The sequence below is a fragment of the Rutidosis leptorrhynchoides genome, chromosome 3 (genome assembly GCF_046630445.1).
Source record: "Rutidosis leptorrhynchoides isolate AG116_Rl617_1_P2 chromosome 3, CSIRO_AGI_Rlap_v1, whole genome shotgun sequence".
NCBI lineage: Eukaryota > Viridiplantae > Streptophyta > Magnoliopsida > Asterales > Asteraceae > Rutidosis > Rutidosis leptorrhynchoides.
Window position 1 is genome coordinate 218,699,556 of NC_092335.1, and position 144,179 is coordinate 218,843,734.

The following is a 144,179-nucleotide window of genomic DNA, read 5'->3' on the forward strand; positions in this document are numbered from 1 at the left end:
TAAGTCAAATATTCCAACTAATTGGGGACTTAAACTATAATTACACCAATTTTTCTTGTATGTAATTCACCCCTGTTTTAAGTCCATTGACTATTAATCCATTCCCGTGTCCGGTTAAATGAACGATTATTAGTACTTATAAATATCCCGCCCATCGTGTCCAATCGAGTGTATATGGCTATTTGTAGGTACGTCCAATTGTAAATCTTTATATTAAATTAACGAACTATCATTCAATTAAACAAATATAAAGCCCATTAATAGCACACAGTATAATTTTCACAAGTGTCGTTCGTTTGTCCAAACCTCAATTATGGTTCAAAGCCCAATTACCCCATCTTTAATATTTAGCCCAACATCATGATTACTTCGATTTAAATAAGTATAATAATAACTTAGTTAGAAGACATTAATTTAAAAAGGAGAACATAACTTACATTGAGTATTTATCGCGTAGCTTTACACATACAGAACTTCGACTTTAAAACCCGTAAAATAACCTTTACATAACCCAAACTAATCTAATATAAAACTAAACTAATATATATATATATTACAGAGGGAGTATTATTATTATTATTGTGTAAAGAACTCGGCCAGAATTCGTTGCATTTATAGGACCTGGCCTGGAATTTTCATCCATGCGATCGCATGGAATTTCTGCCTTCTAGCCATGCGATCGCATGGCCACCCTGGATCTAGCTGTTTTGCTTTGTTTCTAGCTTGTCGACATAATTTAATAAATATATATAATATATATATAATTTATATAATTATATATAAATATATATATTATATTATATTCTTGTGCATAGTAGACTTGTAATTTTAGGTCCGTTGCGTTGCGCGTTGATAGTTGGCTCAGGTCCCGGTTCCGGATTTTCGAACGTCCTTTCGTACTATTTAATATCTTGTACTTTGCGTTTTGCAATTTGTAATTTGCACAAAAAATTATTTTCCTTAACTCCCAAAATCTGCGCAAGTCTTTAACTCACTTTTAGTGGCACTTTTGAGTGCACTATGGCTTTAGTGGCACTTTTCAGACTTTAGTGGCACTTTTTCTTCAATTCTTTAATCTTCGTGCTTTGTCTTCACATTTATTTATTTAAATGATTACAACTTAAAAATAGAATAATTACAACTAAAAACTTTACATATTGGGATGATATTGCTACTAAATATATGTTCATTTGGAGCACTATCAAATATCTCCACACTTGAGCGTTGCTTGTCCTCAAGCAATACAGAACTTGAAATTAAATCACACGAATCACTTCTTTATTCTTCACACTTTATACGTTAGTGATTTTGATACGAAGGTATAAACAATGATAGTAACGATGTGGTTTACAGTCCCACATGACTATAAAAATTTAGATCCTTAAGAAAATTGGATCTTTATGAAAACATTTGATCTTTTGAAAATTCATTCTAGCTTTTATCCTAGATAAGTTTTGTGAAATAACCCTTCACCGGTGTTTGCAAAATGTTTTTGTGGGTTTGGTGGGTTTCAGATTTGAAAATTTTAGCTCAAAACTTACGGTTTTGTGTCACCCACTTGCTAATCTTGTATTAGGAAAGCAACACGTCCAGTATACTTGCTCCTTATATTACCTTTCGGTAAACTACCGTGCGGTTGTAAAGGAAAGCGTTGAACAAGCAACTGTTAAGGCGATGTCTAATGACATGCAGATGTTCATGGTCTACAACGTGTCGGATGCAATTACTATCCTTTGTAGGAGCAATAGTAAAGATCACCCTATAATTTTTCGGTCTGGCACAAGGTCCTGTCTTCGACCATGCTATGCAACCACCGTTCTTACGGTTGACACCCGATTTGGTTCAGGTGACCTAATGAATTCCAGGTGAATTCCTAGGATTTTACGTTCAATGGTAATGAACGCATTGAAAATAGGTTTTCAGAAAACAAATCGGTTTTAATTTGATCAAAATATTTTCTCGTTCAAGCTTGAGTTTAGATTTCATCGAATTCCATGAGTTTGTAATTCTCAATCTTTAAAGTCAATCTCAAGGATTGAGTAATATCAGGCTTAAATGCTGACTTTTTAATCTTTAAGGAGATTATCCTTTCTGGGGGTCTGATTCATTAGTCTTATCAAGCTAATTTGCACGGCGCCCTCCCCATTTTACGAGACATATTCTCTCATCGTTAGGATAAGTCTGACCACATGGCAACCCTATTTGATTCTGATGTCCGTAGATTTCCTGCTGATTTTAGAGATGACTTTTCTAGATTTTTTGTCAACCTACAGCTGGTCTGGACGACAACTTCCTGACCTAAATCAAGAAGCGCGTGTCTTTTTCTGAAGACTTTACTTCATTTTAATGATGGAATTGATTCATCGTGTAGATCCATCTTTTCTTTCAATTGTATTACAATAAAAGGGTAAAACAATTAACTTAGTCCAAAATAGAAGTACCTGCAATAACTTTACAGAAACATGTGATAGATAGATTTTTTTTAATTGAATAACTTGGTACATTCTCCCCACACTTGGCTTTTTCTTTGCCTTTTTATTCTCCTTTATTACATTTTAAATGAATTCAAGCGTTTTAGGTTGTTTCTCAATTTATGTCCTTTCTGAGGTAACAATAATTTCGGTATTATCACCTAGTTTTATCGTTCATAAATATGTATAAACATGATTTTGAATTCATTTAGTTGAAAATTTTTAAAATTTTCACAATATTTAGAAAATAAGACAAGTATAAACCCGAGAGAATTTATAACCCTTCTCCACACTTGAGATCATGCAATGCCCTCATTTGCATGAAATCAGACTATATTTATAAATTCATTAGGGTGATTTGTGTAGAAAAGTGATTAAAAATACCCAGTTTGTAATTGCAAAGCTCGTTTAATGATAGATGGTGTGCCTCATCGTTCATTCCTTTTGTTGTTTTATCACACATGTTTTTCTTCAAAAACGGTTGCTTTTCTGAACTATTTGTTAATTTTTGAAAATGCGTATTTTACCCTAACTTATCATGTATGTTCATTAACGAGTTATGCACTAACCCGAACCCCTAATTTAACGTTAAGTGGGGTTAGACTTCCCCATACTTAGCTGACGACATGTGAAGTCGGTAAAATAAGTTCCACGAATTAAAATAGTGAGCCAGTTATTTACATCTCGGGTGGTATAAAATATATCAATGGGTTTAAAGTTTAGACCCACTCGATCGTCACTACTTAATTCTTTTTTAAGTGTAACTTTTAGTAAATGGATATGTCTCTTTTCTGATTCTTGGTAAAATGGATCAATATACACCGACATACATATTTCTATAGGGTGGACAATTTCTAACATTTCCTTTTGTTCATTCTTGGGATCAAAGTTTTCACCTCTATTACCCAATTGGGTGAAATTCGAGGTGTCAATATCTATTACATCTTGTAGTTCATCTTTGGTAGATGACTCGTCTATTGAGAATATTGGGTTGGAAGGTTGTGGAATGGTGAATTTCGGGATCGAAGCAAATTCTTCTTCATTAATGGTACTTATCGGTCCCACCATTTTGGTCTCGGGTGTGATGACCCGGAAATTTTCGACCAAATTTAAACTTTAATCTTTATATGATTCCGACACGATAAGCAAAATCTGTAATGTTGAGTCTCGAAAGTTTGAAATCTATATTCATGTAATCAATCACCCTTTGACTATACTTGACGATTCACGAACAATTAATTGTAAATGAATAGGTGTGTATATATATATATATATATATATATATATATATATATATATATATATATATATATATATATATATATATATATATATATATATATATATATATATAGTTATAAATATTATTATAAGAATGAATAAATATTATAATTTAGTTGTAATTTAAATGTCATTAGTTATTATGATTTAAAATATCATTATTAATATCATTATTAATAATTATCATTATCCATGTTATTAATATTATTTATTCATCATCATTATTAAATTAAAATAAGTATTATTATAAAACTATCATTTATATTTTTATTTCTAATATTATCATTATTAAAAATTATGATTTTTGTATTAATACAAGTATTAATAATATCAGTATTATTTTGATATTATTATCATTATTAGTATCTTTATTATAAATTCTATTATTATTACCAATTTATTTACAAGTATTATAATTAACTATACATTTATTAAATACTAATATTATGTTTAAAGAATTAGATACAGGATCAAATATTGTTACACATCACAATCTATTAATTTTTTTCTTTCTTCTTGATTGATATTCCTGTCTGATTACTTCCTATACATCCATATCACTCGTACAAATCCGTTAGCTGTCCCTATCTTCTTTATATTTTTTTGTTGTCTTCTCTTTGGCTGGAATAAGATTGTCGACTGCAACCAATGTATACAACAAACAATCAATTTTGTTACTGCGTAACTCAAACAAATCCCTTATTATGATTCCTTATCTCTTCTATTTAACTTACATATATACTGTAATATATATACATGCGTAATTTGAGACCTATACACATACATGACTGAAACAGCCACCATCCTATAATCATCATTCTTGTTTTAAGAAACTCTTGAATCATCACTTTCAAACTTGCACAAAACTCACATCATCTAATACCATAATCGAACCCATGATAACCTCCACGGCTACTACGTTTGTCTTTCTGTTTTGTCATGAATAAATCATCACCAACATGATTCCTTTTGTTTCCCTATCATTCGAAATCTACTCCAACCAAACCCATTATCTGCTGCAACTACTATCATCCTATCATCCTGTCTTCAGTGAAACCACACCGGAACACCAACACAAGTACGTATACAACCAAACCCACCACCATTATTCATCATTCTCCAACTCTTTTAATTCTTGTAATCGAATAACCACAACCACTGCCACCTTTATGACCTCCTTCATTAACATAAACAACACCACTCTCCTTCTTCACTAGCTCATATATCTCACTCTCTCCTCTCTCTCTCCCTCTCTAAATTAATTCGTGAACTTAAGGTAACCAAACATCTCATTTTATTTATTCGTTTTTTGTTGGATGGGAGCCAACCCAACTGCCGTTCACTCTTATGATTATGGTGATATTTATGTTGGGTATCTAAATATTGCATCTTTTCAAGTTCCCCACACAAATTATTTAAAGGCTACACACCATAGATAATACATGATTTGATTTTTAGTGGAATGATAATGATATGGTAGGGTCTGCAAGTGGGAGACGGATCCAAGGTTGAGAAAGATCAGATTGTTTGTTTATTACTATCGAACTATACATCATTCATTAGCTGGGCCGATTGAAGCAATGTGGAATGTATGATTGTTAGAATTTGGCTTGAAACTAAACTTTTAGGCTTTTGATTTCAGCATGGGCCAAAGTCTTTTAAGTGTTGTTGGATCTTAAAACTACTGTATCATCTGATTCATTCATATCCATCCTCGACTTATTTTTTTTCTTTATGATGATGCTGATTACGGTTGTGATGAAATTAAGAACATTGATGATGGTTACGGAATTATGAAATTGGTAATGATAGATAATGATTAGATGATTATTAGGGTTATGATCTTACGATAATGAATTAGTTATAATCGAGATAATAGTAACGATGATGATATGATAACGAGGATAGAATTTTGAAGACGATCACAGTTATGATCGTGATAATTAAGATTAGTGATTCTAAGAGGACAATAAAAGAACACGAGATAAAATGATGAAGGAAGGTATTGAATATATGATGATGATGATGAAGCTATTAGTGATAATTCGTTAGGATTGGTTAGAATTAAGAGGACTGTTATGATTATGATACCCGATAATTATATAGTGTTGATTATGATTGATGGTGATGATAATGAAAATCCTAGTAAATAGATGAGGAAGAAGAAAGGGAAAACATTTAACAAGATAAATAAATTTAAGTATGGTTTTAATCAGGAAAAATGTATCAGCACAGATGGTTAGAGGGTTATGTTGGGTACCAAGAGGTCTCAGGTTCGAACCTGGGCAGTAGCGAGTTCTTTTTAAAAGCTATTTTCTTCAAGGTAGTCATTTTATTATTATTATTATTATTATTATTATTATTATTATTATTATTATTATTATTATTATTATTATTATTATTATTATTATTATTATTATTATTATTATTATTATTATTATTATTACTATTATTATTATTATTATTATTATTATTATTATGATTGTTATTGTTATTGTTATGTATTATTAATTATTAATTCAAGTATTGTTATTATTATTATTATTATTTGCATTATTATTTAGAAAGTATTAGTATTAACATTATTATTTTTATAAGAATTATTATTATTGTTAATATTATTGTTAATATTAGTTATTATTATTATTATTATCATAACACTAACTACAATTATAATTATTACTAACAAAAGTATTCTATTAAGATTACCACAAATAATAATATCATCATAAGTATTAGTATTATCACTATCAACATTTCAAATATTAGTTTAGTATTACTAATGTAATGTTTTAACAAACAAATGAAAATATATATATTATTAATATAAAAGGATATAACTAATAAGGCTACATATTTACGTGTTCGATTACAATTATGTATATTAATAAATATACAAATGATATAGGTTCGTGAATCCGAGGCCAACCCTGCATTATTCAGTTGTTCAATATTGTTATACGTATTTTTACTACAAAATACAATAGGTGAGTTTCATTTGCTACCTTTTTAAATGCTTTTGCAATATATATTTTTGGGACTGAGAATACATGCGCTTTTATAAATGTTTGACGCAATAGACACAAGTATCTTAACTGCATTCTATGATAGAATTATCTGGGATTGGGGTTGAATATTATGACACTCATTAGTCCCCGGTTTCCCTTAGAGCGTATGATCTCCGAGCCGGGTGGATGGTTTATTATCTATGACATTTTGGCACCGGTTGTCCTATATTTTATAAACATGTGTTCAGCCGTGGGGTATAAATACCGGCACAGAGGTTCTATATTTTGAAGGCACATGTATTCAGCCGTGGGGTGAAAGACCGTCACAGATGGTTACTATTATATTTTGAATCCTCACCAGGTGTTCTTCATATGAAAGATATTTTTTTTGTGCAGTTGGAATGGGACTTCTGCACGTTTTATAATATTTAAAAATCTTATGGTATATTAAAATGATGAAAATGAAATGATTACTATAAACTAATGAACTCACCAACCTTTTGGTTGACACTTGAAAGCATGATTATTCTCAGGTTTGAAAGAAATCTTCCGCTGTGCATTAGCTCATTTTAAGGATATTACTTGGAGTCATTCATGACATATTTCAAAAGACGTTGCATTCGAGTCGTTGAAGTTCATTAGAGATTATTATTAAGTAAATGACAGATTAGGTCATTTATAGTTTGGATATTATGAAATGGTATGCATACCTGTCAACTTTCGATGAAATGAAAGTTTGCCTTTTAAAAACGAATGCAATGTTTGTGAAAATGTATCATATAGAGGTCAAATACCTCGCGATGTAATCATATGTAATGTTCTCGTCCATATGGATTTGGTCGGGGCATCACAGGTGGTATCAGAGCGGTGGTCTTAGCGAACCAAGTCGACATTAGTGTGTCTAACTTGGAGTTGTTAGGATGCATTAGTGAAGTCTGGACTTCGACCTAGTAGTTGTTAGGTTATATTAATAAGTCTGGACTTCAACCTGGTCCGCATGTCAAAAATTTTGCTTATCATTCTTGTCAAAAATTAACTGCTTACCATTCTTAGTCTAAACACATCTTACTGCATTGACTGCATGAATAGTGTATAGAAAAAAAATTCATATCTTAGCATATCTGCTAATCCATATCTCAGCGTATCTGTTACCATAAACTTTGCCTGATATATTTCGTAAATTCCTCCGTAATCTACAAAATATTTTGTTATATATATATATAGATATTCTATGTAATTAGAATATCAGCCGATATCCGAAAATTATTTCATATCGAAAAATCCTTTATTCAATCATACGCAATGGAACTCACCACTAGTTCAAGTCCCTCGGATTCCGATATGGAGTCCCACTCCAGCTCCGAAAGCAGCATCACCAGAATGAATCAATCAATCAGCCATCCCCAATTCATCTCATCTGATGGGTTCGTAGTCTACTCAATCATTGGAGATAAGGAGAAGGCGATCCTTTCCACCAACCAAATTCACCTCTTGGCGATGAACCTGAAGCACTTACCGGTGAACCTATTAGAAACACCAGTGTCACCCTCATCTTATCGAATATCTCACTATGATTAGATTCTATCTAAAATTTTAAACCTTATTCATTCGTTTGTTACGACCGACAATCATCCCGGAATAATATAATAAATCAACGAACTTCGCGCTCGAGTGATCAATGTGGAGAATATCGTGCAAAACTTACCAGCTTCAGCAACATCAACAGCACCATCATCACCAACAACATTCGCATCCCAAGCCTCAATTTCACAATCTGTTCCACGAACATCAACATCATACGCACCATGGATACCAAGGAGTATCAACAGCAATTAACAATGAAGTATTGAACCATAACTTCATTAATATTCTGCGAATAATATGTGGATCCTAATATAATGATGAAGTATTAGACTATAACTTCATTAATATTCTGCGAAGAATATGTGGATCCTAATTAATAAACGATGAAGTATTGATCCATAACTTCATTAATATTCTGCGAAGAATATGTGGATCCTAATATAATGATGAAGTATTGGACCATAACTTCATTAATATTCTGCGAAGAATATGTGGATCCTAATAAATAAACGATGAAGTATTGATCCATAACTTCATTAATATTCTGCGAAGAATATGTGGTTCCTAATAGTTTTAGAGATTACTTATTCTAGCTCAAATTGAAAATCAAATGAGTCTAATATTATATTGACTCATTAAATCCATAATTACATCTGAAGAAAATATATATGTATATATATTTTCATAAAGATTGTGATTAAAAATTCTTTCGTACAAACTGTTAATGATGAAAATATTTTAACGGGTAGGTAAGACCCGAGAAAAATTTAATATTTTACATTAATAAGTTACATTGTACATTCTTCAAATCTGATTCAATAGTCATTTCCTATCCTACTTACATCCATAGGTATATGAATCCGTTCACCACAGAATAACCATTTCCATTCAAATTTCATATTTGGATTTTGACCTATCAGAATCCAACAAGTGGCATAATGAAGAAAAACATTTGACGGAATAAAATTTGTTAGAAACAAACAAATTAACTATGAGAAATTGTGTTAAGAATCCACACTAACAAAATCCTAGCTAACTGTTCCTAGCTAACTGTGGACTAATCAACTGAGGACTACCAATAGTGGACAATTAAAATGAATTAAAATATTGATTATAACATATGAAACTAAACAATACTTCAAGTTGCCACTTGATTTGCATCTTAAACCTCATTTGCATTTTGAAGATTACAATCTGCGTTTAAACCTTTCGTGATTCTTGAAAACACCTCAATCGGGGGGATGAACCAACCGCACTTCATCTATGGAAGAAAAGATTGATGCATATAGTTATGCACCTGAAAACACTCGGAACTTGAGTAAACGTTTAACACGTATCTGTGATAGCTCCTTTGGCGTTGTTATTATCGAAAATAATGTTGCAATCCTTTTTCAAATTAGCCAATTTTGTCACAGCTTCAACAAGTCAACCTCGACTTTTCGTTCGAAACAACCTTATTATAACCTTGATATATACGTTGTCTTTTCATCATCGTTACCGAAGAACCATTTATATCTCACCTAATTAGCAGTAAACTTACCAACAGCTTCATTGATCTTTGACTTTCCGAAAATCATTATAACTATCAAAACCCTATCATATATCCATCTACATCTTGTAACAATAATTTCCATACCAACAATCGGGAATCATCAATCATTAATCTCAAATCTCACAAGCGTTTTCACTTCAACAGTTATATATACATATAACGTGTAATTCCTGGAACTTTTGATCTTCAATTCTGATATTCTGAACAGCACTCAGTCTACAAATCAATACATTGAACTTTGAAAAAGCTGAATGAAGCAGCAGAAACTGTAGGCAACCTTAAACGACCTTAATCATCGGAAGTTGATGATAAAGAATTGTATGTTGGCAAAGCTCAGAAAAAGTTTGAAACTGAAAAACTGATTGAGCAACCGATGAAGGAAGCCGTGGATAAATCACAAAGAATAAGTTTGACTTCAAAGAATCTAAATGATTCAGTACCTGCTAAAGTCATTAACGAATACCTTGCTTTTGACTCCAAACTCTTGCGGACAAATTTTCTTCATCATCCTTCGATATTAGAAATTCCAAGATATCATCGTATCTTTCATTATAAATATCCTCCATATTTCTGAAGATATTTTCATAACTATTCTTATCTGAAATCATTAATCTCTTCGTGCTATCAATGTTACATCATATAGCAACTGTTAGTTTCTATATTCTGTAAACTTTCAAGCTTAAAATATGAATGTTATTGAAGTAATGTTGGGAACTGATGCATGAGTTAGTATAATATAATGACACTTGATCAACGTGATTATATTACAGTAAGTCATGCTGAGTTTCTAATGAAACGTGACGATTCTCAGTACCATCATCATGTGCCATTTACACGACTCTTACATTCTACCCAATCTCTAAACATATTAAGAACATATCTCATTGATAGTTCTATCTTTTCGGATATTCTGGTAATTTGTCAAATCAAGATCGTGCCATTACGATTTCTTCCTTAAGAACATTAATTATGTTCATTTCAAAATCCATACCCACGAATTCCGGATCATTATTCGCTTGACTTGAAGTCGGGAAGAGGAAACAAAAGTATGGAACCCTTGAAAATAAAAGAAAATATAAAGCTCGACAACAACACATAAATTACAAACTGTGCATATCAATACGTATTGCCACGTAAAGACACGGGAAAATTAATAACACTATAACCCCAAGATAATAGTAGAAGTAAATAAAATCCTCCGGTGGTAGATGAAAAAGAAGAATGACAGATATAAAAGTTAAGAGGATATTAAGGATCAGAACGGGATGGAGCATATTGACGAATGTTTTAAAGTATGAGTTGAGGGAGGAAGAATAGAAGGTGTGAGTTTTAAGGAAACGATGGGGGTGGATTTATAGTAAGATATCCAACAGAGCAATCAAAACAGATGATCGCATTTAAAACGGATCCTAATTCCCTTGATTACCGAAGAATCAAATCTTAGTACGAAGATTTTCTCCAAATCTCTTGAACTTGGAAAATCAACCCTATCTACGTCAAAAGATTTGACGAATCTCTATTTTTTCATTTAGCTCTTTTACGATAGCTTCACTCATACGCTTCGAGAAATCGAATTATTTTATTCGTATTTCTTAATCATGATAAAACTCAATGTATCAACTTATATTCGTCATAATAATATTCTTACTGTTAGCCATGACGCCCTCTACCAAATTTCGGGACAAAATTTCTTTTAACGGGTAGGTACTGTGATGACCCGGAAATTTTCGACCAAATTTAAACTTTAATCTTTATATGATTCCGACACCATAAGCAAAATCTGTAATGTTGAGTCTCAAAAGTTTGAAATCTATATTCATGTAATCAATCACCCTTTGACTATACTTGACGATTCACGAACAATTAATTGTAAATGAATAGGTGTGTATATATATATATATATATATATATATATATATATATATATATATATATATATATATATATATATATATAGTTATAAATATTATTATAAGAATGAATAAATATTATAATTTAGTTGTAATTTAAATGTCATTAGTTATTATGATTTAAAATATCATTATTAATATCATTATTAATAATTATCATTATCCATGTTATTAATATTATTTATTCATCATCATTATTAAATTAAAATAAGTAATATTATAAAACTATCATTTATATTTTTATTTCTAATATTATCATTATTAAAAATTATGATTTTTGTATTAATAATATTAGTATTATTTTTGATATTATTATCATTATTAGTATCTTTATTATAAATTCTATTATTATTACCAATTTATTTACAAGTATTATAATTAACTATACATTTATTAAATACTAATATTATGTTTAAAGAATCAGATACATGATCAAATATTGTTACACATCACAATCTGTTAATTTTTTTCTTTCTTCTTGATTGATATTCCTGTCTGATTACTTCCTATACATCCATATCACTCGTACAAATCCGTTAGCTGTCCCTATCTTCTTTATATTTTTTTGTTGTCTTCTCTTTGGCTGGAATAAGATTGTCGACTACAACCAATCTATACAACAAACAATCAATTTTGTTACCGCGTAACTCAAGCAAATCCCTTATTATGATTCCTTATCTCTTCTATTTAACTTACATATATACTGTAATATATATACATGCGTAATTTGAGACCTATACACATACATGACTGAAACAGCCACCATCCTATAATCATCATTCTTGTTTTAAGAAACTCTTGAATCATCACTTTCAAACTTGCACAAAACTCACATCATCTAATACCATAATCGAACCCATGATAACCTCCACGGCTACTACGTTTGTCTTTCTGTTTTGTCATGAATAAATCATCACCAACATGATTCCTTTTGTTTCCCTATCATTCGAAATCTACTCCAACCAAACCCATTATCTGCTGCAACTACTATCATCCTATCATCCTGTCTTCAGTGAAACCACACCGGAACACCAACACAAGTACGTATACAACCAAACCCACCACCATTATTCATCATTCTCCAACTCTTTTAATTCTTGTAATCGAATAACCACAACCACCGCCACCTATATGACCTCCTTCATTAACATAAACAACACCACTCTCCTTCTTCACTAGCTCATATATCTCACTCTCTCCTCTCTCTCTCTCTAAATTAATTCGTGAACTTAAGGTAACCAAACATCTCATTTTTTTTATTCGTTTCTGTTGGATGGGAGCCAACCCAACTGCCATTCACTCTTATGATTATGGTGATATTTATGTTGGGTATCTAAATATTGCATCTTTTCAAGTTCCCCACACAAATTATTTAAAGGCTACACACCATATATAATACATGATTTGATTTTTAGTAGAATGATAATGATATGGTAGGGTCTGCAAGTGGGAGACGGATCCAAGGTTGAGAAAGATCAGATTGTTTGTTTATTACTATCGAGCTGTACATCATTCATTAGCTGGGCCGATTGAAGCAATGTGGAATGTATGATTGTTAGAACTTGGGCTTGAAACTAAACTTTTAGGCTTTTGATTTCAGCATGGGCCAAAGTCTTTTAAGTGTTGTTGGATCTTAAAACTACTGTATCATCTGATTCATTCATATCCATCCTCGACTTATTTTTTTTTTCTTTATGATGATGCTGATTACGGTTGTGATGAAATTAAGAACATTGATGATGGTTACAGAATTATGAAATTGCTAATGATAGATAATGATTAGATGATTATTAGGGTTATGATCTTACGATAATGAATTAGTTATAATCGAGATAATAGTAACGATGATGATATGATAACGAGGATAGAATTTTGAAGACGATCACAGTTATGATCATGATAAATAAGATTAGTGATTCTAAGAGGACAATAAAAGAACACGAGATAAATTGATGAAGGAAGGTATTGAATATACGATGATGATGATGAAGCAATTAGTGATAATTCGTTAGGATTGGTTAGAATTAAGAGGACTGTTATGATTATGATACCCGATAATTATATAGTGTTGATTATGATTGATGGTGATGATAATGATAATGAAAATCCTAGTAAATAGATGAGGAAGAAGAAAGGGGAAACAGTTAACAAGATAAATAAATTTAAGTATGGTTTTAATCAGGAAAAATGTATCAGCACAGATGGTTAGAGGGTTATGTTGGGTACCAAGAGGTCTTAGGTTCGAACCTGGGCAGTGGCGCATTCTTTTTAAAAGCCATTTTCTTCAAGGTAGTCATTATTATTATTATTATTATTATTATTATTATTATTATTATTATTATTATTATTATTATTATTATTATTATTATTATTATTATTATTATTATTATTATTATTATTATTATTATTATTATTATGATTGTTGTTGTTATTGTTATGTATTATTAATTATTAATTCAAGTATTGTTATTATTATTATTATTAGCATTATTATTTAGAAAGTATTAGTATTAACATTATTATTTTTATAAGAATTATTATTATTGTTAATATTATTGTTAATATTAGTTATTATTATTATTATTATCATAACACTAACTACAATTATAATTATTACTAACAAAAGTATTCTATTAAGATTACCACGAATAATAATATCATCATAATTATTAGTATTATCACTATCAACATTTCAAATATTAATTTAGTATTACTAATGTACTGTTTTAACAAACAAATGAAAATATATATATTATTAATATAAAAGGATATAACTAATAAGGCTACATATTTACGTGTTCGATTACAATTATGTATATTAATAAATATACAAATGATATAGGTTCGTGAATCCGAGGCCAACCCTGCATTATTCAGTTGTTCAATATTGTTATACGTATTTTTACTACAAAATACAATAGGTGAGTTTCATTTGCTCCCTTTTTAAATGCTTTTGCAATATATATTTTTAGGACTGAGAATACATGCGCTTCTATAAATGTTTGACGCAATAGACACAAGTATCTTAACTGCATTCTATGATAGAATTATCTGGGATTGGGGTTGATTATTATGACACGCATTAGTCCCCGGTTTCCGTTAGAGCGTATGATCTCCGAGCCGGGTGGATGGTTTATTATTTATGACATTTTGGCACCGGTTGTCCTATATTTTATAAACATGTGTTCAGCCGTGGGGTGTAAAGACCGGCACAGAGGTTCTATATTTTGAAGGCACATGTATTCAGCCGTGGGGTGAAAGACCGACACAGATGGTTACTATTATATTTTGAATCCTCACCAGGTGTTCTTCATATGAAAGATATTTTTTTGTGCAGTTGGAATGGGACTTCTGCACATTTTATAATATTTAAAAATCTTGTGGTCTATTAAAATGATGAAAATGAAATGATTACTATAAACTAATGAACTCACCAACCTTTTGGTTGACACTTGAAAGCATGTTTATTCTCAGGTTTGAAAGAAATCTCCCGCTGTGCATTAGCTCATTTTAAGGATATTACTTGGATTCATTCATGACATATTTCAAAAGACGTTGCATTCGAGTCGTTGAAGTTCATTAGAGATTATTATTAAGTAAATGACAGATTAGGTCATTTATAGTTTGGATATTATGAAATGGTATGCATACCTGTCAACTTTTGATGAAATGAAAGTTTGCCTTTTAAAAATGAATGCAATGTTTGTAAAAATGTATCATATAGAGGTCAAATACCTCGCGATGTAATCATATGTAATGTTCTCGTCCATATGGATTTGGTCGGGGCATCACATCGGGGATAAAATTTTCAACGTTATCGTTTTCCCAAGAGTACCAATTTGTCACCCTTACTTCTTCTTCATCCATTGATGGATCGATGATTTCGTCGGTAGAGGCTAATGTGTCGATATGTTGTGAAATTGGTAAAGCTGAATAAAAAGTATCATTGGGATAATTGGTGATTTCGGAGCTCTCGAATTCATCAAAATTCGATGATATGAGATTTTCTTGCACAATACTCCTCAGATCAACAGGTGTGTAATCTGATAGAGTTTCAGCTTGCCGATTTACAAACACTCTCATTTGTTTATTATGAGCATCGAGTTCTTCGAGTTTGATTTTCATATTGTCTAAAAGATTTTCAGACACATAATTTTCCTTGTCTTCTGGTTGTTGAGTTTGGAAATATTCTTGGGAATAATCCCAATTTGAATTGTATTCTTCATAATCGTTCCATTCAGGTTCCGTGGGTGCGTAATTTTCCATAGGAACGTAATAAAAACATTCCCATATTGAGTGATAATCTCTACAGATTTCACAACCAGTTATTGTTTCATCATTCGTGATCCAAGATTGACCGAATGAATTTTCATCAACACTCGTTTGAGAGTATTGATTTAATTGATTTCGCATGTCAGAAAGAGTTTCCAACATATTCTCAAAATTTTCCATAATACACTTTTTACCAAATTTTAGCTACAATGTGGTGCATTTACTAATTATCCTATTAGTTATAAAACTAAAAATTATATAAGTTATCAAATTAATAGACTTTTCTGCTTTTGCCCACGTTTCGAATAGCCAATAGATGCAGCAGGTAGCCAGAACCCTTTAAATCAGAAGCCCACAACTCGCCACTAACAAATCCAACTATTACTACGAACCAGAAAATTTTGGATGTCTTCAATTTAACCGCTTAAAATAATTTTTTTGTTAAAATTTAAAGAAATTTTAGAGAAGAAATAGAAAAAAATCTAAGTCCTAAAAACTAGAGCGTCGAGAAATAAGAAAGAAAAAGAGCGCGTCGAAAAACGTCGAAAAATAAAAGGTCGAAAAATAAGCGTCGAAAAATAAAAGTCTAAAAACTAAATATTAAAAGTTACGTCTAAAGGTATTAAAGCTTAAAGGAATTCTATATCCAAAACGGTAATAACATAAAAAGTACTAAAATCTTAAAATGGCGTCGCAAAATTCTAAAGCACCTAAATCTTAATCTAAAGAAAAAGCACTTAAGGGATTTTATGGCAAAGCCTAAGAATCTAGAAGTATAAAAATAACTACTGCAAAACTAAACTTAAAACTAATTATAAACAACAAATATAAAAATTACAAATTAAGCGATATAAATATACAATTTATAAAAAGAAACTAAAAATGATAAAATTAATTTTTATAAAAATATTATTTTTATATTATTATTATATAAAAATATTAATCTATATTATTAATAAAAATATTGAAACTTAATATTACTAATTATATATTAAAACTAAATACAAATTAATAATATTTAAATTAAAACCCTAATTAAATTAAATAATAATAATAATTAAAACCCTACGTAATTAATGCATCAAGTCAGGCCTGTCAGACACCCCATGCGATCGCTTGGGGTTTTGGCTTTTAATCCATGCGATCGCATGGAACAGGAGTCCAGGTTTTTTTTTAATTTTATATTGTTTTTCTAAAAATTATATACAATTATATTTTTACAAATATATATTAAAAATATAGCGTTTTGCCGAGTTCCCGGCAGCGGCGCCAAAAACTTGATGTGCGTAGGGGTGTATACAAAATAGTTATATTTTTACCAGGAAATACTATTAAATACGATACAATTTTACACAAGTTATTTATTTATTTATAAAGTGGATATACCTAAACTTTTCTACAACACTATAGGCACTGTACCTAATCGTAGATTAGTATAGTTTTTAGTAAGTCCAGTTCGTTCCACAGGGAGACGACTTATTTTACACTATATTTTAAAAAACTATATTTGTACAAAATATATATTTTTATATATAATAATAATATAAAAGGGGGTTTACAGTTTAATGACCGGTTTGTCGATTTTACATTTTAAGTCACAATTAAAACCTAATGAAAAATATAAATGACAATAATTTAAGTACGTAAAATAAAATGCGATAAGAAATAAGATAAAATTATTATACTTATTTAAACTTCCGTAATCATGATGTTTGACTTTTTGATTTTAATTAATTATCCTGGGTTAATTGTCTTTTGTCCTGGATTATTTAGTATGTCCATCTGGTTTTTGTCCATAACAGTCCATCAGTCATAAATATAAAGTGCGAGTGTCCTCGTCAAATTATCCTTATATCCGAAGTCAAATATTCCAACTAATTGGGGACTTAAACTATAATTACACCAATTTTCCTTGTATGTAATTCACCCCTGTTTTAATAAGTCAATTGACTATTAATCCATTCCCGTGTCCAGTTAAATGAACGATTATTAGTACTTATAAATATCCCGCCCATCGTGGCCGATCGAGTGTATATGGCTATTTATAGGTACGTCCAATTGTAAATATTTATATTAAATTAACGAACTATCATTCAATTAAACAAATATAAAGCCCATTAATAGCCCACAGTCTAATTTCCACAAGTGTCGTTCTTTTGTCCAAACCCCAATTATGGTACAAAGCCCAATTACCCCATCTTTAATATTTAGCCCAACATCATGATTACTTCAATTTAAATAAGCATAATAATAACTTAGTTACAAGACATTAATTTAAAAAGGAGAACATAACTTACATTGAGTATTTGTCGCGTAGCTTTACACATACAGAACTTCGACTTTAAAACCCGTAAAATAACCTTTACATAACCCAAACTAATCTAATATAAAACTAAACTAATATATATATATATATATATATATATATATATATATATATATATATATATATATATATATATATATATATATATATATATATATATATATATATATATATATATATATATATATATATATATATATATATTACAGAGGGAGTATTATTATTATTGTGTAAAGAACTCGGCCAGAATTCGTTGCATTTATAGGACCTGGCCTGGAATTTTCATCCATACGATCGCATGGAATTTCTGCCTTCTGGCCATGCGATCGCATGGCCACCCTGGATCTAGCTGTTTTGCTTTGTTTCTAGCTTGTCGACATAATTTAATAAATATATATAATATATATATAATTTATATAATTATATATATTATATTATATTCTTGTGCATAGTAGACTTGTAATTTTAGGTCCGTTGCGTCGCGCGTTGATAGTTGGCTCAGGTCCCGGTTCTGGATTTTTGAACGTCCTTTCGTACTATTTAATATCTTGTACTTTGCGTTTTGCAATTTGTAATTTGCACAAAAAATTATTTTCCTTAACTCCCAAAATCCGCGCAAGTCTTTAACTCACATATAGTGGCACTTTTGAGTGCACTATGGCTTTAGTGGCACTTTTCAGGCTTTAGTGGCACTTTTTCTTCAATTCTTTAATCTTCGTGCTTTGTCTTCACATTTATTTATTTAAATGATTACAACTTAAAAATAGAATAATTACAACTAAAAACTTTACATATTGGAATGATATTGCGACTAAATATATGTTCGTTTGGAGCACTATCAAATATCCCCACACTTGAGCGTTGCTTGTTCTCAAGCAATACAGAACTTGAAATTAAATCACACGAATCACTTCTTTATTCTTCACACTTTATACATTAGTGATTTTGATACGGCGGTATAAACAATGATAGTAACGATGTGGTTTACAGTCCCACATGACTATAAAAATTTAGATCCTAAAGGAAATTGGATCTTTATGAAAACATTTGATCTTTTGAAAATTCATTCTAGCTTTTACCTTAGATAACTTTTTCAGAATAACCCTTCACCGGTGTTTGCAAAATGTTTTTGTGGGTTTAGTGGGTTTCAGATTTGAAAATTTTAGCTCAAAACTTATGGTTTTGGGTCACCCACTTGCTAACCTTGTATTAGGAAAGTAACACGTCCAGTATACTTGCTCCGTATATTACCTTTCGGTAAACTACCGTCCGGTTGTAAAGGAAAGTGTTAAACAAGCAACTGTTAAGGCGATCTCTAATGACATGCAGATGTTCATGGTCTACAACGTGTCGGATGCAATTACTATCCTTTGTAGGAGCAATAGTAAAGATCACCCTATAATTTTTCGGTCTGACACAAGGTCCTGTCTTCGACCATGCTATGCAACCACCGTTCTTAGTGTTGACACCCGATTTGGTTCAGGTGACCTAATGAATTCCAGGTGAATTTCTAGGATTTTATGTTCAATGGTAATGAACGCATTGAAAATAGGTTTTCAGAAAACAAATCGGTTTTAATTTGATCAAAATATTTTCTCGTTCAAGCTCGAGTTTAGATTTCATCGAATTCCATGAGTTTGTAATTCTCAATCTTTAAAGTCAATCTCAAGGATTGAGTAATATCAGGCTTAAATGCTGATTTTTAATCTTTAAGGAGATTATCCTTTCTGGGGGTCTGATTCATTAGTCTTATAAATCTAATTTGCACGGTGCCCTCCCCATTTTACGAGACAGATCCTCTCATGGATAGGATAAGTCTGACCACATGGCAACCCTGTTTGATGCTGAGGTCCGTGGATTTCCTGCTGATTTTAGAGATGACTTTTCTAGATTTTTCGTCAACCTACAGCTGGTCTGGACGACAACTTCCTGACCTAAATCAAGAAGCGCGTGTCTTTTTCTGAAGACTTTACTTCATTTTAATGATGGAATTGATTCATCGTGTAGATCCATCTTTTCTTTCAAATGTATTACAATAAACGGGTAAAACAATTAATTTAGTCCAAAATAGAAGTACCTGCAATAATTTAGTCCAAAATAGAAGTTCCAGATTTTCGAACGTCCTTTCGTACTATTTAATATCTTGTACTTTGCGTTTTGCAATTTGTAATTTGCACAAAAAAATTATTCTCCTTAACTCCCAAAATTCGCACATGTCTTTAACTCACTTTTAGTGGCACTTTTGAGTGCACTATGGCTTTAGTGGCACTTTTCAGGCTTTAGTGGCACTTTTTCTTCAATTCTTTAATCTTCATGCTTTGTCTTCACATTTATTTATTTAAACGATTACAACTTAAAAATAGAATAATTACAACTAAAAACTTTACATATTGGGATGATATTGCGACTAAATATATGTTCGTTTGGAGCACTATCAGATATATTAATACATCATATTATCATGATAATATAATAACTTAACATCTCATTTGATATAATAAACAATGGGTTAACAACATTTAACAAGATCGTTAACCTAAAGGTTTCAAAACAACACTTACATGTAACGACTAACGATGACTTAACGACTCAGTTAAAATGTATATACATGTAGTGTTTTAATATGTATTCATACACTTTTGAAAGACTTCAAGACACTTATCAAAGTACTTCTACTTTACAAAAATGCTTACAATTACATTCTCATTCATTTTCATCAACAGTTCTACTCATATGCACTCGTATTTGTACTCGTACAATACACAGCTACTAAATGTATTTACTATTGGTATATACACTCCAATGATTAGCTCTTAGCAGCCCATGTGAGTTACCTAACCATGTGGGAACCATCATTTAACATCTAGCATGAAATATCTCACAAAATTACAAACTAATGGAGCCTATATGGAGAGTCTAAGTTCACGTGAATGAGGGAGCTCACAAACACATTCACTTTGCAATTTTCTTGAATCAAATTACTCTCTCTCAAGTGTTGATAATGCTAAAAATGAACATATATTTCATAGCATTATCCCTCAAGAAATACAAGCTTTTAGTTGCAATTGTTCTATTTACAAGTGATTTTCTTTTAAATAATAAAAGGTGAAGATAAAAGACAGATTCGACGAATTGAAGACGCAAACGACCAAAATGCTAAAAAGTACAAAGTACAATCCAAGTGGGTCAATTTATTGATAAGAAACGTCTCAAAATTACAAGAGTACGAGCCGCAAAATGCAAAATACAAGATATTAAATTGTACGCAAGGACCTTCGAAAATTCGGAACCGGGACATGAACCAACTATCAACGCGTGATGCAACGGAGCAAAAATTACAAGTCAACTATGTACATAAATATAATATAATATATAAATAATTCTTGAAATTATATATATATATATTATATTATATATAAAAACCCGTCGGTAAACTAGAAAATAAAAGCATGTGAGCTGGATCAGAGGGCCATGCGATCGTATGGCCAGAAGGCACAAAATCCATGCGATCGCATGGGCATCAGAATCTGGCCAAGTGCTATAAAAGGCGACGAATTCTGCACGAAATATACACACCTTTTTTAATATCTCTTTCTCTCTATGTAATATATATTTATAATTTTAATTTTAATTATAATTAAGATTAATAATAAATTATGGTTTAGTTGGGTTAATGTAAGAAATGTTTTACGGGTTTTAAAGTCGGAACTCTGTCCGTGTAACGCTACGCGATTAAACACCACTTTAAGCTATGTTCTTCCTTTTTAAATTAATGTCTCGTAACTAAGTTATTATTATGCTTATTTGAGCCGAAGTAATCGTGATGTTGGACTAAAATATTAAGACGGGGTTATTGGATTTTGTACCATAATTAAGGTTTGGACAAAAGACCAACACTTGTGAACATTGGACTATTGACTATTAATAGGTAGGGGGTATTGTCTAATCGAATGACAACTCATTGGAACATGTCGAACCTATCTTCAAATTAGTTAATCTAATAATTATTAAAATAATTATGTATGTCCTATTTAGTGACGTTTATACGACATCCTTTACGATCATTTAATTAATTATTCGGGTTGGGTAATTGATTATTCATTCTGATCAAGTGGGTAAATTAATATTCATATCTCATTAAAACAGGGGTGGATTACATACAAGGATAATTGGTGTAATTGTTAACAAAGTAATAAAACCTTGTTGTAACATATTAATTTTGTTGTAACATTGTTTAAAACTGCATTCGAAATTTACTTTGTTGTAAAATATTAATTTTGTAAACCAATATGTATTGTAGTGTGTAAGTGTGATATTTTTATATTATCATTTCTGATAATCTAAGTGGTGTCCTTTTAACCTTGTTGATAAAATAAAGGTTATGGTTTGTTTTAAAAACGAATGCAGTCTTTGGAAAACGTCTCATATAGAGGTCAAAACCTCGCAGCGAAATCAATTAATATGGAACGTTTATAATCAATATGAACGGGACATTTCAGTTGGTATCAGAGCGTTGGTCTTAGAGAACCAGAAATTTGTATTAGTGTGTCTTATCGAGTTTGTTAGGATACATTAGTGAGTCTGGACTTCGACCGCGTTTTCTTTAAAAACGATTGCTTAACACTTTTGTTGGAAACTATATATTATTAACATGTAAATATTATGTGATATATTAACCTCTTAATGTGTTTGATACTGTTTGATAGATGTCTACCACTAGTACAAATTTTATCGACTCACCTAATAATATTTAAGAGTCGAATATACTTTGGGAAGATTCATAAATTCCGGAAGAGGAGGAACCGGAAGAGGAGGAACCGGAAGAAGAGGAACCGGAAGAGGAGGAACTGGAAGAAGAAGAACTAGAAGAAGAAGAGGTTCCGGAGGAATAATTATTGATACCTACAGTAAATTGGTTAAATAAAAGAAAATCCTCAACCAACGGACCAAAGTCAATAATGGTCAATGGTGTTTCCACCGAGGAAGCAAAATATTGGGAAGATTATCAATTCTCCGATGAATCGGATCCCGATGAGGATTCCGATGATGTTATAGAAATTACCTCGACCCAATTTAATAAAGCAAAAGAAAATAATAAGGGAAAAGGTATAAAAATAGAGAAACCTGATTCCAACCCCGATGAACTTTATATGTATCGGCAACGTCCGTATTTTCTAAAGTGTAACAATAACCCGGGAACCTCTAAACCACCAGGTTTTCCTAAACCATTGTGGAAAACGATGGCTCGTATTAGAGGAACACCATATATCCCTAGAAAATTAGGAAAAAGAACCAAGTCCGAAGAAGAAGAAACCAGTGATTCAGATTAGAGGGTTGTAATCATGTTGTGTATTATATGTAATGTAGTGTGCTTGTACTTTATGTTCTAGGTAAGAATTGGTTGTATTGTTTGTTAATTATCTTTTACGAATCTAATCATTGTCTATTTTATAGTATAAAAACAAAATGGAGGTTAAGGGTAGACAACCGAATATTTTAGAAGACCCACCAGAGGATATGATTGAGGAAATCTTGTCTAGAGTCGGTCAGAATTCATCAGCACATTTAGTTATGGCGAAATTAACTTGTCAAACATTTGAAAGACTTTCCAGAAAAACCTTAGTTTATAAAAGGCTTTCCTTTGATAGGTGGGGTATATCACATTGGGGAGATCATAAGTTACGCCGTGTTTTTTTTAAAGCGTTAAATGCGGGGAACCCAAATGCAATTTTACGCTACAGGTTAAGAACCTATTTTGACTCAACATATCCCAACATAGGATTTCGTGAGTTAGAAAGAGCTTCTAACATGCAACATAAAGAAGCATGTTATACTTACGGGTTAGTGATGTTCGCTTCTTACCAAAGTGAGAAAAAGAATATCGGATTACAACTTTTAAATAAAACCTTCCCACAAGTGACGGATTCAGTAGTTGGGGTGAGAAACAAGGTTTTTAGATTATTACGGGGCTGTTGGACATTACGAAATCCTCGTCCTTTTGACGACATTACAACATGCTGCCTAGCCAATGGTCATAACGGTTACTTTCCACAAGACCAAGGATGGGAAGTCATCTTAGTAAAACCAGAATGCATGCCTTGTTTCTGGACTTATGAATTACGTGTCTTTATTTCTTTTGCTGAACAACTTGCGTATTAACTAGAAATGCATTTATAGCTGCCGAGTAGCAATGTTATAATGTGCTATATTTCATCCTATATGTATAATAGCGGTATTGTAAGTTTGTAATATTTTGTATAAAGTGTGAACGCGAAATATTATTGTAATAAGTTTTTCATATAGAAGCGTAGTAGTTGAGTTGTATAGTAGCTAGTAAGTATGAACTTAACGGGTAGGTACTACCCGAATTAAAACTATAAAATGCTAATATGAAGAAAAAGCTTTCATAAATAAGTTCATATAATGCTACGAAATACTATTGACTACTCTTAAATTCTATATGATTAACTCAATTCTTTTGGCTATTTTTGAAGGAAATGGCACCGGCGACTCGCAGAACTTGAACATGAGTGAGGAAGACTTCCGTGTTTTCCTTGCTGCGAACATAGCCGCAGTGCAAGCTGCGATGCAAAATAACAATAACTCTGGATCTAGAAGTGGAAAAAATTCTTCAAGAAATTGGGTAGGATGCTCCTACAAAGAATTCACTGCCTGCAAACCTTTGAAATTTGATGGAACCGAAGGACCAATTGGATTGAAACGATGGACCGAGAAGGTCGAATCGGTGTTTTCCATAAGTAAGTGTACTGAAGAGGACAAAGTTAAGTACGCTACGCATACCTTCACAGGTACGGCGTTAACATGGTGGAATACCTATCTCGAGCAGGTAGGACAAGATGCTGCTTACGCACTACCATGGTCAGCATTCAAGCAATTGATGAACGAGCAGTATCGTCCCAGAAACGAGGTCAATAAGCTCAAGTTAGAGCTTAGAGGATTACGAATGCAAGGTTCCAATATTACCACGTACGAACGCCGATTCACAGAATTGTGCCTATTGTGTCCCAGAACGCTCGAAGACGAAGAAGAGAAGATCGACGCATTTGTAAAAGGGTTACCAAAAAGAATTCAAGAAGATGTGAGTTCACACGAGCCCGCCTCCATACAAAAGGCAAGTCGAATGGATCACAAATTAGTGAACCAGATCAAAGGAAGGATTAAAGAGCAGGCGACCGAAGAGGCTAACATGAAACAAGTCAAGAGAAAGTGGGAAGAAACCAATGACAAGAGTCACCAATACAACAACTACAATTACAACCACAATCGCAATAACTATCCCAATAACCGTAACATCAATCGCAACAACAACTTCAACAAACATCCCAATAACAACTACGATAACCGTCCCAAAAACAATAACAACAACAACAACAACAACAATAACAATCCCAACAACAATCTCAATAACAACAATGGCAACAAAAACCAAAAACAGCCATGCCAAAGATGTGAAGAGCATCACCTGGGGTTCTGCACGACATTTTGCAACAAGTGTAAAAGAAATGGTCATAGCGCGAAGAAGTGCGAAATCTACGGACCAATGCATAACAGAACTAAAAGAACAAACAATGTCAGAACAAATAACACCGCCATAGTTTGTTTTGGATGTGGAAAACCGGGCCACTTTAGTAGAAATTGCCCGAATCAGGGGAATATGAATGGGCAGGGCCGCGAAAGAGTTTTCAATATTAATACGGCAGAAGCGCAGGAAGACCAGGAGCTTGTTACGGGAACGTTTCTCATTGACAATAAATCTGCTTATGTTTTATTTGATTCGTGTGCTGATAGAAGCTATATGAGTAGAGATTTTTGTGCTAAACTAAGTTGCTCATCGACGCCCTTGGATAATTAATTTTTACTCGAATTAGCAAACGGTAAATTAATTACAGCAGATAATATATGTTGGAATCGAGAAATTAAACTGGTTAGCGAAACATTTAAGATTGACTTGATACCAGTAGAGTTAGGGAGTTTTGATGTGATAATCGGTATGGACTAGTTGAAAGAAGTAAAATCAGAGATCGTTTGTTACAAAAATGCAATTCGCATTATACGAGAAAAAGAAAAACCCATAATGGTGTACGGAGAAAAGAGCAACGCGAAGTTAAATCTTATTAGTAACCTGAAGGCACAAAAACTAATAAGAAAAGGTTACTATGCTGTGCTAGCACAAGTCGAGAAAGTCAATTCCGAAGAAAAGAACATCAATGATGTTCCCGTCGCAAAAGAATTTCCCGATGTATTTCCAAAAGACCGGGACTACCTCCACAACGATCCGTTGAATTTCAAATAGACCTTGTACCGGGAGCTGCACCAATAGCTTGTGCTCCATACAGACTCGCACGTAGCGAAATGAAGGAACTTCAGAGCCAATTATAAGAACTTTTAGAGCGTTGTTTCATTCGACCAAGCACATCACCGTGGGGAGCTCCTATTTTGTTTGTCAAGAAGAAGGATGGTACATTTAGGTTATGTATCGACTACCGAGAGTTGAACAAACTTACCATCAAGAACCGCTACCCACTACCGAGAATCGACGACTTATTTGATCAACTACAAGGCTCGTCGGTTTATTCGAAGATTGATTTACGTTCTAGGTATCATCAAATGCGGGTGAAGGAGGATGATATTCCAAAGACTGCTTTTAGGACGCGTTACGGTCATTACGAGTTTATGGTTATGCCGTTTGGATTGACGAACACACCAGCTGTGTTCATGGACCTCATGAACCGAGTGTGTGGGCCATATCTTGACAAGTTTGTCATTGTTTTCATCGATGACATACTTATTTACTCGAAGAATGATCTAGAGCACGAAGAACATTTAAGAAAAGTGCTAGAGTTGCTGAGAAAAGAAAAACTGTACGCTAAGTTTTCAAAGTGTGTATTTTGGTTGGAAGAAGTTCAATTCCTCGGTCACATAGTGAACAAAGAAGGTATTCAGGTGGATCCAGCAAAGATTGAAACCATTGAAAAATGGGAAACCCCGAAAACTCCGAAGCATATACGCCAATTTTTAGGACTAGCTGGTTACTACAGAAGGTTCATCCAAGATTTTTCCAGAATAGCAAAACCCTTGACTACATTAACGCATAAAGGGAGGAAATTTGAATGGAAGGATAAACAAGAGAAAGCGTTTCAATTGTTAAAGAAAAAGTTAACTACGGCACCTATATTGTCATTACCTGAAGGGAATGATGATTTTGTGATATATTGTGATGCTTCAAAGCAAGGTCTCGGTTGTGTATTAATGCAACGAACGAAGGTGATTAAATATGTGTTGAAGACTTTTGTGGTCGGTATATATAATACTTTTGACCCCATATAATACTTTCAACACGTATAATTTTGTTCGTGAATCTTCAATTGTCTAGACGCATAAGCAATCACCTTCGTTCGTTGCATTAATACATAACCGAGACCTTGCTTTGATGCGTCACAATAAATCACAAAATCATCATTCCCTTCAGGCAATGACAATATAGGTGCCGTAGTTAGCTTTTTCTTCAATAACTGAAACGCTTTCTCTTGTTCATCATTCCATTCAAATTTCTTCCCTTTATGCGTTAATGCAGTCAAGGGTTTTGCTATTCTGGAAAAGTCTTGGATGAACCTTCTGTAGTAACCAGCTAGTCCTAAAAACTGGCGTATGTGTTTCGGAGTTTTTGGGGTTTCCCACTTTTCAACAGTTTCTATCTTTGCCGGATCCACCTTAATACCTTCTTTGTTCACTATGTGACCGAGGAATTGAACTTCTTCCAACCAAAATGCACACTTTGAAAACTTAGCGTACAATTCTTCCTTCCTCAATACTTCTAACACCTTTCTCAAATGTTCACCGTGTTCTTGGTCATTCTTTGAGTAAATAAGTATGTCATCAATGAAAACAATGACAAACTTGTCAAGGTATGGTCCACACACTCGGTTCATAAGGTCCATGAATATAGCTGGTGCATTAGTTAAACCAAACGGCATGACCATAAACTCGTAATGACCGTAACGTGTTCTGAAAGCAGTCTTTGAAATATCATCTTCTTTCACCCGCATTTGATGATACCCGAAACGTAAGTCAATCTTTGAATAAACAGACGCGCCTTGTAGTTGATCAAATAAGTCATCGATTCTCGATAGTGGGTAGCGGTTCTTGATGGTAAGTTTGTTCAACTCTCGCTAGTCGATACACAACCTGAATATACCATCTTTCTTCTTGACAAACAAAACAGGAGCTCCCCACGGTGATGTGCTTGGTCGAATGAAACCACGCTCTAAAAGTTCTTGTAATTGGCTTTACAGTTCTTTCATCTCGCTGGGTGCGAGTCTATAAGGAGCACGAGCTATTGGTGCAGCTCCTGGTACAAGATCTATTTGAAATTCAACGGATCGATGTGGGGGTAATCTCGGTAATTCTTTCGGAAATACATCGGGAAATTCTTTTACAATGGGAACATCATTGATGCTCTTTTCTTCAGTTTGTACTTTCTCGACGTGTGCTAGAATAGTATAACAACCTTTTCTTATTAGTTTTTGTGCCTTCAAATTACTAATAAGATGTAGCTTCGTGTTGCCCTTTTCTCCGTACACCATTAAGGGTTTTCCTTTTTCTCGTATAATGCGAATTGCATTTTTGTAACAAACGATCTCTGCTTTCACTTCTTTCAACTAGTCCATACCGATTATCACATCAAAACTCCTTAACTCTACTGGTATCAAATCAATCTTAAATGTTTTGCTAACCATTTTAATTTCTCGATTCCGACATATATTATCTGCTGAAATTAATTTACCATTTGCTAATTTGAGTAAAAATTTACTATCCAAAGGCGTCAATGGACAACTTAATTTAGCACAAAAATCTCTACTCATATAGCTTCTATCCGCACCCGAATCAAATAAAACGTAAGCAGATTTATTGTCAATAAGAAACGTACCCGTAACAAGCTCCGGGTCTTCCTGTGCCTCTGCCGCATTAATATTGAAAACTCTTCCGCGGCCTTGTCCATTCGTGTTCTCCTGGTTCGGGCAATTTCTAATAATGTGGCCCGGTTTTCCAAATTTATAACAAACTACATTGGCATAACTTGCTCCGACACTACTTGCTCCGCCATTACTCGTTCCGACACCATTTGTTCCTTTCGTTCTATTAACCCCTGGTCCGTAGACCTCACACTTCGCCGTGCTATGACCATTTCTTTTACACTTGTTGCAAAATTTGGTGCAGAACCCCGAGTGATACTTTTCACACCTTTGGCATAGCTGCTTCTGATTGTTGTTTTTGTTGTGGTTATTATTTTTGTTGGGACGATTGTTGTAGTTGCTGTTATTGTTGTTGTTGTTGTTGGGCCGTTTGTTGTAGTTGCGATTGATGTTGCGATTGTTGGGATAATTGTTGCGATTATTGTTGTAATTGCTGTTGTTGTTGTATTGGTGATTCTTATCACCGTTTTCCTCCCACTTTCTTTTGACTTGCTTCACATTGGCCTCTTCAGCAGTCTGTTCTTTAATTCTTTCTTCAGTCTGGTTCACTAGTTTGTGAGCCATTCTACATGCCTGTTGTATGGAGGCAGGCTCGTGTGAACTTATATCTTCTTGGATTCTTTCCGGTAATCCTTTCACAAACGCGTCGATCTTCTCTTCCTCATCTTCGAATGCTCCCGGACACAATAGGCACAATTCTGTGAATCGTCTTTCGTACGTGGTAATATCAAATCCTTGGGTTCGTAACCCTCTAAGTTCTGTCTTGAGCTTATTAACCTCGGTTCTGGGACGGTACTTCTCGTTCATCAAGTGCTTGAATGCTGACCACGGTAGTGCCTACGCATCGTCTTGTCCCACTTGCTCTAGATAGGTATTCCACCATGTTAACGCAGAACCTGTGAAGGTATGCGTAGCGTACTTTACTTTATCCTCTTCAGTACACTTACTTATGGCAAACACCGATTCAACCTTCTCGGTCAACCGTTTCAATCCGATCGGTCCTTCGGTTCCATCAAATTCCAAAGGTTTGCAGGCAGTGAATTCTTTGTAGGTGCATCATACACGATTTCTTGTACTGCTAGATCCAAGGTTATTGTTGGTATGTAGCGCAGCCTGTACTGCGGCTATGTTTGAAGCTAGAAAAGTACGGAATTCATCTTCATTCATATTCACGGTGTGTCGAGTCGTCGGTGCCATTTCCTTCAAAATAGTCAAATGGAACAAGTTAATCATACAGAATACTAAGAGTAGTTAATAGTATTTCATAGCATAATATGAACTCATTTATAAAAGCTTTTTCTTTATATTAGCGTTTTATAAGTTTAAATTCGGGTAGTACCTACCCGTTAAGTTCATACTTAGTAGCTAATATACAATTCAACTACTACAATTCTATATGAAAAACTGATTATAATAATATTTCGTGTTCAAACTTTTACACAATATTTTACAAACTTACAATACCGCTTATTTTACATATAGCATGAAATATAGCACACAATAAATTTGATACAAGATGGTTGTGAAGATAATTCTAGCTAGTACACAAGTCGTTCAGCAAAGGTAATAAAGACACGTAATTCATACGTCCAGAAACAAGTCATGCATTCTGGTTTTACTAGGATTACTTCCCATCCTAGGTCTTGTGGAACATAACCGTTATGGCCGTTGATAAGACAGTGAGTTGTAACGTCATCAAAGGGACGAGGGTTACGTAATGTCCAACAGTCCCGTAACAATCTAAAAACCTCATTTCTTACCCCAATTACCGACTCCGTCACTTGTGCAAACGTTTTGTTTAATAGTTGTAGCCCGATGTTCTTGTTCTCACTTTGGTGAGAAGCGAACATTACTAATCCGTAAGCATAACATGCTTCTTTATGTTGCATGTTAGCCGCTGTTTCTAAATCACGAAGTCCAATATTCGGATATATTGAGTCAAAATAATTTCTTAACCAATTGCGTAAAATAGCATTTGGGTTCCCCGCAATATATGCGTCAAAGTAAACACATCGTAACTTATGGATTTCCCAATGTGATATCCCCCATCTCTCGAACGAAAGCCTTTTATAAACCAAGGCATTCTTGGAACGTTCTTCGAATGTCTTACAAACTGATCTCGCCTTAAATAGTTGTGCCGAAGAATTCTGACCGACTCTAGACAAGATTTCATCAATCATGTCTCCGGGTAGGTCTCTTAAAATATTGGGTTGTCTATCCATTTTGTGTTTTTATACTGTAAAATAGACAAGAGTTAGATTCATAAAAAAAATACTTATTAATACAAGCAATTTTTACATATATCATAAAGCATAAGCACACTATATTACATATATTACACCACACGAATACAACTATCTTATTCCGACTCGCTTGTTTCTTCTTCTTCGGTTTTGGTTCGTTTTGCCAAGTTTCTAGGGATATATGATGTTCTCCTAATACGAGCCGTCGTTTTCCACATTGGTTTAGAAAAACCTGGTGGTTTAGAGGTTCCCGGGTCATTGTTACAACTTAAGGACTACATATAAAGTTCATCGGGGTTGGAATTAGATTTCTCTATTTTTATGCCATTTCCCTTATTATTTTCTTTTGCCTTTTTAAATTCAGTTGGGGTAATTTCTATAACATCATCAGAATTCTCGTCAGAATCCGATTCATCGGAGAATTGGTAATCCTCCCAATATTTTGCTTCCTTGGCGGAAACACCATTGACCATAATTAACCTTGGTCAGTTGGTTGAGGATTTTATTTTACTTAACTGTTTTATTATTTCCCCCACCGGTTCTATTTCTTCATCCGGTTCTGATTCTTCTTCCGGTTCCGATTCTTCTTCCGGTTCCGACTCTTCTTCCGGTTCCTCTTCGGGAACTTGTGACTCTTCATTATTATTAGGTGAGTCAATGGGACTTGTTCTAGAGGTAGACATCTATCACATAATATCAAACGCGTTAAGAGATTAATATATCACATAATATTCACATGTTAAAAATATATAGTTTCCAACAAAATTTGTTAAGCAATCATTTTTCAAGTAAACACGGTCGAAGTCCAGACTCACTAATGCATCCTAACAAACTCGATAAGACACACTAATGCAAAATTCTGGTTCTCTAAGACCAACGCTCGGATACCAACTGAAATGTCACGTTCTTATTGATTAAAAACGTTCCATATTAATTGATTTCGTTGCGAGGTTTTGACCTCTATATGAGACGTTTTTCAAAGACTGCATTCATTTTAAAACAAACCATAACCTTTATTTCATCAATAAAGGTTTAAAAAGATTTACGTAGATTATCAAATAATGATAATCTAAAATATCCTGTTTACACACGACCATTACATAATGGTTTACAATACAAATATGTTACATCGAAATCAGTTTCTTGAATGCAGTTTTTACACAATGTCATACAAACATGGACTCCAAATCTCGTCCTTATTTTAGTATGCGACAGCGGAAGCTCTTAGTATTCACCTGAGAATAAACATGCTTTAAACGTCAACAAAAATGTTGGTGAGTTATAGGTTTAACCTATATATATCAAATTTTAACAATAGACCACAAGATTTCATATTTTAATACACATCCCATACATAGAGATAAAAATCATTCATATGGTGAACACCTGGTAACCGACATTAACAAGATGCATATATAAGAATATCCCCATCATTCCGGGACACCCTTCGGATATGATATAAATTTCGAAGTACTAAAGCATCCGGTACTTTGGATGGGGTTTGTTAGGCCCAATAGATCTATCTTTAGGATTCGCGTCAATTAGGGTGTCTGTTCCCTAATTCTTAGATTACCAGACTTAATAAAAAGGGGCATATTCGATTTCGATAATTCAACCATAGAATGTAGTTTCACATACTTGTGTCTATTTTGTAAATCATTTATAAAACCTGCATGTATTCTCATCCCAAAAATATTAGATTTTAAAAGTGGGACTATAACTCACTTTCACAGATTTTTACTTCGTCGGGAAGTAAGACTTGGCCACTGGTTGATTCACGAACCTATAACAATATATACATATATATCAAAGTATGTTCAAAATATATTTACAACACTTTTAATATATTTTGATGTTTTAAGTTTATTAAGTCAGCTGTCCTCGTTAGTAACCTACAACTAGTTGTCCACAGTTAGATGTACAGAAATAAATCGATAAATATTATCTTGAATCAATCCACGACCCAGTGTATACATATCTCAGTATTGATCACAACTCAAACTATATATATTTTGGAATCAACGTCAACCCTGTATAGCTAACTCCAACATTCACATATAGAGTGTCTATGGTTGTTCCGAAATATATATAGATGTGTCGACATGATAGGTTGAAATATTGTATACGTGTCTATGGTATCTGAAGATTACATAATATACAATACAAGTTGATTAAGTTATGGTTGGAATAGATTTGTTACCAATTTTCACGTAGCTAAAATGAGAAAAATTATCCAATCTTGTTTTACCCATAACTTCTTCATTTTAAATCCGTTTTGAGTGAATCAAATTGCTATGGTTTCATATTGAACTCTATTTTATGAATCTAAACAGAAAAAATATAGGTTTATAGTCTGAAAAATAAGTTACAAGTCGTTTTTTTAAAGATAGTCATTTCAGTTGAAAGAACGACGTCTAGATGACCATTTTAGAAAACATACTTCTACTTTGAGTTTAACCATAATTTTTGGATATAGTTTCATGTTCATAATAAAAATCATTTTCTCAGAATAACAACTTTTAAATCAAATTTTATCATAGTTTTTAATTAACTAACCCAAAACAGCCCGCGGTGTTACTACGACGGCGTAAATCCGATTTTACGGTGTTTTTCGTGTTTCCAGGTTTTAAATCATTAAGTTAGCATATCATATAGATATAGAACATGTGTTTAGTTGATTTTAAAAGTCAAGTTAAAGGGATTAACTTTTATTTGCGAACAAGTTTAGAATTAACTAAACTATGTTCTAGTGATTACAAGTTTAAACCTTCGAATAAGATAGTTTTATATGTATGAATCGAATGATGTTATGAACATCATTACTACCTCAAGTTCCTTGGATAAACCTACTGGAAATGAGAATAATAGATCTAGCTTCAAAGGATCCTTGGATGGCTTGAAAGTTCTTGAAGCAGAATCATGACACGAAAACAATTTCAAGTAAGATTTCCACTCGAAATATGATTGTTATAGTTATAGAAATTGAATTAAAGTTTGAATATGATTATTACCTTGTATTAGAAAGATAACCTACTGTAAGTAACAAAGGTTTCTTGATCTTGGATGATTACTTGGAATGGATTTAGAAAACTTGGAAGTAAACTTGCAATCTTGGAAGTATTCTTGATTTTATGAAACTAGAACTTTTGGAATTTATGAAGAACACTTAGAACTTGAAGATAGAACTTGAGAGAGATCAATTAGATGAAGAAAATTGAAGAATGAAAGTTTTTGTAGGTGTTTTTGGTCGTTGGTGTATGGATTAGATATAAAGGATATGTAATTTTGTTTTTTCATGTAAATAAGTCATGAATGATTACTCATATTTTTGTAATTTTATGAGATATTTCATGCTAGTTGCCAAATGATGGTTCCCACATGTGTTAGGTGACTCACATGGGCTGCTAAGAGCTGACCATTGGAGTGTATATACCAATAGTGAAATGTCCCGTTCTTATTGATTAAAAACGTTCCATATTAATTGATTTCGTTGCGAGGTTTTGACCTCTATATGAGACATTTTTCAAAGACTGCATTCATTTTTAAACAAACCATAACCTTTATTTCATCAATAAAGGTTTAAAAAGCTTTACGTAGATTATCAAATAATGATAATCTAAAATATCCTGTTTACACACGACCATTACATAATGGTTTACAATACAAATATGTTACAACAAAATAAGTTTCTTGAATGCAGTTTTTACACAATATCATACAAGCATGGACTCCAAATCTTGTCCTTATTTAAGTATGCGACAGCGGAAGCTCTTAATAATCACCTGAGAATAAACATGCTTAAAACGTCAACAAAAATGTTGGTGAGTTATAGGTTTAACCTATATATATCAAATCGTAACAATAGACCACAAGATTTCATATTTCAATACACATCCCATACATAGAGATAAAAATCATTCATATGGTGAACACCTGGTAACCGACAATAACAAGATGCATATATAAGAATATCCCCATCATTCCGGGACACCCTTCGGATATGATATAAATTTCGAAGTACTAAAGCATCCGGTACTTTGGATGGGGTTTGTTAGGCCCAATAGATCTATCTTTAGGATTCGCGTCAATTAGGGTGTCTGTTCCCTAATTCTTAGATTACCAGACTTAATAAAAAAGGGCATATTCGATTTCGATAATTCAACCATAGAATGTAGTTTCACGTACTTGTGTCTATTTTGTAAATCATTTATAAAACCTGCATGTATTCTCATCCCAAAAATATTAGATTTTAAAAGTGGGACTATAACTCACTTTCACAGATTTTTACTTCGTCGGGAAGTAAGACTTGGCCACTGGTTGATTCACGAACCTATAACAATATATACATATATATCAAAGTATGTTCAAAATATATTTACAACACTTTTAATATATTTTGATGTTTTAAGTTTATTAAGTCAGCTGTCCTCGTTAGTAACCTACAACTAGTTGTCCACAGTTAGATGTACAGAAATAAATTGATAAATATTATCTTGAATCAATCCACGACCCAGTGTATACGTATCTCAGTATTGATCACAACTCAAACTATATATATTTTGGAATCAACCTCAACCCTGTATAGCTAACTCCAACATTCACATATAGAGTGTCTATGGTTGTTCCGAAATATATATAGATGTGTCGACATGATAGGTCGAAACATTGTATACGTGTCTATGGTATCTCAAGATTACATAATATATAATACAAGTTGATTAAGTTATGGTTGGAATAGATTTGTTACCAATTTTCACGTAGCTAAAATGAGAAAAATTATCCAATCTTGTTTTACCCATAACTTCTTCATTTTAAATCCGTTTTGAGTGAATCAAATTGCTATGGTTTCATATTGAACTCTATTTTATGAATCTAAACCAAAAAAGTATAGGTTTCTAGTCGGAAAAATAAGTTACAAGTCGTTTTTGTAAAGGTAGTCATTTCAGTCGAAAGAACGACGTCTAGATGACCATTTTAGAAAACATACTTCCACTTTGAGTTTAACCATAATTTTTGGATATAGTTTCATGTTCATAATAAAAATCATTTTCTCAGAATAACAACTTTTAAATCAAAGTTTATCATAGTTTTTAATTAACTAACCCAAAACAGCCCGCGGTGTTACTACGACGGCGTAAATCCGGTTTTACGGTGTTTTTCGTGTTTCCAGGTTTTAAATCATTAAGTTAGCATATCATATAGATATAGAACATGTGTTTAGTTGATTTTAAAAGTCAAGTTAGAAGGATTAACTTTTGTTTGCGAACAAGTTTAGAATTAACTAAACTATGTTCTAGTGATTACAAGTTTAAACCTTCGAATAAGATAGCTTTATATGTATGAATCGAATGATGTTATGAACATCATTACTACCTTAAGTTCCTTGGATGAACCTACTGGAAAAGAGAAAAATGGATCTAGCTTCAATGGATCCTTGGATGGCTCAAAGTTCTTGAAGCAAAATCATGACACGAAAACAAGTTCAAGTAAGATCATCACTTGAAATAAGATTGTTATAGTTATAGAAATTGAACCAAAGTTTGAATATGATTATTACCTTGTATTAGAATGATAACCTACTGTAAGAAACAAAGATTTCTTGAGGTTGGATGATCACCTTACAAGATTGGAAGTGAGCTAGCAAACTTGAAAGTATTCTTGATTTTATGAAACTAGAACTTTTGGAATTTATGAAGAACACTTAGAACTTGAAGATAGAACTTGAGAGAGTTTAATTAGATGAAGAAAATTGAAGAATGAAAGTGTTTGTAGGTGTTTTTGGTCGTTGGTGTATGGATTAGATATAAAGGATATGTAATTTTGTTTTCATGTAAATAAGTCATGAATGATTACTCATATTTTTGTAATCTTATGAGATATTTCATGCTAGTTGCCAAATGATGGTTCCCACATGTGTTAGGTGACTCACATGGGCTGCTAAGAGCTGATCATTGGAGTGTATATACCAATAGTACATACATCTAAAAGCTGTGTATTGTACGAGTACGAATACGGGTGCATACGAGTAGAATTGTTGATGAAACTGAACGAGAATGTAATTGTAAGTATTTTTGTTAAGTAGAAGTATTTTGATAAGTGTATTGAAGTCTTTCAAAAGTGTATAAATACATATTAAAACACTACATGTATATACATTTTAACTGAGTCGTTAAGTCATCGTTAGTCGTTACATGTAAGTGTTGTTTTGAAACCTTTAGGTTAACGATCTTGTTAAATGTTGTTAACCCAATGTTTATAATATCAAAAGAGATTTTAAATTATTATATTATCATGATATTATGATGTACGAATATCTCTTAATATGATATATATACATTAAATGTCGTTACAACGATAAACGTTACATATATGTCTCGTTTCAAAATCATTAAGTTAGTAGTCTTGTTTTTACATATGTAGTTCATTGTTAATATAATTAATGATATGTTTACTTATCATAATATCATGTTAACTATATATATAACCATATATATGTCATCATATAGTTTTTTTTACAAGTTTTAACGTTCGTGAATCACCGGTCAACTTGGGTGGTCAATTGTCTATATGAAACCTATTTCAATTAATCAAGTCTTAACAAGTTTGATTGCTTAACATGTTGGAAACATTTAATCATGTAAACATCAATCTCAATTAATATATATAAACATGGAAAAGTTCGGGTCACTACAGTACCTACCCGTTAAATAAATTTCGTCCCGAAATTTTAAGCTGTTGAAGGTGTTGACGAATCTTCTGGAAATAGATGCGGGTATTTCTTTTTTCATCTGATCTTCACGCTCCCAGGTGAACTCGGGTCCTCTACGAGCATTCCATCGAACCTTAACAATTGGTATCTTGTTTTGCTTAAGTCTTTTAACCTCACGATCCATTATTTCGACGGGTTCTTCGATGAATTGGAGTTTTTCGTTGATTTGAATTTCATCTAACGGAATAGTGAGATCTTCTTTAGCAAAACATTTCTTCAAATTCGAGACGTGGAAAGTGTTATGTACAGCCGCGAGTTGTTGAGGTAACTCAAGTCGGTAAGCTACTAGTCCGACACGATCAATAATCTTGAATGGTCCAATATACCTTGGATTTAATTTCCCTCGTTTACCAAATCGAACAACGCCTTTCCAAGGTGAAACTTTAAGCATGACCATCTCTCCAATTTCAAATTCTATATCTTTTCTTTTAATGTCAGCGTAGCTCTTTTGTCGACTTTGGGCGGTTTTCAACCGTTGTTGAATTTGGATGATCTTCTCGGTAGTTTCTTGTATAATCTCCGGACCCGTAATCTGTCTATCCCCCACCTCACTCCAACAAATCGGAGACCTGCACTTTCTACCATAAAGTGCTTCAAACGGCGCCATCTCAATGCTTGAATGGTAGCTGTTGTTGTAGGAAAATTCTGCTAACGGTAGATGTCGATCCCAACTGTTTCCGAAATCAATAACACATGCTCGTAGCATGTCTTCAAGCGTTTGTATCGTCCTTTCGCTCTGCCCATCAGTTTGTGGATGATAGGCAGTACTCATGTCTAGACGAGTTCCTAATGCTTGCTGTAATGTCTGCCAGAATCTTGAAATAAATCTGCCATCCCTATCAGAGATAATAGAGATTGGTATTCCATGTCTGGAGATGACTTCCTTCAAATACAGTCGTGCTAACTTCTCCATCTTGTCATCTTCTCTTATTGGTAGGAAGTGTGCTGATTTGGTGAGACGATCAACTATTACCCAAATAGTATCAAAACCACTTGCAGTCCTTGGCAATTTAGTGATGAAATCCATGGTAATGTTTTCCCATTTCCATTCCGGGATTTCGGGTTGTTGAAGTAGACCTGATGGTTTCTGATGCTCAGCTTTGACCTTAGAACACGTCAAACATTCTCCTACGTATTTAGCAACATCGGCTTTCATACCCGGCCACCAAAAATGTTTCTTGAGATCCTTGTACATCTTCCCCGTTCCAGGATGTATTGAGTATCTGGTTTTATGAGCTTCTCTAAGTACCATTTCTCTCATATCTCCAAATTTTGGTACCCAAATCCTTTCAGCCCTATACCGGGTTCCGTCTTCCCGAATATTAAGATGCTTCTTCGATCCTTTGGGTATTTCATCCTTTAAATTTCCCTCTTTTAAAACTCCTTGTTGCGCCTCCTTTATTTGAGTAGTAATGTTATTATGAATCATTATATTCATAGATTTTACTCGAATGGGTTCTCTATCCTTCCTGCTCAAGGCATCGGCTACCACATTTGCCTTCCCCGGGTGGTAACGAATCTCAAAATCGTAATCATTCAATAATTCAATCCACCTACGCTGCCTCATATTCAGTTGTTTCTGATTAAATATGTGTTGAAGACTTTTGTGGTCGGTATATATAATACTTTTGACCCCATATAAGTAGTGCCTCCAAGTCTTTAATGCAAAAACAACCGCGCCTAATTCCAAATCATGCGTCGTATAATTTTGTTCGTGAATCTTCAATTGTCTAGACGCATAAGCAATCACCTTCGTTCGTTGCATTAATACACAACCGAGACCTTGCTTTGATGCGTCACAATAAATCACAAAATCATTATTCCCTTCAGGCAATGACAATATAGGTGCCGTAGTTAGCTTTTTCTTCAATAACTGAAACGCTTTCTCTTGTTCATCATTCCATTCAAATTTCTTCCCTTTATGCGTTAATGCAGTCAAGGGTTTTGCTATTCTGGAAAAGTCTTGGATGAACCTTCTGTAGTAACCAGCTAGTCCTAAAAACTGGCGTATGTGTTTCGGAGTTTTCGGGGTTTCCCACTTTTCAACAGTTTCTATCTTTGCCGGATCCACCTTAATACCTTCTTTGTTCACTATGTGACCGAGGAATTGAACTTCTTCCAACCAAAATGCACACTTTGAAAACTTAGCGTACAATTCTTCCTTCCTCAATACTTCTAACACCTTTCTCAAATGTTCACCGTGTTCTTGGTCATTCTTTGAGTAAATAAGTATGTCATCAATGAAAACAATGACAAACTTGTCAAGGTATGGTCCACACACTCGGTTCATAAGGTCCATGAACACAGCTGGTGCATTAGTTAAACCAAACGGCATGACCATAAACTCGTAATGACCGTAACGTGTTCTGAAAGCAGTCTTTGGAATATCATCTTCTTTCACCCGCATTTGATGATATCCGGAACGTAAGTCAATCTTTGAATAAACAGACGAGCCTTGTAGTTGATCAAATAAGTCGTCGATTCTCGGTAGTGGGTAGCGGTTCTTGATGGTAAGTTTGTTCAACTCTCGGTAGTCGATACACAACCTGAATGTACCATCTTTCTTCTTGACAAACAAAACAGGAGCTCCCCACGGTGATGTGCTTGGTCGAATGAAACCACGCTCTAAAAGTTCTTGTAATTGGCTTTGCAGTTCTTTCATCTCGCTGGGTGCGAGTCTGTAAGGAGCACGAGCTATTGGTGCAGCTCCTGGTACAAGATCTATTTGAAATTCAACGGATCGATGTGGGGGTAATCCCGGTAATTCTTTCGGAAATACATCGGGAAATTCTTTTGCAATGGGAACATCATTGATGCTCTTTTCTTCAGTTTGTACTTTCTCGACGTGTGCTAGAACAGCATAGCAACCTTTTCTTATTAGTTTTTGTGCCTTCAAATTACTAATAAGATGTAGCTTCGTGTTGCCCTTTTCTCCGTACACCATTAAGGGTTTTCCTTTTTCTCGTATAATGCGAATTGCATTTTTGTAACAAACGATCTCCGCTTTCACTTCTTTCAACCAGTCCATACCGATTATCACATCAAAACTCCCTAACTCTACTGGTATCAAATCAATCTTAAATGTTTCGCTAACCAGTTTAATTTCTCGATTCCGACATATATTATCTGCTGAAATTAATTTACCATTTGCTAATTCGAGTAAAAATTTACTATCCAAAGGCGTCAATGGACAACTTAATTTAGCACAAAAATCTCTACTCATATAGCTTCTATCCGCACCCGAATCAAATAAAACGTAAGCAGATTTATTGTCAATAAGAAACGTACCCGTAACAAGCTCCGGGTCTTCCTGTGCCTCTACCGCATTAATATTGAAAACTCTTCCACGGCCTTGTCCATTCGTGTTCTCCTGGTTCGGGCAATTTCTAATAATGTGGCCTGGTTTTCCACATTTATAACAAACTACATTGGCATAACTTGCTCCGACACTACTTGCTCCGCCATTACTCGTTCCGACACCATTTGTTCCTTTCGTTCTATTAACCCCTGGTCCGTAGACCTCACACTTCGCCGCGCTATGACCATTTCTTTTACACTTGTTGCAAAATTTGGTACAGAACCCCGAGTGATTCTTTTCACACCTTTGGCATAGTTGCTTCTGATTGTTGTTGTTGTTGCGGTTATTATTGTTGTTGGGATGATTGTTGTAGTTGCTGTTGTTGTTGTTGTTGTTGTTGTTGTTATTGTTGGGCCGTTTGTTGTAGTTGCGATTGATGTTGCGATTGTTGGGATAATTGTTGCGATTATTGTTGTAATTGCTGTTGTTGTTGTATTGGTGATTCTTATCACCGTTTTCCTCCCACTTTCTTTTGACTTGCTTCACATTGGCCTCTTCAGCAGTCTGTTCTTTAATTCTTTCTTCAATCTGGTTCACTAGTTTGTGAGCCATTCTACATGCCTGTTGTATGGAGGCGGGCTCGTGTGAACTTATATCTTCTTGGATTCTTTCCGGTAATCCTTTCACAAACGCGTCGATCTTCTCTTCCTCATCTTCGAATGCTCCCGGACACAATAGGCACAATTCTGTGAATCGTCTTTCGTACGTGGTAATATCAAATCCTTGGGTTCGTAACCCTCTAAGTTCTGTCTTGAGCTTATTGACCTCGGTTCTGGGACGGTACTTCTCGTTCATCAAGTGCTTGAATGCTGACCACGGTAGTGCGTACGCATCATCTTGTCCCACTTGCTCTAGATAGGTATTCCACCATGTTAACGCAGAACCTGTGAAGGTATGCGTAGCGTACTTCACTTTGTCCTCTTCAGTACACTTACTTATGGCAAACACCGATTCAACCTTCTCGGTCCACCGTTTCAATCCGATCGGTCCTTCGGTTCCATCAAATTCCAAAGGTTTGCAGGCAGTGAATTCTTTGTAGGTGCATCCTACACGATTTCCTGTACTGCTAGATCCAAGGTTATTGTTGGTATGTAGCGCAGCCTGTACTGCGGCTATGTTTGAAGCTAGAAAAGTACGGAATTCCTCTTCATTCATATTCACGGTGTGTCGAGTAGTCGGTGCCATTTCCTTCAAAATAGTTAAATGGAACAAGTTAATCATACAGAATATTAAGAGTAGTTAATAGTATTTCGTAGCATAATATGAACTCATTTATAAAAGCTTTTTCTTCATATTAGCGTTTTATAAGTTTAAATTCGGGTAGTACCTACCCGTTAAGTTCATACTTAGTAGCTAATATACAATTCAACTACTACAATTCTATATGAAAAACTGATTATAATAATATTTCGCGTTCAAACTTTTATACAATATTTTACAAACTTACAATACCGCTTATTTTACATAAAGCATGAAATATAGCACACAATAACTTTGATACAAGATAGTTGTGAAGACAATTCTAGCTAGTACACAAGTCGTTCAGCAAAGGCAATAAAGACACGTAATTCATACGTCCAGAAACAAGTCATGCATTCTGGTTTTACTAGGACTACTTCCCATCCTTGGTCTTGTGCAACATAACTGTTATGGCCGTTGATAAGACAGCGTGTTGTAACGTCATCAAAGGGACGCGGGTTACGTAATGTCCAACAGTCCCGTAATAATCTAAAAACCTCATTTCTTACCCCAATTACCGACTCCGTCACTTGTGGAAACGTTTTGTTTAATAGTTGTAGCCCGATGTTCTTGTTCTCACTTTGGTGAGAAGCGAACATTACTAATCCGTAAGCATAACATGCTTCTTTATGTTGCATGTTAGCCGCTTTTTCTAAATCACGAAGTCCAATATTCGGATATATTGAGTCAAAATAATTTCTTAACCCGTTGCGTAAAATAGCATTTGGGTTCCCCGCAATGTATGCGTCAAAGTAAACACATCGTAACTTATGGGTTTCCCAATGTGATATCCCCCATCTTTCAAACGAAAGTCTCTTATAAACCAAGACATTCTTGGAACGTTCTTCGAATGTCTTACAAACTGATCTCGCCTTAAATAGTTGTGCCGAAGAATTCTGGCCGACTCTAGACAAGATTTCATCAATCATGTCTCCGGGTAGGTCTCTTAAAATATTGGGTTGTCTATCCATTTTGTGTTTTTAAACTGTAAAATAGACAAGAGTTAGATTCATAAAAAAAATACTTATTAATACAAGCAATTTTTACATATATCATAAAGCATAAGAACACTATATTCCATATATTACACCACACGAATACAACTATCTTATTCCGACTCGCTCGTTTCTTCTTCTTCGGTTTTGGTTCGTTTTGCCAAGTTTCTAGGGATATATGATGTTCCCCTAATACGAGCCGTCGTTGTCCACATTGGTTTAGAAAAACCTGGTGGTTTAGAGGTTCCCGGGTCATTGTTACAACTTAAGGACTTCGGGGGTTGACGATACATATAAAGTTCATCGGGGTTGGAATTAGATTTCTCTATTTTTATGCCCTTTCCCTTATTATTTTCTTTTGCCTTTTTAAATTCAGTTGGGGTAATTTCTATAACATCATCGGAATTCTCGTCGGAATCCGATTCATCGGAGAATTGGTAATCCTCCCAATATTTTGCTTCCTTGGCGGAAACACCATTGACCATAATTAACTTTGGTCGGTTGGTTGAGGATTTTCTTTTACTTAACCGTTTTATTATTTCCCCCACCGGTTCTATTTCTTCATCCGGTTCCGATTCTTCTTCCGGTTCCGATTCTTCTTCCGGTTCCGACTCTTCTTCCGGTTCCTCTTCGGGAACTTGTGAATCAGTCCACAAATCATTCCAATTTACATTTGACTCTTCATTATTATTAGGTGAGTCAATGGGACTTGTTCTAGAGGTAGACATCTATCACATAATATCAAACACGTTAAGAGATTAATATATCACATAATATTCATATGTTAAAAATATATAGTTTCCAACAAAAATGTTAAGCAATCATTTTTAAAGAAAACACGGTCGAAGTCCAGACTCACTAATGCATCCTAACAAACTCGATAAGACACACTAATTCAAATTTTCTGGTTCTCTAAGACCAACGCTCTGATACCAACTGAAATGTCCCGTTCTTATTGATTAAAAACGTTCCATATTAATTGATTTCGTTGCGAGGTTTTGACCTCTATATGAGACATTTTTCAAAGACTGCATTCATTTTTAAACAAACCATAACCTTTATTTCATCAATAAAGGTTTAAAAAGCTTTACGTAGATTATCAAATAATGATAATCTAAAATATCCTGTTTACACACGACCATTACATAATGGTTTACAATACAAATATGTTACAACAAAATAAGTTTCTTGAATGCAGTTTTTACACAATATCATACAAGCATGGACTCCAAATCTTGTCCTTATTTAAGTATGCGACAGCGGAAGCTCTTAATAATCACCTGAGAATAAACATGCTTAAAACGTCAACAAAAATGTTGGTGAGTTATAGGTTTAACCTATATATATCAAATCGTAACAATAGACCACAAGATTTCATATTTCAATACACATCCCATACATAGAGATAAAAATCATTCATATGGTGAACACCTGGTAACCGACAATAACAAGATGCATATATAAGAATATCCCCATCATTCCGGGACACCCTTCGGATATGATATAAATTTCGAAGTACTAAAGCATCCGGTACTTTGGATGGGGTTTGTTAGGCCCAATAGATCTATCTTTAGGATTCGCGTCAATTAGGGTGTCTGTTCCCTAATTCTTAGATTACCAGACTTAATAAAAAAGGGCATATTCGATTTCGATAATTCAACCATAGAATGTAGTTTCACGTACTTGTGTCTATTTTGTAAATCATTTATAAAACCTGCATGTATTCTCATCCCAAAAATATTAGATTTTAAAAGTGGGACTATAACTCACTTTCACAGATTTTTACTTCGTCGGGAAGTAAGACTTGGCCACTGGTTGATTCACGAACCTATAACAATATATACATATATATCAAAGTATGTTCAAAATATATTTACAACACTTTTAATATATTTTGATGTTTTAAGTTTATTAAGTCAGCTGTCCTCGTTAGTAACCTACAACTAGTTGTCCACAGTTAGATGTACAGAAATAAATTGATAAATATTATCTTGAATCAATCCACGACCCAGTGTATACGTATCTCAGTATTGATCACAACTCAAACTATATATATTTTGGAATCAACCTCAACCCTGTATAGCTAACTCCAACATTCACATATAGAGTGTCTATGGTTGTTCCGAAATATATATAGATGTGTCGACATGATAGGTCGAAACATTGTATACGTGTCTATGGTATCTCAAGATTACATAATATATAATACAAGTTGATTAAGTTATGGTTGGAATAGATTTGTTACCAATTTTCACGTAGCTAAAATGAGAAAAATTATCCAATCTTGTTTTACCCATAACTTCTTCATTTTAAATCCGTTTTGAGTGAATCAAATTGCTATGGTTTCATATTGAACTCTATTTTATGAATCTAAACCAAAAAAGTATAGGTTTCTAGTCGGAAAAATAAGTTACAAGTCGTTTTTGTAAAGGTAGTCATTTCAGTCGAAAGAACGACGTCTAGATGACCATTTTAGAAAACATACTTCCACTTTGAGTTTAACCATAATTTTTGGATATAGTTTCATGTTCATAATAAAAATCATTTTCTCAGAATAACAACTTTTAAATCAAAGTTTATCATAGTTTTTAATTAACTAACCCAAAACAGCCCGCGGTGTTACTACGACGGCGTAAATCCGGTTTTACGGTGTTTTTCGTGTTTCCAGGTTTTAAATCATTAAGTTAGCATATCATATAGATATAGAACATGTGTTTAGTTGATTTTAAAAGTCAAGTTAGAAGGATTAACTTTTGTTTGCGAACAAGTTTAGAATTAACTAAACTATGTTCTAGTGATTCAAGTTTAAACCTTCGAATAAGATAGCTTTATATGTATGAATCGAATGATGTTATGAACATCATTACTACCTTAAGTTCCTTGGATGAACCTACTGGAAAAGAGAAAAATGGATCTAGCTTCAATGGATCCTTGGATGGCTCAAAGTTCTTGAAGCAAAATCATGACACGAAAACAAGTTCAAGTAAGATCATCACTTGAAATAAGATTGTTATAGTTATAGAAATTGAACCAAAGTTTGAATATGATTATTACCTTGTATTAGAATGATAACCTACTGTAAGAAACAAAGATTTCTTGAGGTTGGATGATCACCTTACAAGATTGGAAGTGAGCTAGCAAACTTGAAAGTATTCTTGATTTTATGAAACTAGAACTTTTGGAATTTATGAAGAACACTTAGAACTTGAAGATAGAACTTGAGAGAGTTCAATTAGATGAAGAAAATTGAAGAATGAAAGTGTTTGTAGGTGTTTTTGGTCGTTGGTGTATGGATTAGATATAAAGGATATGTAATTTTGTTTTCATGTAAATAAGTCATGAATGATTACTCATATTTTTGTAATCTTATGAGATATTTCATGCTAGTTGCCAAATGATGGTTCCCACATGTGTTAGGTGACTCACATGGGCTGCTAAGAGCTGATCATTGGAGTGTATATACCAATAGTACATACATCTAAAAGCTGTGTATTGTACGAGTACGAATACGGGTGCATACGAGTAGAATTGTTGATGAAACTGAACGAGAATGTAATTGTAAGTATTTTTGTTAAGTAGAAGTATTTTGATAAGTGTATTGAAGTCTTTCAAAAGTGTATAAATACATATTAAAACACTACATGTATATACATTTTAACTGAGTCGTTAAGTCATCGTTAGTCGTTACATGTAAGTGTTGTTTTGAAACCTTTAGGTTAACGATCTTGTTAAATGTTGTTAACCCAATGTTTATAATATCAAAAGAGATTTTAAATTATTATATTATCATGATATTATGATGTACGAATATCTCTTAATATGATATATATACATTAAATGTCGTTACAACGATAAACGTTACATATATGTCTCGTTTCAAAATCATTAAGTTAGTAGTCTTGTTTTTACATATGTAGTTCATTGTTAATATAATTAATGATATGTTTACTTATCATAATATCATGTTAACTATATATATAACCATATATATGTCATCATATAGTTTTTTTTACAAGTTTTAACGTTCGTGAATCACCGGTCAACTTGGGTGGTCAATTGTCTATATGAAACCTATTTCAATTAATCAAGTCTTAACAAGTTTGATTGCTTAACATGTTGGAAACATTTAATCATGTAAACATCAATCTCAATTAATATATATAAACATGGAAAAGTTCGGGTCACTACAAATAGTACATACATCCAAAAGCTGTGTATTGTACGAGTACGAATACGGGTGCATACGAGTAGAATCGTTGATGAAACTGAACGAGGATGTAATTGTAAGCATTTTTGATAAGTAGAAGTATTTTGATAAGTGTCTTGAAGTCTTTCAAAAGTGTATGAATACATATTAAAACACTACATGTATATACATTTTAACTGAGTCGTTAAGTCATCGTTAGTCGTTACATGTAAATGTTGTTTTGAAACGTTTAGGTTAACGATATTGTTGAATGTTGTTAACCCATTGTTTATTATAACAAATGAGATGTTAAATTGTTATATTATCATGATATTATGATATATAATATATCTTAGTATGATATATATACAGTTAAATGTCGTTACAACGATAATCGTTACATATATGTCTCGTTTCGAAATCATTAAGTTAGTAGTCTTATTTTTACATATGTATTTCATTGTTAATACACTTAATAATATATTTACTTATCATTTAACATAATTAACCAAGTGTATCAATATCTTAATATGATTCATATGTACCTAGTAAGATGTTGTTATAACGATAATCGTTATATATATCGTTTTCGAGTTTCTTAAATTAATAGTCTCATTTTTTATGTATATAACTCTTTGTTAAAATACCTAATGAGATACATACTTATAATAAAATCATGTTAACTATATATATAACCATATATATGTCATCGTATAGTTTTTACAAGTTTTAACGTTCGTGAATCACCGGTCAACTTGGGTGGTCAATTGTGTATATGAAACCTATTTCAATTAATCAAGTCTTAAAAAGTTTGATTGCTTAACATGTTGGAAACACTTAATCATGTAAATAACAATTTCATTTAATATATATATAAACATGGAAAAGTTCGGGTCACTACAGTACCTACCCGTTAAATAAATTTCGTCCCAAAATTTTAAGCAGTTGGAGGTGTTGACGTATCTTCTGGAAATAAATGCGGGTATTTCTTATTCATTTGATCTTCACGCTCCCAGGTGAACTCGGGACCTCTACGAGCATTCCATCGAACCTTAACAATCGATATCGTATTTTGTTTAAGTCTCTTAACCTCACGATCCATTATTTCGACGGGTTCTTCAATGAATTAAAGTTTTTCATTGAATTGGATTTCGTCCAACGGAATAGTGAGATCTTCTTTAGCAAAACATTTCTTCAAATTTGAGACGTGGAAAGTGTTATGTAAAGTCGCGAGTTATTGAGGTAGCTCAAGTTGGTAAGCTACTGGTCCGACACGATCTATAATCTTGAATGGTCCAATGTACCTTGGATTTAGTTTCCCCCGTTTACCAAATCGAACAACGCTTTTCCAAGGTGAAACCTTAATCATGACCATTTCTCCAATTTCAAACTCTATATCTTTTCTTTTACTGTCCGCGTAGCTCTTTTGTCAACTCTGGGCGGTTTTCAATCTTTGTTGAATTTGGATGATTTTCTCGGTAGTTTCTTGTATTATCTCCGGACCCGTAATCTGTCTATCCCCCACTTCACTCCAACAAATCGGAGACCTGCACTTTCTACCATAAAGTGCTTCAAACGGCGCCATCTCAATGCTTGAATGGTAGCTGTTGTTGTAGGAAAATTCTGCTAACGGTAGATGTTGATCCCAACTATTTCTGAAATCAATAACACAACTCGTAGCATGTCTTCAAGCGTTTGTATCGTCCTTTCGCTCTGCCCATCAGTTTGTGGATGATAGGCAGTACTCATGTCTAGACGAGTTCCCAATGCTTGCTGTAATGTCTGCCAGAATCTTGAAATAAATCTGCCATCCCTATCAGAGATAATAGAGATTGGTATTCCATGTCTGGAGACGACTTCCTTCAAATACAGTCGTGCTAACTTCTCCATCTTGTCATCTTCTCTTATTGGTAGGAAGTGTGCTGACTTGGTGAAACGATCAACAATTACCCAAATAGTATCATAACCACTTGCAGTCCTTGGAAATTTAGTAATGAAATCCATGGTAATGTTTTCCCATTTCTATTCCGGGATTTCAGGTTGTTGTAGTAGACCTGATGGTTTCTGATGTTCAGCTTTGACCTTAGAACACGTCAAACATTCTCCTACATATTTAGCAATATCGGCTTTCATACCTGGCCACCAAAAATGTTTCTTAAGATCCTTGTACATCTTCCCCGTTCCAGGATGTATTGAGTATCTAGTTTTATGAGCTTCTCTAACTACCATTTCTCTCATATCTCCAAATTTTGGTACCCAAATTCTTTCAGCCCTATACCGGGTTCCGTCTTCTTGAATATTAAGATGCTTCTCCGATCCTTTGGGTATTTCATCCTTTAAATTTCCTTCTTTTAAAACTCCTTGTTGCGCCTCCTTTATTTGAATAGTAAGGTTAGTGTGAATCATTATATTCATAGATTTTACTCGAATGGGTTCTCTGTCCTTTCTGCTCAAGGCGTCGGCTACCATATTTGCCTTCCCCGGGTGGTAACGAATCTCAAAGTCGTAATCATTCAACAATTCAATCCACCTACGCTGCCTCATATTCAGTTGTTTCTGATTAAATATGTGTTGAAGACTTTTGTGGTCGGTATATATAATACTTTTGACCCCGTATAAGCAGTGCCTCCAAGTCTTTAATGCAAAAACAACCGCGCCTAATTCCAAATCATGCGTCGTATAATTTTGCTCGTGAATCTTCAATTGTCTAGACGCATAAGCAATCACCTTCGTCCGTTGCATTAATACACAACCGAGACCTTGCTTTGATGCGTCACAATAAATCACAAAATCATTGATAAGGCTAAAAAGGAACATATATTTCATAGCAATATCCCTTCTAAATAATAGGTTTTCATATGTAATTGTATTATATTTTCATTGTAATTGTTTAAATAAATAAGTGCGAAGACAAAAGGCGAAAACGAAGATTTGAAGACACAAACGTCCAAAAAGCTCAAATGTACAAGATACAATTCAAAAGGTTCAATTTATTGATGAGAAACGTCTAAAAATGACAAGAGTACAAGTTACAAAACGCAAAGTACAGGATATTAAATTATACGAAAGGACGTTCGAAAATCCGGAACCGGTACCCGAGCCAACTATCAACGCTCGACAGAACGGAGCTGAAAGTACAAGTCAACTATGCACAAGAATATAATATAATATTTAAATAATTCATAATAAGAATAATAATAAATAATAAAAATTTTTTAATTGAGCATAGTTAAGGGGTCATAAGTGAAAATTTCAATTCAATATTTTCCTATAAAAGGCAATTCATTTGATCGATTTATGTACACCTTTCTTCATATTTCTTTCTCTCTTCTGTAATATGTAATATATATTTATATTATAATTTTAATATAAGTTAATTTTAATAATAAAGTTATGGTTTAGTTGGGTTATTGTAAGGAATGTTTTACGGGTTTTAAAGTCGAAACTCTGTCCGTGTAACGCTACACAATTAATAATCACTGTAAGTTATGTTCTTCCTTTTAAATTAATGTCTCGTAACTAAGTTATTATTATGCTTATTTAAAACTAAGTAATCGTGATGTTGGGCTAAATATTAAGACGGGGTTATTGGATTTTGTACCATAATTAAGGTTTGGGCAAAAGACCGACACTTGTGGAAATTGGACTATTGACTATTAATAGATGGGGGGTATTGTCTAATTGAGTGACAACTCATTGGAGTCTATCGAACCTATCTTCAAATTAATTATCCTAATAATTAATAATGATTATGGTTGTCCTATTTAGTGACGTTCATATGGAATCTATTATAATCATTTAATTAATTATTCGGGTTGGGTAATTGATTATTCAAACTGATCAAGTGGGTAAATTAATATTCATATCTAATCAAAACAGGGGTGGATTACATACAGTGATAACTGGTGTAATTGTTGAAAGAAGTGATAACTGCGTCACAGTTTAAATCCTTAATTAGTTGGAATATTTGACTTCGGGTATAAAGGTAATTTGACTAGGACACTCGCACTTTATATTTATGACCGATGGACTATTATGGACAAAAACCAGATAGGTATCAAATAAACCATGACAAAGGACAATTAACCCGAGTAACAATTAATTAAAATCAAAACGTTAAACATCATGATTACGGAAGTTTAAATAAGCATAATCCTTTTATTTCATATTCTATCGCAATTTTATTTATTGTTATTTTATTTATCATCATTTATATATTTTACGCACTTTAATTATTGTCATTTATCTTTACGCTTAAAAATATAAAATCGACAAACCGGTCATTAAACGGTAAAAAACCCCCTTTTATAATAATATTACTACTTATATATATATATATATATATATATATATATATATATATATATATATATATATATATATATATATATATATATATATATATATATATATATATATATAGTTTTATAAAAATATAGTACGTAATCACTAGCTCCCTGTGGAACGAACCGGACTTACTAAAAACTACACTACTCTACGATTAGGTACACTGCCTATAGTGTTGTAGCAAGGTTTAGGTATATCCCATCCGTAAATTAATAAAACTTGTGTCATATTTTGTACTTAAAAAGTACGATAAAATAACGATAATGAAATTGCGAATAATAAAAGTGCGATAAAATAAACTTGCGATAATTAAAAAGTACGATAATTAAAAGTACAATTAAATACAATAACAATAAAAATGCGATAATTAGAAGTGCAATTAAATATAAAATAAAGGAAATTAAATATGAAATAAAAGAATTATGCTTATTTAAACTTCCGTAATCATGATGTCTGACGTGTTGATTTTAGTTTTATGCACATGGGTTAATTGTCCTTTGTCCTGGATTATTTAATATGTCCGTCTGGTTTTTGTCCATAACATTCCATCAGTCATAAATATAAAGTGCGAGTATCCTCGTCAAATTATCCTTATACCCGAAGTTAAATATTCCAACTAATTGGGGACTTAAACTGTAACAAGATTTTAATACTTTGTTTAATAATTACACCAGGATGTCGACTGAGTGTAATCCAAGGTTTTAATATTTTGTTATCAATTATACCAAGTGTCCTTGTACATAATTTCACCCCTGTTTTAATTATTCTAGTGGTTATTAATCCATTCCCGTGTCCAGTTAAATGAACGATTATTCGTACATATAAATACCCCGCCCATCGTGTTCGATCGAGTGTATATGGTAATTTATAGGGACGCCCAATTGTAAATCTTTATATTAACATTAACAAACTATCATTTAGTTAAACAAATATAAAGCCCATTAATAGCCCATAGTCTAATTTCCACAAGTGTCGTTCTTTTGTCCAAACCCTAATTATGGTACAAAGCCCAATTACCCAATTTTAATAATTAGCCTAACATCATGATTACTTCGTTTTAAATAAGCATAATAATAACTTAGCTACGAGACATTAAATTAAAAAGGTTGAACATAACTTACAATGATTAAAAATAGCGTAGCGTTACACGGACAGAATTTCGACTTACACCCTTACAATATTCGCTAACATACCCTTATTATTAGGATTTAAAATTAAAATTAAAATTAAAATATAAATTATATATATATTTTTACGTATATATTGAGAGAGAGATAGATATTAGATTTGATGATGTAGCGTGAGGGTACGAAATAGTATTATTTTTAATACAAAATACTACAAAATATGACACAAGTTTTATTAATTTATGGATGGGATATACCTAAACCTGAATAATTAATTAAATGATTATAATAGATTCCATATGAACGTCACTAAATAGGACAACCATAATCATTATTAATTATTAGGATAATTAATTTAAAGATAGGTTCGACAGACTCCAATGAGTTGTCACTCAATTAGACAATACCCCCATCTATTAATAGTCAATAGTCCAATTTCCACAAGTGTCGGTCTTTTGCCCAAACCTTAATTATGGTACAAAATCCAATAACCCCGTCTTAATATTTAGTCAAACATCACGATTACTTCGGCTTAAATAAGCATAATAATAACTTAGTTACGAGACATTAATTTAAAAAGGAAGAACATAACTTACAGTGATTATTAATCGTGTAGCGTTACACGGACAGAGTTTCGACTTTAAAACCCGTAAAACATTCCTTACAATAACCCAATTATTATTAAACTTAAACTAAAATTAAAATTATAATTATAAATATATATATTACATGTAAAGAGAAAGAAAGAAAAAAAGGTGTGGTTCCAATTGGAGTTTTGTAGGCTGTTCTAAAAGCCCAGAGTGCATCCTCCAATTTAATGGACCATTCTTTCGGATTTGATCCTACGGTTTTCTCTAGAATACGTTTTAAAGCTCGGTTGGTATTTTCAACTTGTCCACTTGTTTGTGGATGATATGCGGTGGAGATTTTATGAGTTACTCCATATCTTTTAAGAACTTTCTCAAGTTGATTATTACAGAAATGAGTACCCCGATCACTTATTAAAGCTTTCGGTGTTCCAAACCTTGCGAAAAGACGTTTTAAAAAGTTGACTACAACTCGTGCATCATTAGTTGGGAGAGCTTGTGCTTCCGCCCATTTAGATACATAATCAATGGCTACGAGAATATAGAGATTATTATGAGATTTTGGAAATGGACCCATAAAGTCAATACCCCAAATGTCAAATACTTCACATACTTGGATGACATTTTGTGGCATTTCATCACGTTGACTTATTTTTCCGGCCCTTTGACAAGCATCACAGGATTTGCAAAGAAGGTGTGCGTCTTTGTAAATTGTAGGCCAATAGAATCCAGCATCATAAACTTTTCTTGCTGTTAGTTGAGGCCCATAATGCCCTCCAGTTGGTCCTGTGTGACAATGGTTTAAAATTTTACTAGCTTCATCTCCAAATACACATCGGCGTATTATTCCATCGGGACAACTTTTAAAAAGATGTGGATCTTCCCAAAAATAGTGTTTTATATCACTGAAGAATTTCTTTCGTCTTTGGTACGATAATCCTTTTTCAAGGAATCCACAAACTAAGTAGTTTGCATAGTCTGCAAACCATGTAATTTCTTTATAATCTATCTTCAATAGATATTCATCAGGAAAGTTGTCTTGTATGGCCGATTCATTTAGAACTTCTAATTCATTTAAAAAAAAAAGTTTTTAAAAAAAATATATAAAAAAAAAATTGTTTTAAAAAAAAATTTTTAAAATCCTTAAAAAACGAAATATAAAAAAAAATTAAAAAAAAGTTTTTTTTATTACCTTTAGATTTTTAGACTCTAGTTACAATTTTTAGTATTAAGTTTAGTTTTGCCATAGTTATTTTTATTTCTAGAATTTTTAGGTTTGCCGTAAAATCCCTTAAGTGCTTATTCCTTAGACTAAGATTTATGTGCTTTAGAATTTTGCGACGCCATTTTTCGCGCTACTTTCTTATTTTTATTTTTCGACGCCTATTTTTCGACCTTTTATTTTTCGACCTTTTTAGACGCGTTTTTTTTTTCTTTCTTATTTCTCGCTATTCTAGTTTTAGGATAAGATTTTTATTCTACTTCTTATCTAAATTTTTTAAAATTACGAAAATTTATTTTAAGTGGTTAAATTGATAGACATCAAAATTTTCTGGTTCGTAGTAATAGTTGGATTTGTACGTGGACCGAGTTATTGGAGCCAAACAGTACTCAATTATATTGAGACCAAACGAATCCTGCCCCTCTGCTGCATCTTTTGGCTATTCGAAACGTAAGCAAAATCAGAAAAGTCTATTAATTGGATAACTTATATAATTTTTCTTTCCTTTTAAAAACTAATAGGATATTCAGTAAATGCACCGAGTAAAACGTTCACCACCTTTCATACGTTCACCACCTATAACTCGATCAAGACATCTAGCCAATATTGTCGCCGTTGATTTTTCTTTAGAATCATCATCTAGTCGACCAAGAACTCCAACTCAAATTTTCGATAATCCATCTTTTGAACCCGACCTCACAATTGAGAATCCGGAGAATATTCAGGGACAATTCCAAGATCCAGAACCACTAATCATTCCTCCTGAACCACAAATCATTAAATCAGAATCTTCTAGTGATTCGTATTCAACAAATTCAATTATGGAAAATCTGGAACCTCTAAGTATGGAAGACCGAATGAGAGCCACACGCACGGGCCAAGGTCACGCCATTATTAAGCCAGACATTAATGCGCCAGATTATGAAATCAAAGGACAAATCCTACACATGGTAACTAATTAGTGCCAATATAGTGGTGCGCCGAAGGAAGATCCAAACGAACATCTTCGTACGTTTAATAGGATATGTACACTATTCAAAATCCGAGAAGTTGAGGATGAAACTATTTATCTTATGTTGTTCCCATGGACTTTAAAGGGAGAAGCCAAAGATTGGTTAGAATCATTACCTGGAGGAACGATTGACACATGGGATGTTTTAGTTGAGAAATTTCTTAAAAGATTCTTTCCGACATCTAAAGCCGTGAGACTTCAAGGAGAAATTGTTACGTTCACACAAAAGTCAAATGAAACTCTATATGAGACGTGGACAAGATTTGGAAAGTTGTTGAGAGGATGTCCTCAACACGGTTTAGACACTTATCAAATAGTACAAATATTCTACCAAGGTGTCAACGTTGCTACACGAAAAGACATCGACATAACAGCTGGTGGTTCCATTATGAAGAAAACCGCAACTGAAGCTTACAAAATTATTGATAACACAGCCTACCACTCTCATGAGTGGCACCAAGAGAAAGATATATATCGTTCATCTAAAGCGGCTAGAGCCGATTCTAGCCATAACTTTGATTCCGTTTCCGCAAAAATAGATGCTTTCGAGAGACGAATGGAAAAGATGAATAAAGATATTCACGCAATACGAATCAGTTGTGAGCAATGTGGTGGACCACACTTAATGAAAGACTGTCACATTGAACAAACGATGGAACAACGTGAGAATGTTGTCTACATGAACCAAAGGCTGGAAAATAGTTATCAGAATAATTATCAACCGCCAAGGCCAAACTTCAATCGAAATCAAAACATTCTTTACAATCCGAAATGAAAGGACCCGTTCATATACATTATAAATGATTCACAATAGTTGATTACATCGCGAGGTATTTTGACCTCTATATGATACATTTTACAAACATTGCATTCGTTTTTAAAAGACAAACTTTCTTTACAACGAAAGTTGATGGAATACACACCATTTCATAATACATCCAACTATAATTGACATAATAATAATCTTGATGAACTCAATGACTCGAATGCAACGTCTTTCAAAATATGCCATGAATGACTCCAAGTAATATCCTTAAAATGAGCTAATGCACAGCGGAAGATTTTTTTAATACCTGAGAATAAACATGCTTTAAAGTGTCAACCAAAAGGTTGGTGAGTTCATAGGTTTATCATAATAATCATTTCAATATATTAATAGACCACAAGATTTCCGTTTATAAATATATGTACACTCGCAAGTGTATAAAAGTATTCTATAAGTTGTAGGCACCCGGTAACAAGCCTTAACATTCATGTTTTACTCTCTGAAAGTACACCGAATCAGGTGTGATATATAAACCTCGAAGTACTAAAGCATCTCATAGTCAGGATGGGGTTTGTTAGGCCCAATAGATCTATCTTTAGGATTCGCGCCTACCGTACATAGACAAGTAGTTTAATGTTACCAAGCTAAGGGTATATTTCTGGTTTAAACCCACGTAGAATTTGTTTTAGTACTTGTGCCTATTTCGTAAAACATTTATAAAATAGCGCATGTATTCTCAGCCCAAAAATATATATTACAAAAGCAATTAAAAAGGGAGCAAATGAAACTCACCATACTGTATTTCGTAGTAAAAATACATATAACGTCATTTAACAAGTGCAAGGTTGGCCTCGGATTCACGAACCTATATTAATTATATATATTTATATGTTGGTCAATATTTGTCTAATAATTTTTGGTCAAGTCATAGTGTACTACAATCCTAATGCTCGAGACTAATATGCAAAAGTCAACTTGACCCAAAATGACTTCTAAAATTTATACGTGTTTATTATATAACTTAGCTATAGTCGTTTTATATATTTAAATATATTTATTAGATTTTATAATAATAAAAGTCATTTATTAATAAAAAGTTATATTAACGTTTATATATGATAAAATATACTTTTATATATCTTAAGTAGTAAAATTTTATAAAGTTCACTTAATATCGTAAAACTATAGTGGTAAGTATTATTAATGTAATTATATTACGCGTGGTGAAAAATATCTTTGTATCCCCTATTTATTTGATAAAATAATATTGATCATAATAATAATAAGTAAAAGTTGTATTATTTTGTAATAATAATTATTATTATTCTATAAAAAAAATAACAATATTTATATTTACTAAAAATGTTATTATGATAAAATGATAATACTAACATAATAGTAATAATGATATTTTATAATAACAATGATATTTCTATTAAAATAATAACGACGATATTAATAATAATCATTTTAACAATAATACTAAAATTCAGTTGACTATAACTTCAAATCCGTTCATCGAAACCATTCGATATCTAAATGAAAAGTTCTTAATTTTTCGCTAGCTTTCCAATGACATGCATATCATATACCCTATCTCAGTGGCATATGTATCTAATTCAGGATTCAACAAACCTATCTAAGGACAATATCGAATGTACAAGCATGCATAATCCTATATACTCGAGCACTAGTCAGGGATACATTATTGATATATAAAAGTTAAGTTATGAGTGCTCACGTATCAATATTGAGATTCAATATTGCAGGAAAGTACGTAGACGCAACGGAGATGATAAAAACTAGATTGACCTCATGAGCATACCCATGAACCATACCCATCACCTTCATAGCTATAACCCATAATTTCCTTAGCTTCGACTCATTCAAAAAACTATTTTGAAATCACTCGGACATCACTCCGTCGTAATATTTTATGTATACTAATAATATCTTGAAATAATATAGAGCAAATATATATATATATATATATATATATATATATATATATATATATATATATATATATATATATATATATATATATATATATATATATGTAAATCGATTGAGAGTTTTTAGAGAAATATATTTTCAAGTTTCTATGAAATAATGAAACCTATTGAATTCTATTTATAATAGATTTTTGAATTATTAAAGTGAATTATTAAAGTATGAATTATTAAAGTGAATTATTAAAGTATGAATTATTAAAGTGAATTATTAAAGTATGAATTATTAAAGTGAATTATTAAAGTATGAATTATTAAAGTGAATTATTAAAGTATGAATTATTAAAGTGAATTATTAAAGTATGAATTATTAAAGTGAATTATTAAAGTTAAAGTAAAGGTAAAGTAAAGTAAAGGTAAAGTAAAGTAAAGGTAAAGTAAAGTAAAGTAAAAAAAATAAAAACTATGTATATATAATACGTGTATAAATATATATAATATTATTTTAAATCGTTATATATATTTAATGAAATAAAATATAAATATCATTATATTTATTATACTGGTTAAGTAATGAGTTGTCAAAAGTGATTCTAGATATTTATAAAAGTTATATACGTTTTAATAATAAAGTTCTTTTTAAACTGAAAACGTTTTTGTACGTTTGAAAATAGATTAATAGAATATTATGGAAACCAATTCTCCAATAGCTTTTGTCTAACTTTCGTAAATGACACTTTTTATTTTTATTTATAAATAGCTTTACAAATTATTCCGAATATCGTTAAGAGGAATAGATTTCTCAAATCATAGTGGACCTCTCAACAGAGACTTGTAATCATAATTCAATGTTTCTGATAATTCAATCATTTAATATATATTTTTTTAATTTTGTCGATAATCATATTGAAACAAATACATTCATATAAAGCATTATACTTTTAAATACTTTGTTGACATTTTCAATTTATAACATATACACACACACATACATATTCATATATGTTCATTTAATGGTTCGTGAATCATTGGAATTTGGTCGAGGTTTAAATGAATGTATAAACATAGTTTAAAATCCTTGAGATTTAACTTAACAAACATTGCTTATCGTGTCAGAATAATATAAAGATAAAGTTTAAATTTAGTCGAAAATTTTCGGGTCATCACAGTACCTACCCGTTAAAGAAATTTCGTCCCCGAAATTTGATAGAGGTCATTATGGCTAACAATGAGAATGTTATTATGACGATTATGAAGTTTTATCATGTCTAAGAAGTATGGATAAAATAATTTGATTACTCAAAGCGTATGAGGGAAGTTATCGTAAATGAAGGAAATAAGATTATATTGATTCGTCATATCTTTTGACGTCATCACAATTGATCTTCGAATTTAAAGAAAATCTTTGTAATCTATGTTGGATTTGATGCTTCGGTGATTAAGGAGATTATGATTCTCTTCGAATTAATACGATAATCCATCTTGATTTCTCTGTCGAGTATTTCACTATAAATCCACCTCCTTCGTTTCCTTACAACTCACACCTTCTATTCTTTCTCCCTCAACTCATATTTTAAAGTATTTGTCAATATACTTCATCCAGTACTGATTCTCGATATACTCCTCACCTTCATATCTGTCATTCTTCTTTTTCATCTGCCTCCGGAAGAATCTATTTACTTCTACTATATTCTCGGTTTTATGGTGTTTTTAGTTCTTCCGTGTCTTTATATTGCTATATGCATCAATATATACGGTTTATAATTTTTGGGTGGTTGTTGGGTTTTATATCTTCCCTTATATTTCAAAACCCCTGCTTTTGTCTTCTATAATCATTGACATCCAAGTTAATGCTCCATTCTATTTGCTGCGATTTATACTCCAATTTCTATTTTGGAGTTTTGTCCTTTCATTTCTTCTTCTTGCGATTAAGCAACGTTTGTAATGGTCCAGTATTCGTAGATATGAATTTCAGAATGAACATAGTTAATGTTCTAAGAAGGAAATGGTAATGGCACGATCTTGATTTGTTAATTTACCAGAATACCCTGAAAAGACCGAATCATCAAGAAAATTTATTCTTGATATTTTTAGAGATTAAATAGAATACAAGAGTCGTGTAACATGGAACATGATGACGGCATGGTCTGTGAATCGTCATGTCCCATTAGAAACTCTGCATGACTTACTGTAATATAATCACGTTGATCAAGTGTCATTATATTATACTAACTCATGCTTCAGTTCCCAACACTACTTCAAAACATTCATAATTTAAACTCGAAAGTTTATAGAATATAGAAACTAATAGTTTCTTATATGATGTAACACTGATAGCGCAAAGAGATAAATGACTTCAGATAAGATTAGTTGTGAAAATATCTTCAGAAATATCGCGGATATTTATAATGAAAGATATGATAATATCTTAGAATTTCTAATATTGATGGATGATGATGAAGATTTGTCTGTAAAGGTTTAGAATAAAGAGTAAGGTATTCGTTAATGACTTTAACAGGCACTGAATCATTTAGATTCTTTGAAGGTAGATTTAGTCTTTGTGATTTGTCCACAACCTCCTTCATAGTCTGTTCAATCCGTTTTCCAGTTCCAAACCTTCTCTTTTTCTCAGCTTTACCACCTTACTATTCTTTGTCATCAAACTTTTTACTGTTAAGATCGTTTACAGTTTTTGATGCTTCGTCAGCATTTCAAGAACTAGTTTGCAGTTCAGAATATTTTTCAGAACTTCACATTCAAAGTATGTAAGTCCAGGAGATAGATGTTTTACGTACACATATAACTGTTGGCGTAGACATGCTGTGAGATTTCAAAATACTGGTTACTGTTTTTTGATGATTCATATGACAATTCTCGTTACAAGATGCGAATGAATAAATGATGTGATTTCAATAAATATAATGATTTTTTGAAAAGTCAAAGATAATTGAAGTTGTTGGTAAGTTTATTACTAAGGTGGCGAGATATGAAAGGTCCCCAGTAACGATGACGAAAGGGCAACGTATCTATCGAGGTTATAATAAGACTAGTCTGACTGAAAAGTCGAAGTTGACTTGCTGGAGCTGTGACAAAACTGTCTACTTTGAAAAGGAATTGAAAAGTCATTTTAGCTAATAAATGCCAAAGGGTCTGACACGGATACGCGTCGAACTATGACTTTGGGTTCGAGAGCTTTTTAGGTACATAAATGTGGGTAATATGTGATTGGATCATCATCTCGATTGTTCATTGTTTGAAGTGTCTTCGAAAACTTTGGAGAGTTTGAACACAGTTTGTAATCGTTAATATACATATGATGTTCTAACACGATTTTGAAGTCAAAGTATAGCTTTGAAAGATGTAGGAATCTAAGAGTGATGTCTTCTGTTAAATCATGACTTGGATTTTGATTTGTCAAAATCAGAATGCGTAATCAAATTTGGGGAGAATGGTTGTTTTGATTTCAATACAAGAATGTATATTGTTGTGAGATTTTGAGAGTATAGTTGATGATTTGCTTAATCAGATTCGAAAAATGTAATATATTAATTGTGAATTTATATATCTCTCGGGTATTACCTACCCGTTAAAAAAAAATTTCACAATTAATATTTTGTACAACAGAATTTTATTACAGTCTTTATGAAAATATATATGTGCATATTTTCTTCAGATGTAACATAGATTTAATGAGTTAATATTAAATTAAACTCATTTGATTTACGGTTGAAACTAGAACTGAATAATCCCTAAAGACTTTAGAAATTACATAACTTTTATGGAGTATTTATTCAATAAAATTGAAATTATGAATTAATACTTCGTTATTTGTTGGTGTTTGTAACCCTTGCACCATATTCTCTAAAGCCACTACTCGAGCGCGAAGCTCGTCGACTTCTTCTATTACATCGGGGTGATTGTCGGTTCGGACGAGCGGATAAATAAAATCTAGAATTTGATGTAGTATATAATCGTGACGAGATACTCTGAAAATGAGAGAGAAAATGATGTTTCAGACCGGTTCGCTGGTAAGTGCTTCAGGTTCATCGCCAAGAGGGCAATGTGGTGGATGGAAGAGATCACCTTCTTCTTGTCTCCAATTATTGAGGAGGCTACGAACCTATCCCCAATTCATTCATAATAGATGATGGCTAATTGGTTGATCCATTCCGGTCACACTGCTTTCGGAGCTTGAGTGGGATTCCATATCGGAATTCGAGGGACTTGAACTAATGACGAATTCCATTTTGTTCGATTGAATAAAGAATTTTTCGATATGAAATGATTTTTCGGCTATCGGGTGGTATTCTAATTACATAGAATATCTATATATATAGCGCAAAAGATTTCGTAGATTACGGAGGAAATTACGGGATATGTCAGGTAAAGTTTACAGTAACAGATACGCTAAGATATGGATTAGCAGATACGCTAAGATATGAATTTTGTCTATACACTATTCATGCAATCAATGCAGTAAGACGTGTCTAGACTAAGAATGATAAGCAGGCAATTTCCGACAAAAATGATAAGCAAAACTTTTGACATGCAGACACGGTCGAAGTCCAGGCTCATTAATGCATCCTAACGACTATCAGTCAGACACACTAATATAGACCTGGTTCGCTAAGACCACCACTCTGATACCAACTGAAAGGACCCGTTCATATACATTATAAACGATTCACAATAGTTGATTACATCGCGAGGTATTTTGACCTCTATATGATACATTTTACAAACATTGCATTCGTTTTTAAAAGACAAACTTTCTTTACAACGAAAGTTGACAGAATACACACCATTTCATAATACATCCAACTATAATTGACATAATAATAATCTTGATGAACTCAATGACTCGAATGCAACGTCTTTCAAAATATGCCATGAATGACTCCAAGTAATATCCTTAAAATGAGCTAATGCACAGCGGAAGATTTTTTTAATACCTGAGAATAAACATGCTTTAAAGTGTCAACCAAAAGGTTGGTGAGTTCATAGGTTTATCATAATAATCATTTCAATATATTAATAGACCACAAGATTTCCGTTTATAAATATATGTACACTCGCAAGTGTATAAAAGTATTCTATAAGTTGTAGGCACCCGGTAACAAGCCTTAACATTCATGTTTTACTCTCTGAAAGTACACCGAATCAGGTGTGATATATAAACCTCGAAGTACTAAAGCATCTCATAGTCAGGATGGGGTTTGTTAGGCCCAATAGATCTATCTTTAGGATTCGCGCCTACCGTACATAGACAAGTAGTTTAATGTTACCAAGCTAAGGGTATATTTCTGGTTTAAACCCACGTAGAATTTGTTTTAGTACTTGTGCCTATTTCGTAAAACATTTATAAAACAGTGCATGTATTCTCAGCCCAAAAATATATATTACAAAAGCAATTAAAAAGGGAGCAAATGAAACTCACCATACTGTATTTCGTAGTAAAAATACATATAACGTCATTTAACAAGTGCAAGGTTGGCCTCGGATTCACGAACCTATATTAATTATATATATTTATCTGTTGGTCAATATTTGTCTAATAATTTTTGGTCAAGTCATAGTGTACCACAATCCTAATGCTCGAGACTAATATGCAAAAGTCAACTTGACCCAAAATGACTTCTAAAATTTATACGTGTTTATTATATAACTTAGCTATAGTCGTTTTATATATTTAAATATATTTATTAGATTTTATAATAATAAAATTCATTTATTAATAAAAATTTATATTAACGTTTATATATGATAAAATATACTTTTATATATCTTAAGTAGTAAAATTTATAAAGTTCACTTAATATCGTAAAACTATAGTGGTAAGTATTATTAATGTAATTATATTACGCGTGGTGAAAAATATCTTTGTATCCCCTATTTATTTGATAAAATAATATTGATCATAATAATAATAAGTAAAAGTTGTATTATTTTGTAATAATAATTATTATTATTCTATAAAAAAAATAACAATATTTATATTTACTAAAAATGTTATTATGATAAAATGATAATACTAACATAATAGTAATAATGATATTTTATAATAACAATGATATTTCTATTAAAATAATAACGACGATATTAATAATAATCATTTTAACAATAATACTAAAATTCAATTGACTATAACTTCAAATCCGTTCATCGAAACCATTCGATATCTAAATGAAAAGTTCTTAATTTTTCGCTAGCTTTCCAATGACATGCATATCATATACCCTATCTCAGTAGCATATGTATCTAATTCAGGATTCAACAAACCTATCTAAGGACAATATCGAATGTACAAGCATGCATAATCCTATATACTCGAGCACTAGTCAGGGATACACTATTGATATATAAAAGTTAAGTTATGAGTGCTCACGTATCAATATTGAGATTCAATATTGCAGGAAAGTACGTAGACGCAACGAAGATGATAAAAACTAGATTGACCTCACGAGCATACCCATGAACCATACCCATCACCTCCATAGCTATAACCCATAATTTCCTTAGCTTCGACTCATTCAAAAAACTATTTTGAAATCACTCGGACATCACTCCGTCATAATATTTTATGTATACTAATAATATCTTGAAATAATATAGAGCAAATATATATATATATATATATATATATATATATATATATATATATATATATATATATATATATATATATATATATATATATATATATATATATATATATATGTAAATAGATTGAGAGTGTTTAGAGAAATATATTTTCAAGTTTCTATGAAATAATGAAACCTATTGAATTCTATTTATAATAGATTTTTGAATTATTAAAGTGAATTATTAAAGTATGAATTATTAAAGTGAATTATTAAAGTATGAATTATTAAAGTGAATTATTAAAGTATGAATTATTAAAGTGAATTATTAAAGTATGAATTATTAAAGTGAATTATTAAAGTGAATTATTAAAGTATGAATTATTAAAGTGAATTATTAAAGTTAAAGTAAAGGTAAAGTAAAGTAAAGGTAAAGTAAAGTAAAGTAAAATAAAAATAAAAACTATGTATGTATAATACGTGTATAAATATATATAATATTAATTTAAATCGTTATATATATTTAATGAAATAAAATATAAATATCATTATATTTATTATACTGGTTAAGTAATGAGTTGTCAAAAGTGATTCTAGATATTTATAAAAGTTATATACATTTTAATAATAAAGTTCTTTTTAAACTGAAAACGTTTTTGTACGTTTGAAAATAGATTAATAGAATATTATGGAAACCAATTCTCCAATAGCTTTTGTCTACTTTCGTAAATGACACTTTTTATTTTTATTTATAAATAGCTTTACAAATTATTCCGAATATCGTTAAGAGTAATAGATTTCTCAAATCATAGTGGACCTCTCAACAGAGACTTGTAATCATAATTCAATGTTTCTGATAATTCAATCATTTAATATATATATTTTTTTAATTTTGTCGATAATCATATTGAAACAAATACATTCATATAAAGCATTATACTTTTAAATACTTTTTTGACATTTTCAATTTATAACATATACACATACACATACATATTCATATATGTTCATTTAATGGTTCGTGAATCATTGGAATTTGGTCGAGGTTTAAATGAATGTATAAACATAGTTTAAAATCCTTGAGATTTAACTTAACAAACATTGCTTATCGTGTCAGAATAATATAAAGATAAAGTTTAAATTTAGTCGAAAATTTCCGGGTCATCACACGAAAGGACCCGACAATAACTCGTATAACCAACAAGGTCAGAATAACCAACCAACTCAAAACAACACTTTCAATCAACAAAGACCTGGCTTGTATAAACCACCACAACAAACCGAAGAGAAAAAGTCAAATCTGGAAGAAGTGGTATTTAAGCTAGTTGAATCTCAAACACAATTTATTGAAACTCAAACTCAAACGAATGAGAGGTTTGATCAGTCATTTAGAACTCAACAAGCTTCTATTTTGAATTTAGAAAAACAAGTAGGTACTATTGTTAGATTGATGAGTGAAAGGAAACAAGGAAAGCTACCGAGTAATACTGAAGTAAATCCTCGGAATGAAAATGTTAATATGGTTTCAACAAATTCTGAAAAACCAGCATCAGAAGATGGGGAGGTTTTAGATGTAAGTAACAATGAAGAAGTTACACCACCACCACCACCCGAGTATGTAAAGCTAGTGGTGGCACCATACAGACCACCCATCCCGTTTCCAAGAAAAGGAGTTGAGTATGAGCAAGTAATAGGTAATAAAGTTTGTGATACCTCTGGAAAGAAGAAGAAGAAGAATAAAAAAGTGCAAGAAACAAAAACAGTAGAAGTAAACCCGGTGAAGACAGTTCCACCAAATCCTCCACCTAGGGTAGGTGATCCGGGTGAATTTATTGTTCCTTGTCTACTTAGTGACTGTGTCATGTATGATGCACTAGCAGATTTAGGTTCAAGTGTGAGTGTTATGCCTCTTTCATTATATAAGAGATTAGGTGTAGGTGAGTTAACTCCAATGGATATGAGTGTTCGACTCCTTGATCAAACCATTAAGCACCCAGTTGGAATTGCTGACAACCTACCCGTTCAATTAGGTAATTTAACCTTTCTAGTCGAATTCATTGTCATTGACATAGAAGAGGACTCAAACGTTCCTCTAATTTTAGGTTGACCATTCTTAGCATCCACCGGGGTGTTATTTGATGTAAGAAAGGGTAGAATGACACTTAGTAATGATGAGAAATCGATCACCTTTATGATTCGAAAGTCTAAATATCCATAAACCAAAACCGTTGAACCGACAAAAACGATTGGTAAGAACCATGTTGTTTTACCAACTCCAACGGTAATGCTTAACAATAATAGAACGCCTAAGTGTGGGGAAAATGAAGTAACACCTAATGATGACTTGATAATAAAGAACCCCATAGTTGATACGAAATTAAATGACCCCGTTATTAACAGTTCAATGAAGAAACTTTTTAAACGGGTTATTGATGCTAAAAGTAAGGGGAACTTTAAGTTATATAACCGGTTAGTATCCAATCTGTCGCCTAAAGAAAAGGCGAAGCTAGTTGAATTTGTGGATATTACGAAAAAAGCTGGTCACTGGCTTAAAGCAAAAGTGATAGATATGCAAGTTGATTATGGTCCAAGAGAAATTGACGATGAAGTTAATCATAATTTCGACACCACATCTACCTAAGTGTGAGAAGATTCAAATATTCTAAAAAGAAAATGCTGTTTGGAGTTAGTTATTCTGTTCTCGTGTAGTTCCGAGAATGGAATCCGATTGGTCTTTTCCACTAGCAGACACTAAAGAACTAGTTTTCTCCCCCCATTCTGAATTTTTTTGTTTTTTAGGTTTTATATGAAATTAATATGCTTTTTAAATTTAAGTTTTGTGTGAATTTAAAAACAAAATTTACTTTATTTTATTAAGTAAAAAAATGATTTCTAAAATTCGTCGTGAGTTGAAGATTAGGTAGTTGAACCGAAATTACTTTACCCGAGGGCGGGGCGATGTAACGACCCGGAAATTTCCGACCAAATTTAAACCTTATTCTCTATATGTCTCCGACACGATAAGCAAAAACCCTAATATTGAGTCTAGAAAGTCTGAAATCTATATCTGAATAATTAGTTACCCTTTTGGCCAAGCCCGACGATTCACGAACAATCATATATAAATAGTTATATGATATGAATATCTTTATTGTTATAGTTAATAGTGAAATCATAAAGTCAATTATTATGATTAGGATTACTATTAAAATTCTTGATATTAGTATCATTATTATTTCTATTGTTTTTTTATATTATTATTAATATTATCATATTATGATTTTCATTAATATTATTATTATCAAAAATCACTACAATTATTATTATTATGATTTATTATTATTATTATCACTCTTGTTATTTTGTTATTAATAAAATTATGTTTCCTTATACATATGTCTATATAGTTATACAACTACAGGTATATTTAAATAAAAATATAGGTAAATAAATTTCAGTTTTATATTTTAAAATATAAATATATATATATATATATATATATATATATATATATATATATATATGTAAACAGATATGTAAACAGATAGACAAAATCACCTATACATAAATACACACATATAGATATGTAATACAAATTAAATATACAGATATTTTTAGATATACATACTTAAATACAGTTAGACATCTTAATCACCTTTAGATTAATTATTTGTTATGCAGATACTGATTGATACGCAATGACTCAGCGTTTTTTTAACTTGTTCTAATTTTTCCTTTCTTTCTGTTCTGGATTTACAAACTGTCGAACTCAGTGCTAGTACAAAACAAAATTTAACGAATCTAGTACTGTTGTAATCCCTCACTTACATTTTATATAAAGCTTGATTCGATGCTGTAGAAAGAAATAAAAAGAAACATCAAGTAAAAACACATGGAAACCGGTTACCTCTGTTCGCGACCAAACTCAGTAATAATCGATTTTGAATCGAATTTTAAAAATTGTTAAATGCAGTTAAGATCGAATTTAATTTCTAAAACTATCTGCAAAATCCCAATCCTTAATCTTTTGAAACGAGTTCCAATTTTGAAATCAAAGTGTTGGGTTTTAAAAATCAAACAACGTTCTTTAATCGAATTCGAGTTCGTGTTTAAGTTTAAAGTTAAGGTGAGGATTCAGAAAGTTTCTAATATTGATTTCGAACCTTTTTCATGTTGTAACTAAGGTCTAAAACGTTCTTAATCTCGAAATCAGATATGGAGTTTTAAGTTTATAAACGTTACTGTACAGCTCGTTTAATTTTGTTTTTCTGTTATGAAATTTGATTCAAATGAATCATAAACATTTCTGTTGTTTAAATATACTAAAACCCATTTCTGTTTTCGAGTTTTGATTAATCAAAATGGTTTGGGTTGATTGTTTCTGTGAAGAAGAAGATGATGAATAGAGGAAAACAGAAAAATATATGTTAAATATAGACGGGTTGAAGAGATAATCAGAAAAACTGAATTGGCTGGATGGTTTAGGGGCCTGTCTAGGGAGTGAGAGGTCGCGGGTTCAAACCCGGCTCGCGACATATATTTTTTTTTAGGGCTTTCTAAAGGTAATCCTCTATAACAAAATTTTTATTAATATTATTATTGTTATTATTATTAATTGTTATGAATTTTATGATTATTATTATTATTAATTCTATCATCTTAGTATTATTATTATTATTATTATTATTATTATTAAAACCATTATTATTAAAATTACCGTTATTATTAAAAATAATATTTGAAAACTATCATTTTTTTTCTAATCATTTTTATCTTTATTAAAATTATTATTATTATCGTTATTGATATTATAATTACTATTATCCTCTTCATTATAGTATTATTACCACTATAACTATTATGTTGCAAACGACAGAAATTTATATACAAATATTTTCCTTGTTATATAATTATACTAAAACCATTTAGTATTATGATATAATTAATATTGATATAATAATAACTAAATTCTATATCAAATAAGCATTGTAATATATATATATATATATATATATATATATATATATATATATATATATATATATATATATATATATATATATATATATATATATATATATATATATACATAATGATCTTAATACATAACTAAATAGATAAAGTTGCTAGATTACGATTATATGCTTTAATATATATATGAATAATATAGGTTCGTGAATCCGAGGCCAACCTTATACGTGTTCAATGATGTTATATGTATTTTTACTACAAAATACATTAGGTGAGTATATAGTCCCTTTTAAACTCTAAATATTTTTGGGCTGAGAATACATGCGCTGTTTTTATAAATGATTTACGTTATGGACACAAGTGATCAAAATTAAATTCTACGTTGAGTTGTACCATGGCATATTTCTTTATACTTGGTAGCTAATATTTACGTGAGGAGCGTAAACGCGAATCCTGTTGATAGATCTATCGGGCCTGACAACCCCAACCGGGCTGGACGACCAGTTTTAAACGGTTGCACAGTACTTCGTTTCGTTACTACACTTGGTACGGTGTAGGGTTTATTTAAGAATATGCTGCTGTGATTTAAATGTTAAGTATGGTTACCAAGTGCTCAACGTCTTTTCATACACGAGGAGTGTATTATGTATAAACATGAAATCTTGTGGTCCATAGTATAACGCTGCTAGCATCAAACCTATATATCTCACCAACTTTATGTTGACCTTTTAAAGCATGTTATTCTCAGGTACGAATTAAGTCTTCCGCTGTGCATTTGCTCATATTAAGGACATTACTTAGAGTCGATCATCGCAATGGGATCAAATGTTGAAGATTTCGTCCAGAGGGATAAGGACGGGTTTTTACATTTGGTATCAGAGCGTTGGTCTTAGCGAACCAGGTCTTGCATTACTGTGTCTAACTGTTAGTTGTTTAGATGCATTAGTGGGTCTGGACTTTGACCATGTCTGCATGTCAAAAAGTTTTGCTTATCATTCCTAGTCAGAAATTAGCTGCTTATCATTCATAAGTCTAGACACGTCTTACTGCATTTACTGCATTGATAGTGTATAGACAAAATTCATATCTTAGCGCATCTGTAGACTTTCCTGACACATGCCGTAAGTTCCTCTGTAGTCTACAAAATCTTTAGTATTATATATATATATATAGATATTCTATATAGCTAGAATATCATCCGATATCCGAAAATCATTTCACATCGAAGATCCCTTCCATCCACCAAATTGCCCTCTTGGCAATGAACCTGAAAGCACTTACCGGCAAACCTGTTCGAGAAACTATTTACTCTCTCATTTCTAGAATATCCCGTCACGATTATATAATATTCTATATATTTCGAATCTTACTCACCCGCTCGTTTCAATCGGCAATCATCCCGACATAGTATAAGAAGTTAACGAACTACATGCTCGAGTAATGGCTTTGGAGAATCTGGTGCGGAGGTTACAAACACCGGCAGCAGCACCAGCAACATAATCCCTACTACCATCATCAACGCCGACAATACTCTTATCACCCCAACCACAATCACGTCGTAAATCTTAACATCACGATCTGTATCTCGGATACCAACATCACACGCCTCAATATTACCATCTGTACATCGAGTATGATCTTTGTTCTACATATCGTTCTACATCGATTAATTTCGTTCTACGTATTGTTCTACCTCATTTACCTTCGATCGACATGGCAATTATGTAATCTCTAATGTTTTAGAGATCATGTAATCAAGTGTTAACAATAAATCAAATGAGTATAAAATCTTATTGACTCATTAAATCCATAATTACATCTGAAGAAAATATATATGCAAGTATATTTTCATAAAGATTGTAATTAAAAATTCCTTCGTACAAATTATTAATGATGAAAATATTTTAACGGGTGGGTAGTACCCGAGGAATATTTAGAATTCACATTAATAAGTTACACTGTACATTTTTCGAATCTGATTCAACGATCATTTACTATCCTACTTACAATTACCGATATACGTATCCGTTCATCACCGAATAACCATTTCTATTCACATTTCATATTTGGATTTTGACCTATCAGAATCCAACAAGTGGCATAAAGAAGAAAACATTGGACAAAATAAAATTTGTTAGAAACAGACGAATTAACTAAATTGAAATATTGTTAGGAATCCACGCTAACTGTTCCTAGCTAACTGTTCCCGGCTAACATTTAATTTATTGCAATTTACATTCTCGCAATTTTATTTCTGCACTTTACATACCATCGGGACACATGTACAACAATACGTCGGATTAATTCTGAGACAACACGTTGTATAATGGGTCATGATATATATTTATTTATTTTACGCATTTTAAATAACGGGACACGTATGCAAGGTTTCGACTTATCATATTGACCCATCTATATATATATTTTGGAACAACCATAGACACTTGATAAGGCTAAAAAGGAACATATATTTCATAGCAATATCCCTCCTAAATAATAGGTTTCATATGTAATTTTATTATATTTTCATTGTAATTGTTTAAATAAATAAGTGCGAAGACAAAAGACGAAAACGAAGATTTGAAGACACAAACGTCCAAAAAGCTCAAATTTACAAGATACAATTCAAAAGGTTCAATTTATGGATGAAAAACGTCTAAAAATGACAAGAGTACAAGTTACAAAACGCAAAGTACAAGATATAAAATTGTACGCAAGGACGTTCGAAAATCCGGAACCGGGACATGAGTCAACTCTCAACGCTCGACGCAACGGACCAAAAATTACAAGTCAACTATGCACAAGAATATAATATAATATATAAATAATTATATTAATTATTTATATTTTATATTTATATATTTATTATGTCGACAAGCTAGGAGCCAAAAGTTTGTGAGCTGGATTTTCAAACTCCACGACTCGCGGAGTTTGCAGGCATAAAACTCCACGACTCGCGGAGCTGTCAGAAATCAAAATGCCTATAAAAGGCCATGCATTCGTTCGATTTTAATATATAAAAAATATATAAATAAATAATAATAATAATACTAAATAATAAATAAATATATATAATATATATATATATATAGTATAGGATAGTTTTATATTAGATTAGTTCGGGTTATGTAAAGGTTATTTTACGGGTTTTGAAGTCGAAATTCTGTCTGTGTATCACTACGCGATAAATAATCAATGTAAGCTATGTTCTCCTTTTTAAATTAATGTCTCGTACTTAAGTTATTATTATGCTTATTTAAGACGAAGTAATCATGATGTTGGGCTAAAATACTAAAATTGGGTAATTGGGCTTTGTACCATAATTGGGGTTTGGACAAAAGAACGACACTTGTGGAAATTAGACTATGGGCTATTAATGGGCTTTATATTTGTTTAACTAAATGATAGTTTGTTAATTTTAATATAAAGATTTACAATTGGACGTCCCTATAAATAACCATATACACTCGATCGGACACGATGGGCGGGGTATTTATATGTACGAATAATCGTTCATTTAACCGGACACGGGAATGGATTAATAGTCTATGGAATTATTAAAACAGGGGTAAAATTATGTACAAGGACACTTGGCGTAATTGTTAACAAAGTATTAAAACCTTGGGTTACACGCAGTCGATATCCTGGTGTAATTATTAAACAAAGTATTAAAACCTTGTTACAGTTTAAGTCCCCAATTAGTTGGAATATTTAACTTCGGGTATAAGGATAATTTGACGAGGATACTCGCACTTTATATTTATGACCGATGGACTGTTATGGACAAAAATCAGACGGACATATTAAATAATCCAGGACAAAGGACAATTAACCCATGGGCATAAAATTAAAATCAACACGTCAAATATCATGATTATGGAAGTTTAAATAAGCATAATTATTTTATTTTATATTTCATCGCACCTTTAATTATTCGTCATTTATATTTTTTGTTATTTATTTTATTTTGTTAATTAAATTTACTTTACGCTTCGCTTAAAATATAAAATCGACAAACCGGTCATTAAACGGTAAACCCCCCTTTTATATATTATTATATATATATTTATATATTTTTGTACAAATATAGTTGTTTAAAAATATAGTGTAACCGTCTCCCTGTGGAACGAACCGGACTTACTAAAAACTATACTACTCTACGATTAGGTACACTGCCTATAGTGTTGTAGCTAGGTTTAGGTATATCCCATTTGTAAATAAATAATTAAAACTTGTGTAATTTGTAACGTATTTCGTAGTAAAATATAGTACTATTTCGTACACCCCGCTGCACACATCAAGTTTTTGGCGCCGCTGCCGGGGACTCGGCGAAACGCTATATTTTTAATTTATTTTTGTATAAATATATTTATATATATTTTTAGAAAAACAATATAAAATTTAAAAAAAAAAATTTTTCAAACTCCACGACTCGCGAAGTTTGCAGGCTTAAAACTCCACGACTCGCGGAGCCACCCTGACAGGCGCACCCAGGAACCCTACTTCGCATTTATTACGGAATAATATTAATTATTATTATTTTAAAACCCTAATTAGGTTTAATTAATTTAATATTTAATTTTTAGTTTTAATTAAATTTGTAATAATTACTTTTAATTAGTTTTATTATATATAAAAATTAATACTTTTATAAAATAAAAATATAAAAATAATATTTTTTATAAAAATTGTACTATTTACAACTTTAAGTTTATTTTTTTATTTTGTATTTTTTTTAGTGTAATATTTGTATCTTTATTGTTCGTAGCTAGTTTTAAGTTCTAGTATTTTGCCGTAGCTTATTTTTATTTTAAGATTTTTAGGCTTTGCCGTTAAATCCCTTAAGTGCTATTTCTTTAGACTAAGATTTAGGTGCTTTAGAATTTTGCGACGATTTTAAAATTTTAGTGCCTTTTAAGTCACGACTCGCTACTTTCTTATTTTTATTTTTCGACGTTTTTCGACGCGCATTCTTTTTCTTTCTTATTTCTCGACGCTTTAGTTTTTAGGACTTAGAAATTTTCTCTATTTCTTATCTAATATCTCAAACGGAAAGAAAAATTATTTAAGTGGTTAAATTAATGGACGTTGACAATTTTCTGCTTCGTAGTAATAGTTGGATTTGTTAGTGGCTGAGTTGTGAGCTTCCGATTTAAAGGGTTCTGGCTCCCTGCTGCATCTTTTGGCTATTCAAAACGTGGGCAAAAGCAGAAAAGTCTATTAATTGGACAACTTATATAAGTTTTTCTATTTTTATAACTAATAGGATAATTAGTAAATGCACCACATTGTAGCTAAAATTTGGCTATTGCAATAAAATGGAAAATTTTGAAAACAAGGCTATGGAAACTCTTTTTGATATCCAAAATCAATTAAATCAATACTCTCAAACGGGTGTTGATGACAATTCGTTCGGTCAATCTTGGATCACGAATGACGAAACAATAACTGGTTGTGAAATCTGTGGAGATTATCACTCAACATGGGAATGTTATTATTACGTTCCTATGGAAAATTACGCACCCACGGAACCTGAATGGAATGATTATGAAGAATACAATTCAAATTGGGATTATTCCCAAGAATATTTCCAAACTCAACAACCAGTAGACGAGGAAAATTACGTGTCTGAAAATTTGTTAGACAATATGAAAATCAAACTCGAAGAACTCGATGCTCAAAATGAACAAATGAGAGAGTTTGTAAACCGGCAAGCTGAAACTCTATCAGACTACACACCTGTTGATCTGAGGAGTCGTGTGCAAGAAAATCTCATATCATCGAATTTTGATGAATTCGAGAGCTCCGAAATCACCAACTATCCCGATGATACTTTTTATTCAGTTTTACCAATTTCACAACATATCGACACATTAGCCTCTACCGACAAAATCATCGATCCATCAATGAATGAAGAAGAAGTAAGGGTGACAAATTGGTACTCTTGGGAATACGATAACGTTGAAAATTTTACCCCCGAGGCCAAACCGAACTTCTCCATTCCACAACCTTCCAACCCAATATTCTCAATAGACGAGTCATCCACCGGAAATGAACTACGAACTGTAATAGATAATGACACCTCGAATTTCACCCAATTGGGTAATAGAGGTGAAAACTTTGATCCTGAGAATAAAAGGAAGGAATTATTAGGAATTGTCCACCCTATAATATGTATGTCGGTGTATATCGATCCATTTGACCAAGAACCAGAAAAGAGACATATCCATTTACTAAAAGCTACACTTAAAAAAGAATTAAGTAGTGACAATCGGGCGAGTCTAAACTTTAAACCCATTGATATATTATACACCACCTGAGATGTAAATAACTGGCTCACTACTCTAATTCGTGGAACTCATTCTACCGACTTCACATGTCGTCAGCTAAGTGTGGGGAAGTCTAACCCCACTTAACGTTAAATTCGGGGTTCGGGTTAGTGCATAACTCGTTAATAAAAATGCATGATAATTTAGGGTAAAATACGTATATTCAAAGATTAGCAAATAGTTCAGAAAAGCAACCGTTTTTGAAGAAAAATATGTATGATAAAACAAGAAGGAATGAACGATGAGGCGCGCCATCTATCATTCGATGAGCTTTGTAATTACAAACTAGGTATTTTCAATCACTTTTCTACACTAATCACCCTCATTAATTTATAATTAGAGTCTGATTTCATGCAAATGAGGGCATTGCATGATCTCAAGTGTGGGGAAGGGTTATAAATTCTCTCGGGTTTATACTTAGTTTATTTGCCAAATTTTATGAAAATTTGAAAAATTTTCAACTAAATGAATTCAAAATCATGTTTATACATATTTATGAACGATGAAAATTAGGTGTTAATACCGAAATTATCGTTACCTCGGAAAAGACATAAATGGAGAAACACCCTAAAAACGCTTGAATTCATTTAAAATGGAATAAAGGAGAATAAAAAGGCAAAGAAAGAAACTAAGTGTGGGGAGAATATACCTAGTTATTCAATTAAAAACTATCTAGCACATATTTCTGTAAAGTTTATTGCAGGTGCTTTTGTTTTGGACTAAATTAACTATTTTACCCGATGAAAGAAAAGAAAAGATGGATCTACACGATGAATCAATTCCATCATGAAAAGGAAGTAAAATCTTCCGAAAAAGACACGCGCTTCTTGATTTAGGTCAAGAAGTTGTTGTCCAGACCAGCTGTAGGTTGACGAAAAATCTAGAAAAGTCATCTCTAAAATCAGCAGGAAATCCACGGACCTCAGCATCAAACAGGGTCGCCATGTGGTCAGACTTATCCTAACCATGAGAGGATCCGTCTCGTAAAATGGGGAGGGCGCCGTGCAAATTAGCTTGATAAGACTAATGAATCAGATCCCCAGAAAGGATAATCTCCTTAAAGATTAAAAATCAGCTTTTAAGCCTGATATTACTCAATCCTAGAGATTGACCTTAAAGATTGAGAATTACAAACTCATGGAATTCGATGATATTTAAACTCGAGCTTGAACGAGAAAATATTTTGATCAAAATTACAAACCGATTTGTTTTCTAAAAACCCATTTTAAATGCGTTCATTACCATTGAACGTAAAATCCTAGGAATTCATCTGGAATTCATTAGGTCACCTGAACCAAATCGGGTGTCAACCGTAAGAACGGTGGTTGCATAGCATGGTCGAAGACAGGACCTTGTGCCAGACCGAAAAATCATAGGATGATCTTTACTATTGCTCCTACAAAGGATAGTACTAGCATCCGACACGTTTATAGACCATAATCAAAAGCAAGTCACGGGACATTGCCTTAACAGTTGCTTGTTCAACGCTTTCCTTTACAACCGGACGGTAGTTTACCAAAAGGTAATATACGGAGCAAGTATACTGGATGTGTGCTTTCCTAAATACAAGGTTAGCAAGTGGGTGACACAAAACCATAAGTTTTGAGCTAAAATTTTCAAATCTGAAACTCACAAAACCCACAAAAATATTTTGCAACACCGGTGAAGGGTTATTCCGGAAAACTTGTCTAGGGTAAAAGCTAGATTGAATTTTCAAAAGATCAAATGTTTTCATAAAGATCCAATTTCCTAACGGATCTAAATTTTTATAGTCATGTGGGACTGTAAACCGCCTTTCAAATGTGCACTTTACTTTGGAAACCGAAAGTAAATCGGCTATTTGATTGCAAGTGTCGTTGACCTAAACCCGAGGCAACTGTGGATGACACACCCACCTTTAACCATGGTTCTATCGTTACTATCATTGTTTATATCACCATATTAAAATCACTGATGTACAAAGTGTGATGAATAAAAAAGTGATTCATGTATGTTTTTATTTCAAGTTCTGTATTGCTTGAGGACAAGCAACGCTCAATTGTGGGGATATTTGATAAGGCTAAAAAGGAACATATATTTCATAGCAATATCCCTCCTAAATAATAGGTTTCATATGTAATTTTATTATATTTTCATTGTAATTGTTTAAATAAATAAGTGCGAAGACAAAAGACGAAAACGAAGATTTGAAGACACAAACGTCCAAAAAGCTCAAATTTACAAGATACAATTCAAAAGGTTCAATTTATGGATGAAAAACGTCTAAAAATGACAAGAGTACAAGTTACAAAACGCAAAGTACAAGATATAAAATTGTACGCAAGGACGTTCGAAAATCCGGAACCGGGACATGAGTCAACTCTCAACGCTCGACGCAACGGACCAAAAATTACAAGTCAACTATGCACAAGAATATAATATAATATATAAATAATTATATTAATTATTTATATTTTATATTTATATATTTATTATGTCGACAAGCTAGGAGCCAAAAGTTTGTGAGCTGGATTTTCAAACTCCACGACTCGCGGAGTTTGCAGGCATAAAACTCCACGACTCGCGGAGCTGTCAGAAATCAAAATGCCTATAAAAGGCCATGCATTCGTTCGATTTTAATATATAAAAAATATATAAATAAATAATAATAATAATACTAAATAATAAATAAATATATATAATATATATATATATATAGTATAGGATAGTTTTATATTAGATTAGTTCGGGTTATGTAAAGGTTATTTTACGGGTTTTGAAGTCGAAATTCTGTCTGTGTATCACTACGCGATAAATAATCAATGTAAGCTATGTTCTCCTTTTTAAATTAATGTCTCGTACTTAAGTTATTATTATGCTTATTTAAGACGAAGTAATCATGATGTTGGGCTAAAATACTAAAATTGGGTAATTGGGCTTTGTACCATAATTGGGGTTTGGACAAAAGAACGACACTTGTGGAAATTAGACTATGGGCTATTAATGGGCTTTATATTTGTTTAACTAAATGATAGTTTGTTAATTTTAATATAAAGATTTACAATTGGACGTCCCTATAAATAACCATATACACTCGATCGGACACGATGGGCGGGGTATTTATATGTACGAATAATCGTTCATTTAACCGGACACGGGAATGGATTAATAGTCTATGGAATTATTAAAACAGGGGTAAAATTATGTACAAGGACACTTGGCGTAATTGTTAACAAAGTATTAAAACCTTGGGTTACACGCAGTCGATATCCTGGTGTAATTATTAAACAAAGTATTAAAACCTTGTTACAGTTTAAGTCCCCAATTAGTTGGAATATTTAACTTCGGGTATAAGGATAATTTGACGAGGATACTCGCACTTTATATTTATGACCGATGGACTGTTATGGACAAAAATCAGACGGACATATTAAATAATCCAGGACAAAGGACAATTAACCCATGGGCATAAAATTAAAATCAACACGTCAAATATCATGATTATGGAAGTTTAAATAAGCATAATTATTTTATTTTATATTTCATCGCACCTTTAATTATTCGTCATTTATATTTTTTGTTATTTATTTTATTTTGTTAATTAAATTTACTTTACGCTTCGCTTAAAATATAAAATCGACAAACCGGTCATTAAACGGTAAACCCCCCTTTTATATATTATTATATATATATTTATATATTTTTGTACAAATATAGTTGTTTAAAAATATAGTGTAACCGTCTCCCTGTGGAACGAACCGGACTTACTAAAAACTATACTACTCTACGATTAGGTACACTGCCTATAGTGTTGTAGCTAGGTTTAGGTATATCCCATTTGTAAATAAATAATTAAAACTTGTGTAATTTGTAACGTATTTCGTAGTAAAATATAGCACTATTTCGTACACCCCGCTGCACACATCAACACTCTATATGTGAAGGTGGGAGTTGGCTATACAGGGTCGGAGTTGATTCCAAAATATATATATACTTTGAGTTGTGATCGACACTGAGACCGGTACACGGGTCACGATACGTATTAATTATGTATATTAAATTATATATGAATATATTGAACTGTTGAACTATTGAACCATTGGACAATCGGACTAATAGACTGCTAACTATGGACAAGTAAAATGAATTAAAATATTGATTATAACATATGAGACTAAATTAATCTTCAAGTTTGCCACTTGATTCTATCTTAAACCTTATTCGTCTCTTGACGATTACAATTCGCATTCACAACTTTTTATGATCTTGAAAACACCTCGATCGGAAAGAGGAACCAACCGCACTTTATCTACGGAAGAAAAGATTTATGCACCTGAAAAACTCTCGAATCTAAATTTATAGTTTAACACATATCGTGTTGAATCCTTTGCCATTTATTAGCAAAAACAACCCTATAATTTCTTTTCAAGAAGCTAATTTTGTCACAGCTCCACTTCGACTTTCCAGTGAGATTACTCCTATTATAATCTAGAAATTTATACCTTGTCCTTTCGCCGTCGTTACCAGAGAACCTTTTATATTTCACAACATCATCAGCAGACGTACCAGCAACTCGTTATCTCTTTGGCGAAATCCACAATCAGTATTTTGAAAATCTCGTAGAAATTCTCCCAGTTATACCGAAAACGTCTATCCCTAAGAATTACATATTTCGAATGTGAAGTTTCTGAACAACATCTTGGACTATGAAGTAGTTCTTGAAATGCTGATGAAGCAGCAAAAACCGTAAATGACCTTAATAGTCAAAAGTTTACAATGAAGTACAGTATGTTGGAAAAGCCCAGCAAAAGAGAAGTGTTGAAACTGGAAAACGGATTAAGTAAAGTAGGAAGGAGACCGTAGACAAATCATGAAAACTAAACCCGACTTCAAAGAATTCAAACGATTCAGTGCCTGCTGAAACCGTTAATAAGAACCCTACTCCTTATTCTAAACCTTTCCAGATGATATTCATCACCATCATCTTATCTTAGATATTATAAGATATCTTCATATCTTCCGTTATACATATTCTCCATATTTCTGGAGATATTTTCACAACTATTCTTATCTGGGATCAATTATCTCTCCGTAACATCTGCGTTACAATATAAAAGAAACTGTGTAAGTTTCTAAATTCTGAAGCCTTTGGAATTAAAATATGAATGTTTTGAAGTAGTGTTGGGAACTGATGCATCAATTAGTATAATATAATGAAACTTGATCAACTTCATTATATTACAGTAAGTCATGTTAAGTTTCTAATGGAATGTGATGATTCACAGTACCGTCATCATGTGCCATGTTACACGGCTCTTACATTCTATTTAATCTTCAAACATATTAGGAACATATTTTGATATTTCTATCTTTTCCAAGATATTGTCTTTTCCAAGATATTCTGGTAATTCGACAAATCAAAATCGTTCCATTATCATTTCTTTCTTAGAGCATTACTTATGTTCATTCCAAATTTCATATTTACGAATTCTGAACCATTACTCGTTTGACTCGAAGTCGGGAAGAGAAAACGAAGGCATGAAGCTCCGAAAAATGATGAAGAATATAAAGCTCGATAATAAACCCAGGATTTACAAACTGTGTATATCAATACGTAATGCAACGTAAAGGCATGGGAGAATTAAAAACATTATAATTCCAAGGAAATGACAGAAGTGAATAGATTCTTATGGCGGCAGATGAAAGAGAAGAATGAAAGATATGAAAGTTAAGAGTATAACAAGAATCAAAACGGGATGGAGCATACTTTAAGGTATGAATTGAGGAAGAAAGAATGGGAGATGTGAGATATGGAAGGTACAGGAATGAAGGGGGTAGATTTATAATGAAATATCTGACAAAGAAATCAAAATAGATTTGCCGCATTAAATCCAACAAGATCTTGTTTCCTAAATCATCGAAGAACCAAATCTTATTACGTAAGATTTTCTTTAAATCCCTTAAATTCTGAAAATCAATTCTAACCACGTCATCGGTTAAAATAATTCCATATTCACTCATTTCATTCTTTTGTGATAGCTTCACTCGTGCGCTTCACATGATCGAATCGTTTTATCCATGGCTTCCAATAACGATAAAACTCTATTATTACCTCATATTTGTCATGAAAACATTCCTATTGTTATTTATGACAACCTCTACCAAATTTCGGGGACGAAATTTCTTTAACGGGTGGGTACTGTAACGACCCGGAAATTTCCGACCAAATTTAAACCTTATTCTCTATATGTCTCCGACACGATAAGCAAAAACCCTAATATTGAGTCTAGAAAGTCTGAAATCTATATCTGAATAATTAGTTACCCTTTTGGCCAAGCCCGACGATTCACGAACAATCATATATAAATAGTTATATGATATGAATATCTTTATTGTTATAGTTAATAGTGAAATCATAGAGTCAATTATTATGATTAGGATTAATATTAAAATTCTTGATATTAGTATCATTATTATTTCTATTGTTTTTTTTATATTATTATTAATATTATCATATTATGATTTTCATTAATATTATTATTATCAAAAATCACTACAATTATTATTATTATGATTTATTATTATTATTATCACTCTTGTTATTTTGTTATTAATAAAATTATGTTTCCTTATACATATGTCTATATAGTTATACAACTACAGGTATATTTAAATACAAATATATGTAAATAAATTTCAGTTTTATATTTTAAAATATAAATATATATATATATATATATATATATATATATATATATATATATATATATATATATATATATATATATATATATATATATATATATATATATATATATATATATATATATATATATATATGTAAACAGATATGTAAACAGATAGACAAAATCACCTATACATAAATACACACATATAGATATGTAATACAAATTAAATATACAGATATTTTTAGATATACATACTTAAATACAGTTAGACATCTTAATCACCTTTAGATTAATTATTTGTTATGCAGATACTGATTGATACGCAATGACTCAGCGTTTTTTTTAACTTGTTCTAATTTTTCCTTTCTTTATGTTCTGGATTTACAAACTGTCGAACTCAGTGCTAGTACAAAACAAAATTTAACGAATCTAGTACTGTTGTAATCCCTCACTTACATTTTATATAAAGCTTGATTCGATGCTGTAGAAAGAAATAAAAAGAAACATCAAGTAAAAACACATGGAAGCCGGTTACCTCTGTTCGCGACCAAACTCAGCAATAATCGATTTTGAATCGAATTTTAAAAATTGTTAAATGCAGTTAAGATCGAATTTAATTTCTAAAACTATCTGCAAAATCCCAATCCTTAATCTTTTGAAACGAGTTCCAATTTTGAAATCAAAGAGTTGGGTTTTAAAAATCAAACAACGTTCTTTAATCGAATTCGAGTTCGTGTTTAAGTTTACAGTTAAGGTGAGGATTCAGAAAGTTTCTAATATTGATTTCGAACCTTTTTCATGTTGTAACTAAGGTCTAAAACGTTCTTAATCTCGAAATCAGATATGGAGTTTTAAGTTTATAAACGTTACTGTACAGCTCGTTTAATTTTGTTTTTCTGTTATGAAATTTGATTCAAATGAATCATAAACATTTCTGTTGTTTAAATATACTAAAACCCATTTCTGTTTTCGAGTTTTGATTAATCAAAATGGTTTGGGTTGATTGTTTCTGTGAAGAAGAAGATGATGAATAGAGGAAAACAGAAAAATATATGTTAAATATAGACGGGTTGAAGAGATAATCAGAAAAACTGAATTGGCTGGATGGTTTAGGGGCCTGTCTAGGGAGTGAGAGGTCGCGGGTTCAAACCCGGCTCGCGACATATATTTTTTTTTAGGGCTTTCTAAAGGTAATCCTCTATAACAAAATTTTTATTAATATTATTATTGTTATTATTATTAATTGTTATGAATTTTATGATTATTATTATTATTAATTCTATCATCTTAGTATTATTATTATTATTAAAACCATTATTATTAAAATTACCGTTATTATTAAAAATAATATTTGAAAACTATCATTTTTTTTATCTAATCATTTTTATCTTTATTAAAATTATTATTATTATCGTTATTGATATTATAATTACTATTATCCTCTTCATTATAGTATTATTACCACTATAACTATTATGTTGCAAACGACAGAAATTTATATACAAATATTTTCCTTGTTATATAATTATACTAAAACCATTTAGTATTATGATATAATTAATATTGATATAATAATAACTAAATTCTATATCAAATAAGCATTGTAATATATATATATATATATATATATATATATATATATATATATATATATATATATATATATATATATATATATATATATATATATATATATATATACATAATGATCTTAATACATAACTAAATAGATAAAGTTGCTAGATTACGATTATATGCTTTAATATATATATGAATAATATAGGTTCGTGAATCCGAGGCCAACCTTATACGTGTTCAATGATGTTATATGTATTTTTACTACAAAATACATTAGGTGAGTATATAGTCCCTTTTAAACTCTAAATATTTTTGGGCTGAGAATACATGCGCTGTTTTTATAAATGATTTACGTTATGGACACAAGTGATCAAAATTAAATTCTACGTTGAGTTGTACCATGGCATATTTCTTTATACTTGGTAGCTAATATTTACGTGAGGAGCGTAAACGCGAATCCTGTTGATAGATCTATCGGGCCTGACAACCCCAACCGGGCTGGACGACCAGTTTTAAACAGTTGCACAGTACTTCGTTTCGTTACTACACTTGGTACGGTGTAGGGTTTATTTAAGAATATGCTGCTGTGATTTAAATGTTAAGTATGGTTACCAAGTGCTCAACATCTTTTCATACACGAGGAGTGTATTATGTATAAACATGAAATCTTGTGGTCCATAGTATAACGCTGCTAGCATCAAACCTATATATCTCACCAACTTTATGTTGACCTTTTAAAGCATGTTATTCTCAGGTACGAATTAAGTCTTCCGCTGTGCATTTGCTCATATTAAGGACATTACTTGGAGTCGATCATCGCAATGGGATCAAATGTTGAAGATTTCGTCCAGAGGGATAAGGACGGGTTTTTACAGGCGAAAAATTTTGTCATCATTATTTTTAATTTTATTGATTTAAAGTATGAAAAAAAATATATTTGATTTTATAAATTTTTGAACGTGGGGTAATATACCCAACTTTAAAAATATGTATATATGTTTGTATTTTATCATGTAAACAACAGGGTAAAACAACGCACTTTCAAAGACTAACATTAAGTTCAGCAAAAGCTACTGATGTTGACGACAAGATGCAAAACAACAAATGTGATATAATAAATGAAGGAATGAACGATGAGGCGCGCCATCTATCATTCGACGAGCTTTGTAATTACAAACTGGGTATTTTTAATCACTTTCCTACACTAATCACCCTCGTGAATTTATAATTATAGTATGATTTCATGCAAATGAGGGCATTGCATGATCTCAAGTGTGGGGAAGGGTTATAAATTCTCTCGGGTTTATACTTGTCTTATTTTCTAAATATTATGAAAATTTTAAAATTTTTTAACTAAATGAATTCAAAATCATGTTTATACATATTTATGAACGATAAAACTAGGTGTTAATGCCGAAATTATTGTTACCTCGGAAAGGACATAAATTGAGAAACAACTAAAACGCTTGAATTTATTTATTAAGATATAAAAAGACGCATGAAAAAAGCCAAGTGTGGGGAGAATGTACCAAGTTATTCAATTAAAAAACTATCTATCACATGTTTTTGTAAAGTTATTGCAGGTGCTTTTACTTTGGACTAAATTAACTGGTTTACCCGATTTACTGTAAGAAAGATGGATCTACACGATGAATCAATTCCATCATTAAAAGGAAGTAAAGTCTTCCGAAAAAGACACGCGCTTCTTGATTTAGGTCAAGAAGTTGTCGTCCAGACCAGCTGTAGGTTGACGAAAAATCTAGAAAAGTCATCTCTAAAATCAGCCGGAAATCCACGGACCTCAGCATCAAACAGGGTCGCCATGTGGTCAGATTTATCTTAACCATGAGAAGGATTTATCTCGCACAATGGGGGGGCACCGTGCAAATTAGCTTGATAAGACTAATGAATCAGATCCCCAGAAAGGATAATCTCCTTAAAGATTAAAAATCAGCTTTTAAGACTGATATTACTCAATCCTTGAGATTGACCTTAAAGATTGAGAATTCAAACTCATGGAATTCGATGATATCTAAACTCGAGCTTGAACGAGAAAATATTTTGATCAAAATACAAACCGATTTGTTTTCTGGAAACCTATTTTCAATGCGTTCATTACCATTGAACGTAAAATCCTGAGAATTCATTGGAATTCATTAGGTCACCTGAACCAAATCGGGTGTCAACCGTAAGAACGGTGGTTGCATAGCATGGTCGGAGACAGGACCTTGTGCCAAACCGACAAATTATAAGGGTGAGCTTTACTATTGCTCCTACAAAGGATAGTAAAAGCATCCGACACGTTTTTGGACCATAGTCATATGCATGTCATTAGACATTGCCTTAACAGTTTCTTGTTCATCGCTTTCCTTTACAACCGGACGGTAGTTTACCGAAAGGTAATATACGGAACAAGTAAACTGGACGTGTTGCTTTCCCAATACAAGGTTAGCAAGTGGGTAACACAAAACCACAAGTGTTGAGCTAAAATTTTCAAATCTGAAACCCACACAACCCACAAAAATATTTTGCAAACACCGGTGAAGGGTTATTCCGGAAAACTTATCTAGAGTAAAAGCTAGATTAAATTTTCAAAAAGATCAAATGTTTTCATAAAGATCCAATTTCCTGAAGAATCTACATTTTCATAGTCATGTGGGACTGTAAACCACCTTTCAAATGTGCACTTTGCTTTGGAAACCGAAAGTAAATCGGCTATTTGATTGCAAGTGTCGTTGACCTAAACCCGAGGCAACGGTGGATGACACACCCACCTTTAACCATGATTCTATCGTTACTATCATTGTTTATACCACCATATCAAAATCGCTAATGTACAAAGTGTGATGAATAAAAAAGTGATTCATGTATGTTTTTATTTCAAGTTCTGTATTGCTTGAGGACAAGCAACGCTCAAGTGTGGGGATATTTGATAAGGCTAAAAAGGAACATATATTTCATAGCAATATCCCTTCTAAATAATAGGTTTTCATATGTAATTGTATTATATTTTCATTGTAATTGTTTAAATAAATAAGTGCGAAGACAAAAGGCGAAAACGAAGATTTGAAGACACAAACGTCCAAAAAGCTCAAATGTACAAGATACAATTCAAAAGGTTCAATTTATTGATGAGAAACGTCTAAAAATGATAAGAGTACAAGTTACAAAACGCAAAGTACAGGATATTAAATTATACGAAAGGACGTTCGAAAATCCGGAACCGGTACCCGAGCCAACTATCAACGCTCGACAGAACAGAGCTGAAAGTACAAGTCAACTATGCACAAGAATATAATATAATATTTAAATAATTCATAATAAGAATAATAATAAATAATAAAAAGTTGTTAATTGAGCATAGTTAAGGGGTCATAAGTGAAAATTTCAATTCAATATTTGCCTATAAAAGGCAATTCATTTGATCGATTTATGTACACCTTTCTTCATATTTCTTTCTCTCTTCTGTAATATGTAATATATATTTATATTATAATTTTAATATAAGTTAATTTTAATAATAAAGTTATGTTTTAGTTGGGTTATTGTAAGAAATATTTTACGGGTTTTAAGTCGAAATTCTGTCCGTGCAACACTACGCGATTAATCACCACTGTAAGCTATGTTCTTCCTTTTTAATTTAATGTCTCGTAACTAAGTTATTATTATGCTTATTTAAAACAAAGTAATCGTGATGTTGGGCTAAAATATTAGGACGGGGTTATTGAACTTTGTACCATAATTAAGGTTTGGGCAAAAGACCGACACTTGTGGAAATTGGACTATTGACTATTAATAGATGGGGGGTATTGTCTAATTGAGTGACAACTCATTGGAGTCTGTCGAACCTATCTTCAAATTAATTAACCTAATAATTAATAATGATTATGGTTGTCCTATTTAGTGACGTTCATATGGAATCTATTATAATCATTTAATTAATTATTCGGGTTGGGTAATTGATTAGTCAAACTGATCAAGTGGGTAAATTAATATTCATATCTAATCAAAACAGGGGTGGATTACATACAGTGATAACTGGTGTAATTGTTGACAGAAGTGATAACTGCGTCACAGTTTAAATCCTTAATTAGTTGGGATATTTGACTTCGGGTATAAGGGTAATTTGACGAGGACACTCGCACTTTATATTTATGACCGATGGACTATTATGGACAAAAACCAGATAGGTATCAAATAAACCATGACAAAGGACAATTAACCCGAGTAACAATTAATTAAAATCAAAACGTTAAACATCATGATTACGGAAGTTTAAATAAGCATAATTCTTTTATTGTATTTCTGATCGTATCTTTATTTACTGTCATTTTATTACTCACAATTTTATTTACTGTCATTTTATTTATTGTCATTATTTTACGCACTTTAATTATCGTCATTTATCTTTACGCTTAAAATATAGAATCGACAAACCGGTCATTAAACGGTAAAACCCCCTTTTTATAATAATATTACTACTTATATAATTAAATATATTTTGTATAAATATAGTTGTTAAAAATATAGTAAGTATCACCAGCTCCCTGTGGAACGAACCGGACTTACTAAAAACTACACTACTCTACGATTAGGTACACTGCCTATCGTGTTGTAGCAAGGTTTAGGTATATCCCACTCTATAAATAAATAAATAACTTGTGTAATTTGTAACGTATTTTGTATTAAAAATAATAGTATATTTCGTACCCTCACGCTACATCATCAATCATCATTCCCTTCAGGCAATGACAATATAGGTGTCGTAGTTAGCTTTTTCTTCAATAATTGAAACGCCTTCTCTTGTTCATCCTTCCATTCAAATTTCTTCCCTTTATGCGTTAATGCAGTCAAGGGTTTTGCTATTTTGGAGAAATCTTGGATGAATCTTCTGTAGTAACCAGCCAATCCTAAAAATTGACGTATATGCTTCGGAGTTTTTAGGGTTTCCCACTTTTCAACGGTTTCGATCTTTGCCGGGTCCACCTGGATACCTTCTTTGTTCACTTTGTGACCGAGGAATTGAACTTCTTCCAACCAAAATGCACACTTTGAAAACTTAGCGTACAGTTTTTCTTTCCTCAATATTTCTAGCACTTTTCTCAAACGTTCTTCGTGCTCTTGATCATTCTTTGAGTAAATAAGTATGTCATCGATGAAAACAATGACAAAATTGTCAAGATATGGCCCACACACTCGGTTCATAAGGTCCATGAACACAGCTGGTGCGTTAGTCAATCCAAACGGCATAACCATAAACTCGTAATGACCATAACGCATCCTAAAAGCAGTTTTTGGAATATCATCCTCCTTTACTCGCATTTGATGATATCCAGAACGTAAATCGATCTTCAAATAAACCGACGAACCTTGTAGTTGATCAAATAAGTCGTCAATTCTCGGCAGTGGATAACGGTTTTTGATGGTAAGTTTGTTCAACTCTCTGTAGTCAATACACAACCTAAATGTACCATCCTTCTTCTTGACAAACAAAATAGGAGCTCCCCATGGTGATGTGCTTGGTCGAATGAAACCACATTCTAATAGTTCTTGCAGTTGGCTTTGCAGTTCTTTCATCTCGCTGGGTGCGAGTCTATAAGGAGCACGAGCTATTGGTGCAGCTCCTGGTACAAGATCTATTTGAAATTCAACAGATCGATGTGGAGGTAGTCCCGGTAATTCTTTCGGAAATACATTGTGAAATTCTTTTGTGACGGGAACATCATTGATGCTCTTTTCTTCAGTTTGTACTTTCTCTACGTGTGCTAGAATAGCATAGCAACCTTTTCTTATTAGTTTTTGTGCCTTCAAATTACTAATAAGATGTAGCTTCATGTTGCCCTTTTCTCCGTACACCATTAAGGGTTCTCCTTCTTCTTGTACAATGCGAATTGCATTTTTATAACATACGATCTCTGCTTTCACCTTCTTCAGCCAGTCCATGCCAACTATTACATCAAAACTCCCTAACTCTACTAGTATCAAATCAATCTTAAATATTTCGCTACCCAGTTTAATTTCTCGATTCCGGCATATATTATCTGCTGAAATTAATTTACCGTTTGCTAATTCGAGTAAAAATTTACTATCCAACGGCGTCAATGGACAACTTAATTTAGCACAAAAATCTCTACTCATATAGCTTCTATCCACACCCGAATCAAATAAAACGTAAGCAGATTTATTGTCAATAAGAAACGTACCCGTAACAAGCTCCGGGTCTTCCTGTGCCTCTGCCGCATTAATATTGAAAACTCTTTCGCGGCCTTGTCCATTCGTGTTCTTCTGGTTCGGGCAATTTCTAATAATGTGGCCCGGTTTTCCACATTTATAACAAACTACATTGGCATAACTTGCTCTGACACTACTTGCTCCGCCATTACTCGTTCCGACACCATTAGTTCCTTTCGTTCTGTTAACCCCTGGTCCGTAGACCTCACACTTCGCCGCGCTATGACCATTTCTTTTACACTTGTTGCAAAATTTGGTGCAGAACCCCGAGTGATACTTTTCACACCTATGGCATAGCTGCTTCTGATTGTTGTTGTTGCGGTTGTTATTGTTGTTCGGATGATTGTTGTAGTTGCTGTTGTTGTTGTTGTTGTTGTTGTTGTTGTTGTTGTTGTTGGGCCATTTGTTGTAGTTGCGATTGATGTTGCGATTGTTGGGATAATTGTTGCGATTATTATTGTAATTGCTGTTGTTGTTGTATTGGTGATTCTTATCACCGTTTTCCTCCCACTTTCTTTTGACTTGCTTCACATTGGCCTCTTCAGCCGTCTGTTCTTTAATTCTTTCCTCAATCTGGTTCACTAGTTTGTGAGCCATTCTACATGCCTGTTGTATGGAGGCGGGCTCGTGTGAACTTATATCTTCTTGGATTCTTTCTGGTAATCCTTTCACAAACGCGTCGATCTTCTCTTCCTCATATTCGAATGCTCCCGAACACAATAGGCACAATTCTGTGAATCGTCTTTCGTACGTGGTAATATCAAATCCTTGGGTTCATAACCCTCTAAGTTCTGTCTTGAGCTTATTGACCTCGGTTCTGGGACGGTACTTCTCGTTCGTCAAGTGCTTGAATGCTGACCACGGTAGTGCGTACGCATCATCTTGTCCCACTTGCTCTAGATAGGTATTCCACCATGTTAATGCAGAACCTGTGAAGGTATGCGTAGCGTACTTCACTTTGTCCTCTTCAGTACACTTACTTATGGCAAACACCGATTCGACCTTCTCGGTCCACCATTTTAATCCGATCGGTCCTTCGGTTCCATCAAATTCTAAAGGTTTGCAGGCAGTGAATTCTTTGTAGGTGCATCCTACACGATTTCCTGTACTACTAGATCCAAGGTTATTGTTGGTATGTAGCGCAGCCTGTACTACGGCTATGTTTGAAGCTAGAAAAGTACGGAATTCCTCTTCATTTATATTCACGGTGTGTCGAGTAGTCGGTGCCATTTCCTTCAAAATAGTCAAATGGAACAAGTTAATCATACAGAATATTAAGAGTAGTTAATAGTATTTCGTAGCATAATATGAACTCATTTATAAAAGCTTTTTCTTCATATTAGCGTTTTATAAGTTTAAATTTGGGTAGTACCTACCCGTTAAGTTCATACTTAGTAGCTAATATACAATTCAACTACTACAATTCTATATGAAAAACTGATTATAATAATATTTCGCGTTCAAACTTTTATAAATATTTTACAAACTTACAATACCGCTTATTTTACATAAAGCATGAAATATAGCACACAATAACTTTGATACAAGATAGTTGTGAAGATAATTCTAGCTAGTACACAAGTCGTTCAGCAAAGGCAATAAAGACACGTAATTCATACGTCCAGAAACAAGTAATGCATTCTGGTTTTACTAGGACTACTTCCCATCCTTGGTCTTGTGGAACATAACCGTTATGGCCGTTGATAAGACAGCGTATTGTAACGTCGTCAAAGGGACGAGGGTTATGTAATGACCAACAGTCTCGTAATAACCTAAAAACCTCATTTCTTACCCCAATTACCGACTCCGTCACTTGTGGGAACGTTTTGTTTAATAGTTGTAGCCCGATGTTCTTTTTCTCACTTTGGTGAGAAGCGAACATTACTAACCCGTAAGCATAGCATGCATCTTTATGTTGCATGTTAGTCGCTTTTTCTAAATCATGAAGTCCTATATTCGGACACATTGAGTCAAAATAATTTCTTAACCCGTTGCGTAAAATAGCATTTGGGTTCCCCGCAATATATGCGTCAAAGTAAACACATCGTAACTTATGGGTTTCCCAATGTGATATCCCCCATCTTTCAAACGAAAGTCTCTTATAAACCAAGACATTCTTGGAACGTTCTTCGAATGTCTTACAAACTGATTTCGCCGTAAATAGTTGTGCCGAAGAATTCTGACCGACTCTAGACAAGATTTCATCAATCATGTCTCCGGGTAGGTCTCTTAAAATATTGGGTTGTCTATCCATTTTGTGTTTTTATACTGTAAAATAGACAAGAGTTAGATTCATAAAAAAAATACTTATTAATACAAGCAATTTTTACATATATCATAAAGCATAAACACACTATATTACATATATTACACCACACGAATACAACTATCTTATTCCAACTCGCTCGTTTCTTCTTCTTCGGTTTTGGTTCGTTTTGCCAAGTTTCTAGGGATATATGATGTTCCCCTAATATGAACTGTCGTTTTCCACAACGGTTTAGAAAAACCTGGTGGTTTAGAGGTTCCCGGGTCATTGTTACAACTTAAGGGCTTCGGGGGTTGACGATACATATAAAGTTCATCGGGGTTGGAATTAGATTTCTATATTTTTATGCCCTATCCCTTATTATTTTCTTTTGCCTTTTTAAATTAAGTAGGGGTAATTTCTATAACATCATCGGAATTCTCGTCGGAATCCGATTCATCGGAGAATTGGTAATCCTCCCAATATTTTGCTTCCTTGGCGGAAACACCATTGACCATAATTAACCTTGGTCGGTTGGTTGAGGATTTTCTTTTACTTAACCGTTTTATTATTTCCCCCACCGGTTCTATTTCCTCCTCCGGTTCCTCCTCTTCCGGTTCTGATTCTTCTTCCGGTTCTGATTCTTCTTCCGGTTCTGATTCGGGAACTTGTGAATCAGTCCAATATATATTCGACTCTTCGTTATTATTAGGTGAGTCAATGGGATTTGTGCTAGAGGTAGACATCTATCACACAATATCAAACATGTTAAAAGATTAATATATCACATAATATATACATGTTAATAATATATAGTTTCCAACAAAAATGTTAAGCAATCATTTTTAAAGAAAACACGGTCGAAGTCCAGACTCACTAATGCATCCTAACAAACTCGATAAGACACACTAATGCAAATTTTCTGGTTCTCTAAGACCAACGCTCGGATACCAACTGAAATGTCCCGTTCTTATTGATTAAAAATGTTCCATATTAATTGATTTCGTTGCGAGATTTTATCCTCTATATGAGACGTTTTTCAAAGACTGCATTCATTTTTAAAACAAACCATAACCTTTATTTCATAAATAAAGGTTTAAAAAGCTTTACATAGATTAAATGATAATCTAAAATATCCTGTTTACACATGACCATTAAATAATGGTTTACAATACAAATATGTTACATCGAAATCAGTTTCTTGAATGCAGTTTTTACACAATGTCATACAAACATGGACTCCAAATCTTGTCCTTATTTTAGTATGCAACAGCGGAAGCTCTTAGTATTCACCTGAGAATAAACATGCTTTAAACGTCAACAAAAATGTTGGTGAGTTATAGGTTTAACCTATGTATATCAAATCGTAACAATAGACCACAAGATTTCATATTTCAATACACATCCCATACATAGAGATAAAAATCATTCATATGGTGAACACCTGGTAACCGACATTAACAAGATGCATATATAAGAATATCCCCATCATTCCGGGACACCCTTCGGATATGATATAAATTTCGAAGTACTAAAGCATCCGATACTTTGGATGGGGTTTGTTAGGCCCAATAGATCTATCTTTAGGATTCGCGTCAATTATGGTGTCTGTTCCCTAATTCTTAGATTACCAGACTTAATAAAAAGGGGCATATTCGATTTCGATAATTCAACCATAGAATGCAGTTTCACGTACTTGTGTCTATTTTGTAAATCATTTATAAAACCTGCATGTATTCTCATCCCAAAAATATTAGATTTTAAAAGTGGAACTATAACTCACTTTCACAGATTTTTACTTCGTCGGGAAGTAAGACTTGGCCACTTGTTGATTCATGAACCTATAACAATATATACATATATATATCAAAGTATGTTCAAAATATATTTACAACACTTTTAATAAATTTTGATGTTTTAAGTTTATTAAGTCAGCTGTCCTCGTTAGTAACCTACAACTAGTTGTCCACAGTTAGATGTACAGAAATAAATTGATAAATATTATCTTGAATCAATCCACGACCCAGTGTATACGTATCTCAGTATTGATCACAACTCAAACTATATATATTTAGGAATCAACCTCAACCCTGTATAGCTAACTCCAACATTCACATATAGAGTGTCTATGGTTGTTCCGAAATATATATAGATGTGTCGACATGATAGGTCAAAACATTGTATACGTGTCTATGGTATCTCAAGATTACATAATATACAATACAAGTTGATTAAGTTATGGTTGGAATAGATTTGTTACCAATTTTCACGCAGCTAAAATGAGAAAAATTATCCAATCTTGTTTTACCCATAACTTCTTCATTTTAAATCCATTTTGAGTGAATCAAATTGCTATGGTTTCATATTGAACTCTATTTTATGAATCTAAACAGAAAAAGTATAGGTTTATAGTCGGAAAAATAAGTTACAAGTCGTTTTTGTAAAGGTAGTCATTTCAGTCGAAAGAACGACGTCTAGATGACCATTTTAGAAAACATACTTCCACTTTGAGTTTAACCATAATTTTTGGATATAGTTTCATGTTCATAATAAAAATCATTTTCTCATAATAACAACTTTTAAATCAAAGTTTATCATAGTTTTTAATTAACTAACCCAAAACAGCCCGCAGTGTTACTACGACGGCGTAAATCCGGTTTTACGGTGTTTTTCGTGTTTCCAGGTTTTAAATCATTAAGTTAGCATATCATATAGATATAGAACATGTGTTTAGTTGATTTTAAAAGTCAAGTTAGAAGGATTAACTTTTATTTGCGAACAAGTTTAGAATTAACTAAACTATGTTCTAGTGATTACAAGTTTAAACCTTCGAATAAGATAGCTTTATATGTATGAATCGAATGATGTTATGAACATCATTACTACCTCAAGTTCCTTGGATAAACCTACTGGAAATGAGAAAAATAGATCTAGCTTCAAAGGATCCTTGGATGGCTTGAAAGTTCTTGAAGCAGAATCATGACACGAAAACAATTTCAAGTAAGATTTCCACTCGAAATAAGATTGTTATAGTTATAGAAATTGAATTAAAGTTTGAATATGATTATTACCTTGTATTAGAAAGATAACCTACTGTAAGTAACAAAGATTTCTTGATCTTGGATGATTACTTGGAATGGATTTAGAAAACTTGGAAGTAAACTTGCAATCTTGGAAGTATTCTTGATTTTATGAAACTAGAACTTTTGGAATTTATGAAGAACACTTAGAACTTGAAGATAGAACTTGAGAGAGATCAATTAGATAAATAAAATTGAAGAATTAAAGTGTTTGTAGGTGTTTTTGGTCGTTGGTGTATGGATTAGATATAAAGGATATGTAATTTTGTTTTCATGTAAATAAGTCATGAATGATTACTCATATTTTTGTAATTTTATGAGATATTTCATGCTAGTTGCCAAATGATGGTTCCCACATATGTTAGGTGACTCACATGGGCTGCTAAGAGCTGATCATTGGAGTGTATATACCAATAGTACATAAATCTAAAAGCTGTGTATTGTACGAGTACGAATACGGGTGCATACGAGTAGAATCGTTGATGAAACTGAACGAGGATGTAATTGTAAGCATTTTTGTTAAGTAGAAGTATTTTGATAAGTGTCTTGAAGTCTTTCAAAAGTGTATGAATACATATTAAAACACTACATGTATATACATTTTAACTGAGTCGTTAAGTCATCGTTAGTCGTTACATGTAAATGTTGTTTTGAAACCTTTAGGTAAACGATATTGTTGAATGTTGTTAACCCATTGTTTATTATAACAAATGAGATGTTAAATTGTTATATTATCATGATATTATGATATATAATATATCTTAGTATGATATATATACAGTTAAATGTCGTTACAACGATAATCGTTACATATATGTCTCGTTTCGAAATCATTAAGTTAGTAGTCTTATTTTTACAAATGTATTTCATTGTTAATACACTTAATAATATATTTACTTATCATTTAACATAATTAACCAAGTGTATCAATATCTTAATATGATTCATATGTACCTAGTAAGACGTTGTTATAACGATAATCGTTATATATATCGTTTTCTAGTTTCTTAAATTAATAGTCTCATTTTTTTATGTATATAACTCATTGTTAAAATACCTAATGAGATACATACTTATAATAAAATCATGTTAACTATATATATAACCATATATATGTCATCGTATAGTTTTTACAAGTTTTAACGTTCGTGAATCACCGGTCAACTTGGGTGGTCAATTGTCTATATGAAACTTATTTCAATTAATCAAGTCTTAAAAAGTTTGATTGCTTAACATGTTGGAAACACTTAATCATGTAAATAACAATTTCATTTAATATATATATATATATAAACATGGAAAAGTTCGGGTCACTACAAGAGCTACGCTGACATTAAAAGAAAAGATATAGAATTTGAAATTGGAGAGATGGTCATGCTTAAAGTTGCACCTTGGAAAGGCGTTGTTCGATTTGGTAAATGAGGGAAATTAAACCCAAGGTATATTGTACCATTCAAGGTTATTGATCGCGTCGGACCAGTAGCTTACCGACTTGAATTACCTCAACAACTCGCGGCTGTACAAAACACTTTCCACGTCTCGAATTTGAAGAAATATTTTGCTAAAGAAGATCTCAATATTCCGTTAGACTAAATCCAAATCAACGAACAACTTCAATTCATCGAAGAACCAGTCGAAATAATGGATCGTGAGGTTAAAATACTTAAGCAAAACAAGATACCAATTGTTAAGGTTCGATGGAATGCTCGTAGAGGACCTGAGTTTACCTGGAAAAGAGAAGATCAGATGAAGAAGAAATACCCGCACTTATTTCCAGAAGATACGTTAACACCTCCAACTGCTTAAAATTTCGGGACAAAATTTATTTAACGGGTAGGTACTGTAGTGACCCGAACTTTTCCATGTTTATATATATTAATTGAATTTGATAATTACATGATTAAGTGTTTCCAACATGTTAAGCAATCAAACTTGTTAAGACGTGATTAATTGAAATAGGTTTCATATAGACAATTGACCACCCAAGTTGATCGGTGATTCACGAACGTTAAAACTTGTAAAAACTATATAATGACATATATATGGTTATATATATAGTTAACATGATATGATGATAAGTAAGTATCTCATTAGGTATTTTAACAATGAGTTATATACATAAAAATGAGACTATTGAATTAAGAAACTCGAAAACGATATATATAACGATTATCGTTATAACAACGTCTTACTAAATACATATGAATCATAATAAGATATTGATACACTATGTTTAATCATGATAAATGATAAGTAAACATGTCATTAAGTGTATTAACAATGAACTACATATGTAAAAACAAGACTACTAACTTAATGATTTCGAAACGAGACATATATGTAACTGATGTGTGCGAGGCGTACTAGGAAATAGTTTATATTTTATTAGGAAATACTATTAAATATGATACAATTTTACACAAGTTATTTATTTATTTATAGAGTGGATATACCTAAACCTTGCTACAACACTTATAGGCAGTGTACCTAATCGTACAGTAGTGTAGTTTTTAGTAAGTCTGGTTCGTTCCACAGGGATCTTAGCCAAGTTTAACGCTATATTAGTTTTAACTTATAATTGTAAAAATAAAAACATATATAAGTAATATTATTATTATAAAAGGGGGATTTTACCGTTTAATGACCGGTTTGTCGATTTTAAAACTTTAGTCGCAGTTAAAACCTAATGTAAAATATTAAAAATAAATATAACTAAATTTTAAAGCGTAAAGTAAATGACGATAATGAAATTGCGATACATAAAATTGCAATAAAATAAGATTGCAATAATTAAAAAGTACGATAATTAAAAGTACAATTAAATAAAATGACAGTAAATAAAAGTGCGATAATTAAAAGTGCAATTAAATATGAAAATAAAGGAATTATGCTTATTTAAACTTCCATAATTATGATGTTTGACGTGTTGATTTTAGTTTATTCCCATGGGTTAATTGTCCTTTGTCATGGATTATTTAATATGTCCGTCTGGTTTTTGTCCATAACAGTCCATCAGTCATAAATATAAAGCGCGAGTGTCCTCGTCAAATTATCCTTATATCCGAAGTCAAATATTTCAACTAATTGGGGACTTAAACTGTAACAAGGTCTTAATACTTTGTTTAATAATTACACTAGGATATCGACTGCATGTAACCCAAGGTTTTAATACTTTGTTAACAATTATGCCAAGTGTCCTTGTACATAATCCACCCCTGTTTTAATAAGTCTATTAACTATTAATCCATTCCCGTTTTCGGTTAAATGAACAATTATTAGTATTTATAAATATCCCGCCCATCGTGTCCGATCGAGTGTATATGGTTATTTATAGGTACGTCCAATTGTAAATCTTTATATTAAAATTAACAAACTATCATTTAGTTAAACAAATATAAAGCCCATTAATAGCCCATAGTCTAATTTCCACAAGTGTCGTTCTTTTGTCCAAACCCCAATTATGGTACAAAGTCCAATTACCCAATCTTTAATATTTTAGCCCAACATCATGATTACTTCGTCTTAAATAAGCATAATAATAATTTAGCTACGAGACATTAAATTAAAAAGGTTGAACATAACTTACAATGATTAAAAATAGCGTAGCGTTACACGGACAGAATTTCGACTTACACCCTTACAACATTGGCTAACATACCCTTATTATTAGAATTTAAAATTAAAATTAATATTAAAATTATAATATATATATATATATATATATTATAATTTTAATATATATATATATATATATATATATTATAATTTTAATATATATATATATATTAAAATTATAATATATATATATATATATATATATTAAAATTATAATATATATATATATATATATATATATATATATATATATATATATATATATATATATATATATATATATATATATATATATATATATATATATATATATATATATATATATTACGAGTGAGAGATAGATAGATGGTATTCATATTCAGTCGACCAGAGCGTGCTTTTATAGGAATGTGGCCTGGTACTATTTGAAATGTCCCGTTCTTATTGATTAATAACGTTCCATATTAATTGATTTCGTTGCGAGATTTTGACCTCTATATGAGACGTTTTTCAAAGACTGCATTCATTTTAAAACAAACCATAACCTTTATTTCATCAATAAAGGTTTAAAAAGCTTTACGTAGATTATCAAATAATGATAATCTAAAATATCCTGTTTACACACGACTATTACATAATGGTTTACAATACAAATATGTTACAACGAAATAAGTTTCTTGAATGCAGTTTTTACACAATATCATACAAGCATGAACTCTAAATCTTGTCCTTATTTAAGTATGCGACAGCGGTAGCTCTTAATAATCACCTGAGAATAAACATGCTTAAAATGTCAACAAAAATTGTTGGTGAGTTATAGGTTTAACCTATATATATCAAATCGTAACAATAGACCACAAGATTTCATATTTCATTATACATCCCATACATAGAGATAAAAATCATTCATATGGTGAACACCTGGTAACCGACATTAACAAGATGCATATATAAGAATATCCCCATCATTCCGGGACACCCTTCGGATATGAGAGATAGATAGATGGTATTCATATTCAGTCGACCAGAGCGTGCTTTTATAGGAATGTGGCCTGGTACTATTTGAAATGTCCCGTTCTTATTGATTAAAAATGTTCCATATTAATTGATTTCTTTGCGAGGTTTTGACCTCTATATGAGACGTTTTTCAAAGACTGCATTCATTTTAAAACAAACCATAACCTTTATTTCATCAATAAAGGTTTAAAAAGCTTTACGTAGATTATCAAATAATGATAATCTAAAATATCCTATTTACACACGACTATTACATAATGGTTTACAATACAAATATGTTACAACGAAATAAGTTTCTTGAATGCAGTTTTTACACAATATCATACAAGCATGGACTCCAAATCTTGTCCTTATTTAAGTATGCGACAGCGGAAGCTCTTAATAATCACCTGAGAATAAACATGCTTAAAATGTCAACAAAAATTGTTGGTGAGTTATAGGTTTAACCTATATATATCAAATCGTAACAATAGACCACAAGATTTCATATTTCATTATACATCCCATACATAGAGATAAAAATCATTCATATGGTGAACACCTGGTAACCGACATTAACAAGATGCATATATAAGAATATCCCCATCATTCGCGTCAATTAGGGTGTCTGTTCCCTAATTATTAGATTACCAGACTTAATAATAAGGGGCATATTCGATTTCGATAATTCAACCATAGAATGTAGTTTCACGTACTTGTGTCTATTTTGTAAATCATTTATAAAACCTGCATGTATTCTCATCCCAAAAATATTAGATTTTAAAAGTGGGACTATAACTCACTTTCACAGATTTTTACTTCGTCGGGAAGTAAGACTTGGCCACTGGTCGATTCACGAACCTATAACAAATATGTACATATATATCAAAGTATGTTCAAAATATATTTACAACACTTTTAATACATTTTGATGTTTTAAGTTCATTAAGTCAGCTGTCCTCGTTAGTAACCTACAACTAGTTGTCCAAAGTTAGATGTACAGAAAAAAATTGATATATATTATCTTGAATCAATCCACGACCCAGTGTATACACGTCTCAGGCTAGATCACAACTCAAAGTATATATATTTTTAGAATCAACCTCAACCCTGTATAGCTAACTCCCACATTACTGCATATAGAGTGTCTATGGTTGTTCCAAATAATATATACACATGGGTCGATATGATATGTCAAAACATTTGCATACGTGTCTATGGTATCCCAAGATTACATAATATATTAGAATACATGTATAATACAATATAAGTTAGCTAGGATATGATTAATATAGATTTGTTACCAATTTTCACGTTGCTACAACAAGAAAAATTATCCAATCTTGTTTTACCCATAACTTCTTCATTTTAAATCCGTTTTGAGTGAATCAAATTGCTATGGTTTCATATTGAACTCTATTTTATGAATCTAAACATAAAAAGTATAGGTTTGTAGTCAGAAATATAAGTTACAAGTCGTTTTTATAATGGTAGTCATTTCAGTCGAAAGAACGACGTCTAGATGACCATTTTAGAAAACATACTTTCACATTGAGTTTAATCATGATTTTTGAATATAGTTTCATGTTCATAAGAAAAATAATTTTCCCAGAAGAACAACTTTTAAATCAAAGTTTATCATAGTTTTTAATTAACTAACCCAAAACAGCCCGCGGTGTTACTACGACGGCATATGTCCGGTTTTACAGTGTTCTTCGTGTTTCCAGGTTTTAAATCATTAAGTTAGCATATCATATAGATATAGAACATGTGTTTCGTTGATTTTAAAAGCCAAGTTAGAAGGATTAACTTTTGTTTGCGAACAAGTTTAGAATTAACTAAACTATGTTCTAGTGATTACAAGTTTAAACCTTCGGATAATATAACTTTATATGTATGAATCGAATGATGTTATGAACATCATTACTACCTCAAGTTTTCTGGATAAAGCTACTGGAAATGAGAAAAATGGATCTAGCTTCAAAGGATCCTTGGATGGCTTGAAAGTTCTTGAAGCAGAATCATGACACGAAAAACAAGTTCAAGTAAGATTTCCACTCGAAATAAGATTGTTATAGTTATAGAAATTGAATCAAAGTTTGAATATAAGTATTACCTTGTATTAGAAAGATATCTTACTTTAAATAAGAAAGATTTCTTGAGGTTGGATGATCACTCTACAAGATTGGAAGTAAGCTAGCAAACTTGGAAGTATTCTTGATTTTATGAAACTAGAACTTGTAGAATTTATGAAGAACACTTAGAACTTGAAGATAGAACTTGAGAGAGATCAATTAGATGAAGAAAATTGAAGAATGAAAGTGTTTGTAGGTGTTTTTGGTCGTTGGTGTATGGATTAGATATAAAGGATATGTAATTTTGTTTTCATGTAAATAAGTCATGAATGATTACTCATATTTTTGTAATTTTATGAGATATTTCATGCTAGTTTCCAAATGATGGTTCCCATATGTGTTAGGTAACTCACATGGGCTGCTAAGAGCTGATCATTGGAGTGTATATACTAATAGTACATACATCTAAAAGCTGTGTATTGTACGAGTAAGAATACGGGTGCATACGAGTAGAATTGTTGATGAAACTGAATGAGGATGTAATTGTAAGCATTTTTGTTAAGTAGAAGTATTTTGATAAGTGTCTTGAAGTCTTTCAAAAGTGTATGAATACATATTAAAACACTACATGTATATACATTTTAACTGAGTCGTTAAGTCATCGTTAGTCGTTACATGTAAGTGTTGTTTTGAAACCTTTAGGTTAACGATCTTGTTAAATGTTGTTAGCCCAATGTTTATAATGTCAAATGAGATTTTAAATTATTATATTATCATGATAATATGATGTATGAATATCTCTTAATATGACATATATACATTAAATGTCGTTACAACGATAATCGTTACATATATGTCTCGTTTCAAAATCATTAAGTTAGTAGTCTTGCTTTTACATATGTAGTTCATTGTTAATATACTTAATGATATTTTTACTTATCATAATATCATGTTAACTATATATATATATATATATCCATATATATGTCATCATATAGTTTTTACAAGTTTTAACGTTCGTGAATCACCGGTCAACTTGGGTGGTCAATTGTCTATATGAAACCTATTTCAATTAATCAAGTCTTAACAAGTTTGATTGCTTAACATGTTGGAAACACTTAATCGTGTAAATAACAATTTCATTTAATATATATAAACATGGAAAAGTTCGCGTCACTATAGTACCTACCCGTTAAATAAATTTCGTCCCGAAATTTTAAGCAGTTGGAGGTGTTGACGTATCTTCTAGAAATAAGTGTGGGTATTTCTTCTTCATCTGATCTTCTCATTCCCAGGTGAACTCGGGTCCTCTACGAGCATTCCATCAAACCTTAACAATTGGTATCTTATTTTGTTTAAGTCTTTTAACCTCACGATCCATTATTTCGCCGGGTTCTTTGATGAATTGAAGTTTTTCGTTGATTTCGATTTCGTCTAACGGAATAGTGAGATCTTCTTTAGAAAAACATTTCTTCAGATTCGAGACGTGGAAAGTGTTATGTACCGCCGCGAGTTGTTGAGGTAACTCAAGTCGGTAAGCTACTGGTCCGACACGATCAGTAATCTTGAATGGTCCAATATACCTTGGATTTAATTTACCTCGTTTACCAAATCGAACAACGCCTTTCCAAGGTGCAACCTTAAGCATGACCATCTCTCCAATTTCAAATTATATATCTTTTCTTTTAATGTCGGCGTAGCTCTTTTGTCGACTTTGGGCGGTTTTCAACCGTTGTTGAATTTGGATGATCTTCTCGGTAGTTTCTTGTATTATCTCCGGACCCGTAATCTGTCTATCACCCACTTCACTCCAACAAATTGGAGACCTGCACTTTCTACCATAAAGTGCTTCAAATGGCGCCATCTCAATGCTTGAATGGTAGCTGTTGTTGTAGGAAAATTTTGCTAACGGTAGATATCGATCCCAACTGTTTCCGAAATCAATAACACATGCTCGTAGCATGTCTTCAAGCATTTGTATCAACCTTTTGCTCTGCCTATCAGTTTGTGGATGATAGGCAGTACTCATGTCTAGACGAGTTCCTAATACTTGCTGTAATGCCTGCCAGAATCTTGAAATAATTCTGCCATCCCTATCAGAGATAATAGAGATTGGTATTCCATGTTTGGAGACGACTTCCTTCAAATACAGTCATGATAACTTCTCCATCTTGTCATCTTCTCTTATTGGCAGGAAGTGTGCTGATTTGGTGAGATGATCAACTATTACCTAAATAGTATCAAAACCACTTGCAGTCCTTGGCAATTTAGTGATGAAATCCATGGTAATGTTTTCCCATTTCCATTCCGGGATTTCGGGTTGTTGAAGTAGACCTGATGGTTTCTGATGCTCAGCTTTTACCTTAGAACACGTCAAACATTCTCCTACGTATTTAGCAACATCGGCTTTCATACCCGGCCACCAAAAATGTTTCTTGAGATCCTTGTACATCTTCCTCGTTCCAGGATGTATTGAGTATCTGGTTTTATGAGCTTCTCTAAGTACCATTTCTCTCATATCTCCAAATTTTTGTACCCAAATCCTTTCAGCCCTATACCGGGTTCCGTCTTCCCAAATATTAAGATGCTTCTCCGACCCTTTGGGTATTTCATCCTTTAAATTCCCCACTTTTAAAACTCCTTGTTGCGCCTCCTTTATTTGAGTAGTAAGGTTATTGTTAATCATTATATTCATAGATTTTACTCGAATGGGTTCTCTGTCCTTCCTGCTCAAGGCGTCGGCTACCACATTTGCCTTCCCCGGGTGGTAACAAATCTCAAAGTCGTAATCATTCAATAATTCAATCCACCTACGCTACCTCATATTCAGTTGTTTTTGATTAAATATGTGTTGAAGACTTTTATGGTCGGTATATATAATACTTTTGACCCCATATAAGTAGTGCCTCCAAGTCTTTAATGCAAAAACAACTGCGCCTAATTCCAAATCATGCGTCATATAATTTTGTTCGTGAATCTTCAATTGTCTAGACGCATAAGCAATCATCTTCGTTCGTTGCATTAATACACAACCGAGACCTTGCTTTGATGTGTCATAATAAATCACAAAATCATCATTCCCTTCAGGCAATAACAATATAGGTGCCGTAGTTAACTTTTTCTTCAATAACTGGAACGCTTTCTCTTGTTCATCCTTCCATTCAAATTTCTTCCCTTTATGCGTTAATGCAGTCAAGGGTTTTGCTATTCTGGAAAAGTCTTGGATGAACCTTCTGTAGTAACCAGCTAGTCCTAAAAACTGGCGTATGTGTTTCGGAGTTTTCGGGGTTTTCCACTTTTCAACAGTTTCTATCTTTGCCGGATCCACCTTAATACCTTCTTTGTTCACTATGTGACCGAGGAATTGAACTTCTTCCAACCAAAATGCACACTTTGAAAACTTAGCGTACAATTCTTCCTTCCTCAATACTTCTAACACCTTTCTCAAATGTTTACCGTGTTTTTGGTCATTCTTTGAGTAAATAAGTATGTCATCAATGAAAACAATTACAAACTTGTCAAGGTATGGTTCACACACTCGGTTCATAAGGTCCATGAACACAGCTGGTGCATTAGTTAAACCAAACGGCATGACCATAAACTCGTAATGACCGTAACGTGTTCTGAAAGCAGTCTTTGGAATATCATCTTCTTTCACCCGCATTTGATGATACCCGGAACGTAAGTCAATCTTTGAATAAACAGACGAGCCTTGTAGTTGATCAAATAAGTCATCGATTCTCGATAGTGGGTAGCGGTTCTTAATGGTAAGTTTTTTCAACTCTCGGTAGTCGATACACAACCTGAATGTACCATCTTTCTTCTTGACAAACAAAACAGGAGCTCCCCACGGTGATGTGCTTGGTCGAATGAAACCACGCTCTAAAAGTTCTTGTAATTGGCTTTGCAATTCTTTCATCTCGCTGGGTGCGAGTCTGTAAGGAGCACGAGCTATTGGTGCAGCTCCTGGTACAAGATCTATTTGAAATTCAACGGATCGATGTGGGGGTAATCCCAGTAATTATTTCGGAAATACATCGGGAAATTCTTTTGCGATGGGAACATCATTAATGCTTTTTTCTTCAGTTTGTACTTTCTCGACGTGTGCTAGAACAGCATAGCAACCTTTTCTTATTAGTTTTTGTGCCTTCAAATTACTAATAAGATGTAGCTTCGTGTTGCCCTTTTCTCCGTACACCATTAAGGGTTTTCCTTTTTCTCGTATAATGCGAATTGCATTTTTGTAACAAACGATCTCTGCTTTCACTTCTTTCAACCTGTCCATACCGATTATCACATCAAAACTCCCTAACTCTACTGGTATCAAGTCAATCTTAAATGTTTCGCTAACCAGTTTAATTTCTCGATTCTGACATATATTATCCGCTGAAATTAATTTACCATTTGCTAATTCGAGTAAAAATTTACTATCCAAAGGCGTTAATGGACAACTTAATTTAGCACAAAAATCTCTATTCATATAGATTCTATCCGCACCCGAATCAAATAAGACGTAAGCAGATTTACTGTCAATAAGAAACGTACCCGTAACAAGCTCCGGGTCTTCCTGTGCCTCTGCCGCATTAATATTGAAAACTCTTCCACGGCCTTATCCATTCGTGTTCTCCTGGTTCGGGCAATTTCTAATAATGTGGCCCGGTTTTCCACATTTATAACAAACTACATTGGCATAACTTGCTCCGACACTACTTGCTCCGCCATTACTCGTTCCGACACCATTTGTTCCTTTCGTTCTGTTAACCCCTGGTCCGTAGACCTCATACTTCGCCGCGCTATGACCATTTCTTTTACACTTGTTGCAAAATTTTGTGCAGAACCCCGAGTGATACTTTTCACACCTTTGGCATAGCTGCTTCTGATTGTTGTTGTTGCGGTTATTATTGTTGTTGGGATGATTGTTGTAGTTGCTGTTGTTGTTGTTGTTGTTGTTATTGTTGTTGTTGTTGTTGTTGTTGTTGTTGTTGTTGTTGTTGTTGTTGTTGTTGTTGTTGTTGTTGTTGTTGTTGTTGTTGTTGTTGTTGTTGTTGTTGTTGTTGTTGTTGTTGTTGTTGTTGTTGTTGTTGTAGTTGTTGTTGTTGTTGTTGTTGTTGTTGGGCCGTTTGTTGTAGTTGCAATTGATGTTGTGATTGTTGGGATAGTTGTTGCGATTATTGTTGTAATTGCTGTTGTTGTTGTATTGGTGATTCTTATCACCGTTTTCCTCCTACTTTCTTTTGACTTGCTTCACATTGGCCTCTTCAGCAGTCTGTTTTTTAATTCTTTCTTCAATCTGGTTCACTAGTTTGTGAGCCATTCTACATGCCTGTTGTATGGAGGCGGGCTCGTGTGAACTTATATCTTCTTGGATTCTTTCCGGTAATCCTTTCACAAATGCGTCGATCTTATCTTCCTCATCTTCGAACGCTCCCGGACACAATAGGCACAATTCTGTGAATTGTCTTTCGTACGTGGTAATATCAAATCCTTGGGTTCGTAACCCTCTAAGTTCTGTCTTGAACTTATTGACCTCGGTTCTGGGACGGTACTTCTCGTTCATCAAGTGCTTGAATGCTGACCACGGTAGTGTGTAAGCATCATCTTGTCCCACTTGCTCTAGATAGGTATTCCACCATGTTAATGCAGAACATGTGAAGGTATGCGTAGCGTACTTCACTTTGTCCTCTTCAGTACACTTACTTATGGAAAACACCGATTCGACCTTCTCGGTCCACCGTTTCAATTCGATCGGTCCTTCGGTTCCATCAAATTCCAAAGGTTTGCAGGCAGTGAATTCTTTGTAGGTGCATCCTACACGATTTCCTGTACTGCTAGATCCAAGGTTATTGTTGGTATGTAGCGCAGCCTATACTGCGGCTATGTTTGAAGCAAGAAAGGTACGAAATTCCTCTTTGTTCATATTCAAGGTGTGTCGAGTAGTCGGTGCCATTTCCTTCAAAATAGTCAAATGAAACGAGTTAATCATATAGAATATCAAGAGTAGTCAATAGTATTTCGTAGCGTAATATGAACTTATTTATAAAAGCTCTTTCTTCATATTATCGTTTTATACTCTTTAATTCGGGTAGTACCTACCCGTTAAGTTCATACTTAGTAGCTAACATACCATTTCAACTACTACAATTCTATATGAAAAACTAATCACAAAAACAAAAACAAAAAATATATATATATATATCATATTCAAGCCTTTATACAATAGCTTGCAAACTTACAATACCGCTATTTTACATATAGCATGAAATATAGCACATAAAACTTTGATACAAAGTAGTTGCGAAGATAATTCTTGTTAATAAATAAGGCGTTCAGCAAAGGCAATAAAGACACGTAATTCATACGTCCAGAAACAAGTCATGCATTCTGGTTTTACTAATACCACTTCCCATCCTTGGTTTTGTGGAACATAACCATTTTGACCGATAGTAAAGAAATGTCCCGTTCTTATTGATTAAAAACGTTCCATATTAATTGATTTCGTTGCAAGGTTTTGACCTCTATATGAGTCATTTTTCAAAGACTGCATTCATTTTTAAAACAAACCATAACCTTTATTTCATAGATAAAGGTTTTAAAAAGCTTTACGTAGATTATCAAATAATGATAATCTAAAATATCCTGTTTACACACGACCATTACATAATGGTTTACAATACAAATATGTTACAACAAAATAAGTTTCTTGAATGCAGTTTTTACACAATATCATACAAGCATGGACTCCAAATCTCGTCCTTATTTAAGTATGCGACAGCGGAAGCTCTTAATAATCACCTGAGAATAAACATGCTTAAAATGTCAACAAAAATGTTGGTGAGTTATAGGTTTAACCTATATATATCAAATCATAATAATAGACCACAAGATTTTATATTTCAATACACATCCCATACATAGAGATAAAAATCATTCATATGGTGAACACCTGGTAACCGACATTAACAAGATGCATATATAAGAATATCCCCATCATTCCGGGACACCCTTCGGATATGATATAAATTTTGAAGTACTAAAGCATCCGGTACTTTGGATGGGGCTTGTTGGGCCCGATAGATCTATCTTTAGGATTCGCGTCAATTAGGGTGTCTGTTCCCTAATTCTTAGATTACCAGACTTAATAAAAAGGGGCATATTCGATTTCGATAATTCAACCATAGAATGTAGTTTCACGTACTTGTGTCTATTTTGTAAATCATTTATAAAACCTGCATGTATTCTCATCCCAAAAATATTAGATTTTAAAAGTGGGACTATAACTCACTTTCACAGATTTTTACTTCGTCGGGAAGTAAGACTTGGCCACTGGTTGATTCACGAACCTATAACAATATATACATATATATCAAAGTATGTTCAAAATATATTTACAACACTTTTAATATATTTTGATGTTTTAAGTTTATTAAGTCAGCTGTCCTCGTTAGTAACCTACAACTAGTTGTCCACAGTTAGATGTACAGAAATAAATCGATAAATATTATCTTGAATCAATCCACGACCCAGTGTATACGTATCTCAGTATTGATCACAACTCAAACTATATATATTTTGGAATCAACCTCAACCCTGTATAGCTAACTCCAACATTCACATATAGAGTGTCTATGGTTGTTCCGAAATATATATAGATGTGTTGACATGATAGGTCGAAACATTGTATACGTGTCTATGGTATCTCAAGATTACATAATATACAATACAAGTTGATTAAGTTATTGTTGGAATAGATTTGTTACCAATTTTCACGTAGCTAAAATGAGAAAAATTATCCAATCTTGTTTTACCCATAACTTCTTCATTTTAAATCCGTTTTGAGTGAATCAAATTGCTATGGTTTCATATTGAACTCTATTTTATGAATCTAAACATAAAAGTATAGGTTTATAGTCAAAAAAATAAGTTACAAGTCGTTTTTGTAAAGGTAGTCATTTCAGTCGAAAGAACGACGTCTAGATGACCTTTTTAGAAAACATACTTCCACTTTGAGTTTAACCATAATTTTTGGATATAGTTTCATGTTCATAATAAAAATCATTTTCTCAGAATAACAACTTTTAAATCAAAGTTTATCATAGTTTTTAATTAACTAACCCAAAACAGCCCGCGGTGTTACTACGACGGCGTAAATCCGGTTTTACGGTGTTTTTCGTGTTTCCAGGTTTTAAATCATTAAGTTAGCATATCATATAGATATAGAACATGTGTTTAGTTGATTTTAAAAGTCAAGTTAGAAGGATTAACTTTTGTTTGCGAACAAGTTTAGAATTAACTAAACTATGTTCTAGTGATTACAAGTTTAAACCTTCGAATATGATAGATTTATATGTATGAATCGAATGATGTTATGAACATCATTACTACCTTAAGTTCCTTGGATAAACCTACTGGAAAAGAGAAAAATGGATCTAGCTTCAATGGATCCTTGGATGGCTCGAAGTTCTTGAAGCAGAATCATGACACGAAAACAAGTTCAAGTAAGATCATCACTTGAAATAAGATTGTTATAGTTATAGAAATTGAACCAAAGTTTGAATATGATTATTACCTTGTATTAGAATGATAACCTACTGTAAGAAACAAAGATTTCTTGAGGTTGGATGATCACCTTACAAGATTGGAAGTGAGCTAGCAAACTTGAAAGTATTCTTGATTTTATGAAACTAGAACTTTTGGAATTTATGAAGAACACTTAGAACTTGAAGATAGAACTTGAGAGAGATCAATTAGATGAATAAAATTGAAGAATGAAAGTGTTTGTAGGTGTTTTTGGTCGTTGGTGTATGGATTAGATATAAAGGATATGTAATTTTGTTTTCATGTAAATAAGTCATGAATGATTACTCATATTTTTGTAATTTTATGAGATATTTCATGCTAGTTGCCAAATGATGGTTCCCAAATGTGTTAGGTGACTCACATGGGCTGCTAAGAGCTGATCATTGGAGTGTATATACCAATAGTACATACATCTAAAAGCTGTGTATTGTACGAGTACGAATACGGGTGCATACGAGTAGAATTGTTGATGAAACTGAACGAGGATGTAATTGTAAGCATTTTTGTTAAGTAGAAGTATTTTGATAAGTGTATTGAAGTCTTTCAAAAGTGTATAAATACATATTAAAACACTACATGTATATACATTTTAACTGAGTCGTTAAGTCATCGTTAGTCGTTACATGTAAGTGTTGTTTTGAAACCTTTAGGTTAACAATCTTGTTAAATGTTGTTAACCCAATGTTTATAATATCAAATGAGATTTTAAATTATTATATTATCATGATATTATCATGTATGAATATCTCTTAATATGATATATATACATTAAATGTCTTTACAACGATAATCGTTACATATATGTCTCGTTTAAAAATCATTAAGTTAGTAGTCTTGTTTTTACATATGTAGTTCATTGTTAATATACTTAATGATATGTTTACTTATCATAGTATCATGTTAACTATATATATATCCATATATATGTCATCATATAGTTTTTACAAGTTTTAACGTTCGTGAATCACCGGTCAACTTGGGTGGTCAATTGTCTATATGAAACATATTTCAATTAATCAAGTCTTAACAAGTTTGATTGCTTAACATGTTGGAAACATTTAATCATGTAAATATCAATCTCAATTAGTATATATAAACATGGAAAAGTTCGGGTCACTACAGTACCTACCCGTTAAATAAATTTCGTCCCGAAATTTTAAGCTGTTGAAGGTGTTGATGAATCTTCTGGAAATAGATGCGGGTATTTCTTCTTCATCTGATCTTCACGCTCCCAGGTGAACTCGGATCCTCTACGAGCATTCCATCGAACCTTAACAATTGGTATCTTGTTTTGCTTAAGTCTTTTAACCTCACGATCCATTATTTCGACGGGTTCTTCGATGAATTGAAGTTTTTCGTTGATTTGGATTTCATCTAACGGAATAGTGAGATCTTCTTTAGCAAAACATTTCTTCAAATTCGAGACGTGGAAAGTGTTATGTACAGCCGCGAGTTGTTGAGGTAACTCAAGTCGGTAAGCTACTGGTCCGACACGATCAATAATCTTGAATGGTCCAATATACCTTGGATTTAATTTCCCTCGTTTACCAAATCGAACAACGCCTTTCCAAGGTGCAACTTTAAGCATGACCATCTCTCCAATTTCAAATTCTATATCTTTTCTTTTAATGTCAGCGTAGCTCTTTTGTCGACTTTGGGCAGTTTTCAACCGTTGTTGAATTTGGATGATCTTCTCGGTAGTTTCTTGTATAATCTCTGGACCCGTAATCTGTCTATCCCCCACCTCACTCCAAAAAATCGGAGACCTGCACTTTCTACCATAAAGTGCTTCAAACGGCGCCATCTCAATGCTTGAATGGTAGCTGTTGTTGTAGGAAAATTCTGCTAACGGTAGATGTCGATCCCAACTGTTTTCGAAATCAATAACACATGCTCGTAGCATGTCTTCAAGCATTTGTATCGTCCTTTCGCTCTGCCCATCAGTTTGTGGATGATAGGCAGTACTCATGTCTAGACGAGTTCCTAATGCTTGCTGTAATGTCTGCCAGAATCTTGAAATAAATCTGCCATCCCTATCAGAGATAATAGAGATTGGTATTCCATGTCTGGAGATGACTTCCTTCAAATACAGCCGTGCTAACTTCTCCATCTTGTCATCTTCTCTTATTGGTAGGAAGTGTGCGGATTTGGTGAGACGATCAACTATTACCCAAATAGTATCAAAACCACTTGCAGTCCTTGGCAATTTAGTGATGAAATCCATGGTAATGTTTTCCCATTTCCATTCCGGGATTTCGGGTTGTTGAAGTAGACCTGATGGTTTCTGATGCTCAGCTTTGACCTTAGAACACGTCAAACATTCTCCTACGTATTTATCAACATCGGCTTTCATACCCGGCCACCAAAAATGTTTCTTGAGATCCTTGTACATCTTCCCCATTCCAGGATGTATTGAGTATCTGGTTTTATGAGCTTCTCTAAGTACCATTTCTCTCATATCTCCAAATTTTGGTACCCAAATCCTTTCAGCCCTATACCGGGTTCCGTCTTCCCGAATATTAAGATGCTTCTCCGATCCTTTGGGTATTTCATCCTTTAAATTTCCCTCTTTTAAAACTCCTTGTTGCGCCTCCTTTATTTGAGTAGAAAGGTTATTATGAATCATTATATTCATAGATTTTACTCGAATGGGTTCTCTGTCCTTCCTGCTCAAGGCATCGGCTACCACATTTGCCTTCCCCGGGTGGTAACGAATCTCAAAGTCATAATCATTCAACAATTCAATCCACCTACGCTGCCTCATATTCAGTTGTTTCTGATTAAATATGTGTTGAAGACTTTTGTGGTCGGTATATATAATACTTTTGACCCCATATAAGTAGTGCCTCCAAGTCTTTAATGCAAAAACAACCGCGCCTAATTCCAAATCATGCGTCGTATAATTTTGTTCGTGAATCTTCAATTGTCTAGACGCATAAGCAATCACCTTCGTTCGTTGCATTAATACACAACCGAGACCTTGCTTTGATGCATCACAATAAATCACAAAATCATCATTCCCTTCAGGCAATGACAATATAGGTGCCGTAGTTAGCTTTTTCTTCAATAACTGAAACGCTTTCTCTTGTTCATCATTCCATTCAAATTTCTTCCCTTTATGCGTTAATGCAGTCAAGGGTTTTGCTATTCTGGAAAAGTCTTGGATGAACCTTCTGTAGTAACCAGCTAGTCCTAAAAACTGGCGTATGTGTTTTGGAGTTTTCGGGGTTTCCCACTTTTCAACAGTTTCTATCTTTGCCGGATCCACCTTAATACCTTCTTTGTTCACTATGTGACCGAGGAATTGAACTTCTTCCAACCAAAATGCACACTTTGAAAACTTAGCGTACAATTCTTCCTTCCTCAATACTTCTAACACCTTTCTCAAATGTTCACCGTGTTCTTGGTCATTCTTTGAGTAAATAAGTATGTCATCAATGAAAACAATGACAAACTTGTCAAGGTATGGTCCACACACTCGGTTCATAAGGTCCATGAACACAGCTGGTGCATTAGTTAAACCAAACGGCATGACCATAAACTCGTAATGACCGTAACGTGTTCTGAAAGCAGTCTTTGGAATATCATCTTCTTTCACCCGCATTTGATGATACCCGGAACGTAAGTCAATCTTTGAATAAACTGACGAGCCTTGTAGTTGATCAAATAAGTCATCGATTCTCGGTAGTGGGTAGCGGTTCTTGATGGTAAGTTTGTTCAACTCTCGGTAGTCGATACACAACCTGAATGTACCATCTTTCTTCTTGACAAACAAAACAGGAGCTCCCCACGGTGATGTGCTTGGTCGAATGAAACCACGCTCTAAAAGTTCTTGTAATTGGCTTTGTAGTTCTTTCATCTCGCTGGGTGCGAGTCTGTAAGGAGCACGAGCTATTGGTGCAGCTCCTGGTACAAGATCTATTTGAAATTCAACGGATCGATGTGGGGGTAATCCCGGTAATTCTTTCGGAAATACATCAGGAAATTCTTTTGCGACGGGAACATCATTGATGCTCTTTTCTTCAGTTTGTACTTTCTCGACGTGTACTAGAACAGCATAGCAACCTTTTCTTATTAGTTTTTGTGCCTTCAAATTACTAATAAGATGTAGCTTCGTGTTGCCCTTTTCTCCGTACACCATTAAGGGTTTTCCTTTTTCTCGTATAATGCGAATTGCATTTTTGTGACAAACGATCTCCGCTTTCACTTCTTTCAACCAGTCCATACCGATTATCACATCAAAACTCCCTAACTCTACTGGTATCAAATCAATCTTAAATGTTTCGCTAACCAGTTTAATTTCTCGATTCCGACATATATTATCTGCTGAAATTAATTTACCATTTGCTAATTCGAGTAAAAATTTACTATCCAAAGGCGTCAATGGACAACTTAATTTAGCACAAAAATCTCTACTCATATAGCTTCTATCCGCACCCGAATCAAATAAAACGTAAGCAGATTTATTGTCAATAAGAAACGTACCCGTAACAAGCTCCGGGTCTTCCTGTGCCTCTGCCGCATTAATATTGAAAACTCTTCCGCGGCCTTGTCCATTCGTGTTCTCCTGGTTCGGGCAATTTCTAATAATGTGGCCCGGTTTTCCACATTTATAACAAACTACATTGGCATAGCTTGCTCCGACACTACTTGCTCCGCCATTACTCGTTCCGACACCATTTGTTCCTTTCGTTCTATTAACCCCTGGTCCGTAGACCTCACACTTCGCCGCGCTATGACCATTTCTTTTATACTTGTTGCAAAATTTGGTGCAGAACCCCGAGTGATACTTTTTACACCTTTGGCATAGCTGCTTCTGATTGTTGTTGTGGTTGCGGTTATTATTGTTGTTGGGATGATTGTTGTAGTTGCTGTTGTTGTTGTTGTTGTTGTTGTTGTTGTTGTTATTGTTGGGCCGCTTGTTGTAGTTGCGATTGATGTTGAGATTGTTGGGATAATTGTTGCGATTGCTGTTGTTGTTGTATTGGTGATTCTTATCACCATTTTCCTCCCACTTTCTTTTGACTTGCTTCACATTGGCCTCTTCAGCAGTCTGTTCTTTAATTCTTTCTTCAATCTGGTTCACTAGTTTGTGAGCCATTCTACATGCCTGTTGTATGGAGGCGGGCTCGTGTGAACTTATATCTTCTTGGATTCTTTCGGGTAATCCTTTCACAAATGCGTCGATCTTCTCTTCCTCATCTTCGAATGCTCCCGGACACAATAGGCACAATTCTGTGAATCGTCTTTCATACGTGGTAATATCAAATCCTTGGGTTCGTAACCCTCTAAGTTCTGTCTTGAGCTTATTGACCTCGGTTCTGGGACGGTACTTCTCGTTCATCAAGTGCTTGAATGCTGACCACGGTAGTGCGTACGCATCGTCTTGTCCCACTTGCTCTAGATAGGTATTCCACCATGTTAACGCAGAACCTGTGAAGGTATGCGTAGCGTACTTCACTTTGTCCTCTTCAGTACACTTACTTATGGCAAACACCGATTCGACCTTCTCGGTCCACCGTTTCAATCCGATCGGTCCTTCGGTTCCATCAAATTCCAAAGGTTTGCAGGCAGTGAATTCTTTGTAGGTGCATCCTACACGATTTCCTGTGCTGCTAGATCCAAGGTTATTGTTGGTATGTAGCGCAGCCTGTACTGCGGCTATGTTTGAAGCTAGAAAAGTACGGAATTCCTCTTCATTCATATTCACGGTGTGTCGAGTAGTCGGTGTCATTTCCTTCAAAATAGTTAAATGGAACAAGTTAATCATACAGAATATTAAGAGTAGTTAATAGTATTTCGTAGCGTAATATGAACTCATTTATAAAAGCTTTTTCTTCATATTAGCGTTTTATAAGTTTAAATTTGGGTAGTACCTACCCGTTAAGTTCATACTTAGTAGCTAATATACAATTCAACTACTACAATTCTATATGAAAAACTGATTATAATAATATTTCGCGTTCAAACTTTTACACAATATTTTACAAACTTACAACACCGCTTATTTTACATATAGCATGAAATATAGCACACAATAAATTTGATACAAGATGGTTGTGAAGATAATTCTAGCTAGTACACAAGTCGTTCAGCAAAGGCAATAAAGACACGTAATTCATACGTCCAGAAACAAGTCATGCATTCTGGTTTTACTAGGACTACTTCCCATCCTTGGTCTTGTGGAACATAACCGTTATGGCCGTTGATAAGACAGCGTGTTGTAACGTCGTCAAAGGGACGAGGGTTACGTAATGTCCAACAGTCCTGTAACAATCTAAAAACCTCATTTCTTACCCCAATTACCGACTCCGTCACTTGTGGGAACGTTTTGTTTAATAGCTGTAGCCCGATGTTCTTGTTCTCACTTTGGTGAGAAGCGAACATTACTAATCCGTAAGCATAACATGCTTCTTTATGTTGCATGTTAGCCACTTTTTCTAAATTACGAAGTCCAATATTCGGATATATTGAGTCAAAATAATTTCTTAACCCATTGCGTAAAATAGCATTTGGGTTCCTCGCAATATATGCGTCAAAGTAAACACATCGTAACTTATGGATTTCCCAATGTGATATCCCCCATCTTCCGAACGAAAGCCTTTTATAAACCAATGCATTCTTGGAACGTTCTTCGAATGTCTTACAAACTGATCTCGCCTTAAATAGTTGTGCCGAAGAATTCTGACCGACTCTAGACAAGATTTCATCAATCATGTCTCCGGGTAGGTCTCTTAAAATATTGGGTTGTCTATCCATTTTGTGTTTTTATACTGTAAAATAAACAAGAGTTAGATTCATAAAAAAAAAAAATACTTATTAATACAAGCAATTTTTACATATATCATAAAGCATAAGCACACTATATTACATATATTACACCACACGAATACAACTATCTTATTCCGACTCGCTTGTTTCTTCTTCTTCGGTTTTGGTTCGTTTTGCCAAGTTTCTAGGGATATATGATGTTCCCCTAATACGAGCCGTCGTGATCCACATTGGTTTAGAAAAACCTGGTGGTTTAGAGGTTCCCGTGTCATTGTTACAACTTAAGGACTTCGGGGGTTGACGATACATATAAAGTTCATCAGGGTTGGAATTAGATTTCTCTATTTTTATGCCCTTTCCCTTATTATTTTCTTTTGCCTTTTTAAATTCAGTTGGGGTAATTTCTATAACATCATCGGAATTCTCGTCGGAATCCGATTCATCGGAGAATTGGTAATCCTCCTAATATTTTGCTTCCTTGGCGGAAACACCATTGACCATAATTAACCTTGGTCGGTTGGTTGAGGATTTTCTTTTACTTAACCGTTTTATTATTTCCCCCACCGATTCTATTTCTTCATCAGGTTCCGATTCTTCTTCCGGTTCCGATTCTTCTTCCGGTTCCGACTCTTCTTCCGGTTCCTCTTCGGGAACTTGTGAATCAGTCCACGAATCATTCCAATTTACATTTGACTCTTCATTATTATTAGGTGAGTCAATGGGACTTGTTCTAGAGGTAGACATCTATCACATAATATCAAACGCGTTAAGAGATTAATATATCACATAATATTCACATGTTAAAAATATATAGTTTCCAACAAAATTTGTTAAGCAATCATTTTTCAAGTAAACACGGTCGAAGTCCAGACTCACTAATGCATCCTAACAAACTCGATAAGACACAATAATGCAAAATTCTGGTTCTCTAAGACCAACGCTCGGATACCAACTAAAATGTCCCGTTCTTATTGATTAAAAACGTTCCATATTAATTGATTTCGTTGCGAGGTTTTGACCTCTATATGAGTCATTTTTCAAAGACTGCATTCATTTTTAAAACAAACCATAACCTTTATTTCATAGATAAAGGTTTTAAAAAGCTTTACGTAGATTATCAAATAATGATAATCTAAAATATCCTGTTTACACACGACCATTACATAATGGTTTACAATACAAATATGTTACAACAAAATAAGTTTCTTGAATGCAGTTTTTACACAATATCATACAAGCATGGACTCCAAATCTCGTCCTTATTTAAGTATGCGACAGCGGAAGCTCTTAATAATCACCTGAGAATAAACATGCTTAAAATGTCAACAAAAATGTTGGTGAGTTATAGGTTTAACCTATATATATCAAATCATAATAATAGACCACAAGATTTTATATTTCAATACACATCCCATACATAGAGATAAAAATCATTCATATGGTGAACACCTGGTAACCGACATTAACAAGATGCATATATAAGAATATCCCCATCATTCCGGGACACCCTTCGGATATGATATAAATTTCGAAGTACTAAAGCATCCGGTACTTTGGATGGGGCTTGTTGGGCCCGATAGATCTATCTTTAGGATTCGCATCAATTAGGGTGTCTGTTCCCTAATTCTTAGATTACCAGACTTAATAAAAAGGGGCATATTCGATTTCGATAATTCAACCATAGAATGTAGTTTCACGTACTTGTGTCTATTTTGTAAATCATTTATAAAACCTGCATGTATTCTCATCCCAAAAATATTAGATTTTAAAAGTGGGACTATAACTCACTTTCACAGATTTTTACTTCGTCGGGAAGTAAGACTTGGCCACTGGTTGATTCACGAACCTATAACAATATATACATATATATCAAAGTATTTCAAAATATATTTACAACACTTTTAATATATTTTGATGTTTTAAGTTTATTAAGTCAGCTGTCCTCGTTAGTAACCTACAACTAGTTGTCCACAGTTAGATGTACATAAATAAATCGATAAATATTATCTTGAATCAATCCACGACCCAGTGTATACGTATCTCAGTATTGATCACAACTCAAACTATATATATTTTGGAATCAACCTCAACCCTGTATAGCTAACTCCAACATTCACATATAGAGTGTCTATGGTTGTTCCGAAATATATATATAGATGTGTTGACATGATAGGTCGAAACATTGTATACGTGTCTATGGTATCTCAAGATTACATAATATACAATACAAGTTGATTAAGTTATGGTTGGAATAGATTTGTTACCAATTTTCACGTAGCTAAAATGAGAAAAATTATCCAATCTTGTTTTACCCATAACTTCTTCATTTTAAATCCGTTTTGAGTGAATCAAATTGCTATGGTTTCATATTGAACTCTATTTTATGATTCTAAACAGAAAAGTATAGGTTTATAGTCGAAAAAATAAGTTACAAGTCGTTTTTGTAAAGGTAGTCATTTCAGTCGAAAGAACGACGTCTAGATGACCTTTTTAGAAAACATACTTCCACTTTGAGTTTAACCATAATTTTTGGATATAGTTTCATGTTCATAATAAAAATCATTTTCTCAGAATAACAACTTTTAAATCAAAGTTTATCATAGTTTTTAATTAACTAACCCAAAACAGCCCGCGGTGTTACTACGACGGCGTAAATCCGGTTTTACGGTGTTTTTCGTGTTTCCAGGTTTTAAATCATTAAGTTAGCATATCATATAGATATAGAACATGTGATTAGTTGATTTTAAAAGTCAAGTTAGAAGGATTAACTTTTGTTTGCGAACAAGTTTAGAATTAACTAAACTATGTTCTAGTGATTACAAGTTTAAACCTTCGAATATGATAGATTTATATGTATGAATCGAATGATGTTATGAACATCATTACTACCTTAAGTTCCTTGGATAAACCTACTGGAAAAGAAAAAAATGGATCTAGCTTCAATGGATCCTTGGATGGCTCGAAGTTCTTGAAGCAGAATCATGACACGAAAACAAGTTCAAGTAAGATCATCACTTGAAATAAGATTGTTATAGTTATAGAAATTGAACCAAAGTTTGAATATGATTATTACCTTGTATTAGAATGATAACCTACTGTAAGAAACAAAGATTTCTTGAGGTTGGATGATCACCTTACAAGATTGGAAGTGACCTAGCAAACTTGAAAGTATTCTTGATTTTATGAAACTAGAACTTTTGGAATTTATGAAGAACACTTAGAACTTGAAGATAGAACTTGAGAGAGATCAATTAGATGAAGAAAATTGAAGAATGAAAGTGTTTGTAGGTGTTTTTGGTCGTTGGTGTATGGATTAGATATAAAGGATATGTAATTTTGTTTTCATGTAAATAAGTCATGAATGATTACTCATATTTTTGTAATTTTATGAGATATTTCATGCTAGTTGCCAAATGATGGTTCCCACATGTGTTAGGTGACTCACATGGGCTGCTAAGAGCTGATCATTGGAGTGTATATACCAATAGTACATACATCTAAAAGCTGTGTATTGTACGAGTACGAATACGGGTGCATACGAGTAGAATTGTTGATGAAACTGAACGAGGATGTAATTGTAAGCATTTTTGTTAAGTAGAAGTATTTTGATAAGTGTATTGAAGTCTTTCAAAAGTGTATAAATACATATTAAAACACTACATGTATATACATTTTAACTGAGTCGTTAAGTCATCGTTAGTCGTTACATGTAAGTGTTGTTTTGAAACCTTTAGGTTAACAATCTTGTTAAATGTTGTTAACCCAATGTTTATAATATCAAATGAGATTTTAAATTATTATATTATCATGATATTATCATGTATGAATATCTCTTAATATGATATATATACATTAAATGTCTTTACAACGATAATCGTTACATATATGTCTCGTTTAAAAATCATTAAGTTAGTAGTCTTGTTTTTACATATGTAGTTCATTGTTAATATACTTAATGATATGTTTACTTATCATAGTATCATGTTAACTATATATATATATCCATATATATGTCATCATATAGTTTTTACAAGTTTTAACGTTCGTGAATCACCGGTCAACTTGGGTGGTCAATTGTCTATATGAAACATATTTCAATTAATCAAGTCTTAACAAGTTTGATTGCTTAACATGTTGGAAACATTTAATCATGTAAATATCAATCTCAATTAATATATATAAACATGGAAAAGTTCGGGTCACTACAAGTAAGACAACGTGTTGTAACGTCGTCAAAAGGATGAAGGTTATGAAATGTCCAACAGTCCCGTAACAATCTAAAAACCTCATTTCTTACCCCAATTACCGACTCCGTCACTTGTGGGAACGTTTTGTTTAATAGTTGTAGCCCGATGTTCTTGTTTTCACTTTGGTGAGAAGCGAACATTACTAACCCGTAAGCATAACATTCTTCTTTATGTTGCATGTTAGCCGCTTTTTCTAAATCACGAAGTCCTATATTCGGATATATTGAGTCAAAATAATTTCTTAACCCGTTGCGTAAAATAGCATTTGGGTTCCCCGCAATATATGGGTCAAAGTAAACACATCGTAACTTATGGATTTCCCAATGTGATATCCCCCATCTTTCGAACAAAAGCCTTTTATAAACTAAGGCATTCTTGGAACGTTCTTCGAATGTCTTACAAACTGATCTCGCCTTAAATAGTTGTGCCTAGGAATTCTGACCGACTCTAGACAAGATTTCATCAATCATGTCTCCGGGTAGGTCTCTTAAAATATTGGGTTGTCTATCCATTTTGTGTTTTTAAACTGTAAAATAGACAAGAGTTAGATTCATAAAAAAATACTTATTAATACAAGCAATTTTTACATATATCATAAAGCATAAGCACACTATATTACATATATTACACCACACGCATACAACTATCTTATTTCAACTCGCTCGTTTCTTCTTCTTCTTCGGTTTTGGTTCATTTTGCCAAGTTTCTAGGGATATATGATGTTCCCCTAATACGAGCCGTCGTTTTCCACATTGGTTTAGAAAAACCTGGTGGTTTAGAGGTTCCCGGGTTATTGTCACAACTTAAGAAATACGGGTGTTGACGATACATATAAAGTTCATCGGGTTTGGTATCGAATTTCTCTATTTTTATGCCCTTTCCCTTATTGTTCTCTTTTGCCTTATTAAATCGTGTTGGGGTAATTTCTATAACATCATCGGAATCCTTGTCGGGATCCGATTCATCGGAGAATTGGTAATCCTCCCAATACTTTGCTTCCTTGGAAGAAACACCATTGACCATAATTAACTTTGGTCGGTTGGTTGAGGATTTTCTTCTACTTAACCGTTTTATTATTTCCCCCACTCGTTCTATTTCTTCTTCCGGTTCCGATTCTTCTTCCGGTTCCGACTCTTCTTCCGGTTCCTCTTCGGGAACTTGTGAATTAGTCCACGAATCATTCCAATTTACATTTGACTCTTCATTATTATTAGGTGAGTCAATGAGACTTGTTCTAGAGGTAGACATCTATCACATAATATCAAACACGTTAAGAGATTAATATATCACATAATATTCACATGTTAAAAATATATAGTTTCCAACAAAATTTGTTAAGCAATCATTTTTCAAGTAAACACGGTCGAAGTCCAGACTCACTAATGCATCCTAACAAACTCGATAAGACACACTAATGCCAAATTCTGGTTCTCTAAGACCAACGCTCTGATACCAACTGAAATGTCCCGTTCTTATTGATTAAAAACGTTCCATATTAATTGATTAAGTTGCGAGGTTTTGACCTCTATATGAGACGTTTTTCAAAGACTGCATTCATTTTAAAACAAATCATAACCTTTATTTCATCAATAAAGGTTTAAAAAGCTTTACGTAGATTATCAAATAATGATAATCTAAAATATCCTGTTTACACACGACTATTACATAATGGTTTACAATACAAATATGTTACAACGAAATAAGTTTCTTGAATGCAGTTTTTACAAAATATCATACAAGCATGGACTCCAAATCTTGTCCTTATTTAAGTATGTGACAGCGGAAGCTCTTAATAATCACCTGAGAATAAACATGCTTAAAACGTCAACAAAAATTGTTGGTGAGTTATAGGTTTAACCTATATATATCAAATCGTAACAATAGACCACAAGATTTCATATTTCAATATACATCCCATACATAGAGATAAAAATCATTCATATGGTGAACACCTGGTAACCGACATTAACAAGATGCATATATAAGAATATCCCCATCATTCCGGGACACCCTTCGGATATGATATAAATTTCGAAGTACTAAAGCATCCGGTACTTTGGATGGGGTTTGTTAGGCCCAATAGATCTATCTTTAGGATTCGCGTCAATTAGGGTGTCTGTTTCCTAATTCTTAGATTACCAGACTTAATAATAAGGGGCATATTCGATTTCGATAATTCAACCATAGAATGTAGTTTCACGTACTTGTGTCTATTTTGTAAATCATTTATAAAACCTGCATGTATTCTCATCCCAAAAATATTAGATTTTAAAAGTGGGACTATAACTCACTTTCACAGATTTTTACTTCGTCGGGAAGTAAGACTTGGCCACTGGTCGATTCACGAACCTATAACAAATATGTACATATATATCAAAGTATGTTCAAAATATATTTACAACACTTTTAATACATTTTGATGTTTTAAGTTCATTAAGTCAGCTGTCCTCGTTAGTAACCTACAACTAGTTGTCCAAAGTTAGATGTACAGAAAAAAAATTGATATATATTATCTTGAATCAATCCACGACCCAGTGTATACACGTCTCAGGCTAGATCATAACTCAAAGTATATATATTTTTGGAATCAACCTCAACCCTGTATAGCTAACTCCCACATTACTACATATAGAGTGTCTATGGTTGTTCCAAATAATATATACACATGGGTCGATATGATATGTCAAAACATTTGCATACGTGTCTATGGTATCCCAAGATTACATAATATATTAGAATACATGTATAATACAATATAAGTTAGCTAGGATATGATTAATATAGATTTGTTACCAATTTTCACGTTGCTACAACAAGAAAAATTATCCAATCTTGTTTTACCCATAACTTCTTCATTTTAAATCCGTTTTGAGTGAATCAAATTGCTATGGTTTCATACTGAACTTTATTTTATGAATCTAAACAGAAAAAGTATAGGTTTGTAGTCGGAAATATAAGTTACAAGTCATTTTTGTAAAGGTAGTCATTTTAGTCGAAAGAACGACGTCTAGATGACCATTTTAGAAAACATACTTTCACTTTGAGTTTAATCATGATTTTTGAAAATAGTTTCATGTTCATAAGAAAAATCATTTTCCCAGAAGAACAACTTCTAAATCAAAGTTGTAACACCCTAGGCAAATCCCACATCGCCCACGAACATGAGTGATCATGGGATTATAAGGTAATACTCACGCTTAAATGACACAACGCGTTTTGGGATCACAGGCTGTGTAAAAGTGCGAGTACGTTATGGTTAAGCGTGCTCGGGCGAGAGCACTACCAGGATGGGTGACCTCCTGGGAAAGTGCTTATCGTGTGTGATCGCCAAGAAAAAGCCGTGCGCCTGCGGGCAAAGCGGACAATATTGTGGTCATGTTAAGCTGGGGTGTTACAGAATGGTATCAGAGCCACTCATGTGCCGTTGGGGGTGGTGGGGCAAACCTCATCGAGGACGATGAGTCCCTAAGGGGGGGTGAATGTAACACCCTAAGCAAATCCCACATCGCCCACGAACATGAGTGATCATGGGATTATAAGGTAATACTCACGCTTAAATGACACAACGCGTTTTGGGATCACATGCTGTGTAAAAGTGCGAGTACGTTATGGTTAAGCGTGCTCGGGCGAGAGCACTAACAGGATGGGTGACCTCCTGGGAAAGTGATTATTGTGTGTGATCTCCAAGAAAAAGCCGTGCGCCTGCGGGCAAAGCGGACAATATTGTGGTCATGTTAAGCTAGGGTGTTACAAAAGTTTATCATAGTTTTTAATTAACTAACCCAAAACAGCCCGCGGTGTTACTACGACGGCGTATGTCCGGTTTTACAGTGTTCTTCGTGTTTTCAGGTTTTAAATCATTAAGTTAGCATATCATATAGATATGGAACATGTTTTTAGTTGATTTTAAAAGCCAAGTTAGAAGGATTAACTTTTGTTTGCGAACAAGTTTAGAATTAACTAAACTATGTTCTAGTGATTACAAGTTTAAACCTTCGAATAAGATAGCTTTATATGAATGAATCGAATGATGTTATGAACATCATTACTACCTCAATTTTTCTGGATAAAGCTACTGGAAATGAGAAAAATGGATCTAGCTTCAAAGGATCCTTGGATGACTTGAAAGTTCTTGAAGCAGAATCATGACACGAAAAACAAGTTCAAGTAAGATTTCCACTCGAAATAAGATTGTTATAGTTATAGAAATTGAATCAAAGTTTGAATATGAGTATTAACTTATATTAGAAAGATATCTTACTGTAAATAAGAAAGATTTCTTGAGGTTGGATGATCACTCTACAAGATTGGAAGTAAGCTAGCAAACTTGGAAGTATTCTTGATTTTATGAAACTAGAACTTGTAGAATTTATGAAGAACACTTAGAACTTGAAGATAGAACTTGAGAGAGATCAATTAGATGAAGAAAATTGAAGAATGAAAGTGTTTGTATGTAGTGACCCGAACTTTTCCATGTTTATATATATTAATTGAGATTGATGTTTACATGATTAAATGTTTCCAACATGTTAAGCAATCAAACTTGTTAAGACTTGATTAATTGAAATAGGTTTCATATAGACAATTGACCACCCAAGTTGACCGGTGATTCACGAACGTTAAAACTTGTAAAAAACTATATGATGACATATATATGGTTATATATATAGTTAACATGATATTATAATAAGTAAACATATCATTAATTATATTAACAATGAACTACATATGTAAAAACAAGACTACTAACTTAATGATTTTGAAACGAGACATATATGTAACGTTTATCGTTGTAACGACATTTAATGTATATATATCATATTAAGAGATATTCGTACATCATAATATCATGATAATATAATAATTTAAAATCTCTTTTGATATTATAAACATTGGGTTAACAACATTTAACAAGATCGTTAACCTAAAGGTTTCAAAACAACACTTACATGTAACGACTAACGATGACTTAACGACTCAGTTAAAATGTATATACATGTAGTGTTTTAATATGTATTTATACACTTTTGAAAGACCTCAATACACTTATCAAAATACTTCTACTTAACAAAAATGCTTACAATTACATTCTCGTTCAGTTTCATCAACAATTCTACTCGTATGCACCCGTATTCGTACTCGTACAATACACAGCTTTTAGATGTATGTACTATTGGTATATACACTCCAATGATCAGCTCTTAGCAGCCCATGTGAGTCACCTAACACATGTGGGAACCATCATTTGGCAACTAGCATGAAATATCTCATAAGATTACAAAAATATGAGTAATCATTCATGACTTATTTACATGAAAACAAAATTACATATCCTTTATATCTAATCCATACACCAACGACCAAAAACACCTACAAACACTTTCATTCTTCAATTTTCTTCATCTAATTGAACTCTCTCAAGTTCTATCTTCAAGTTCTAAGTGTTCTTCATAAATTCCAAAAGTTCTAGTTTCATAAAATCAAGAATACTTTCAAGTTTGCTAGCTCACTTCCAATCTTGTAAGGTGATCATCCAACCTCAAGAAATCTTTGTTTCTTACAGTAGGTTATCATTCTAATACAAGGTAATAATCATATTCAAACTTTGGTTCAATTTCTATAACTATAACAATCTTATTTCAAGTGATGATCTTACTTGAACTTGTTTTCGTGTCATGATTTTGCTTCAAGAACTTTGAGCCATCCAAGGATCCATTGAAGCTAGATCCATTTTTCTCTTTTCCAGTAGGTTCATCCAAGGAACTTAAGGTAGTAATGATGTTCATAACATCATTCGATTCATACATATAAAGCTATCTTATTCGAAGGTTTAAACTTGTAATCACTAGAACATAGTTTAGTTAATTCTAAACTTGTTCGCAAACAAAAGTTAATCCTTCTAACTTGAATTTTAAAATCAACTAAACACATGTTCTATATCTATATGATATGCTAACTTAATGATTTAAAACCTGGAAACACGAAAAACACCGTAAAACCGGATTTACGCCGTCGTAGTAACACCGCGGGCTGTTTTGGGTTAGTTAATTAAAAACTATGATAAACTTTGATTTAAAAGTTGTTATTCTGAGAAAATGATTTTTATTATGAACATGAAACTATATCCAAAAATTATGGTTAAACTCAAAGTGGAAGTATGTTTTCTAAAATGGTCATCTAGACGTCGTTCTTTCGACTGAAATGACTACCTTTACAAAAACGACTTGTAACTTATTTTTCCGACTAGAAACCTATACTTTTTTTGTTTAGATTCATAAAATAGAGTTCAATATGAAACCATAGCAATTTGATTCACTCAAAACGGATTTAAAATGAAGAAGTTATGGGTAAAACAAGATTGGATAATTTTTCTCATTTTAGCTACGTGAAAATTGATAACAAATCTATTCCAACCATGACTTAATCAACTTGTATTATATATTATGTAATCTTGAGATACCATAGACACGTATACAATGTTTCGACCTATCATGTCGACACATCTATATATATTTCGGAACAACCATAGACACTCTATATGTGAATGTTGGAGTTAGCTATACAGGGTTGAGGTTGATTCCAAAATATATATAGTTTGAGTTGTGATCAATACTGAGATACGTATACACTGGGTCGTGGATTGATTCAAGATAATATTTATCGATTTATTTCTGTACATCTAACTGTGGACAACTAGTTGTAGGTTACTAACGAGGACAGCTGACTTAATAAACTTAAAACATCAAAATATATTAAAAGTGTTGTAAATATATTTTGAACATACTTTGATATATATGTATATATTGTTATAGGTTCGTGAATCAACCAGTGGCCAAGTCTTACTTCCCGAAGAAGTAAAAATCTGTGAAAGTGAGTTATAGTCCCACTTTTAAAATCTAATATTTTTGGGATGAGAATACATGCAGGTTTTATAAATGATTTACAAAATAGACACAAGTACGTGAAACTACATTCTATGGTTGAATTATCGAAATCGAATATGCCCCTTTTTATTAAGTCTGGTAATCTAAGAATTAGGGAACAGACACCCTAATTGACGCGAATCCTAAAGATAGATCTATTGGGCCTAACAAACCCCATCCAAAGTACCGGATGCTTTAGTACTTCGAAATTTATATCATATCCGAAGGGTGTCCCGGAATGATGGGGATATTCTTATATATGCATCTTGTTATTGTCGGTTACCAGGTGTTCACCATATGAATGATTTTTATCTCTATGTATGGGATGTGTATTGAAATATGAAATCTTGTGGTCTATTGTTACGATTTGATATATATAGGTTAAACCTATAACTCACCAACATTTTTGTTGACGTTTTAAGCATGTTTATTCTCAGGTGATTATTAAGAGCTTCCGCTGTCGCATACTTAAATAAGGACAAGATTTGGAGTCCATGCTTGTATGATATTGTGTAAAAACTGCATTCAAGAAACTTATTTCGTTGTAACATATTTGTATTGTAAACCATTATGTAATGGTCGTGTGTAAACAGGATATTTTAGATTATCATTATTTGATAATCTACGTAAAGCTTTTTAAACCTTTATTGATGAAATAAAGGTTATGGTTTGTTTAAAAATGAATGCAGTCTTTGAAAAACGTCTCATATAGAGGTCAAAACCTCGCAACGAAATCAATTAATATGGAACGTTTTTAATCAATAAGAACGGGACATTTCAGTTGGTATCCGAGCGTTGGTCTTAGAGAACCTGAAAATTTGCATTAGTGTGTCTTATCGAGTTGTTAGGATGCATTAGTGAGTCTGGACTTCGACCGTGTTTTCTTTAAAAAATGATTGCTTAACATTTTTGTTGGAAACTATATATTTTTAACATATGAATATTATGTGATATATTAATCTCTTAACGTGTTTGATATTATGTGATAGATGTCTACCTCTAGAACAAGTCCCACTGACTCACCTAATAATAATGAAGAGTCAAATGTAAATTGGAATGATTTGTGGACTGATTCACAAGTTCCCGAAGAGGAACCGGAAGAAGAGTCGGAACCGGAAGAAGAATCGGAACCGGAAGAAGAATCGGAACCGGATGAAGAAATAGAACCGGTGGGGGAAATAATAAAACGGTTAAGTAAAAGAAAATCCTCAACCAACCGACCAAAGTTAATTATGGTCAATGGTGTTTCCGCCAAGGAAGCAAAATATTGGGAGGATTACCAATTCTCCGATGAATCGGATTTCGACGAGAATTCCGATGATGTTATAGAAATTACCCCAACTGAATTTAAAAAGGCAAAAGAAAATAATAAGGGAAAGGGCATAAAAATAGAGAAATCTAATTCCAACCCCGATGAACTTTATATGTATCGTCAACCCCCGAAGTCCTTAAGTTGTAACAATGACCCGGGAACCTCTAAACCACCAGGTTTTTCTAAACCAATGTGGACAACGACGGCTCGTATTAGGGGAACATCATATATCCCTAGAAACTTGGCAAAACGAACCAAAACCGAAGAAGAAGAAACATGCGAGTCGGAATAAGATAGTTGTATTCGTGTGGTGTAATATATGGAATATAGTGTTCTTATGCTTTATGATATATGTAAAAATTGCTTGTATTAATAAGTATTTTTTTTTTATGAATCTAACTCTTGTCTATTTTACAGTTTAAAAACACAAAATGGATAGACAACCCAATATTTTAAGAGACCTACCCGGAGACATGATTGATGAAATCTTGTCTAGAGTCGGCCAGAATTCTTCGGCACAACTATTTAAGGCGAGATCAGTTTGTAAGACATTCGAAGAACGTTCCAAGAATGTCTTGGTTTATAAGAGACTTTCGTTTGAAAGATGGGGGATATCACATTGGGAAACCCATAAGTTACGATGTGTTTACTTTGACGCATATATTGCGGGGAACCCAAATGCTATTTTACGCAACGGGTTAAGAAATTATTTTGACTCAATATATCCGAATATTGGATTTCGTGATTTAGAAAAAGCGGCTAACATGCAACATAAAGAAGCATGTTATGCTTACGGATTAGTAATGTTCGCTTCTCACCAAAGTGAGAACAAGAACATCGGGCTACAACTATTAAACAAAACGTTTCCACAAGTGACGGAGTCGGTAATTGGGGTAAGAAATGAGGTTTTTAGATTATTACGGGACTGTTGGACATTACGTAACCCTCGTCCCTTTGATGACGTTACAACACGCTGTCTTATCAACGGCCATAACGGTTATGTTGCACAAGACCAAGGATGGGAAGTAGTCCTAGTAAAACCAGAATGCATGACTTGTTTCTGGACGTATGAATTACGTGTCTTTATTGCCTTTGCCGAACGACTTGTGTACTAGCTAGAATTGTCTTCACAACTATCTTGTATCAAAGTTATTGTGTGCTATATTTCATGCTTTATGTAAAATAAGCGGTATTGTAAGTTTGTAAAATATTGTATAAAAGTTTGAACGCGAAATATTATTACAATCAGTTTTTCATATAGAATTGTAGTAGTTGAATTGTATATTAGCTACTAAGTATGAACTTAACGGGTAGGTACTACCCGAATTTAAACTTATAAAACGCTAATATGAAGAAAAAGCTTTTATAAATGAGTTCATATTATGCTACGAAATACTATTAACTACTCTTAATATTCTGTATGATTAACTTGTTCCATTTAACTATTTTGAAGGAAATGGCACCGACTACTCGACACACCGTGAATATGAATGAAGAGGAATTCCGTACTTTTCTAGCTTCAAACATAGCCGCAGTACAGGCTGCGCTACATACCAACAATAACCTTGGATCTAGCAGTACAGGAAATCGTGTAGGATGCACCTACAAAGAATTCACTGCCTGCAAACCTTTGGAATTTGATGGAACAGAAGGACCGATCGGATTGAAACGGTGGACCGAGAAGGTTGAATCGGTGTTTGCCATAAGTAAGTGTACTGAAGAGGACAAAGTGAAGTACGCTACGCATACCTTCACAGGTTCTGCGTTAACATGGTGGAATACCTATCTAGAGCAAGTGGGACAAGATGATGCGTACGCACTACCGTGGTCAGCATTCAAGCACTTGATGAACGAGAAGTACCGTCCCAGAACCGAGGTCAATAAGCTCAAGACAGAACTTAGAGGGTTACGAACCCAAGGATTTGATATTACCACGTACAAAAGACAATTCACAGAATTGTGCCTATTGTGTCCGGGAGCATTCGAAGATGAGGAAGAGAAGATCGACGCGTTTGTGAAAGGATTACCGGAAAGAATCCAAGAAGATATAAGTTCACACGAGCCCGCCTCCATACAACAGGCATGTAGAATGGCTCACAAACTAGTGAACCAGATTGAAGAAAGAATTAAAGAACAGACTGCTGAAGAGGCCAATGTGAAGCAAGTCAAAAGAAAGTGGGAGGAAAACGGTGATAAGAATCACCAATACAACAACAACAGCAATTACAACAATAATCGCAACAATTATCCCAACAATCGCAACATCAATCGCAACTACAACAAACGGCCCAACAACAACAACAACAACAACAACAACAACAGCAACTACAACAATCATCCCAACAACAATAATAACCGCAACAACAACAACAATCAGAAGCAACTATGCCAAAGGTGTGAAAAGAATCACTCGGGGTTCTGCACCAAATTTTGCAACAAGTGTAAAAGAAATGGTCATAGCGCGGCGAAGTGTGAGGTCTACGGACCAGGGGTTAATAGAACGAAAGGAACAAATGGTGTCGGAACGAGTAATGGCGGAGCAAGTAGTGTCGGAGCAAGTTATGCTAATGTAGTTTGTTATAAATGTGGAAAACCAGGCCACATTATTAGAAATTGCCCGAACCAGGAGAACACGAATGGACAAGGCCGTGGAAGAGTTTTCAATATTAATGCGGTAGAGGCACAGGAAGACCCGGAGCTTGTTACGGGTACGTTTCTTATTGACAATAAATCTGCTTACGTTTTATTTGATTCGGGTGCGGATAGAAGCTATATGAGTAGAGATTTTTGTGCTAAATTAAGTTGTCCATTGACGCCTTTGGATAGTAAATTTTTACTCGAATTAGCAAATGGTAAATTAATTTCAGCAGATAATATATGTCGGAATCGAGAAATTAAACTGGTTAGCGAAACATTTAAGATTGATTTGATACCAGTAGAGTTAGGGAGTTTTGATGTGATAATCGGTATGGACTGGTTGAAAGAAGTGAAAGCGGAGATCGTTTGTTACAAAAATGCAATTCGCATTATACGAGAAAAAGGAAAACCCTTAATGGTGTACGGAGAAAAGGGCAACACGAAGCTACATCTTATTAGTAATTTGAAGGCACAAAAACTAATAAGAAAAGGTTGCTATGCTGTTCTAGCACACGTCGAGAAAGTACAAACTGAAGAAAATAGCATCAATGATGTTCCCATTGCAAAAGAATTTCCCGATGTATTTCCGAAAGAATTACCGGGATTACCCCCACATCGATCCGTTGAATTTCAAATAGATCTTGTACCAGGAGCTGCACCAATAGCTCGTGCTCCTTACAGACTCGCACCCAGCGAGATGAAAGAACTGCAAAGCCAATTACAAGAACTTTTAGAGCGTGGTTTCATTCGACCAAGCACATCACCGTGGGGAGCTCCTGTTTTGTTTGTCAAGAAGAAAGATGGTACATTCAGGTTGTGTATTGACTACCGAGAGTTGAACAAACTTACCATCAAGAACCGCTACCCACTACCGAGAATCGACGACTTATTTGATCAACTACAAGGCTCGTCTGTTTATTCAAAGATTGACTTACGTTCCGGGTATCATCAAATGCGGGTGAAAGAAGATGATATTCCAAAGACTTCTTTCAGAACACGTTACGGTCATTACGAGTTTATGGTCATGCCGTTTGGTTTAACTAATGCACCAGCTGTGTTCATGGACCTTATGAACCGAGTGTGTGGACCATACCTTGACAAGTTTGTCATTGTTTTCATTGATGACATACTTATTTACTCAAAGAATGACCAAGAACACGGTGAACATTTGAGAAAGGTGTTAGAAGTATTGAGGAAGGAAGAATTGTACGCTAAGTTTTCAAAGTGTGCATTTTGGTTGGAAGAAGTTCAATTCCTCGGTCACATAGTGAACAAAGAAGGTATTAAGGTGGATCCGGCAAAGATAGAAACTGTTGAAAAGTGGGAAACCCCGAAAACTCCGAAACACATACGCCAGTTTTTAGGACTAGCTGGTTACTACAGAAGGTTCATCCAAGACTTTTCCAGAATAGCAAAACCCTTGACTGCATTAACGCATAAAGGGAATAAATTTGAATGGAATGATGAACAAGAGAAAGCATTTCAGTTATTGAAGAAAAAGCTAACTACGGCACCTATATTGTCATTGCCTGAAGGGAATGATGATTTTGTGATTTATTGTGACGCATCAAAGCAAGGTCTCGGTTGTGTATTAATGCAACGAACGAAGGTGATTGCTTATGCGTCTAGACAATTGAAGATTCACGAACAAAATTATACGACGCATGATTTGGAATTAGGCGCGGTTGTTTTTGCATTAAAGACTTGGAGGCACTACTTATATGGGGTCAAAAGTATTATATATACCGACCACAAAAGTCTTCAACACATATTTAATCAGAAACAACTGAATATGAGGCAGCGTAGGTGGATTGAATTATTGAATGATTACGATTTTGAGATTCGTTACCACCCAGGGAAGGCAAATGTGGTAGCCGATGCCTTGAGCAGGAAGGATAGAGAACCCATTCGAGTAAAATCTATGAATATAATGATTCATAATAACATTACTACTCAAATAAAGGAGGCGCAACAAGGAGTTTTAAAAGAGGGAAATTTAAAGGATGAAATACCCAAAGGATCGGAGAAGCATCTTAATATTCGGGAAGACGGAACCCGGTATAGGGCTGAAAGGATTTGGGTACCAAAATTTGGAGATATGAGAGAAATGGTACTTAGAGAAGCTCATAAAACCAGATACTCAATACATCCTGGAACGGGGAAGATGTACAAGGATCTCAAGAAACATTTTTGGTGGCCGGGTATGAAAGCCGATGTTGCTAAATACGTAGGAGAATGTTTGACGTGTTCTAAGGTCAAAGCTGAGCATCAGAAACCATCAGGTCTACTTCAACAACCCGAAATCCCGGAATGGAAATGGGAAAACATTACCATGGATTTCATCACTAAATTGCCAAGGACTGCAAGTGGTTTTGATACTATTTGGGTAATAGTTGATCGTCTCACCAAATCAGCACACTTCCTACCAATAAGAGAAGATGACAAGATGGAGAAGTTAGCACGACTGTATTTGAAGGAAGTCGTCTCTAAACATGGAATACCAATCTCTATTATCTCTGATAGGGATGGCAGATTTATTTCAAGATTCTGGCAGACATTACAGCAAGCATTAGGAACTCGTCTAGACATGAGTACTGCCTATCATCCACAAACTGATGGGCAGAGCGAAAGGACGATACAAACGCTTGAAGACATGCTACGAGCATGTGTTATTGATTTCGGAAACAGTTGGGATCGACATCTACCGTTAGCAGAATTTTCCTACAACAACAGCTACCATTCAAGCATTGAGATGGCGCCGTTTGAAGCACTTTATGGTAGAAAGTGCAGGTCTCCGATTTGTTGGAGTGAGGTGGGGGATAGACAGATTACGGGTCCGGAGATTATACAAGAAACTACCGAGAAGATCATCCAAATTCAACAACGGTTGAAAACCGCCCAAAGTCGACAAAAGAGCTACGCTGACATTAAAAGAAAAGATATAGAATTTGAAATTGGAGAGATGGTCATGCTTAAAGTTTCACCTTGGAAAGGCGTTGTTCGATTTGGTAAACGAGGGAAATTAAATCCAAGGTATATTGGACCATTCAAGATTATTGATCGTGTCGGACCAGTAGCTTACCGACTTGAGTTACCTCAACAACTCGCGGCTGTACATAACACTTTCCACGTCTCGAATTTGAAGAAATGTTTTGCTAAAGAAGATCTCACTATTCCGTTAGATGAAATCCAAATCAACGAAAAACTCCAATTCATCGAAGAACCCGTCGAAATAATGGATCGTGAGGTTAAAAGACTTAAGCAAAACAAGATACCAATTGTTAAGGTTCGATGGAATGCTCGTAGAGGACCCGAGTTCACCTGGGAGCGTGAAGATCAGATGAAGAAGAAATACCCGCATCTATTTCCAGAAGATTCTTCAACACCTTCAACAGCTTAAAATTTCGGGACGAAATTTATTTAACGGGCAGGTACTGTAGTGACCCGAACTTTTCCATGTTTATATATATTAATTGAGATTGATGTTTACATGATTAAATGTTTCCAACATGTTAAGCAATCAAACTTGTTAAGACTTGATTAATTGAAATAGGTTTCATATAGACAATTGACCACCCAAGTTGACCGGTGATTCACGAACGTTAAAACTTGTAAAAAACTATATGATGACATATATATGGTTATATATATAGTTAACATGATATTATGATAAGTAAACATATCATTAATTATATTAACAATGAACTACATATGTAAAAACAAGACTACTAACTTAATGATTTTGAAACGAGACATATATGTAACGTTTATCGTTGTAACGACATTTAATGTATATATATCATATTAAGAGATATTCGTACATCATAATATCATGATAATATAATAATTTAAAATCTCTTTTGATATTATAAACATTGGGTTAACAACATTTAACAAGATCGTTAACCTAAAGGTTTCAAAACAACACTTACATGTAACGACTAACGATGACTTAACGACTCAGTTAAAATGTATATACATGTAGTGTTTTAATATGTATTTATACACTTTTGAAAGACCTCAATACACTTATCAAAATACTTCTACTTAACAAAAATGCTTACAATTACATTCTCGTTCAGTTTCATCAACAATTCTACTCGTATGCACCCGTATTCGTACTCGTACAATACACAGCTTTTAGATGTATGTACTATTGGTATATACACTCCAATGATCAGCTCTTAGCAGCCCATGTGAGTCACCTAACACATGTGGGAACCATCATTTGGCAACTAGCATGAAATATCTCATAAGATTACAAAAATATGAGTAATCATTCATGACTTATTTACATGAAAACAAAATTACATATCCTTTATATCTAATCCATACACCAACGACCAAAAACACCTACAAACACTTTCATTCTTCAATTTTCTTCATCTAATTGAACTCTCTCAAGTTCTATCTTCAAGTTCTAAGTGTTCTTCATAAATTCCAAAAGTTCTAGTTTCATAAAATCAAGAATACTTTCAAGTTTGCTAGCTCACTTCCAATCTTGTAAGGTGATCATCCAACCTCAAGAAATCTTTGTTTCTTACAGTAGGTTATCATTCTAATACAAGGTAATAATCATATTCAAACTTTGGTTCAATTTCTATAACTATAACAATCTTATTTCAAGTGATGATCTTACTTGAACTTGTTTTCGTGTCATGATTTTGCTTCAAGAACTTTGAGCCATCCAAGGATCCATTGAAGCTAGATCCATTTTTCTCTTTTCCAGTAGGTTCATCCAAGGAACTTAAGGTAGTAATGATGTTCATAACATCATTCGATTCATACATATAAAGCTATCTTATTCGAAGGTTTAAACTTGTAATCACTAGAACATAGTTTAGTTAATTCTAAACTTGTTCGCAAACAAAAGTTAATCCTTCTAACTTGACTTTTAAAATCAACTAAACACATGTTCTATATCTATATGATATGCTAACTTAATGATTTAAAACCTGGAAACACGAAAAACACCGTAAAACCGGATTTACGCCGTCGTAGTAACACCGCGGGCTGTTTTGGGTTAGTTAATTAAAAACTATGATAAACTTTGATTTAAAAGTTGTTATTCTGAGAAAATGATTTTTATTATGAACATGAAACTATATCCAAAAATTATGGTTAAACTCAAAGTGGAAGTATGTTTTCTAAAATGGTCATCTAGACGTCGTTCTTTCGACTGAAATGACTACCTTTACAAAAACGACTTGTAACTTATTTTTCCGACTAGAAACCTATACTTTTTTTGTTTAGATTCATAAAATAGAGTTCAATATGAAACCATAGCAATTTGATTCACTCAAAACGGATTTAAAATGAAGAAGTTATGGGTAAAACAAGATTGGATAATTTTTCTCATTTTAGCTACGTGAAAATTGATAACAAATCTATTCCAACCATGACTTAATCAACTTGTATTATATATTATGTAATCTTGAGATACCATAGACACGTATACAATGTTTCGACCTATCATGTCGACACATCTATATATATTTCGGAACAACCATAGACACTCTATATGTGAATGTTGGAGTTAGCTATACAGGGTTGAGGTTGATTCCAAAATATATATAGTTTGAGTTGTGATCAATACTGAGATACGTATACACTGGGTCGTGGATTGATTCAAGATAATATTTATCGATTTATTTCTGTACATCTAACTGTGGACAACTAGTTGTAGGTTACTAACGAGGACAGCTGACTTAATAAACTTAAAACATCAAAATATATTAAAAGTGTTGTAAATATATTTTGAACATACTTTGATATATATGTATATATTGTTATAGGTTCGTGAATCAACCAGTGGCCAAGTCTTACTTCCCGAAGAAGTAAAAATCTGTGAAAGTGAGTTATAGTCCCACTTTTAAAATCTAATATTTTTGGGATGAGAATACATGCAGGTTTTATAAATGATTTACAAAATAGACACAAGTACGTGAAACTACATTCTATGGTTGAATTATCGAAATCGAATATGCCCCTTTTTATTAAGTCTGGTAATCTAAGAATTAGGGAACAGACACCCTAATTGACGCGAATCCTAAAGATAGATCTATTGGGCCTAACAAACCCCATCCAAAGTACCGGATGCTTTAGTACTTCGAAATTTATATCATATCCGAAGGGTGTCCCGGAATGATGGGGATATTCTTATATATGCATCTTGTTATTGTCGGTTACCAGGTGTTCACCATATGAATGATTTTTATCTCTATGTATGGGATGTGTATTGAAATATGAAATCTTGTGGTCTATTGTTACGATTTGATATATATAGGTTAAACCTATAACTCACCAACATTTTTGTTGACGTTTTAAGCATGTTTATTCTCAGGTGATTATTAAGAGCTTCCGCTGTCGCATACTTAAATAAGGACAAGATTTGGAGTCCATGCTTGTATGATATTGTGTAAAAACTGCATTCAAGAAACTTATTTCGTTGTAACATATTTGTATTGTAAACCATTATGTAATGGTCGTGTGTAAACAGGATATTTTAGATTATCATTATTTGATAATCTACGTAAAGCTTTTTAAACCTTTATTGATGAAATAAAGGTTATGGTTTGTTTAAAAATGAATGCAGTCTTTGAAAAACGTCTCATATAGAGGTCAAAACCTCGCAACGAAATCAATTAATATGGAACGTTTTTAATCAATAAGAACGGGACATTTCATTGTAGGTGTTTTTGGTCGTTGGTATATGGATTAGATATAAAGGATATGTAATTTTGTTTTCATGTAAATAAGTCATGAATGATTAATCATATTTTTGTAATTTTATGAGATATTTCATGCTAGTTGCCAAATGATGGTTTTCACATGTGTTAGGTGACTCACATGGGCTGCTAAGAGCTGATCATTGGAGTGTATATACCAATAGTACATACATTTAAAAGCTGTGTATTGTACGAGTACGAATACGGGTGCATACGAGTAGAATTGTTGATGAAACTGAACGAGGATGTAATTGTAAGCATTTTTGTTAAGTAGAAGTATTTTGATAAGTGTCTTGAAGTCTTTCAAAAGTGTATGAATACATATTATAACACTACATGTATATACATTTTAACTGAGTCGTTAAGTCATCGTTAGTCGTTACATGTAAGTGTTGTTTTGAAACCTTTAGGTTAACGATCTTGTTAAATGTTGTTAGCCCAATGTTTATAATATCAAATGAGATTTTAAATTATTATATTATCATGATAATATGATGTATGAATATCTCTTAATATGATATATATACATTAAATGTCGTTACAACGATAATCGTTACATATATGTCTCGTTTTAAAATCATTAAGTTAGTAGTCTTGCTTTTACATATGTAGTTCATTGTTAATATACTTAATGATATTTTTACTTATCATAATATCATGTTAACTATATATATATATATATATATATATATATATATATATATATATATATATCCATATATATGTCATCATATAGTTTTTACAAGTTTTAACGTTCGTGAATCACCGGTCAACTTGGGTGGTCAATTGTCTGTATGAAACCTATTTCAATTAATCAAGTCTTAACAAGTTTGATTGCTTAACATTTTGGAAATACTTAATCATGTAAATAACAATTTCATTTAATATATATAAACATGGAAAAGTTCGGGTCACTACACTATTCACCATGCGATCGCATGGGTTTTTCACCTCCAGGCCATGCGATCGCATGGCCTCTATTTCCAGCTCAGGTGAGTTTGTTTCTTTGCTTGCCGACACTTTTAATAAATAATAAAATATATAAATAATTTTAAGAATTATTTAAATATTATATTATATTTATGTGCATAGTTGACTTGTAATTTTTAGTCCGTTGCATCGAGCGTTGAGAGTTGTCTTTGGTCCCAGTTCCGGATTTTCGAACGTCCTTGCGTACAATTTAATATCTTGTATTTTGCGTTTCGCGTCTTATACCCATGTAATTTTGAGATGTTTCTTATCAATAATTGGAACCACTTTGATTGTATTTTGTACTTTTGGGTCGTTTGCGTCTTCAATTCGTCGAATCTGTCTTTTGTCTTCATCTTTTATTATTTAAACGAATATCACTTGTAAATAGAACAATTGCAACTAAAAGCTTATCTTTCTTGAGGGATAATGCTATGAAATATATGTTCGTTTTTAGCATTATCAAATATTCCCACACTTGAGCGTTGCTTGTCCTCAAGCAATATAGTCTTGAAATAAAAATACTAGAATCACTTCTTTATTCTTCACACTTTGTACATCAGTGATTTCTATACGGCGGTATAAACAATGGTAGTAACGATGTGATTTATAGTCCCACATGACTATGAAAATTTAGATCCTTAAGAAAATTGGATCTTTATGAAAACATTTGATCTTTTGAAAATTAAATCGAGTTTTTACCCTAGATAAGTTTTCTAGAATAACCCTTCACCGGTGTTGCAAAATGTTTTTGTGAGTTTGGTGAGTTTCAGATTTGAAAATTTTAGCTCAAAACTTATGGTTTTGTGTCACCCACTTGCTAACCTTGTATTAGGAAAGCAACACGTCCAGTATACTTGCTCCGTATATTACCTTTCGGTAAACTAGCATCCGGTTGTAAAGGAAAGCGTTGAACAAGCAACTGTTAAGGCAATGTCACCTGACATGCTTTTAATTATGGTCTATAACGTGTCGGATGTAATTACTATCCTTGGTAGGAGCAATAGTAAAGCTCACCCTATAGTTTTTCGGTCTGGCACAAGGTCCTATCTTCGACCATGCTATGCAACCACCGTTCTTACGGTTGACACCCGATTTGGTTCAGGTGACCTAATGAATTCCAGGTGAATTCCTAGGATTTTACGTTTAATGGTAATGAACGCATTAAAAATGGGTTTTTTAGAAAACAAATCGGTTTGTAATTTTGATCAAAATATTTTCTCGTTCAAGCTCGAGTTTAGATATCATCGAATTCCATGAGTTTGTAATTCTCAATCTTTAAAGTCAATCTCAAGGATTGAGTAATATCAGGCTTAAAAGCTGATTTTTAATCTTTAAGGAGATTATCCTTTTCTGGGGATCTGATTCATTAGTCTTATCAAGCTAATTTGCACGGCGTCCTCCCCATTTTACAAGACAGATCCTCTCATGGTTAGGATAAGTCTGACCACTTAGCGACCCTGTTTGATGCTGAGGTCCGTGGATTTCCTGCTGATTTTCGTGATGACTTTTCTAGATTTTTCATCAACCTACAACTGGTCTGGACGACAACTTCCTGACCTAAATCAAGAAGCGCGTGTCTTTTTCGGAAGACTTTACTTCCTTTTAATGATGAAATTGATTCATCGTGTAGCTCCATCTTCCTTTCAAATATATTACAAGAAATTGGGTAAAACTGATAAAATTGTCCAAAACAAAAGTATCTTCAGTTATTTGTACAAAAATATGTGATATATGTTTTAAATAACTTGGTAAATTTTTCCACACTTGGCTTTTATTTTCTTTTCTTTGCCTTTTATTGTCCTCTATTCTATTTTAAATGAATTCTAACATTTTGAGTTGTTTCTCAATTTATGTCCTTTCCGAGGTAACAATAATTTCGGTATTAACACCTAGTTTTATCGTTCATAAATATGTATAAACATGATTTTGAAATCATTTAATTGAAAATTTTGAAAATTTTACTAGAATTGGGTAGTCAGTATATAAGACTAGGGCTGTTCTTTATTATCAGAGAGCACTAGATTCTAATACAACTACTGCGTTACTAGTATTTTTAATGGTAACCAAGTGTATAAGTTAAAATTTTAAAAATCCGAAAGAATTTAACCCCTTCCCACACTTAAGATCTTGCAATGCCCTCATTTGCAAGAAATTAGTAACAATTTAAATTATTGAGGGTGATTAGCGTAGAAAAATGATTAAATTTTACCAAAGTTTCCAAACATATTGGCGTTTGTTTGTTGAATGATAAATGGTGCACATCATTTGTTCATTCCGTCTTGTTGTTACATCACATTTGTTTTTCGTTTTGTCGTCAAAATCAGTAGCTTTTGCTGAACTTAATGCCAGTCTTTAAAAATGCTCTGTTTTACCCTGTTGTGTACAATTGACAATATACATAAATACAAATATAAACATGCATGGTAATTTGAAATGGGACTTTAAATCCCACTTTCAAATCGA